Source organism: Bos indicus x Bos taurus, chromosome 3 (genome assembly GCF_003369695.1).
Source record: "Bos indicus x Bos taurus breed Angus x Brahman F1 hybrid chromosome 3, Bos_hybrid_MaternalHap_v2.0, whole genome shotgun sequence".
Lineage (NCBI taxonomy): Eukaryota > Metazoa > Chordata > Mammalia > Artiodactyla > Bovidae > Bos > Bos indicus x Bos taurus.
This window is the reverse complement of record NC_040078.1, coordinates 78,202,459-78,317,263: the sequence shown is the minus strand read 5'-3', so window position 1 is coordinate 78,317,263 and position 114,805 is coordinate 78,202,459. Positions and strand designations below refer to the sequence as shown.

Sequence of the window (114,805 nt, the reverse complement as noted above, 5' to 3'; positions counted from 1 at the left end):
TATTATCATTATATCAGTTAATATTTATGTAATACAAACTATGTGCCAGATAGTAGACTAGACATTTTTAGTAACATCTCTCATTCTATCCTTCCTCTTTCATTAATCCTCAATCTTTAATTAGTATGTATGGGAAAGGTATTATTTTCAATTTTAGAAATGATCAAGCTCAAAGAAATCATATGATTTGCCCCAAATTATACAATTATTCAAATAGATGGGGAAACAGTGGAAACAGTGGCAGACTTTATCTTTTGGGGCTCCAAAATCACTGCAGATGGTGACTGCAGCCATGAAATTAAAAGACACTTACTCCTTGGAAGAAAAGTTATGACCAACCTAGACAGCATATTAAAAAGCAGAGACGTTACTTTGTCAACAAAGGTCCGTCAAGTCAAGGCTATGGTTTTTCCAGTAGTCATGTATGGATGTGAGAGTTAGACTATAAAGAAAGCTGAGCGCCGAAGAATTGATGATTTTGAACTGTGGTGTTGGAGAAGACTCTTGAGAGTCCCTTTGACTGCAAGAAGATCCAACCAGTCCATCCTAAAGGAGATCAGTCCTGAGTGGTCATTGGAAGGACTGATGTTGAAGCTGAAACTCCAATACTTTGGCCACCTGATGCAAAGAGCTGAATCATTTGAGAAAACCCTGATGCTGGGAAAGATTGAAGGCAGGAGAAGAAGGGGACGACAGAGGATGAGATGGTTGGATGGCGTCACTGGCTCAATGGACATAAGTTTAGGTAGATTCCGGGAGTTGGCAACGGACAGGGAGGCCTGGCGTGCTGCAGTCCATGGGGTCGCAAGGAATCGGACAAGACTGAGTGACTGAACTGAACTAAGTATTAATAATATAGCATAAAGTATTTTCTTTGATAAAAAAACATTTGGTAAAATGTACACCAGAAACAATTTATTTTTTTCTCAGAAACAATTTAAATGGATTCTTTCCTAACTTTCTTAATTACTTCCTTAATTACTCTCAGTTAAATTCAACAGGTATTTACCAAATGAGTTCATGAACCTATTATAGATAAATATTGGGTAAAGGAATCTAATAAATGCATTATTTTAAAAGTACGCAATGTCTTAGAACATAAACCGTATTCTATAAGAAAGCAAAGAAAGTGATATCTGCAGACTTTTTCCTACTGCAAGGTGTTTAGGCCATCCATAAAGTTAGAGGGCATCTTCTCCAAGACCACCCTCACTTCTGACACCAAGTTTGAACCCTCAGCTTCAATAATTAGCAGAAGGACTCAAAGAACTCACTGAAAGCCATTATTGTCAGGATTAGGGTTGATTATAGGGAAAGGATACAGGTTAAAATCAACCAAAGGCAAAGCATACAAGACAGAGTCCAGGAGAAGTGCCACATGTTTGTTCTCCTGGGGTCAGAAAGAGGTTGGTTTTCCAGCACTGATGTATGACAATACATAAGGAGCACGGCCAACCAGGGAAGCTCACCTGAGCTTTGTGTCCAGAGTTTTTAGCTTTTAGAGGTTCATCATATAAGCATGATTGACTCATTTCCCCCATAGTTAATCTCAATGGGTTGACTGATCCAGAGACCCTACTTTAAGTCACATTGTTCTTTCTAGAGTGGTCATCCCCCGCTAGACTAAGTGGTCAGCCCCCCCAACACTATGCAGGAGTAGATAGCCCTCCACCCTAAATCACATTGTTGGATTATCCAGTGTGACACAAGCCCCCAGACACTCTATCAGGCACAACAATAATAGGACCCAGAGATAACCTCCCAGAAGCCAAGAACAAAGTCCAGAGCTTCTCTTTGGGCAAGAGATTCTTTATTATATAGTCTTTACTACATATTGACTATATTTGGTTTAAATAATATCCAGATATTTATTTAGCCATTCAGAAATGGTGAAATCCTTTGCTTTCCCATCCCCACCTTCTTTCCTCTCTGGAATGGGAGCATCTCTTTTCTTGCTCCACACAAACCACGAGGCCTGAGAGAAGTGTTAATATTCTTCAACTTGCCTATCATCCCCCTCACGCCTTTATTTTTCTTCTTCTTTAGGAAGGGCCTTCTTTTATGAGGTTCAACTATCTTTCCACACCAACTTATTAACAAATCCCCAGCCATCTCTCACCTTTATGGATTTGAGATCTTTCCCAGTCTTCATATTAAATTTATGAAGTCAGTGTCTCACCTTGACCCTCATTCACCTCCTAGATTAAAGCTTTTTTACTTCATTGTCCAATAAAACTGTAACTGAAATCTTGAGCTTTACCAGTTTGTCCTAGATCACAAACTCTCGTTCCTTTAGCCCATCACCTCTCTTACTTCTAGATAATGAACTCTTTGGCCCCTTAGTGATGCCTTAGTTTCATCTCTCTCATTTGCAAATCCAATGGACATCTTTCAGACCCTACGTTATTTGACCTCAGTTCTGAATTTGACATTGTTGACTTCTGGCTCCTTGAAATATTCCCTTCTCTTGGCCTCAAGGGATGCTACTCTTTCCTACTTCCGTTGCCTCACTGAGAATATTCTTATTACCCTCTTTTGTGAACTCCCATTCCTCTGCTCTCTCAAGTATTATTCTACCCTGAGATTCTTTCCTGTTTTTAATCGCCTTTTGTCCTACAACAATAGGAAAGGAGACAGGGCACAACTTTTACAAGAATGGCATAGCCATTGAGGAGACAACATAACTGGTTAGAACCAATTAGGCCCAAGACGGCAGAAGATTTGACTTTCAGTAGATGTTTACCCATCATTGTATGCTCATTGTAATATGCTCAAATGACACCACAGCTGGTGCCAAGACAGTTCCAAGGCTGACCATAAAGCCCCCAAAGATGGTAATGGTTCAATTTCTGGAAATCCCCTCCTTTCCCAAAACAGTTGGAACAATTGTTTAGCCTATGAAATTACGCAGCTCATAAAAACTAACCCGCCATATTTTAAATGGCAGCTCTCACCTTTTGAGATGAACTGCATTCTGTCTATAGAATGTGTATCTCTCTAAATAAATCCACTTCTTACCTATCACTTTGCCTCTCACCAAATTCCTTCTGCACTGACATAAAGAACCAGCACTTCATTAAGTCTTGGAACCTGGTGTGCAATCTCAATCAAGAGACAGTAAGTTCAAGTCCCAACTTGTGGGCGCAAGTCCCAGTCTGAGTTTTGGCTGGGTTAGTGCCTCATCTGTGCAGTTTCAATTCCCTTCCTGGCCTTGATATTGCCCTCAGAACATAGTCCAAGTTACACAGTATAGGATATGGATATGGAAATATCTACCATCTGAGTCCACTTTATGCTGAATACAGTTGTGATTTTTTTTTAAATTTGGGCCAACCCCTGGCACACAAAATGACAACCTTATCAGTTCATGTAAATTTTTCAGATGTTTCAGGTTTTCATATTGAAAAGTTGTTGTTGAATCACGCGAGGACACCGGGATTCTTGGCCCCCGGAGGAGAAGAATTCAATCCGGGGCCAGAGACAAGGCTTGATCGCTCAGAGCTTTTGTGTAATAAAGTTTTATTAAAGTATAAAGGAGATAGAGAAAGCTTCTGACATAGGCATCAGAAGCGGGCAGAAAGAGTACCCACTTGCTAGTGTTAACAATGAAGTTATATATTCCAAAGAATGTCTGGAGGTTGTAAAGACCTCATCAGACCTACTCCCATAATTTACATTTTAAGATAATAGAATTAGCCAGAAGGTTTAATCCAAAGACTGTCCTCAGGCAGGATACATTATTGTTATATAATCCTAAGGAATGTGGAGAAAGAAAAAAAGTTTGTCCTTTCTTCCTCCTTGAGAATTCCAGACCCCTCTCTCCTTGGGGACCCCTAGACTCCCTATCAGCCTGCCTAGGAACTGACTCTCTCAATATCTTTGTGCCTTGGGGTTCATGCTGCTCCCTCAGCACTTGTGGAGAACTCACTCAACTCCGGGTTTCCAAAGGGGAAACATGTTGTCTATGCTATGGCAATGAGACTACTGACCCCAACCCCCTGACCACAGTGATTGGTTTAGGGAGAGGCATGAGAGAGACCAGTTAGGGACCCCAGTTAAGCTACCACGGAAGTTACAACTACTGTCAGACTTTTTCATAATAAAATAAATCCTCTTTGTGCACAGAGTAGTTTGGATTTATTTTTTTCACTTCCTATGAAAGGATATCTAAAAATTGATACTGAGCTCTACAAATATTTGTCAAATGAATGGAAACTGTAAAATAGGTAGATTAATGATCTCATAGGGCTGGTCTGAGAATTAAATCATTTACCAATCTGAAGCATGAGGCCTGATACCAAACAAAAACAGATATTCAAAACTTGCATTATGTTTCTTTTCCCCAGCCCTCTCCCTATCCCCACAAAGTCCATACAACACAATTAAAAATTGCTACCTGAACTTGATTTTATAGTACTAAGAAAGCACATATTCTCAAATATTTAAATTATTTTTCCCTATAAATCTTTTCTTCCTATTAAAGAACACAACTTTAAACATATTCTATTGTATAATATCTTAAAACGTTTTGCTTGATTTACATGTAAAAACACAGTATTTAAAGTAAAAGATTGTAAAATCTGACTTTATAAATATTTAAAATTTCTGCATGTCCAAAACCATCAAAACATTTTAAACTTGGAAAATTACCTATCATGTGTAAACAAAACGTATCTCAAAAATCTTAGGCATCATTAAGAAAAGGACAAACACAATAATGGAGAAGAAAATGTGTTGAATTTAAACAGTTCATTTGAAAAATACCTACAAATGACTATTAATTGTATTTTTAATTATCAAAATATTCAGAGCCATATGCATTAAGCCTACAAAATATAACTTTCCCCTTATCACATTGGCAATCTGGGGAAAGAAAGAGAAACATGCACACCTATGCTCTACCAGTGGAAGTATGACTTGTTAGAATGGTGCTTTACAATTTGTAGGAAATCTTTCAAAATATATGTAAACTTTGATTCAGCAATTTCATTTGTAAGAATTTATATTTAGAAAGTAATCATAGAAACGCACAAATAATTAGGAACCATGTTGTTAGTATAACATTCTTTATAATGGTATGAAAAATTAAAAATAGGATAATGGTATCCAGATGGCACTAGTGGTAAAGAACCCGCCTGCCAGTGTAGGAGACATAAAAGACTTGGGTGTGATCCCTGGGTCAGAAAGATCCCCTGGAGGAGGGCATGGCAACCCACTCTAGTATTCTTGCCTGGAGAATCCCATGGACGGAGGAGCCTGGCGGGCTACGGTCCATGAGGTTGCAAAGAGTTGGACACAACTGAAATGGTTTAGCATGCACACTGGCAGGACATCACCAGAGTCAGCCACAGGGACCCGTAAATAATAAAGTAGGTTCCTGGCCATGAGCTCAGCCGTGTCCAACTCTTTGAGACCCTATGGACTGTAGCCCACCAGGCCCCTCTCTCCATGGGATTTCCCAGGCAAGAATACTGGAGTGGGTTTTCATGTCCTCCTCCAAGGGATCTTCCTGACCCAGGAATCGAACCTGCATCTCCTGTGTCTCCTGCATTGCAGGAGGATTCTTTACCTGTTGAGCCATTGATTCAAAAGAATAAAATGAAGAGAAATATGATATTCCCTTACGTCACATACCCTTTTACCACTTGATGGCAGTATACCAAAGTTTTTTTTTTTTTTAAACAACAACAACAACAAACAGTTATAATGACTTGAAATGACACTAAATATCTCATGATAAGGGCTGCACAACAGTTTCCCCCAAATGTGCTGTTTTCCAGTTGGAGATTAAGCTACTGTGACTACACTGTAGGTTTTTGAGAAAGATTCTTTCTGCAATGTGTCCCTTCTCCCTCAGCCCCTGCCCATTTTTATACCTAATATAGAGAAAAGAAATTACCATTATAAAGCAGTGAAACTATTGAATTAATGTTTCAACCACTTTCTCTTTACTTTTTGCTGCCACTGAGTTCTGATTTGTCTCCTTACATTGGCATTCCTTATTGAAACAGGAAGATTTTCCTTTTATTAAGAGCTGTCTTTCTAATCAAAATGCTGACCAAAAAGTCATTATAAAAGTTGATAATTATGAAAATTCTTAAATATTTACTTCTTGTGTTATACTTACATTTCCTCTTAAGCTACTTATAATGATTTACTTAAAACTCTAAAAATTAAATTTAATAGTTTATATCAAATACCATTTTATTCTTTGAACTAAGTGTTAAGTTAAACATTGACAAATTGTTATAATTCTAAAAGAACGAACACTCTCTCAAACTCCCTTCTATTTCCTCTTGGCTTCCTCCTGCTGATTTGATCATTCCTGTACAAGCTCTTCTTTTCCCTCTCATTTCTTAAATGTTGTGTTATCCAGGGTTCTGTCTTCACACTACTCTTTTCTCTCACCCCAGTCACTTCTCCTAAGCATCTCGCCCATATCCAAAGTTTAAGTCATCTCTTATTTACTGATGACTCCTAGGTTTATCTCCCCAGCCCCATCTCTCTCTGAAACTCCATTCATTTTGTGATGGCCTATTATTAAACATTTCCACTGGAGGCCCCACAAACACTGCAAATTCAACATGTCTACTTGTTAATTATGTCCCTTCCTAAATTTGTTCTCTCACACCTTTCCGCCCTTTCACTTGGTCAGTGAAAATGGAATATTAGAGTAATTTTAACATGAATAATAATAATAATTAAAATTATTAATTAAGTTCTGAGTCTTTTATATGCATGCATGTGTGCTAAGTCACTTCAGCCGTGTCTGACTCTTTGCAATGCCGTGGACTATATGTAGCCCGCCAGGCTCCTCTGTCCATGGGATTCTCCAGATAAGAATACCGGAGTGGGTTGCCATGCCCTCTTCCAGGGAATCTTCCCAACCCAGGGCTTGAACCCACGTCTCTTATGTCTCATGCATTGGCAGGTCACACTTTACCACTAGTGTCACCTGGGAAGCCCATTTATATGCATCAACCTTATTTAATATTCAAAACAAGCCTATGAGGTGAGTACTATCACAAAACCATTTTACAAGTGAGGAAACAGACTTTCCTACAGCTACGTGGCTAGTAAGTAGAACTGAGACATAAACCCAGGCAGTGCATTTTCAGAGTCCATACCACTAACTCACACTTAACAGGAGAAGCACCAAATATACATGTTTCTAAACATTTTCTTACTTCCCTTGCAACTAGGTTGGGATCATTTATCCAGTTCTGGACAATGAAATGGGAATGAAAATTATGTATGTATCTTCCAAGACAAGGCACTTAAAGAAATTGTGTTCTTCTCAATCTTTTCTTTCCCCTCAGTTGTGGCCATGAATTCCAGATGGCATAGCGACATAATCCATATCATTAAGGGAAAATGTGGTAAGTTCCAGAGATTTCAGAGTTTGCTGTTATCACTGTGGATCCTAGCCTATCCTGACTGATACAAGCCATATGCCAATAAATGCCTCTTTCACTGTCCACATCTGACGGATCAATTACCAAATTGTTTCATTCCTCCTTAGTTCTTCTTCCTCTCAGTTCTTTCTTTAGTGCCTTAGGCTAAACTCTCATTTTTTTTTTAAAACTGGGACAGCGCCTATAGCCTTCTAAATAACTCATCTTCTTGCCTCCATCTTCAACCACCTTCAATCCACACTCTACTGTGCAGCTGGGTTGACCCTTTTAATATAAAATATAAATGTTGCTGCTACTAGATGTTGAGAGTGCAGATGTCTACACTGGGGTGCAATCTCAGGTCCCTGTAGAAGTTGTCATGAATGCTGCTGATCTCCTGCACTTTATTATCCCACAAAGAGCACTGTCAAACAATGATCACCCCAAACATCCGTTGGGGCTGGGCCACTAAATAATCTGAGTGATAGATAGAAATAGTGCCAAATTCATATTCATTTCTCCTCCTTTATCCTTGGTCCATTGTCCTTAAGTCATACTTTTGTGCCATGACATTCCCTTCTCTTGGATTAAAATTTATCTGAAGAGGCATTAAGATGCTTGATGTATACAGGGCCTAAAATGTGAACCCCACCAGACCTTCAGACATGACCAGAGAAGACTGAAATCAAAGAGGTATGACATGCTCAGATTCTGGTGGAATTAAGACTAAAGCTATTCATTCATATATTTATTTAAGTGTAGAATACTCTTCTCTTCCCACTTCCATTTGCTCAGTTCAGTTCAGTTGCTCAGTCGTGTCCGACTCTTTGCGACCCCATGAATCATAGCACACTAGGCCTCCCTGTCCATCACCAACTCCCAGAGTTCACTCAGACTCACGTCCATTGAGTCAGTGATGCCATCCAGCCATCTCATCCTCTGTTGTCCCCTTCTCCTCCTGCCCCCAATCCCTCCCAGCATCAGAGTCTTTTCCAATGAGTCAACTCTTCACATGAGGTGGCCAAAGTACTGGAGTTTCAGCCTTAGCATCATTCCTTCCAAAGAAATCCCAGGGCTGATCTCCTTCAGAATGGACTGGTTGGATCTCCTTGCAGTCCAAGGGACTCTCAAGAGTCTTCTCCAACACCACAGTTCAAAAGCAGCAGTTCTTCAGCGCTCAGCTTTCTTCACAGTCCAACTCTCACATCCATACATGACCACTGGAAAAACCATAGCCTTGACTAGATGGACCTTTGTTGGCAAAGTAATGTCTCTGCTTTTGAATATGCTATCTAAGTTGGTCATAACTTTCCTTCCAAGGAGTAAGCGTCTTTTAATTTCATGGCTGCAGTCACCATCTGCAATGATTTTGGAGCCCAGAAAAATAAAGTCTGACACTGTTTCCACTGTTTCCCCATCTATTTCCCATGAAGTGATGGGACCAGATGCCAACAGCTACCATTTTCCTTGGGGAAACTGCCCTTACCCTTTTCCAGTGAGTTGTGATTGGATCATCAATTATAGTACATCATTCCACTCTAGCCTAGAGGGATGAGAATGTGATCTTGTTCTAGTCAATCACAGCATCTCCTTTCTCTAGGAAAAGAGACTAAAGGATTAAGTATAGGCTCCAAGATAGGGCAGACAGAGTTCCTCTCAGAGATTTTCTTCAAGAAAAGACTCCTTTCTTGAGGTACAGGATAAGAAAGTTGTAGTCTGGGGATTCTATGTGGAAAATGTTTTGAGAAACTAAAGCCGAGAAGAATTAAGCATATGAGAGATGAATGGCATGAAAGAGAGAAAGTCCTGGTTGTGTTAAGTTGGAAGTTTCTCTCCTTGAGATACCTGAAGTTAACTGCTCCTCACAGAAATTCCATCAGTTCTACAAGTAGGCTGTATTCTTTTCCCATTAATTCCCATCTTTATTTAAATAGTTTGAATTGGATTCCTAGCAGTTACAGTTAAAAAAATTTTTCTGACTGTTGCACATATAAACAAACCAAAATGATACAAAATATTTTTCTTGTTTTTATCTGCCTTATATTCACAGTGGGAAAATGACTTAGAGTAAAAAGAGCTGAAGTTGCAGCATTTTAAAATAGTTATCTAATAATAAATTAATGTGCTATAGTATATAATTTGTGGTTGCTACAATCTGATCTAATGAGGTTAACAAATTGTTCAAGAAATGAAAATTAGACTTGCAGAGTTTTTTGTAATGGGAAAAATTTATGGAAAATAAACGCTTCCTTGGAGTAAAATGACCATTTTAAAAGTTACTCTGTTTTACCATTTTTTCTTGCAACTCCAATTTGAAAATTTTTTTTTAAAGAATATCTCTGTAATTTTGCCATCCAGAAAAGAAGACACATTATGCAATATGAAGTAATAAAAGTCTGAGAATTCTTTTCTATTGAGTAATGCTGTGCTCTGGATTAATGAAGTTTTCTACTGGTTTCTAGTATGAAACATGCACAAATGTTTAATGCTAACATAGTAAATCATACTTTTATTTAACAACTGATTAGTATTAACTTAAAAGGAAATCTCAGCAAAATATAAAGGTTCATGTAAACAAAGCTGCAGCAACTGAAATTATAAAGATATCTAAAGAAGACAAGCTAATTAAATTAACCACCCACGATATACTCTATCAAATAGGAAAGTAGAAATTTGACAACCTAATTTATACTATAAATTGCCTTTTCACAATGTATTTATCAGTATGAACACTTTGATTTCCTAATACTATAAAGAAAAGGAAGCACAAGGAAGAAATATCCTAAAAGAGAAAGCCAGTTAGCTACTGAAGCCAAAGTTAATATTTCTCCTAAGTTAAAAAAAATTGAATCACACCTATAACTTGTATTGGTTGAAAGATGTGCTAAACTCTTCAGTGTTTAAGCCACTGTACTCTAACAATTTAACAATAATGACTTTCTTGTTGGTCCAGTGGTTAAGACTATGGGATTCCAATGTATGGATTGTGGGTTTGATCCCTGGTCAGGGAAGTAAGATCCCACATGTCTCATGGCTAAAAAACAAACAATAAGCTATATGTGCCCCATTACTGACTGAGATATGAAATGAAACTCTCACTGTTAGATTGCCAGAAGACTCTCTTGGCAAAAATAGTTAACAAAACAAACTGCTTTTTTTTTAAAATTGAATTCTGGTTTCAAGTATAGCACTAATGATCTCAAGATTTTATTTGTTTTTTCCTATGTAAACTTGTGCTCCATTTTATTTGAGACTTCTTCCATTCTATTTGATTTGATTTTAGTGTGGAAAGGAGCACAGCGTTGAACTCAAGATAGAAATCTTGCCTTATTCTACTTGTTATCACTGTAACCAAGAAACCAATATTGATCAGATAATTATGTGCCAGACACTGCGATATACATTTATAGATCCAATCTTACTCAATTCTCCTCCAAATCCTATATGGTATATATTATTACTCACATTTTACAGTGAAAAAAACTAGCAGAAAATGGTCTTGTGACTTGTCTAAGGTCATTCAACTAGTGAGTGGCCAAACTCGAATTTAAACTTAGATTTCTCTGGCTCCAGAATATTTCTCTTTTCCATCCATCCATACTGGTGCTTTCATAGACAATTTAATAAGGTGTGACCTACTCTTAAAGAAGCACCAACTGGAAAAGTGGTTATTAACCTGGAATTCTCAAGGACACTTTCTTTGCAACCTAAGAGAGTTCATGGGCAAAATGACATTGTTTCAGGTTAACAACATCTTGTACTGTTTTGCTTTTAGATGACATCTATAAAATTCTTAGTATAGTCCTTGTTACATTGTCAGGGCTAATTAGTTCTCTTCCCATGTTCTCTATTTTAGCATTTTGGGGTTGATAAAATCTACTATTTAATATCACTTTATTTGCTGGGCTTCCCTGATTGCTCAGATGCTAAAGAATCTGCCTGCAGTGCAGGAGACCCGGGTTCAGTCCCTGAGTTGGAAAGATTCCCTGGAGAAGGAAATGGCAATGTACTCTATTCTATTCTTGCCTGAAGAATCCCATGGATAGAAGAGACTGATGGACTACAGTCCATGAGATTGCAAAAGAGTGGGACACAACTTAGCAACTAAATAACAAGACAACAACAATAACACTATACAGGACTCCTGTTGTCTTGTTTGCCAATCACCCAAACTTCCTCTGGAAACTGTTTTTCATATTCACCCCTTGTGATAGATTAAATGATTTAGCCCCATCCTTTCCCCTTCTCTGCATCAAACTCTGACTATAGCTTCACTTGGGCAGAAAGTTTTTCTCTGTGCTTGACTTAGTTTTTAATCATGTGGCTGGCACTGATCAGTGGCATGTGAGTGGGAGTGGCAGTGTTAGGATGGTTAAAAGACTAAACCTCAGAGGCCTTCCACGTGCTCTGACTCTCTTACTTGTCGCAGGAAGTAGATGACCAAGGTGTAGCCACCCTAGTCATCACTACCTGAAGTAGAGCTGCCTCAACCAATCTGCAGATCTGAGGAAATAAATGATGGTTGTTTCAGTGCTTTGTTATATAGCATTAAATTAGCTAGCAAATTACCTCCCACTCCCAAGCACACTGTTCCCACAGAACTTACCAGGTTCTTCTTATAAGATCTGACCCCTTGTAATATCTTTATACAAGATCCTGTCAAAAGTTGGTCCAGAGGCCAAATGGGCTACTTACAGCTCTTCTCAGTGTTTTGAACGTGGAAGAGAACATGTGGCGGGTGGGGCAGGTGGTGGTGGGGCACTCTGGCAGAAAGTCCAAGGTGTAAAACCTAGGAATTATCCTTGGCTATTGTTGGCCACCCTGTAGAGAAATCAGGTTTGCAGTGAGAAAGATGAGTCAGGAGGTGAAGAGTGACACCTAGGGGCTCTTTAGAATTTCTGGTCGCAGTTATTAAGGCCTTGCTGCATTCTTTGGCTCTCTGAACGGGTAATTCTCCTTTGTTCAACTAAGCTGTTTTGGCTGAGTTTAGTGGCTTGCAATTGAATGAGTATTGGTCATACACATATTTTCTTTTCCTTTTTTAAAAAAATTGTGGTGAAAATCGTATTACATAAAAGTTATCATCTTAACCATTTTAAAGTATGCAGTACAATGCGTGCATGCTTAGTCACTCAGTCATGTCTGACTTTTTGCAACCCCATGGACTGTAATCCTCCAGGCTCCTCTGTCCATGGGGAATCTTCAGGCAAGAATACTGGAGTGGGTTGCCATTTCCTTCTCCAGGGGATCTTCCCAACCCAGGGACTGAACCGGCATCTCCTGCATTGCAGGGGGTTCTTTACCCCTGAGCCACTAGGGAAGCTCACCCAGTACAGCAGTGTTAACTATTTGCACACTGTTGTGCAACAGATCTCTAGAACTTTTCAGCCTTTTGAGACCAAAACTCTATATCCACTGACCAACAATTCTTTTTCAACTGTCCCTTCCTCTGACAATCACTATTCTACTTTCTGTTTCTTTGAGTTTAATTAGTATGTAGGTCAAGAAAGAACACTTAGAGCTGTACACAGAAAAACAGACTGGTTCAAAACTGGGAAAGGAGTACATCAAGGCTGTATACTGTCACCCTGCTTATTTAAATTATATGCAGAGTATGGCATACAAAATCTGGACTGGAAGACTCACAAACTGGAATCCAGATTGCTGGGAGAAATAGCAACAACCTCAGATATTCAGATGATACACTCTAATGTATCTAATTACCACAGTAATCCAAGTCTATGCCCAACCACTAATTCTGAAGAAGCTGAATGGTTCTATGAAGACCTACAAGACCTTCCAGAACTAACACCCAAAAAAGATGTCATCATAGGGGACAAATGCCAAAGTAGGAAGTTAAATACATTTGGAGTAACAGGCAAGTTTGGCCTTGGAGTACAAAATGAAGAAGAGCAAAAGTTAACAGAATTTGGCAAAGGGAATCACTGGTCATAGAAAGCACCCTCTTCCAACAACACAAGAGATGACTCTACACATGGACATCACCAGATGATCAATACTGATCCGATTGATTGTATTCTTTGCAGCCAAAGATGGAGAAGCTCTATACAGTCAGCAAAAAACGAGACCGGGAGCTGACTGTGGCTCAGATCATAAACTCCTTCATGAAAAATTCAGAATTAAATTTAAGAAACTAGGAAAAATCACTCAGTCACTCAGGTATGAACTCAGTCAAATCCCTTATGATTATAGAGTAGAGGTGACAAACAGATTCAAGGGATTAGATCTGACGGAATGCCTGAAGGACTATGGGTGGAGGTTCATGGCAATGTACAGGAGGCAGTGATCAAAACCATTCCAAAGAAAAAGAAATGCAAAAAGGCAAAATGGTTGTCTGAGGAGGTCTTACAAATAGCTGAGAAAAGAAGAGAAGTGAAAGGCAAAGGAGAAAAGGAAAGATATACCCATCTGAATGCAGAGTTCCAAAGAATAGCTAAGAGAGGTAAGAAAATCTTCCTAAGTGATCAATGCAAAAAAATAGAGGAAAACGATAGAATGGGAGAGACTAAAGATGTCTTCAAGAAAATTAGAGATACCAAGGGAACATTTTGTGCAAATATGGACACAATAAAGGACAGAAATGGTGTGGGCCTACAGAAGCAGAGGATATTAAGAAGAGGTGGCAAGAATACACAGAAGAACTATACAAGAAAGATCTTCATGACCCAGATAACCACAATGGTGTGATCACTCACCTAGAACCAGACATCTTGGAGCACAAAGTTAAGTGGGCCTTAGGAAGCATCACTAAGAACAAAGCTAGTGGAGGTGATGGAATTCCAGCTGAACTATTTCAAATCCTAAAAGATGATGCTGTTAAAAGTGCTGCACTCAATATGCTGGCAAATTTGGAAAACTGAGCAGTGGCCACAGGACTGGAAAAGGTCAGTTTTCATTCCAGTCCCAAAGAAAGGCAATGCCGAAGAGTGTTCAAACTACGGAACAATAGCATTCATTTCACATGCTAGCAAAGTAATGCTCAAAATTTTTCAAGCCAGGCTTCAACAGTACATGAACTGAGAACTTTGAGATGTTCAAGATGGACTTAGAAAAGGCAAAGGAACCAGAGATCAAATTGCCAACATCCTTTGGATCATAGAAAAAGCAAGAGAGTTCCAGAAAAACATCTACTTCTGCATCACTGATTATGCTAAAGCCTTTGATTGTGTGGATCACAACAAACTGTGTGGAAAATTCTTAAAGAGATGGGAATACCAGGCCACCTGATGTGCCTCCTGAGAAACCTGTATGCAGGTCAAGAAGCAACAGTTCTGGACATGGAACAAAGGACTGGTTCCAAATTGGGAAAGGAGTACATCAAGGCTGTATATTGTTACCCTGCTTATTTAACTTATATGCGAAATGCCAGGCTGAATGAAGCACAATCTGGAATCAAGATTTCCGGGAGAAATATCAATAACCTCAGATATGCAGGTGACACCACCCTTATGGCAGAAAGTGAAGAGGAACTGAAGAGCCTCCTGATGACAGTGAAAGAGGAGAGTGAAAACATTGGCTGAAAACTCAACATTCAAAAAATGAAGCTCATGGTGTCCGGTCCCATCACTTCATGACAAATAGATGGGGAAACAATGGAAACAGTGACAGACTTTATTTTCTTGGGCTTCAAAATCACTGCAGATGATGACTGCAGCCATGAAATTAAAATGTGCTTGCTCCTTGAAGAAAAGCTATGACAAACCTAGACAGTGTATTAGAAAGCAGAGACATTACTTTGCCAGCAAAGATCCATAGAATCAAAGCTATGGTTTTTCCAGTAGTCATGTATGGATGTGAGAGGTGTACTATAAAGAAGGCTGAGCAGAGAAGAATTGATGCTTTTGAACTGTGGTGTTGGAGAAGACTCTTGAGAATCCATTGGACTGCAAGGGGATCAACCCAGTCCTAAAAGAAATCAACCTTGACTACTCATTGGAAGGACTGATGCTGAACCTGAAGCTCCAATACTTTGGCCACCTGATGAGAAGAGCTGACTCATTAGAAAAGACCCTGATGCTGGGAAAGATTGAAGTCAGGAAGAGAAGGGGATGACAGAGGATGAGATGGCTGGATAGCATCACCAGCTCAATAGACATGAGTTTGAGCAAGCTCTTGGAGATGGTAAAGGACAGGGAAGCCTGGAATGCTGTAATCTATTGGGTTGCAAAGAGTCAGACATGAATGAATGACTGAACAAGAGGACAACAATGGCAGAAAGTGAACAGGAACTAAATAGCCTCCTTATGAAGGTGAAAAAGGAGAATGAAAAACTGGCTTAAAACTCAACATTCAAAAAAGGAAAATCATGGTATCCAGTCCAATTACTTCATGGCAACTAGAAGGGAAAAAAGTGGAAACAGTTACTGATTTATTTTCTTGGGCTTCAAAATTACTGCAGATGGTGACTGCAGACACAAAATTTAAAAATGCTAGCTCCTTGGAAGAAAAGCTATGACAAACCTAAATAGCATATTATAAGGCAGAAACCACTTTGCCAACAAAGATCTGTATATTCAAAGCTATGGTTTTTCCAGTAGTCATGTAGGGATGTGAGAGCTGGAGCATAAAGAAGACTGAGCACCAAAGAATTGTTGCTTTCGAATTGCGGTGCTGGAGAAGACTCTTGAGAGTCCCCTGGACAGCAAGGAGATCAAACCAGTCAATCCTAAAGGAAATCAACCCTAAATATTCACTGGAAGGACTGATGCTGAAGCTTAAACTCCAATACTTTGGCTATCTAACGTGTAGAACTGACTCATTGGAAAAGACCCTGATGCTGAGGAAGACTGAAGGCAAAAGGTGAAGAGGGCAGCAGAGGATACAATGGTTAGATAGCAGGAGTGACGCAATGGACATGAGTTTGAGCAAACTCCTGGAGATAGTGAAGGACAGGGAAGCCTGGCATGCTGCAGTCTATGGGCTGGCAAAGAGTGGGGACACAACTTAGTGACTGAACAACAAACATGTGGAATTATGAAGTATTGTCTTTTTGTGGCAGGCTTATTTTACTCAGCATTATGTCCTCAAAGTTAATCCACCTTGGACTATATGAGAGAATTTCCTTCTTTTAGGGCTGCATAATATTCCATTATATATATTTACCACATTTTCTTTATCCATTCTTCCTCTGATGGACATTTAGATTCTTCCACCTCATGGTTATTGTGAATAATACTGCCATGAAGATAGGTGTGCAAATATACACAGATTTTCTTAAAGCAATCAAACATACTTACATGTGTAATCTCTGCTTCTCCATTTGGGAGAAAAAAAAATGAAAGAAATATGGATGTAATAACAATGGTTTGAGGACATAAATACCCACCAGTGAAACATACTCCTGAACTTTCCCACCCCCAGGTCCTTGCCTATTTTATATCTTCTGTCAAATCTCATCCTTCCCATAATTCAGGGGCTATCTGAAATGCCATGTTCTCTATGGAGCCTAATGGAGAATCACTTTCTTTAACTTGAACCTCCGTAAAGTATTTCTGCCTCTCTGTGCCTCTTATCTCATTGTACTTGCTTCACTCTCCATTTTTATGTTGTAATCTTTCTGAAGAAAAAGACAGTCTCTCTCCTTTTAAAATTTGTGTTTATTCATTTATTTTTGGCTGCACTGGGTCTTCATTGCTGCACACGGACTTCCTCTAGTCGTGGCGAGTGGGGGCTACTCTGGGTTGTGGTGTGTGGGCTTCTTATTGCGGCAGCTTCTCTAGTTGCAGGGCACGGGCTCTAGGTGCACAGGCTTCAACAGGTACAGCTCTCAGGCCTAGAGCTTGGGCTCAGTAGTTAAGGCCCACGGGCTCAGTTGTTCCAGGAATGTGGAGTCTTCTCAGACCTGGGATCGAACCCATGTCCCCTGCACTGGTAGACAGATTCTTATCTACTGCAACACCAGGGAAGTCCCAAAACACAGTCTCTTAATCAAATTTGTATTTCCTCAATAATTCTTTCACAAGTCTCACACATAATTGGCACTCAGTAAATATGTGTGGAATTAAGTGGTACTTCACCCAAACCCCTGAGTTAAAACTAGATCCCCTCTTTCATCCAAATTAGCCCCTGTTTACTCTAATCCACCTACTTTATGCTGGAGGTTCATAGTTCAATCATTTTCCATCATTTGACTGAAATTAAACTCCTAAATTAAATTGAGGAAATGAGTCAGCTAGTTTTTTAAAGGTCAAAATATTTGTTGCCAAAAGGCCAACAGGTTGAATCTGATCATCCTTTGGATTAAGATCTATTTTAGTTTTACAGTTCTTTAGTTTTATGATATATACAGTTTTTTCCAATCACAAGTAAATGAATTTTCAGGTAACTTTCTTAAAGATAGAAAATTTGCCTTGGTTTATTTTTCCTTATATCTTTACATAGGAATGTTCTGGGCTCAGTCCTAGGACTCCTTCCCTTTTCTATCCCTAGTTTATATATACTTTCTTGGTAATCTCACTCATGCCTGTGGCTTTAAATTCCGTGTATGTGCAGAAGACACTTAAATTTTTGTATCTCATCTGTATCCCTCCTCTGAATTTCAGACTGATATGACCAAACTGGCTATTCAACATCCCTGTCTGGATGCTTCATAGACATTCTAAAGCTACCATGTCCTAGAATAAACTCCAAATTCCCTACCCCATTCCTCTGCAAAATATCTTCCTCTTGAAGAAGATATTTTATCCCATTGGAACTAATGGCCACTTCACCCAACCTTTCCAGTTGCTTAGGCCAGAATCCTTGAAGTCAAATCATGGTCATTCTTCTCTTTAAAACACTCTAATAGCTTCTCATCTCAACTGACAGAAGAGCTGAAAGCCCACGCAGCTTGACTCTATCACCCACCGCCCCCCTTCATGACAGTTTCTTCTCCAACCTCATTTCCTTCTGATTTTATCTCCCACTTTCATCTCCCCTTGCTTACTAAGCTCCTTCTACACTGGCTTCCTTACCTGTACTCAAAAGCAGCCCAGAGCTTCTTTTCTTACCCTATCTGTCCCCTTCACTGTTCTTCCTGTCTGAAGCACACTTCTTCAAATTAAACCCACAGCCCCTCACTCAAGCCCACCAGATCTTTGCTCAAACATCACATTCCTGCAAGACCTTCTCTGAGCACATTGAATTCTGTCTGCATTTCCCACTTTATTTCTCTCCAAATGGTAACACGATCTAAAACTATAATTCACTTATTTATTTTACTTACTGTCTGTCTCCCCATGCTAGAATATAAGCTTCATGAAGACTAGACAATAGAACATAGTATGTTTTCTTATACACTGAATTTTCAAGTCCATTCCTGCATTCCTTCCAGCACTAAGTTGAAATGTCACTTTGAGAAACTGATGAATGTTGAGTACTGGAGTATTAAAATGGTTGTCCTAAAAGCATAATTTAGAAGAACATGAATCAGTGATTGAACAACAACAGTCATTGTTTGGATGTACCAGCAAATCCCCCCTGAGCACATAAACATAAAAATTGAAGAGGAGTATTTAAATGATGCCTTTTAAATTAAAAATAACTAAATATTAAAAAAGAACAATGTGGTGCCACTGGCATAAAAATAGACCAATGGAATAGAAGAAATATCCCAGAAATAAACTCATGCATATGCGATCAAGTAGTCTTTGACAAAGAACACACAATAGGGAAAGTAAAGTCTCTTCAATAAATGGTGCTGAGAAATCTGGATATCCACATGGAAAATAATGACATTAGACTTCTATCTTACATTATTCAAAAAATTAACTGAAATTTTTTAAAGACTTAAATATAGGACATGAAACCATAAAATTTCTCAAAGAAAACCTTGACATTGGTCTTTGTAATGATTTTTTGATATGACACCATAAATACAGACAACAAAATCAAAAATAATCAAGTGGACCTGTGGTGGATTCATTTCGATATTTGGCAAAACTAATACAATATTGTAAAGTTTAAAAATAAAATAAAATTAAAAAAAACAATCAAGTGGGACTACATTAAACTGAAAAGCTTCTGCACAGCAAAGAAAATGATCAACACAAAGGAAAGGCAGAAATGTGGAATGAGAGAAAATAATTGCAAACTATATATCTGATAAGGGGCTAATATCTAAAATGTATAAAGAACTCATATAACTCAATAGCAGAAAAACAATCTGATTTAAAAATGGGCAGAGAAATTGAATAGACATATTTCTGAAAAAATATACACAAATGGCCAACTGGTAAACATCACTAATCATGAGAGAAATGTACATCAAAACCACAGTGAGATATTACCTTATACTTGTTGAATGACTTTTAGCAAAAAAACAAACAATAACAAATATTAGGGAGGATGTGAAGAAAAAAGAAACCTTAAATACTGTTGGTAGTAATGTAAAATGGTACAGCCTTTATGGAAGACAGTGTATGTGTGTGTGTGTGTGTGTGTGTGTGTGTGTGTGTGTGAGTTGTGTCCAACTCTTTGTGATCCCATGACCTGTAGTCTGTCAGGCTCCTCTGTCCATGGAATTCTGCAGGCAAGAATACTGGAGTGGGTTGCCATTCCTTTCCCCCAGGGGATTTCCAGGGATTGAACCTGGGTCTCCTGCATTGCAGGCTGAGCCACCAGTGAACTCCTATTCAATATCTCTATTACCTTAAAACAACACTGTTATAACTTATCACAGGTTATTACAACTTTTTGTCAAATGTCAAAGAACAGCAAGCTCTTTGAAGTCAGGGATATGCTCAAGCCATCCCTGTATCCTGAGCCTTGTGACTGTCACATGGTAGAAAATTAGGAACATGATTAGTAAATAAACTCATCATCTCTGGGGATATGTAGCCCAAGCAGGAACTGTAGCAACTCTAAATAGATCTTTAATGGCTGGGGTGCAGCTGGACCTAAAGATTGAATGGTCTAGGGCATTGTAGACAGAAGTTAAGCTATTTAGTAGGCTGTCAGAGATTGCTGCTGGCAGTAGCCATCCTGGTGCATGTAGCCCACGTTTTTGCAGTAGTTGTCTTTCTGGTCTCAGAAGTAGCCACCATAAGTACCCACCATGCTTGTGGTCAAACACCACTCATTGTTTTCCACCAGGCTGACCAGCTTCTCAGCCAGCTGCCGGGCCAGGTTCTGCTGAGTGGTGGGCTCGATGTGGTGCATCACCGCTGTCTGCATCGGCTGGTCCAGGAAGACCATCAACTCATTGTTAATGATCATCTTGCTGATGATGGAATGCACAATGGGAAGACAGTATAGAGGTTCCTTAAGAAATTAAAAATTGAACTACCATATGATCCAGCTATTCCATTCCTGGGTATATATCTGAAGGAACTGAAATCAGTATCTTGAAGAGATACCTGTACCCCCATGTTCATTGCCTTTATACACAATGTATACAATAACCAAGATGTGGAAACAACCTACGTGTCTGACAAGATGAATGGATAAAAAAGATGTGATGTGTATATACAGTGGAATATTATTCAGCCATGAGAAAGAACAGAATCCTGCCATTTGCAACAACATGGATGAATCTGGAGGACATTATGCAAAATGAAATAAACCAGACAGAGGAAGACAAATACTGTTGGGTATCTCTTATATGAGGCATCAAAAAAAAAAAAAAATGAAACTCATAAAACAGAGAGTAGAATGGTAGTTCCCAGGGGCTGTGAAAGTGAAAGTTGCTCAGTCATGTCCAACTCTGCAACCTCACGGACTATAGAGTCCATGGAATTCTCCAGGCCAGAATATTGGAGTGGGTAGCCTTTCTCTACTCCAGGGGATCTTCTCAATCCAGGGATCGAACCCAGGTCTCCAGCATTGTAAACAGATTCTTTACCAGCCAAGCTACAAGAGAAGCCTAAGAACACTGGAGTGGGTAGCCTACACCTTCTCCAGCAGATCTTACCAGCTCAAGAATGGAACCAGGGTCTCCTGCATTTCAGGCAGATTCTTTACCAACTGAGCTACCAGGGAACTCCCCCAGGTGCTGTGGGGTGGAGGAAATGGGGAGATATTGATCCAAGGATGCAAACGTTTATTTATAAGATGAAGAGTTTCTGAGGATCAATGTACAGCATGGTGAATATATTTATAATACCATATTGCATACTTGCTAAGAGACTAGATCTGAAGTGTTCTCATGTGTGCACACACACACACAAAGAAGAAGGATAAAAGAATAACTATGTGAGGTGATGAATGTGCAGATTTGCTTGATTATGACAATCATTTAACATATTATATATATACTAAATCATCACATTGTACACTTTATATGCAATTTTGTCAGTTATACCCCAATTTTGAAAATATTTACTGTTATTTCATTTCTGGTACAGCCTTCTTTCCTTTGAGTCACTAAAGTCTCAAGATCTCTCTTAAAGAAGATGATAGAAGAATGAAGGAGAATTTAATGGGATAAAAACTCTTCCCCCTCCACTTTAGTTGGATTTATATAAATAAAATGTACCTATCAGTAGGCATATAATTCCCTCCAGTTACCTCATATTTTAAGAATTGACCAGGAAAGAATCTCCTCTTTATATTCTTCCCTTTAAAGACTTCCTAGTTCTTAATGTGTTTAGTATTTTTTTTTAATGTTTAAAAATTATCATATATAATATGCTCATCCTAAAAAATAGAAAGTTATAGGAAAGCAAATGGAAGAAAAAGTATCCATAATTTCATAATCCAAAGAAACTACTTTTTGGTGTATTTTTCCACATATGGATTTTGTTTGGCTAGTATAGTATCACTTCATGGCAAATAGATGGGAAAACAATGGAAACAGTGAGAGACTTTAATTTTTTGGGCTCCAAACCACTGCAGATGATGACTGCAGCCATGAAATTAAAAGATGCTTGCTTCTTGGAAGAAAAGCTATGCCCAACCTAGACAACATATTAAAAAGCAGAGACATTACTTTGCCAACAAAGGTCCATCTAGTTAAAGCAATAGTTTTTCCAGTAGTCATGTATGGATGCGAGAGTTGGACTATAAAGAAAGCTGAGCACTCAAGAATTGATGATTTTGAATGGCAGTGTTAAAGAAGACTCTTGAGAGTCCCTTGGACAGCAAGGAGATCAAACAAGTCAATCCTAAAGGAAATCAGTTCTGAATATTCATTGGAAGGACTGATGCTGAAGCTGAAATTCCAATACTTTGGTAACCTATGTGAAGAACTGACTCCTTGGAAAAGACTCTGATGCTGGGAAAGATTGAAGATATGAGAGGAAGGGGATAACAGAGGATGAGATGGTTGGATGGCATCACCGACTCAATGGCATGAGTTTGAGCAAGCTCTGGGAGATGTGATGGACAGGGAAACCTGGCGTGCTGCAGTCCATGGGGTTGCAAAGAGTCAGACATGACTGAGTGAGTGAACTGAACTGAACTGAGTATAGGTGAACACTAGTATAGTAGTCTTCCAAATGTTTTCCTTAAATACCCTTAAAATAAACTTTAAAAATTATGTACCTTTTTGCATATTTTTAAATGAACCTCTGAAATATTAAACACAAGTCTAAAATTAGAGTTTGCTTCCTTTTAAACAGACAATAGAAATTATTGAACATATTATAAGATGAAATAAGCAAGACAAGGCTGAGTAGGAACAAATATGCCATGATATAGCTTGGTAACATGACCTTTAGCTACCTTATTCAATTGTTGTTGTTCAGTTGCTAAGTCATATCTGATCCTTTGCAACTCCAAGGACCTCAGTGCACCAGGCTTCCCTCTTCTTCACTATCTCCAGTAGTTTGCTCAAACTCATGTGCATTGAGTTGGTCATGCTATCTAACCATCTAATAATCCTCTGCTGCCCTCTTCTCCTTTTGCCTTCAATCTTTCCCAGCATCAAGGCCTTTTCCAATGAGTTGACTCTTCTCATCAAGTGGCCAAAGTATTGGAGCTTCAGCTTCAGCTTTAGTTCTTCCACCGAATATTCAGGCTTGACTTCCTTTAGGATTGACTGGTTTGATACTCTTGCAGTCCAAGGGACTCTCAGGAGTCTTCTCTAGCACCACAATTTGAAAGCATCAATTCTTTGGTGATCAGTCTTCTTTACCTTATTCAATAAAGTACAGCAAATCTGAAATAAATCAAGTAAAATTTTACACATGAATTTTATCCAATGTATCTAGAAAAAAAAATCATAGTCCATTAAGCACCTTTTTTTACATTTAAGAGGATAATCATGTTTCCCATATTGCTCACGGTGTTCAGCATTCAGACTATTCCAAAATGGGCCCAAATATCTCAAATTGGCTGAAATTCAGAGTAAGTCAACATGTGCTGAAATACCAGTATTTTAATAAGCTTCACTTTTATAAAATATGTATGCAATGTAGCAAAAGATCAGAAACCTTATGAACTTAAAGTGCCTTGATTAGTTATTCGAAGAGTTCTCCCTGAAACCAGTACTCGCATTTCTCTGTTTGATACCCTGGCGTTGATAATACCCAGGGTCATGCACAATGCTGAGATTTGGGATGGAGGGCTACCATTCTTCTTTTTTTCCTCTCGTTTTATTTTATTTTTTAAAATATAAATTTATTTATTTTAATTGGAGGCTAGTTACTTTACAATATTGTATTGGTTTTGTTATACATCAACATGCATCCACCATGGGTGTACACGTGTTCCCCATCCTGAACCCCCCACTCCCACCTCCCTCCCCGTACCATCCCTCTGGGTCATCCCAGTGCACCAGCCCCAAGAATCCTGTATCCTGCATTGAACCTGGACTGGCGATTCATTTCTTATATGATATTATACATGTTTCAATGCCATTCTCCCAAATCATCCCACCCTCTCCCTCTCCCTCTCCCACAGAGTCCAAAAGACTGTTGTATACATCTGTGTCTCTTTTGCTGTCTTGCATACAGGGTACCATTCTATGAAGTGAAAGAATGACTACTATGAATCCAGCTCATTCTCAGAGAAATCAGGTTTAGGAAAGGGCACATTAGGAAGGTGAAAATCCTGAAACTGATCTCCTTAAAAGTATGCGTGAAGTCTCTAAGAGCTACAGTTGTACACTGAAGGTGGGTTTTTTCCCCCACAAATTTTAAACTTCTTATTTTGTATTGGGGAATAGCCGAGTAACAGTGTTGTGATAGTTTCAGGTGAACAGCAAAGGGCTCAGCCATACATACATGTGTATCCATTCTACCCCAAATTCCATGCCCCCCCATCCAGGCTGGCATAAAACATTGAGTAGAGTTCCATGTGTGATACAGTAGGTCCTTGTTGCTTATCCATTTTGAATATAGCAGTGTGTACTTTGAAGGTTTTGAGTTCACCTCCATTTCTAAGCATTCTTAAGTCTCTGAAAAGTTTATAGGAAATAAGGTCGAGTTGACATTCAATGCACACCTCACAGGAAATGGTGATGATTCAGCCAGTAGCACCCATTCCTCTGACAGAGCTGAATGAACCATAAGGTGCTTAATACTGAGAAATGTCGAGCAGTTGCATGTAGGTACTGTCCTTTGGATGAGTCAAAAGATTTATGGTATTTATTTCTTTTCAAAGAATCTATATAACTCTTTATGAATAATGGCACTATTAATTCAGTAGTTGAGAAAATTAATAAAGTGATAACACCTCCTTTCTCTGGCATATTTAAAGAATGAGTTTTTCCAGGTAAAAGTATTGTCAAGATAATTAAAACATAATTTCAAGACCACGAAGTTAGAAAAACAAGTTCAACATTTTTGATAAAAAGTTTTCTGAAATGAATAATATTTTCTGTTACCTTCTTAAATTAAAACTGCGGGCCTAAAATTGTACTTTTTGTAATTACTCAGTTGTGAATGTTAAAAAGTAGAGCATACCCAGAGAGTGAGCTGGGCACTGCTGGTGGAGCAAAGTGATATGGTATGGTCCAAACCCACTGGACAGTGATGGGGTAGCAGTAAGGGCAGTTGAAAGAGGCATGCTGGTGCCATAAAAAGGCAAAAAACTTAATGATCTGCAGGGAAACCAGAGTTATTTGGTACCATAAAATCTAGTTGAGAGTCACAAGTGTAAGATCGAACTGGAGGGGACAGGTGAGAAACCAGGCCTGAGTCATTGACCCAGATCAGGTAAACTTTGCCCTATAAGAGTTGGCATTCAGGGCAGAAGCTTGCAGAAGTGTGAACCTGAGGCTCTTGTGTATTCCTCTCTGCTGCCCTGCTTTTATATCTTTCTATTACCATTTTATCCTTTGCTATTGTGACTTTTAAACACAATCTTCTTTCCTACTTCAGGGTCCTTGAAAGCCATTAATATCCTCTTCTGTAGTCACAACCCCTAGCCAGTCTATGATGTTACATAGAAGCACTTAAGGAACACGTAGCCCCTTTATTAGGCCTGTAACAACAGAAGGGCAGGGTAACACTGTCAAATATGCAAATAAGTTTTTCACTTCAGTTGCACATACAAATATCAGTACATTGGTGAACACAAAAGGGATCTTTACCCCAACCTCAAGCCCCTTAATGCAGAAACAACCTTAAAGAGGCCTGAGGATTGGCTTACTGAACAGCTTTGTCCATAGTCCCAGTGGGTTTTTCTTGTCTCACCCTTAATGTCAGGGGGTCAACCCATGCGGTTGCCTCCTTTTTGGTTGTCTAGAGAAGGAGTTGAGAGGAGGAAGTCACTTACCTAACCAAACATCTATTAAACAATTAGACTTTCATTCTACCATGAATTGATAAATTGTTTCAAAGTGTAAGTAATAAATAAATGTTAGTCGTTTGGTCGTGTCCAACTCTTTGAGACCCTATGGACCGTAGCCTGCCAGGCTCGTCTGTCCATGGGATTCTCCAGGCAAGAATACTGAAGTGGATTGCCATTCCATTCTTCAAGGCATCTTCTTGACCCAGGGATAGAACCCAGGTCTCCTGCATTGCAGGCAGATTCATTATCGTCTGAGCCACTGAGGAAGCCTGCTTCTTTCTTTTTTTTAAATTTAGTTTAATTTTATTTTTTTAACTTTACAATATTGTATTGATTTTGCCATATATCAACATGCATCCGCCACAGGTATACACGTGTTCCCCATCCTGAACCCTCCTCCCTCCTCCCTCCCCGTACCATCCCTCTGGGTCGTCCCAGTGCACCAGCCCCAAGCATCCAGTATCGTGCATCGAACCTGGACTGGCAACTCGTTTCATATATGATATTATACATGTTTCAATGCCATTCTCCCAAACCAGCCCACCCTCTCCCTCTCCCACGCACCCATGGACATCTTATCTTTGACAAAAGAGGCAAGAATATACAATGGATTAAAGACAATCTCTTTAACAAGTGGTGCTGGGAAAACTGGTCAACCACTTGTAAAAGAATGAAAATAGAACACTTTCTAACACCATACACAAAAATAAACTCAAAATGGATTAAAGATCTAAACGTAAGACCAGAAACTATAAAACTCCTAGAGGAGAACATAGGCAAAACACTCTCTGACATACAGCACAGCAGGATCCTCTATGACCCACCTCCCAGAATATTGGAAATAAAAACAAAAATAAACAAATGGGACCTAATTAACCTTAAAAGCTTCTGCACAACAAAGGAAACTATAAACAAGGTGAAAAGACAGCCTTCAGAATGGGAGAAAATAATAGCAAATGAAGCAACTGACAAACAACTAATCTCAAAAATATACAAGCAACTCCTGCAACTCAATTCCAAAAAAATAAACGACCCAATCAAAAAATGGGCCAAAGAACTAAATAGACATTTCTCCAAAGAAGACATACAGATGGCTAACAAACACATGAAAAGATGCTCAACATCACTCATTATCAGAGAAATGCAAATCAAAACCACTATGAGGCACCATTTCACGCCAGTCAGAATGGCTGCAATCTAAAAGTCTACAAGCAATAAATGCTGGAGAGGATGTGGAGAAAAGGGAACCCTCTTACACTGTTGGTGGGAATGCAAACTAGTACAGCCACTATGGAGAACAGTGTGGAGATTCCTTAAAAAACTGGAAATAGAACTGCCTTATGATCCAGCAATCCCACTGCTGGGCATACACACCGAGGAAACCAGAATTGAAAGAGATACGTGTACCCCAATGTTCATCGCAGCACTGTTTATAATAGCCAGGACATGGAAGCAACCTACATGTCCATCACCAGATGAATGGATAAGAAAGCTGTGGTACATATACACAATGGAGTATTACTCAGCCATTAAAAAGAATACATTTGAATCAGTTCTAATGAGGGAAGCCTGTTTCTAAGCATAACCCTTGTAATTTGCTTAAGGAAAAAGAAGCCCTCCTGTTTTATTTTATATTTGTATTGCGGTTTCTACAGGCCCTCTTCTGTCATCTTGGATTACCTGGTGACTGCCCAAGGAAGAGGGTGGATATGTGTCTTGCCCCAGACAGACAGTGAGGAGGGATCCCTACTTCACTGGGTAGCTGTTGTCATCTTCTCTCCTTCAAAAACAGTTCATCCCAACAACCATCAGTCTCCCCATCCTTTCATTATATTGATTTCCTTATTCAATACAGAACTGCTAGATTTTTATGGCACAAATTTTAAGCCTCCCAAAGCAAAGGAGTTCCAGAAAAACATCTATTTCTGCTTTATTGACTATGCCAAAGCCTTTGACTGTGTGGATCACAAGAAACTGTGGAAAATTCTTAAACAGATGGTAATACCAGACCACCTGACCTGCCTCTTGAGAAACCTATATGCAGGTCAAGAGACAACAGTAAGAACTGGACATGGAACAAAGGACTGGTTCCAAATAGGAAAAGGAGTCCGTCGAGGCTGTATATTGTCACCCTGCTTATTTAACTTATATGCAGAGTACATCAGGAGAAACGCTGGGCTGGAAGAAGCACAAGCTGGAATCAAGATTGCCAGGAGAAGTATCAATAACCTCAGATATGCAGATGACACCACCCTTATGGCAGAAAGTGAAGAAGAACTAAAGAGCCTCTTGATGAAAGTGAAAGAGGAGAGTGAAAAAGTCGGCTTAAAGGTCAACATTCAGAAAACTAAGATCATGGCATCCGGTCCCATCACTTCATGGCAAATAGATGGGAAAACAGTGGAAACAGTGTCAGACTTTATTTTTCTGGGCTCCAAAATCACTGCAGATGGTGATGGCAGCCATGAAATTAAAAGATGCTTACTCCTTGGAAGAAAAGTTATGACCAACCTAGACAGCATACTAAAAAGCAGAGACATTACTTTGCCAACAAAGGTCCGTCTAGTCAAGGATATGGTTTTTCCAGTGGTCATGTATGGATGTGAGAGTGGACTATAAAGAAAGCTGAGCACCGATGAATTGATGCTTTTGAACTGTGGTGTTGGAGAAGACTCTTGAGAGTCCCTTGGACTGCAAGGAGATCCAACCAGTCCATCCTAAAGGAGATCAGTCCTGGGTGCTCATTGGAAGGACTGATGTGAAGCTGAAACTCCAATACTTTGGCCACCTGATGCGAAGAGCTGACTCATTTGAAAAGACCCTGATGTTGGGAAAGATTGAGGGGAGGAGGAGAAGGGGATGACAGAGGATGAGACAGTTGGATGGCATCACCGACTCAATGGACATGGGTTTGGGTGGACTCCAGGAGTTGGTGATGGACAGGGAGGCTTGGCGTGCTGCGGTTCATGGGGTCACAAAGAGTCGGACACGACTGAGCAACTGAACTGAACTGAAATCAGGTCTACCTAATGAGATTTGCATATTTAGTGGTACCTTCAAAGGGATGGCTTAGGAGCTTTACACATGATGATATTCAGAGGTTCTTCCCTACTAAAGCCACTTCAAAGAAATGTGATAATCAAAGTAGAAATAGTGCACCTGCTATGCAAGCACAGATTCAAGAGTTCCCTAGTCTTCCTCTCTAATGAGATTATCCGCTCTAAGCCAGGCCCATTTAAAAATGCTGGGACTGCCAAATCACTTCCCTATATAGAGGTGGTAGGTTTTCCACCTCTAATCAGAGTTAGAGAGTCACTAAGTTCCCATTTCAAGGATCAGTAGTCCATTCGTCGTTCTTCTCATTCCCCCATATATGGCATCTGAGTTCTGAGGCAAGATAGATTCCCCTAGGCCTCTTCCTTATTGGGTCAGTGTTGCTAGGCAACAGCTTAACATTTCAGGTCTTGGTCCAGATGTACTTCTTAAACTGAAAGATTCTAAGCAATCCACTTCAAGGAGTTCCTTCTATTAATAGTGGCCAGTTAGTTTATGACAATGTTTGTTGCCAATGCACAGAGAAACTGGAGATATTTTCAATCCACAATAGGCAGGTAAATTTATAGAAAAGCACAACTGCATAAGGACTACATTGTTTCCTTCCATTTTGAAATTCCCTAAAGTATACTTTTTTAAGTTGGAAAAAATCTAAATGTTGCATAATGTATTTACCCTGTGATGTAACTCAAAATATACTTACTAATTTAATATGCTGTTTTCAAGATCATGCATTTTGCACTCAATCATCCTTTTCATTCCCTTATCCAACAACCATTCCAAACTTTTACCAATACTAGAGAAAAACTTGAAATTGTGTGATTTTTAGGAAATAAACCAGATTTATTACTTGTGGGCTTATAATACAGTTAAAAGACACCTTCGGAAATAGAAAAATTTTGAAAATAAAATATTGTTTATAATTACCTATGTGTGTGGGTGTGTGTGTTCAGTTGTGTGTGTTCTGATTCTTTGAAACCCATAGATGTTAGCCTTCCAGGCTCCTCTGTCCATGCAATTTTCCAGGCAAGAATACTGGAGTGGGTTTGCCATTCCTTCTCCAGGGGATCTTCCTGGCCCAGGGATCATACTGGCATCTCCTGTATTTGCAGGTGGATTCTTTACCACTGAGCCACCTGGGAAGCCCCAAGTCTATTTAGTACTACATTTTTCACCTTTTGTGATTTTCTTTTTTGATGATTTCACTATTTAACATGGCCCCCAAATACAGTCCTAAAGTACTGTCCAGTGCTCCGAAATGCAAGAAGTCTGCAATGTACATGATAAAGAACATCTGTGTTAGGTAAGCTTTGTTCAGGTTTGAATTATAGGGCTGCTGACCCTGAGTTCGATGTTAGCTAGTCAACAATATAGATTGTCTTTAAACAGAAACACACATAAGGCAAGACTATATATGGATCCACTGATGAAAATATAAGCAGAGGCTAACAAGACAAAAAAAGAAAAAATTATTCAAGCAATTAATGAATTGGATTTCACTAAAATAAAAAACTTCTTTCAAAAGATATTGGTAAGAAAATGAAAAAAATAAGCCATAGACTAGGACAAAACACATGTCCAATAAAGGGCTAGTTTTCAAACCACGTAAAGAATTCTCAGAACTCAATAATAAGAAAAACAATAAAGCAATATAAATGGACTGAAGATTTGAACCTGGAGTAGGAAATGACAACACACTCCAATATTCTTGCCTGGGGAAATCCCATAGACAGAGGAGCCTGGCAGGCTACCGTCTATGAAGTCACAGAAGGTCAGACACAACTTAGTGACTAAACAACAAAAACAAGAGAGATTTGAATGGATTGTTCACCAAAGATATGCATGGAAAATATCTGAAAAGTGAGTTGAGAACCACCACCAGCCCCCATTAAAATAAATAAGTGGATACTGATTTGCAGTGAACATCCATCAATCTCATCTCCACTGTCCAAATTCCTGAAATACTAGATGATGTCCTCTCCTTTATTTTCTATTCTAACTCACTTCAATCTTCTTTCTACCTTCATTTCTTTTCTGAAACTATTCTTAGGAGGTACTGACTATTGTCAAATTCAACACTGCCTTTTAGTTCCTGTCATATTTAATCTCTGACCATTTGACACTCGTCATGCACTTCTTCCTGTATCTCTTTTGTCCTTTGGTCGAGATTTTCTGGTTCTGGCCTCCTACTCCTTTCCCTTATCTCTCTGGATGTTCTCTCTGAAATCTCTTTTTCTAATTTTGCTTTTAATACTACTGACATGCTGAAATCTTCTAAATTTAGATCTGCAGCTCAGACTTCTCTCTCAAGTTTACCAGTGTCTCCCAACAGCCTACTAGACAGTCTTCTCCAAACACGCTGGAAGCCCCTTCAAATCAACATGATCAGAACCAGATTCATTACTTCCCCACTCTCACTTTTGTGTGCTCAGTTAATGCTGTTATTTACTGAGTCAGCAAAATGGCCACCAGAGTCAAGCCTTGTGCTCCTGAATTCTTAGCCCCACACACAGGTTGTTCATTGCACAACTCCTGTTCAGTGGGACTCCCCAGAGCGCTCTCACGTGTTTCCTCCTCTCAGTTCTCACTGCCTTTGCTTTGCCTTAGGTCTTCAGCAGCCTTTGCTCTTCCATAGCCTCCTAACTGGATTCTTTATCCTCTTCCAATTCTCCATGCAGTAATTAGAAATGCCTTTCTAAGATCCAACTTGATTATGTATTTCTCTGCCTAACAATCTTTGTTATCTCTGACACTTTCAGATAAAGGAAGTTGGGGTTTTGTTGTTGTTGTTGTTTGATTTCTTTCGGCTGTGTAGCTGACGAACATGACAAATAGATGGGGCAATAATGGAAACAGTGTCAGACTTTATTTTCTTGGGCTCCAAAACCACTGTGGATGGTGACTGCAGCCATGAAATTAAAAGATGCTTGCTTCTTAGAAGAAAGCTATGACAAACCTAGACAGCATATTACAAAGCAGAGATATTACTTTGCCGACAAAGGTCCATAGAGTCAAAGCTATGTTTTTTCCAGCAGTCAAGTATGGATGTGAGAGTTGGATCATAAAGAAGGCTGAGCACTGAAAAATGGATGCTTTTGAACTGTGGTGCTGGAGAAGATTCTTGAGAGTCCCTTGGACTGCAAGGAGATCAAACTAGTCAACCCTAAAGGAAATCAACATTGAATATTCATTAGAAGGACTGATGTTGAAGTTGAAGCTCCAATATTTTGGCCACCTGATGCAAACAGTCAACTCACTGGAAAAGACCCTGATGCTGGGAAAGATTGAGGGCAGGAGGAGAAAGGGGCGACAGAGGATGAAGTGGTTGGATGGCATCATCAACTCAATGGACATAAGTTTGAGCAAAACTCCTGGAGATAGTGAAGGACAGGAAGGCCTGGTATGCTGCAGTCCATGAGGTCACAAAGATTTGGACACAACTGAGCAACTGAACAACAGCCTGACCAGCAACAGTCAGGTGGTGGTGTGCTCCTGAGTGCATGGATGACGGACAGGAATATAAAGCCCACTATATTCTGCCATTGATCTAATTTTCCAGCTCAAATCCTTCAGCCTACAGAAACAACTTGCCAGTCCCAAACCATTGTTCTTGGTATGTGAAATATTTTCCCATACCCTTCTTCATAGTTGAGAAAATTGTTACTAGTCATTAAAACCCAGTTGACAGTCAAAGACACTCTTATTCGTGTATTCTGGTGATCCCCAGCTCCGACTGCTCATTATAATCACCAGGAGAGGCTTTTAAAAAATATTGATGCTCAACTTCCACTTACAGAAATTCTGATTTCAGTGGGTACAATAATTTTGAGCATAGGAATGTTTAAATGTTCCCCCATAATGTTATAATGTGCTAGGTACTAAAGATACAAAAACTAAAAAGACAATATGGAGTTTCTGACTTTAAGAAATTCACTGTGGAGGAAATGAGTAAATTAACTGTCATTTACAATAGAAAGCTGAATGAAGAGTGAAAAGATACTCATGTAGAACAAATAAGGAGGTGAGAAGAAAAGGTGTGCCACAAGGTCTCCTGGTGATGCTTGCTAGAAACCAACCAAATAATTGATAATTTTCTTAAAATTTGGTCTTAGGATCCTGTTAGGGCTTTCCTGGTGGCTCAGCTGGTATAGAATCTGCCTGCAGCATGGGAGACTTGGGTTTGATCCCCGGGTTGGGAAGATCTCCTGGAAAAGGGAAAGGCTACCCACTCCAGTATTCTGGCCTGGAGAATTCCATGGACTGTATAGTCCATGAGGTTGCAAACAGTCGGACATGACTGAAAGACTTTCACTTTAGGATCCTGTTAAACCATGAATAAATAGTTTAAAGCCACTGATGTATAATTTTATCATTTTAAACAATGCAATATATAAAGCAGCTGTTCTGTAGTTAATCACCATTGTATCTTTAATGCCCCAAACAATACCTGGCACATATGAGATGCTCAAAAATGCTTGTTAACTAAATGAATGGTCAATAGTAGCTTTTAAACTTTCTTTTTTTTTTTTTTCTACCGCGGCTGGCTTTAAACTTTCTTTTCTTAAGAAATGGATTTATAATGGATATCAATGTTGGTTGCAAATTAAAACTAAGCATTGTATCTTTAGTGTCAAAGATTTTGATAGATTAAGCATAAATATGTGCTCTACTTCTTGGATGAGATTATTTCAAATTAAGGTGAGGGACAAAAAAAGAGTACTGACAAAGCAGTTCACTTTCAGTAATCTGGGTTTTCCCAAATAGTGACATAAGAGCCAGTCATTTTGAGTTGGACAGTTTTGAGTTCCTCTTCAAGAATCTGAAATGTAGGTCGGGGCTTTGTAGATATTTCCATTTGCCTCATCACTGAAAACCTAAAGTGATCGTTGACAGGCGGGCAGTGAGGAAAGAAGACATGACGCAGATACGAGGGTAGCAGCCTGGCTCTGAGGTGGAATTATGTGCTTCAAACAGGCTGTAAGGTAAAGAGATAATGACCTCTGAATACTCAAAAACAGCTACATTTCCTTTTGGAAATCCATGGGCCAAGTTGTCTTATGAGTCTGTATGATATTTCATACAGAGTTATGATAGAAGCTGAATCTGTAATATTATCTAACATCATATCGCTTTAAATGATATTATTGTGTATACTCTATTAGGTGAGTAGTTAACTCCTAACTAGGAATATTTCACAGTTTCTTTTGTCTATTATTTACAAAGAGAAGATCTACTATTATTAACAAATCATGAAAGGGATCTTTATATTCATAAGTCACTGGGGAACTCAGTTTTTAAAAATGAAATGTTGTGTGCCATTTGATGAGTTATGAGTTTTTGTTGTTTTATATGAAAGGCTCAGGTTTAATTAAATAACTGAATAATGCTGATTATTGAATAATTTAATTATTTAATAATGCATGTAACTGTTTAACTGAATAATGTAACTCCAGATGTAAACTAATGGCAATATTGTTTGGAATTTCTATAATGTGCTTCTTTTGAACTCTCTGCAGATAAAGGGGATTTCTGTAAATCTAACTGGTGATAATGTGTAAGGTTTTGTCTCACTCACTCTTTCTTCATTTTGAATGCTTTTCTTTTCTGGAAGTTCTGATCTTTTTGGCTTTTCCTGAAAGACTAATATTTCTGGAGCTTGATAGACATGTGAACCTGGTCAGAAGGATTGAGGATCATGAGTTAGAGCAGAAAGAGAGTTCTGATGAGAGAGACAAGATCAGGAGGAATTATATTTCATCAAGGGTCAAAATGTCTTATGAAGGTAATTCACACTGATTTTTGAAGGGTATAAAATCCCATTCTTTTGCTTTACTCCTCCACCTTATTATACCTCCTCACACCCCAGTGACTCTTCTTTGCCCTGTTTCCTTCTCCCTTCCCATCCTTCCTCCCTTCGTTCCTTTCTTCCTAATTAAAGTTTCTCATCAAAAACAACTTCTAGAAAAAATGTTATGCCTTTTAGTATTTTATTAAAATATTACAGTTTAAACATTTTTCATATTTTTCTAGAGAGCAACAAAGAGTTTTTTCTGCTTTCAGGCATGAATCAGGTCACAATTCATTGGGACGTGGTAATAGCTCTCTACATATTCTTCAGTTGGTGTCATGGAGGTACAGTATTTTTGAGTACCTATTGCTATTTTTTATTCAAATAAAATACTGAGTGTTTATTAGGTTCATGACATTATGCTCGAATCTCTGAAGAATAAAAATTATTATACTGGGAAAAATTATATGCACATAAAATTATGTGGAATGAAATGTGAGTCCAACCTCCCTCCTAATGCAAGATTCCTTTATCAAGCATCCTGACAGAGGTCTAATTCTTATATCAAAATTTCCATGAAGCAGTCTAATTCCAATATCAACATTTCCACAAAGCAGTTTATTATTTTGGTTTGGCATAATCTGTCTTTGAACATTTTTAACTTATATAACTTATCAAACATTTGAATTTTATTCAATTCCACAAACAATTTATTGATCATTACTCTGTGTTAGGTGCTGTGCTAAGCCTTGTCTTCCTCACAACAACTTTGTGCAGTAGTATTATGTGCTATTATTATTCTTATTTTGTAGTTCACACAAACAGCTGGCATTATGACAAAGGCATACACAGCTTTTAAGAGTGGGAGGTGGGAGATCATCAGAAGTTCAGGCAGGACAGCCATTGGCTCTTGAGAGTTTCTACTGAGGGCATTGCATCCTGGACAGGCGAGAGGGATTCATTTACTATGAGATAAGCAACACCAAAGGCTTCCCATGTGGCTCAGTGGTGAAAGAATTCGTCTGTCAATGCAGGAGATGCTGGTTCAACCCCTGGGTAGGGAAGATTCCCCGGAGGAGGCCATGACAACCCACTCCAGTATTCTTGCCTGGAGAATCCCATGGACAGAGGAGCCTGGCAAGCTACAGTCCATACGGTTGCAAAGAGTCGTACACGACTGAGTGACTGAGCATGCACACACACACAAGCAACATCAAGGCAGGGTTTTAGATCTTGAAGGAAGTTTTGTAAATCATGCAACTTACTCAGAATAGGGACAAAAGCAAAACTATCTTCTGTAGGTTGGGACAAACTTATATTAGACACATAGAAGTAGTCCCACCATGAGAACTAGAATCCCTCCAGCAGGATACCAGACCCTTCCAGAGTCAGACCAACAGTATCCAAGAAGGTTTCGTAGAAATAAGACATCATTTACTTTTTCCAGCTTCTGGAAATATGCGAATGATAAGTCAGACTTCTGTTTATACATGGAATTCTCCAGGCAAGAATACTGGAGTGAGTAGTCATTCCCTTCTCAAGGGGATCTTCCCGATCCAGGGTTCAAACTCAGGTCTCCTGCATTGCAGGCAGATCCTTCACCGTCTGAGCCACCAGGGAAACCCGTTTATACATCTGAGTGATTAATATGAAGCATAGAGAAATTAGACAAGTCCATATGATATGGTACTAGAGACTTTCCAGATGTTCATTAGAAATTATTCAATCTGCTGTAATATTTTTACTATCTTTTCCAAATTTTCTACTAGAATGATATTTTACCCCTTTTAAATAGCTTTGCTGAAATAAAAAAAAATAAACACTACGTTTAGCATTTTTCTGACCAACATCCTCCAAATTAACATATTTTGTGTGACTTATTTTAACATATTAAAAAGAGAAATTAACATACTTTTGTATGACTTATTCTTACATAATCCAAGTTAACTCCTGCTGATTACTGATTTCTTTTTCTGAAAAATCATCGACTTATTAATTCATTCCCAAATGTTGTGAAGCTCAGCAGTCCAGTGTTTCTGGGGTTCTTTTTTATTCTATTTTTTAAAACCAAGATAACATTTATCCGAATTTGAAGTCTTCTGACGTTTTTAATATTTTCTGTGTATTCTTAAACACTACTCACGTTTCATGATAGTATTCAGATATTTTTTTAAGGTGCTGAAGAAACAGTTTCTCTGAACTTGAATTGTTGACCTTCTTTAAAACAGGGGCTTCCCAGGTGGTGCTAATGGTAAAGAACGCCTGCCAATGCAGGATACATAAGAGATGTATCCAGGGTTTGATTCCTGGGTTGGGAAGATCCCCCAGAGGAGAGCAAGGCAAACTACGCCAGTATTCTTGCCTGGAGATATCTATGGACAGAGGAGCCTGGCAGGCTACAGTCCATGGGGTCACAAAGAGTTGGACAGTGACTCAGCATGGCAAAGCAGTCAGATGCTTTCTTAAAACTTCTTTTCATGTCTTTGGCTTCAAATTCCTATTGATAATGATGGAATTATTTTTATCACTACTTCAACATTGAAATATTTATAATTTATATGTGAATGCAAACTACATAAATGGACATACTCAATTACATTTATATTATAAAAGTTAATTTTTAAGCTTTGAATTCTAAAGATAAGGACTTTTAAAATTAAATACTGGCCTTTAATTATCACTTTGATAAGGTTTTAAGATATTCTAATGCTTAGAGTTTAGAATATTTAGAAAAAGCCTACAATGAATTTTCCTTGATGTGAATTTAACTTAATTGATATTGCATTACATTGTCATTTGAGTTTATGAAAATGCCTTTATTATTATTTGGCTATAAAAATAATACATTATTATATAATTTTTGTAACACAGAAATATTCAATTAAAAATAAAAATTAACACACAGAGATTATCATTGATAATATCTTAGTGTATCTTTAATTTAATGAATTAAATATAGCCCACCAGCCTATATTAAATATTTTGTTTTGAAACTTGCTTTTCAACTTAAAAATATATTCTGAACATTTCCCCATATTTTTAAATTAATGATGAATTTTAAGTGGTGGTCAAGCAATAAATTTTTGCAACTAGTAACAGTATGATTTCACTCATTAAGATCATAATTTTCTAATAAAAATAGCCCTTATCTGTAAAAGAAAGAAAGACTGAGTAGCTGAAGAATGGGGTTTGGATTCTTCACTACCAATTGTTATTTCTAATGTTACCTTTGAAACATAAGGTACCCTCAAAATGCCTCATTCCTCACCTTTAAAATAGAAGAGCTAATTATATTTGCACTTTAGACTGCTAGAGAAGCTGAAAAGCTGAAAGCTGACTCTAGGCTCGTGTAATGCTGTTGAACATCAACAGAACATGGTAAAAACACACTGATTAGCTAAGCAAATAAATGATACACTGAGTCCTAATGGTAAAAACACACTGATAAGCTAAGCAATTAAAGGATACACTGAGTCCTAAAACTCTTTTCCAGTGGAAATTATTCCATTCAGTTCACTTCAGTCGCTCAGTTGTGTCCGACTCTTTGTGACCCCATGAACCGCAGCATGCCAGGCCTCCCTGTCCATCACCAACTCCTGGGGTCCACCCAAACCCATGTCCATCGAGTCAGTGATGCCATCCAACCATCTCATCCTCTGTCGTCCCCTTCTCCTCCTGCCCCCAATCCCTCCCAGCATCAGGGTCTTTTCAAATGAGTCAGTTGTTCGCATCAGGTGGCCAAAGTATTAGAGTTTCAGCTTCAACATCAGTCTTTCCAATGAGCACCCAGGACTGATCTCCTTTAGAATGGACTGGTTGGATCTCCTTGCAGTCCAAGGGACTCTCAAGAGTCTTCTCCAACACCACAGTTCAAAAGCATCAATTCTTTGGCGCTCAGCTTTCTTCATAGTCCAACTCTCACATCCATACATGACCACTGGAAAAACCATAGCCTTGACTAGACGGACCTTTGTTGGCAAAGTAATGTCTCTGCTTTTTAATATGCTGTCTGCTGCTGTTGCTGCTAAGTTGCTTCAGTCGTGTCCTACTCTGTGCGACCCCATAGATGGCAGCCCACCAGGCTCCCCCGTCCCTGGGGTTCTCCAGACAAGAACACTGGAATAGGTTGGTCATAACTTTCCTTCCAAGGAGTAAGCGTCTTTTAATTTCATGGCTGCAATCTAATTATTTTTGACTGGATTATTTTGAATGAAATATTTGACTAATTATTCCATTAGTCAAAAACAATATTAAATGCAAAGCATATTTTTCTGAATATCTGGTTTTAATGTTTTACATGGAATTAATTATTTTATCTATTTGTTTTCCAGGGATTACAAATATAAACTGCTCTGGACACATCTGGGTAGAACCTGCCACAATTTTTAAGATGGGTATGAATATCTCTATATATTGCCAAGCAGCAATTAAGAACTGCCAACCAAGTAAACTTTATTTTTATAAAAATGGCATCAAAGAAAGATTTCATATCACAAGAATCAATAAAACAACAGCTCGCCTTTGGTATAACAACTTTGTGGAGCCACAAGCCTTTGTGTACTGTACTGCTGAATGTTCCAGATATTTTCCAGAGACACTGATATGTGGAAAAGACATTTCTTCTGGATGTAAGTGTTGGGGTGCATTCAAAAGCCAAGTGAAAGTTAACCTAACGATTAACTGGTAACTACCAATATTGTCTAAAAATGGAGGCAAATTAATGTACTTCACTTCTTCTGTTAGTTTAATGTAGGTATTGCAATTTGAATGTCTCCAGGAGCCAGGTTGGTGAAATGTTGCTTTAAGAAGCTGGTGGGATCTATGCAGAGAGGAAAACACATAGATAGTTTACTGAGCACAGACAGTGTCCAGCTTCCGGGTCTCTGAGGATCCAGTATTCTTAGATCTTTTGGTTCTTCCAAAGAAGATGGAAGTGTAAATTTTCAATGTGAACTCTACAAACTTTTCAATGTTGCCAACATATTCAAAATACAATTTTTTAACACTATCCTGGCCGAACACAGGTTTTTAGGTATGTGAAAGGCAGCACCCTCAGATTTTCAGTGTTTTTATTTTCAACTATTTTCCACTTAACATTGTTTTCCAAACTAATATAAACCTTGAAGCAGATTCCATTGAGAAATTTTGAGGCTAAGATTTCGAAAGGAAAAAACAGTTGCAATACTAGCTTTGTATCTCTGCTATATTTCTTACCAGCTGTGTGACTTCAGGAAGTTGCTTAACCAGTCTATGCCTCAATTCCATGTCTGTAAAATGAGGCTAATTATATTGGTCAGGGTAAAGATCAAATTTCAATAACTTATTTTAAAAAGTATTATATACTTTAAACTATAATATTAATGTGCCTAAGCCCTTTTAAATGGAACCTTTTGATAAAACATGGGATTATTTTGATACAATTCCCTGCTCCTAATGTCACTGCCCCAATTGTGAATCATTGTTTGTTACTATAATTATTAAGAAAAAAAGAATTGTTAATTTTAAAAATATTTGCTAAATTCAATGTGTGTTCATAGTATCCTGAAGGTGTTTAAGTTACTATAGTAATATGGGCTGGCTTGTATAATTATATACTTAATTCTTGGTTCTACTATTACAAAAGAAAAATGTTAAGTTCAGTACTGTTTTAATCTAGAGTTTCATTCCCTACAGCATCTGGGCCCATTTTCAGTGAAAGATAGAGGGCTTTGGATCTTTGCTATGTTCCCTTTCTCCATACTTTTGAGAATCCAATCTGAGTTCTTCCTCATCTCCAGTCCTCACCTAGACAGACCAAGTCTACCTGGCCACCTCTACCTGTCCCTAAAGGGAGAAGAAGGAGGCTTTTTTGTTTAAAGTAAGGCCATTGTCCTGCTGGGCACCTGACCAACTTGCTTCAAGAAAGAAGAGCTATAGGAAGTAGCAGAGGTGAACTGAGGAAGGAAATTAATAGGTTTTGGAGTTAAAGAAAAAAATTTAGGCCTTAAAATAATAATAACATGCTAAACTTGCCCTAAATTGTGGGAACTGAAACCTCAAGTAGACATCTTATCTGATGTCTGAGGATTTCTTAGCTTGTCCGCATCCTCAGGAAACAAAAGTAACCCTCTTGCTTAATTACATTCCTATTTATCTTTGATGTTTGGGGGGGTGGGTTGTTGAGAGAATATTTCATTGGAGAACAAATGAGCAACTGTCATGGTTTTGGGGAAAGGTCAGTTTTAATTTTAAGCCAGAGTAAGAAAGGAGGCAGAAGAAGTGTGGCCTCCTTCCCTGTGTTGCAGTTTGAGTGACCAGTGATGCCCAACCACTCTCCAGTGTTGGCTGAGCCTTCTGCTCCCAGACACAACCACCAGGCTCTGCTCAGGGCCAGGGAGTGGCCTTTTCTCCCCTTCTAGGACAACACATTAGAAGCACTTGTATTTTCTGCTGACAGCTGCTTAGAAAGAACATTACCCTTTCCACTTGTTTACTCTGTGATTTTGGAACTTTTTACATAGATCTCTGGTTATGAGTGTGAAAGTGTAACTGCCATGTAAGAATTTACTCAAAGCCCTGGATTCAAGAAACCCTGTGTTCGTGGGCTCTACATTCTTAGTAAACAAAACTTCCTATTGAAGTAGGTCAAGTAGAGGTTTTTGAGGGTTTTTGTGGTATTCTAGAAATCACACTGCTTTCACTGGATCACTTTGATTACAGGATACTCTTCCTGTGAGCTTTACCATGTCAACTTATCATCACTGCTCTGAACAAAACGATTATGTGTATTTTTTTAGACTGGAGACAAATCATACAAAATAAAGAGAAGATAAAGGAGTCATTGCTTTTCCTAAAAAGATATCCAAACATTAAAAGTTCTATACTTTGATGTGCAATTTGTGAAACACAAACTATTATCACAGTTTCATTTTTAGCCATAATCTTAGACTTCTTAGATTGTTATCTGTAAGTGTACACACATCATGAAAAGTATTCTATCAGAGTCACACCAGTCACAGGATAAAACACTTTAAGATTTCTCTATTCCTTTAAAAACACCAAATTAAACTATTCATGAAACAGTCATATTTACACTGAATCATTAAAAAGTTTAAATATATATAACTTGAATTTTTGGAGAAGGAAATGGCAACCCACTCCAGTGTTCTTGCCTGGAGAATCCCAGGGATGAGGGAGCCTGGTGGGCTGCCGTCTATGGGGTCGCACAGAGTCGGACACGACTGAAGCTGAATTTTAATCATCTTTGATCTCTATTTATCATCTAATGAAAGTAGACTTATTATCCAATAAAAGGCCCTGAAAAGTTCTCTTTAACACTGCTACTCAGTCTTACTAGTGACACAATAGGCCAGACTGCACACTCTTTGAGTAAGGAATTATGGAGAGATCTTTGCCAGAAGCATTGTTTTTCTTTTCATTTTAAATTCTCCTCATTATCATTTTATTAATCAAACCAATCAAGCCATGAAATACACTTTACTTAGTGGTTAGTATGCACCAAAACTGTGTTAAATGACAGCAATTCAGAGAAGAGGAGATCACAGACTCTGCCATCAAGAAGCCCTCAGTTGAAAATGATCCTTGGCTAAACTTTGAATTAATAAGAAACATGGCTTGTGAATAGTAAGGGACCCAGTAGGTGGGGAGACATGTGATGGGTAGGAGAGAGCAGAGTATTCTCTGGCAGCTGGCTGTACAGCAGGTTTTTGCCCACAGACATTTAATAACCCAGCAGGTAAAGAATCCGCTTGCAATGCAGGAGACACAGGAGGTGAGGGTTCAATCCCTGGATTGGGAAGATACCTGGAGAAGGAAATGACAACCCAATCCAGTATTCTTGCCCAGGAATCCCACAGACAGAGGAACCTGGAGGGCTACAGTCCAATGGGGTTGCAAAGAGTCCAACATGACTGAGTGACTAGGCACACACAATGGAATCTAAAAACAATTTGGTCTTATTTTATATCTATATTCACATTCCCATCTTTACATAGCTTCATATTAACAAATAGCATGTTTATTTGCACATAAGTGTTTAATCTATTTGATCTTTTACAAAGTTAATTAGTTACCGGACATAACCCTGAGCATTCACTTCAGAGAAAATGCTGTAGAATAACATAGCCCAAAAGACTGATAGTTGTCTTTTATGATGGCCGAATCAAAAATACTCTCAAACTAGAGGGAAAAAATAACTTCAGCACAAATCACTGAAGGACCCCAGTCAATCAATATCCAAAATGATTTAAATTTATGTTTCTACCCCTACCTCCTTTAAGGCTCAAGTAAAACTTAAAGATTTATTTTTTCTCACTTGGAGTCCAATTTCTCCCCCACTGCCGTTTGATGCTACAACTCATCATAATGTTTTAAAGCACTTTAGTGTGTTCTTACTGTTTGAAAATATGTTTTTAAATCATTAAATCAAATTTCATTCAAGTAGAATGTTTTATTTAACATTTTGGACCAACAAAAAAGAAATACACATCATTTCTATAATCTCATAATCTTCCTACTAGCAGACTCCATCTTTAATAATTTGGAATATGTCTTTCTAGTTTCAGTCTCTTTCTCTGTGTGTGTGTCTCTGTCTCTTTTCTCTGTTTCTCTGTCTCTGTTTCTATCTCTCTCGCTACCCCTTTATCTCTCTGTCTCTCAAATGAGCCCACTATACTATACTATACTATTTTGTAACTTATTTTTTCATTTTATCATATGGGCCTTATTTATTTAATTAAATGTATTTTGAGTTGCTTCCAAGGCCAGATACTTATATTGTCTTCAATAACTTTGTTTTTGGTTGTATTTCAGGAGTGTATTTTGGGAAATTAAGCTGGTTTCCAATTCTTCCATTATTATAAACAACACTTTAAGAGGCAAACCCTTTTAGCCAAATATTTTTGTGTATCTATGAACATTTTAGTAAGGATGCAGTCCTAGATGTAAAATTGCTGGGTTGCAAGATATTACTCCTGCTTTTACAGATTATGATAAAGGTTGTTCCAATTTGCATTTCCACAAGCAGTGTGTTAGAGGATTTCCTTGAGTCCATTTCAACACTATGGATTACCATTTTTCAAAATCCTTGCCAATTTGATAGCTCTAAATGACATCTATTATTGGTTCAGTTTGCAATGAAGATAAATTTTTTCCATATATGTATTTCTTATTTTATAAGTAGTATTTTTGGTAGATGATTTATAGATGAAGTGCAGGAATATATCTATATTTAAGCTAAATCTTTGGGTATAATTTCAGGTGCATAAATGTCTGTATTTTTATTTGTTCTGAGGCCCCATCCTTTCATTTTTCTTCTTTCCTTAATGGGACATAATTATTGGTTTATTTTTTTTTGTTTAATATTTATTTTATAGTTGATTAACAATGTTGTATTAGTTTCATCCTTTCATTTTTCATATCATTTTTTGAGTAATCAGTTTCCCAGGCAGTATTGCAAAAGTAGGTACAAGCTGAGAGAACCACCTCTAAAAAGTGAGCATGTGATAAATGCCCAGTATTTCCATACTTCTTTTTTGATCTTGATTCTTGGTAATTTATTACTGGATGATGTATCTGAAAATTCCAGATGCTGTTCTATATTTGTTGGGGTTTCATAGGTTTTTGGAGAAGGCAATGGCACCCGACTCCAGTACTCTTGCCTGGAAAATCCCATTGACGGAGGAGCCTGGTAGGCTGCAGTCCATGGTGTCGCTAAGAGTCGGACACAACTGAGCGACTTCACTTTCACTTTTCATTTTCATGCATTGGAGAAGGAAATGGCAACCCACTCCAGTGTTCTTACCTGGAGAATCCCAGGGCCGGGGGAGCCTGGTGGGCTTCCGTCTGTGGAGTCGCACAGAGTCGGACACGACTGAAGCGACTTAGCAGCAGTAGCAGCATAGGCTTTAGAGGCTCCAAGGGCTCCAACAGAACTCTCTCATCTTTTCTCATCTCTTGGGTTGTGTTTTCCCCTGTGCTGGCTTAATTCTTAAATAGACTGTTTCACTATGACAGCAAGATGGCCATCAAAAGCCCATAGCTTACATGACACTCAGAGACAGTAAATACGGCAGGGAGAAAGCACATCTTTTACAGTAGCCCCAGAAAAAGTTCCTTGGATAATTCTGATTGGTTCATCTTGGGTCACGGGTTCATTCCCAATGGAAATACTCCATCAGGCAGACTAGGTCAAGGGCACAGTTCTGTGTGTCAAGGCACACCCCGTGGCACAGGGGTGGAGTGGAGATGAGGTTAGGAATGAGGAAGATGTCAGTTCTCAAAAGGAAGGATGGTGGCAGACAGAAATTAACAATATTCTCCAAAATTTGGCCATTCAGAGAAAGAGTTGAAAGCATGGGAGAAAAGAGAAAAAGAAACTAGAAATCGAATTCTGTGAATGCCTAAAAAATTTTAATCTTTCTTTACTGTAGTGAAATGTACTTTTTAAATGATTCTTAAGTGCAAAGTTCTATGAATGCCAGTGATGAATATGCACATTGACATCATTGTGCAACCATCACCCCCATCCATTTCCAGTACTCTTTTCATCTTGCAAAACCGAAACTCTGTACCCAATAAACAACAACTCTTCATTTCTCCCAACTCCTCAACCCTTGGCCACCACCATTCTACTTTCAGTCTCTGTGAGTCCAACTGTTCTAGACATCTCCTATAAATAGAATCATATAGTGTTTGTCCTTTTGTGGCTGGCTTATTTTATTTAGCATAATGTCTTCGAGGTTCATCTATGTTATAGCATGGGTCAGAATTCCCTTTCTTTTAAAGGTTGAGTATGTATGTATGACTATCAAACTTTTTTTTTCTTTTTGGCCTCACCCTGACGCATGTGGGATCTTAGTTCCCTGACCCAGGATCAAACCTGCTCCCCTTGCATTCGAATGCTAGAGTAGAGGAAAAACATGGAGAGCCTTTCACAACAGCCAAAAGGCAGAGAGATATCAAGGTTCAGTTCAGTTCAGTCGCTTAGTCATGTCCAACTCTTTGCGACCCCACGAATCGCAGCACGCCAGGCCTCCCTGTCCATCACCAACTCCCGGAGTCCACCCAAACCCACGTCCATTGAGTCAGTGATGCCATCCAGCCGTCTCATCCTCTGTCGTCCCCTTCTCCTCCTGCCCCCAATCCCTCCCAGCATCAGAGTCTTTTCCAATGAGTCAACTCTTCGCATGAGGTGGCCAAAGTACTGGAGTTTCAGCTTTAGCATCATTCCTTCCAAAGAACACCCAGGACCAATCTCCTTTAGAATGGACTGGTTGGATATCAAGGTGGGAAAGACCAAAATAGCAAATTCTGCAGAGTTCAAGCTCAATGATGACCATAAAGAAATCATGGGATTTGTGGATTAGAAAGTCATTGATGACCTTAACAACAGTGGTTTTGGTGGAATTGTGGGTCTGAATCTTGATTGTTTGGGGTTCAAAAGTAAATGGGAACTGAGGGAAAAGACCAGTATAATGGACTTTAAAAAAGAAAAAAGCTATTGTGAAAAAGAGAAAGATATACTGACAGCTGAGGGAAGATAATTTGGGGAGGAATTCATTTGGATGGGAGGAACTTGATCACCTTAGTATCCCCAAAGAGGGAATATAGTAAAGTATGTGAAGGAAAGCAGCAATGTTTCAGGGCAAAGTGGGCTGGAATGTGAGCTGGAAGGGGTGGAATGGGGAAGTGCTGATTGACCTGGTTTTCCAAATGAAATGGAATGGTTATCAACTAACTATAAAAAACCTTGATGTTTCTGTGGTGGTTCCTAAGTGATACATTTTGTTGCAGACCCACCAGATGTACCTGACAAAGTAGCCTGTGTCATTTATGAATATTCTGGCAACATGACTTGTACCTGGAACCCTGGGAGGCCCACCTACATAGACACAAAGTATGTGGTGTACGTGAAGAGGTAGGTTCCCTCCTCAACAGTCTATCCTGAGCAATTCCACTCCAGTTCAGCCAGTGCTGTGCCTCCAGCAGGGATCCAAGAAATCTGCCTCAAATGTTAAATGCATCTTTACTATCCCCAACTCCCTAATGCCAATCAAGGAATCCACCAAAACACTTTTCAGGCCATTGATATTTTCACCCTGTGAGGCAATATGTTCCATAATCTTTCTGCTGTTTTTACTCATTGGAGGTGACTGTGGGCAAGGACCTAATGTGATACAGCACAGTTTTAAAAGGATCTTTCCTTGAATCTCAGCTCTCTGCTCCTTCTAGGATTTAGGCACTTAAACTCTCCAAATTGTCATTTCTTTATCTTTAAAATAGGCTTGAAAATAGAACCTAATGGATAGGTTAATTCTGTTTAAGTGGAATTTGACTTTTAAAGTGTGAATCACCATGCCAGGTCCATCAGTACAGTTCAGTTGCTCAGTTGTGTCTGACTCTGTGACCCCATGGACCACAGCACACCAGGCTTCCCTGTCCATCACCAACTGCCAGAACTTGCACAAACTCATATCTATTGAATTGATGATGCCATCCAACCATCTTATCCTCTGTCTTCCCCTTCTCCTCCTGCCTTCAATCTTTCCCAGCATCAGGGTCTTTTCCAGTGAGTCAGTTCTTCGCATCAGGTGGCCAAAGTATTGGACTTTCTGCTTCAACATCAGTCCTTCCAATGAATATTCAGGACTGATTTCCTTTAGGATGGACTATTTGGATCTCCTCGCAGTACAAGAGACTCTCAAGAGTCTTCTCCAACACCACAGTTCAAAAGCATAAATTCTTTGGCATTCAGCTTTCTTTATAGTCCAACTCTCATATCCATATTCCACATATGGAAAAACCATAGCTTTGACTAGATGGACCTTTGTCAGCAAAGTAATGCCAGGTCCATAGTTAGCACTAAATTCATGGAAGAGAGTATTAATAATGAACCCCAAATCTCAAATTTGGTGTCTATATATATCAACCATCTTCCCTGGCAAGCCAGGGAAGAATAAGGGAGCTATCAGGACAAAGGACTTTCAGCTTTAAAACTGAAAGCAATAATTGAATGAAAGTAATACTTTCTTAATTGGAGTTGAGGAGAGCTTTGTGGAAACACTCTTCTGTTATGATCTAACACTAACCAGACTTCGGGAGCCAGACCACCATGCAGCCAAAAGTTCAAAAGTTTTATGCTTAAAGACAAATAACTAGTCATAAATGTTATATTACTTCATACAAACTTAGATTCAGTTCAGTTCAGTTGCTCAGTCGTGTCCGACTCTTTGCGACCCCATGAATTGCAGCACACCAGGCCTCCCTGTCCATCACCAACTCCCAGAGCTCACCCAGACTCACGTCCATCGAGTCAGTGATGCCATCCAGCCATCTCATCCTCTGTCGTCCCCTTCTCCTCCTGCCCCCAATCCCTCCCAGCATCAGAGTCTTTTCCAATGAGTCAACTCTTCGCATGAGGTGGCCAAAGTACTGGAGTTTCAGCTTTAGCATCATTCCTTCCAAAGAAATCCCAGGGCTGATCTCCTTCAGAATGGACTGGTTGGATCTCCTTGCAGTCCAAGGGACTCTCAAGAGTCTTCTCCAACACCACACTTCAAAAGCATCAATTCTTTGGTGCTCAGCCTTCTTCACAGTCCAACTCTCACATCCATAAATGACCACAGGAAAAACCATAGCCTTGACTAGACGAACCTTTGTTGGCAAAGTAATGTCTCTGCTTTTGAATATGCTATCTAGGTTGGTCATAACTTTTCTTCCAAGGAGTAAGCGTCTTTTAATTTCATGGCTGCAGTCACCATCTGCAGTGATTTTGGAGCCCCCCAAAATAAAGTCTGACACTGTTTCCACTGTTTCCCATCACTTCATGGGAAATAGATGGGGAAACAGTGGAAACTTAGATTAGGGGAAGAGTATTGTTAGTTTCTACTATTTATAAACTGCAAAATAGGAAATGGTTAATGTGGAAAAATCTTTCCCTCCTTAATGTACACAACTCAAATGTTTCTGGGTTATATCTAAACTATATCCATGTATGTCAGTCTGTTTCGGAATCCTTTGCCAGTGTTAAAGATGGAAATAATATCACTAATTTGGAGGGAAAAACTGTGGGCAAACTGGGGTAGATTGGTCTCCCTATTCTTGTTTCATTTGATTTTTTTTTTTTTTCAAAGAAAGCCTTCAATTTTGTACAGTTGACTTTTGAAAAACACACGGGTTGTGGTGTTGACCCCTTCATGTTACTTTTGACTCTTCCAAAACTGAACTACTAATAGCCTACTGTTGGGCAGAAACCTTACTGATAATAGTTCATTGACACATTTTGTATGTTATATATATGTATTAGATATTGCACTGTGCTGTACTAAGTTGCTTTAGTTGTGTCTGACTCTTTGCGATCCTATGGACTGTTGCCCACCAGGTTCCTCTGTCCATGGCATTCTCCAGGCAAGAATACTGGAGTGGGTTGCCATGCCCTCCTCCAGGAGATCTTCCTGACCCAGGAATTGAACCCATGTCTCTTAGTCTCCTGCACTGGCAAGTGGATTCTTTACCATTAGCACAAGCTGGGAAGTCATTTAATCCCCTATGCAACCTTATGGGGTACATATGATTATTTTCCTGATTTTTGTAGACAGGGGACTGAGGCCTAGCTAGGTTACATGATGCGTCTAGGACCACACAACTATGAGAGGGAGAGGTGGGATTTGAACTTGGCATGGCCTGACTGCTTTCTTCCTAATTTAGTTTTTTCTGCTAAAGTGGTGTGGGAACCCAGATAAAAGGGCATATTTGAGAGATGCTATCCAAGTCTCATCATTATGGAAGGGAATAACCTTCCAATCTTGCTCTCTCCATCTGCTAGATACTCAGAATAATTTTGACTAAGTGAAACATAAATTGTAACACCACTCTGCTCAAAATATCTGGACAAAAACTAGAAAGATTTTATGAATACACTACTAAGCCTGGAGTTATTGGCTACATGCCATGGGCAAGAAGCTCACATCTTTCACTAAGCAGAGGTATGGTTGGGTACAAAAGGAATGATGGAAACACTCAGATCAGAGATAGATTGTGATGTCAAACAGTACACAATTTGCTAAGCACTGCACTCTGTTACTTCATGTGCTTCACATCCTCAATCTTCAGCTCAACCTTGCAAGTAACTATTATAATTGTCCCCTTTTACAGAGCTTATGTTACTTCCCCAAAGTCACTTGGCTAAGACATCATGGAGCCAGGATTCTAACAGGTGTCTAAGACTTAACCCTCTCCTCCTTGTTTCTGGGATTAAGTAGTGTTTTTGAGATGAAAAGAGGTCATGAGGACAAGAATCTCATTGCAAAGGCAACCTGCGTGTGTGTGTGTGTCAGTCACTCGGTCAAGTCCAATTCTCCAGGCAAGAATACTGGAGTGGGGAGCCATTCCCTTCTCCAGGTCATCTTTCCAATCCAGTATCAAACCTGGGTCTCTGGCATTGCAGACAGATTCTTTACCATCTGAGCCATCAGGAGGCTTCCATGGTGTCTCAGACAGTAAAGACTCTGCCTGCAATGTGGGAGATGCAAGTTAGATCCCTGGGTTGGGAAGATCCCCTAGAGAAGGGACTAGCAACCCACTACAGTATTCTTGCCTGGAGAAGCCCCATGGACAGAGAGGAGTCATCAGGGAAGCCCAAAGGCAACTTTAAGAATGTGAAAACAAGGGCAGTATAGGAGCAAACACCACAGCTGAAGCTCACAGAAAATTTCTATGTGCCAGACTGACAGAGAATGCCTAGGGCCTTGCTGTCTATCTCCTGGAACTTTTACTATCTCGTGGACCCACTGACCTTGATTAGTTGATTACTTATTTTTCTTTTAATCAGTCAATCAGTCAGTTCAGTTGCTCAGTCGCGTCTGACTCTTTGTGACCCCATGAATTGCAGCACGCCAGGCTTCCCTGGCCATCACCAACTCCCGGAGCTCGCTCAAACTCATGTCCATCGAGTCAGTGATGCCATCCAACCATCTCATCCTCTGTTGGCCCCTTATCCTCCTGCCTTGAATCTTTCCCACCATCAGGGTCTTTTCTAGTGAGTCAGTTCTTCACATCAGGTGGCCAAAGTATTGGAGTTTCAACTTCAGCATCAGTCCTTCCAGTGAATATTCAGGACTGATTTCCTTTAGGATGGACTGGTTGGATCTCCTTGCAGTCCAAGGGACTCTCAAGAGTCTTCTCCAACACCATAGTTCAAAAGCATCAATTTTTTGGCACTCAGCTTTCTTTATAGTCCAATTCTCACATCCATACATGATTACTGGGAAAACCACAGCTTTGACTAGATGGACCTGTGTTAGAAAAGTAATGTCTCTGTTTTTTAATATGTTGTCTAAGTTGATCATAGCTTTCCTTCCAAGGAGCAAGTGGCTTTTAATTTCATGGCTGCAGTCACCATCTGCAGTGATTTTGGAGCCCCTCCAAAATAAAGTCTGTCACGGTTTCCATTGTTTCCCCATCTATTTGCCATGAAGTTATTGGACCGGATTCCATGATCTTAGTTTTCTGAATGTTGAGTCTTAAGCCAACTTTTTAACTCTCCTTTTTCACTTTCATCAAGAGGTTTTTTAGTTCTTCTTCGCTTTCTGCCATAAGGGTGGTGTCATCTGCATATCTGAGGTTATTGATATTTTTCCCAGCAATCTTGATTCCAGCTTGTGCTTCATCCAGCCCAGCATTTCGCATGATGTACCCTGAATATAAGTTAAATAAGCAGGGTGACAATATACAGCCTTGACATACTCCTTTTCCTATTTGGAACCAGTCTGTTGTTCCATGTCCAGTTCTTACTGTTGTCTCTTGTGCTGCTTACAGATTTCTCAGGAGGAAGGTCAGGTGGTCTGGTATTCCTATCTCTTTCAGAATTTTACACAGTTTGTTGTGATCCACACAGTAAAAGCTTTGGCGTAGTCAATGAAGCAGAAATAGATGTTTTCCTGGAACTCTCTCACTTCTTTGATGATCCAATGGATGTTGGCAATTTGAGCTCTGGTTCCTCTGCCTTTTCTAAATCCAGTTTGAACATCTACAGGTTCACAGTTCACATACTGCTGAAGCCTGGCTTGGAGAATTTTGAGTATTACTTTGCTAGCATATGAGATGAGTACAATTGTGCAGTAGTTTGAACGTTCTTTGGCATTGCCTGTCTTTAAGATTGGAATGAAAACTGAATAATACATATTAATTATAAAAGAATAAACTCTTTTAGTACAATAGCTTTATTGAGTATACTTCATATTCCATCAGATCAGATCAGTTGCTCAGTCACGTCCAACTCTTTGCAACCCCATGAATCGCAGCACGCCAGGCCTCCCTGTCCATCACCAACTCCCAGAGCTCACCCAGACTCACGTCCATTGAGTCAGTGATGCCATCCAGCCATCTCATCCTCTGTTGTCCCCTTCTCCTCCTGCCCCCAGTCCCTCCCAGCATCAGAGTCTTTTCCAATGAGTCAACTCTTCACATCAGGTGGCCAAAGTACTGGAGTTTCAGCTTTAGCATCATTCCTTCCAAAGAAATCCCAGGGCTGATCTCCTTCAGAATGGACTGGTTGGATCTCCTTGCAGTCCAAGGGACTCTCAAGAGTCTTCTCCAGCACCACAGTTCAAAAGCATCAATTCTTTGGTGCTCAGCCTTCTTCACAGTCCAACTCTCACATCCATAAATGACCACAGGAAAAACCATAGCCTTGACTAGACGAACCTTTGTTGGCAAAGTAATGTCTCTTCTTTTGAATATGATATCTAGGTTGGTCATAACTTTCCTTCCAAGGAGTAAGCGTCTTTTAATTTCATGGCTGCAGTCAACATCTGTAGTGATTTTAGAGCCCCCAAAAATAAAGTCTGACACTGTTTCCACTGTTTCCCCATCTATTTCCCATGAAGTGGTGGGACTGGATGCCATGATCTTCGTTTTCTGAATGTTGAGCTTTAAGCCAACTTTTTCACTCTCCACTTTCACTTTCATCAAGAGGCTTTTGAGTTCCTCCTCACTTTCTGCCATAAGGGTGGTGTCATCTCCATATCTGAGGTTATTGATATTTCTCCCGCCAATCTTGATTCCAGTTTGTGTTTCTTCCAGTCCAGCGTTTCTCATGATGTACTCTGCATATAAGTTAAATAAACAGGGTGACAATATACAGCCTTGACGTACTCCTTTTCCTATTTGGAAACAGTCTGTTGTTCCATGTCCAGTTCTAACTGTTGCTTCCTGATCAGCATACAAATTTCTCAAGAGGCAGATCAGGTGGTCTGGTATTCCCATCTCTTTCAGAAATTCCCACAGTTTATTGTGCTCCACACAGTCAAAGGCTTTGGCATAGTCAATAAAGCAGAAATAGATGTTTTTCTGGAACTCTCTTGCTTTTTCAATGACCCAGAGGATGTTGGCAATTTGATCTCTGGTTCCTCTACCTTTTCTAAAACCAGCTTGAACATCAGGAAGTTCACGGTTCACATATTGCTGAAGCCTGGCTTGGAGAATTTTGAGCATTACTTTACTAGCGTGTGAGATGAGTGGTAATTGTGTGGTAGTTTGAGCATTCTTTGGCATTGCCTTTCTTTGGGATTGGAATGAAAACTGACCTTTTCCAGTCCTGTGGCCACCGCTGAGTTTTCCAAATTTGCTGGCATATTGAGTGCAGCACTTTCACAGCATCATCTTTCAGGATTTGGAATAGCTCAACTGGAATTCCATCACCTCCACTAGCTTTGTTTGTAGTGATGCTTTCTAAGGCCCACTTGACTTCACATTCCAGGATGTCTGGCTCTAGGTCAGTCATATTCCATACAATGCACCTTATTTAAAGTGCAAAATTCAAAGATTTTAGTATATTCAAAGAGTTGAGCAACCATCTCCATAATATTAGAACATGTTCTTCATGCCAAAAGAAACCATATCTCCATTAGCAGTCACCCCACATTTCCCTTCAACTCTCCCAGCCCTAGGTATCATCTGTGGTTTGCCTACTGTGGACATTTTTATGTAAAAGGAATCATACAAATTAGTCTTTCATGAAGAGCATCTGTCACTTAGGGTAAGGTTTTCAAGATTCATCTGTGGTGTAGTATGTATCAGTCCTTCATTCTTTTTTATGACTAAATAATTTTCCATTGTGTGAATATATCACACTTAACTTATTCACATTCACTAGGTGATGGACATTTTGGGTTGTTTCCAGATTTTTGGCTATTATGAATAATGTTGTACTAACATTCATGTACAAGCTTTTGTGTAGACATGTATTTTCATTTCTCTTGAGCATAGACTTAGGAATGGAGTGGCTAGGTCGTATGGTATTGTTGTTCAGTTTCTAAGTCATGTCTGACTCTTTGTGACCCCATGCACAGGAGCACGCCAGGCTTCCCTGACTGTCACTATCTCACGAAGTTTGCTCAAACTCATGTCCATTGAATCAGTGATGGTAGCTAACCATAGCTTTGACTCTATGGACATTTCTCAGCAAAGTGATGCCTTTGCTTTTTAATATGCCATGAAGGTTTTTCATAGCTTTCCTTCAAGGAGCAAGTGTCTTTGAACTTCATGGCTGCAGTCATTGTCAGCAGTGATTTGGAGCCTAAGAAAATAAAATCTGCCAGTGTTTCCACTTTTCCCCCCTTTCATTTGCCATATACTGATGGGACTAGATGCCATGATCTTAGTTTTTTTAATGTTGAGTTTTAAGCCAGCTTTTTCACTCTCCTCTTTCACCTTCATCAAGAGGCTCTTTAGTTCCTCCTCAATTCTGCCATTAGAGTGATATCATCTGCATACCTGAGGTAACTGGTATTTCTCCCAGGAATCTGGATTCCAGTTTAGTATTTATCCAGCTGGAATTCCCTTGCTTTCTCTATGATCTCTGCTTCCTCTGCCTTTTCTAAATTCAGCTTGTACATCTGGAAGTTCTCAGTTCACATACTGCTGAAGCCTAGCTTGAAGGATTTTGAGCATTACCTTGCTAGCATGTTAAATGAGTGCAATTGTACAGTAGTGTAAACATTTTTTGGCATTTCCTTTCTTTAGGATTGGAATGAGAACTGACCATTTCCCGTGGCCACTGCTGAGTTTTCCAAATTTGCTGGCATACTGAGTGCAGCACTTTAACAACATCATCTTTTAGGATTTGAAATAGTTCAGCTGGAATTCCATCCCCTTATTTGTTTGCAGTAATACTTCTAAGGCTCACTTGACTTCACACTCCACGATGTCCAGCTCTAAGTGAATGCTCACTTCATTGTGGTTATCCAGGTCATTAAGACTTTTTTTTGTATAGTTCTGTGTATTCTTGCTACCGCTTCTTAATCTGTTCTGCTTCTGTTATATCCTTGTTGTTTCTGTCCCTTATCATGCCCATTCTTGCATGAAATATTCCCTTGAAATCTCCAATTTTTGAAGCAATTTCCAGTCTTTCCCATTCTATTGTTTTCTTCTGCTTCTTGCATTATTCATTTAAGAAGACCTTCTTATCTCTTCTTGCTATTCTCTGGAACTCTGTATTCAGTTGGGTGTATCTTTTTCTTACCTGCCTGTTTTTGCCTTTTCTTTCCTCAGCTATTTGTAAAGCCTCCTCAGACAACCACTTTGCCTTCTTGTATTTCTTTTTTTGGGGATGATTTTGGTCACTGCCAATGGTATGAACCTAACAGAAGCAGAAGATACTAAAAAGAGGTGGCAAGAATACACAGAAGAACTGTACAGAGAAGATCTTCACGACCAAGATAATCACAATGGTGTGATCACTCACCTAGAGCCATCCTGGATTGTGAAGTCAAGTGGGCCTTAGAAAGCATCACTACAAACAAAGCTAGTGGAGGTGATGGAATTCCAGTTGAGCTATTTCAAATCCTAAAAGATGATGCTGTGAAAGTGCTGCACTCAATATGCCAGCAAATTTGGAAAACTCAGCAGTGGCCACAGGACTGGAAAAGATCAGTTTTCATTCCAATCCCAAAGAAAAGCAATGCCAAAGAATGCTCAAACTACTGCACAATGGCACTCATCTCACATGCTAGTAAAGTAATGCTCAAAATTCTCTAAGCCAGGCTTAAGCAATACATGAACCGTGAACTTCCTGAACTGCCAACATCCATGGGATCATCGAAAAAGCAAGAGAGTTCCAGAAAAACATCTATTTCTGCTTTATTGACTATGCCAAAGCCTTTGACTGTGTGGATCACAATAAACTGTGGAAATTTCTGAAAGAGATGGGAATACCAGACCACCTGACCTGCCTCTTGAGAAATCTGTATGCAGGTCAGGAAGCAACAGTTAGAACTGGACATGGAACAACAGACTGTTTCCAAATAGGAAAAGGAGTACGTCAAGGCTGTATATTTTCACCCTGCTTATTTAACTTATATGCAGAGTACATCATGAGAAACGCTAGACTGGAAGAAACACAAGCTGGAATCAAGATTGCTGGGAGAAATATCAATAACCTCAGATACGGAGATGACACCACCCTTATGGCAGAAAGTGAGGAGGAACTCAAAAGCCTTTTGATGAAAGTGAAAGTGGAGAGTGAAAAAGTTGGCTTAAAGCTCAACATTCAGAAAATGAAAATCATGGCATCTGGTCCCATCACTTCATGGGAAATAGATGGGGAAACAGTGTCAGACTTTATTTTTTTGGGCTCCAAAATGACAGCAGATGGTGACTGCAGCCATGAAATTAAAAGACGCTTACCCCTTGGAAGGAAAGTCATGACCAACCTAGATATCATATTCAAAAGCAGAGACATTACTTTGCCAACAAAGGTCCGTCTAGTCAAGGCTATGATTTTTTCCAGTGGTCATGTATGGATGTGAGAGTTGGACTGTGAGGAAAGCTGAGTGCCAAGGAATTGATGCTTTTGAATTGTGGTGCTGGATAAGACTCTTGAGAGTCCCTTGGACTGCAAGGAGATCCAACCAGTCCCTCCTAAAGGAGATCAGTCTTGGGTGTTCTTCGGAAGGACTGATGCTAAAGCTGAAACTCCAATAATTTGGCCACCTGATGTGAAGAGTTGACTCATTGAAAAAGACTCTGATGCTGGAAGGGATTATGGGCAGGAGGAGAAGGGGACAACAGAGGATGAGATGGCTGGATGACATCACCAACTCGATGGGCAAGAGTTTGAGTAAACTCCAGGAGTTGGTGATGGACGGGGAGGCCTGGCATGCTGTGATTCATGAGGTCACAAAGAGTCGGACACGACTGAGTGACTGAACTGAACTGAACTGAACTTGTGTACAATGTCATGAACCTCTATCCATAGTTCTTCAGGCACTCTGTCTACCATATCTAATCTCCTGACTCTATTTATCACGTCTACTGTATAATCATAAGGGATTTGATTTAGGTCATACTTGAATGGTCTAGGGGTTTTCCCTACTTTCTTCAATTTAAGCCTGAATTTTGCCATAAGGAACTGATGATATGAGCCTGATGATATGACAGTCAGCTCCCGATCTTGTTTTTACAGACTGTATGGAGTTTCTCTATCCTCAGCTACAAATAATATAATTAGTCTGATTCCAGTATTGACCATTAGGTGATGTCCATGTGTAGAGTTGTCTCTTGTGTTGTTGGAAGAGGGTGTTTGCTATGACCAGTGCGTTCTCTTGGCAAAACTCTGCTAGCCTTTGCCCTGCTTCATTTTGTACTCCAAGGCAAAACTTGCCTATTACTTCAGGTATCTCTTGACTTCTTACTTTTGCATTCCAGGCCCCTATGATGAAAAGGACATCCTTTTTTGGTGTTAGTTCCAGAAGGTCTTGTAGGCCTTCATAGAACCATTCAACTTCAGCTTCTTTGGTATTAGTGCTTGGGGCATAGACTTGGATTACTGTGATGTTGAATGATTTGCCTTGCAAACGAACTGAGATCATTCTGTTGTTTTTGAGATTGCATCCAAATACTGTATTTTGAACTCTTTTGTTGACTATGAGGGCTACTCCATTTCTTCTAAGGTGTTCTTGCTCATAGTAGTAGATAAAATCGTCCTCTGAATTAAATTTGCCCATTCTGGTCGATTTTAGTTCACTGATTCCTAAAATGTCGGTGTTCACTCTTGCCATCTCCTGCTTAACCATGTCCAGTTTACCTTGATTCATGGGTCTAAAATTTCAACGCCTATGCAATATCATTTTTTACAGCATCAGATTTCACTTTCACCACCAGACATGTGCACAACTGAGCGTGGTTTCTGCTTTGGTCGAACCTCTTCATTCTTTTTGGAGCTACTTTTCTGCTCTTCCTCAGTAGCATATTGGGCACCTACTGACCTGGTAGGCTCATCTTCCTGTACCATATCTTTTTGCCTTATCATACTGTTCATGGGTTCTCAAGGCAAAAATACTAGAGTGGTTTGCTATTCACTACTCCAGTGGACCAGGTTGTGTCAGAACTCTTCACTATGATCTGTCTGTCTTACATGGCCCTCCACTGCATGGCTCATTGCTTCACTGAGTTACGCAAGCCCCTTCGCCACAACAAGGCTGTGATCCATGAAGGTGAGGTCATATGCTAAGTCAGTTTAAACTTTTGAGGAACTGCCACACTCTTTTTTTAATTGAAGTATAGCTGCTTTATAGTATTTTGTTAGTTTCAGGTGTACCACATAATGATTCAATATTTTTATAGGTCATACTCCATTTAAAGTCATTACAAAATAATTGCTGTATTTCCCTATGCTATACAATATATTTTTGATGTTTATTTATGTTATAGATAATAGTTTGTATCTTAATCTTATACCCCATCTTGTCCCTTCCCTCTCTCCTCTCCCTACTAGTAACCACTAGTTTGCTTTCTATATCTGTGAGTCTATCTCTTTTTTTGTCATATACATTTGTTTTAGATTCTGCATATAAATGAAAACAGATTTCTCTTTGTCTGACTTATTTCACTGAGCATAATACCCTCTAGGTCCAACCACACTGTTACAAATGGCATAATTTCATTCTTTTTTATGTCTGAGTAATATTCCATTGTGTATATATATATGGACATCAGGATGCATGTCTCTTTTTGAATGAGTGTTTTCATTTTCTTTCAATATATATTCAGCAGTGGAATTCCTGAATGATATGTTAGTTTTAGTTTTTTGAGGAAACTCCGTACTGTTTTCTATAGTGGCTGCACCAATTTTCAATCCCATCAACAGTATACTAAGGTTTCCTTTTACTCATATCCTTGCCAACATTTGTTATTTGTAGAGTTTTTGGTCATAACCATTCTGACAGGTGTGAGGTGATATCTCATTGGTATTTGGTGGAAGAGAGAGTTGTTGGGCTTCTTTGATCTTGCCATGTAGCTTGTGGGGTCTTAGTTCTCCGTCCTGGGATCGAACCCAGGCCCTTGGCAGAGAGTGTGGATTCCTAACCAATGAATCACCCTGGTGCATTCCCTCTCATTAGTGTTTTGATTTGCATTTCTCTAATTATTAGCACTGGGCTTCCCAGGTGGCTCACTGGTAAAGAATCTGCCTGCCAATGTAGGAGATGCAGTTTCGATCCCTGGGTTGGGAAAATCCCTTGAAGGAAATGACAACCCACTCTGGTATTCTTGCCTGGGAAATCCAATGGGCAGAAGAGCCTGATGGGCTACAGTTCATGAGATCACAGAGTCAGACATGACTTAGCGACTGAGCACGCACGCAATGACTAGCAATGTTGAGCATTTATTCATGTGCCTATTGATTACCTGTATATCTTCTCTGGAAAAATGTCTATTCAGGTCTTCTGCCCATTTTTATACTGCCATGCTGTTTTCTAAAGAAGTCACATCAGGGGAGTTCAGGATAGGGGGACACATGTGCACCCATGGCTGATTCATGTAGACATATAGCAAAAACCCCTACAACATTGTAAAGTAATTATACTCCAATTAAAATAAATTAGTTAATTAAAAAAATTATTTTAAAAAAGGAGCCACACCATTACATTCCCACCAAGGATTCCAACCTCCCCACATTCTTGTCAATATTTGCTATTATCTTGTTGATTATTGTCACCATAGTGAGTATGGTTTACTTCTCTCAAATCTTGCTAATATGCCTTCTTGGATTCCTGGCAATGAGACTGTGTTGTAAACTTGAAATAGGCATAACACAATTTGAAAAAATATGTTTCTTAAAAAACACTTGTCGACCATGCATAATTTCCTATTTAGTATCATTAAAATGTTCTCACAATTTTATAAGATTGTTATACATCTCTTTAAAAGCCATTAATGCATTGACAATTATATATGTCTAAATTATTTATACATGGTGGTTTTTAAGGGACATATCTACTTTATCAAGTGAGGGTTACTTACAGTAGTTATGAGGACTGAAATTGTTCTCGGTACTCAAAAAGTCACTTTGAAAGTCTGAAGACTAGGTTTATTAAAGAGTAAACTGTCAAAAATATCCATTGGAAAGAGCATGAGCTTTAGACTTTAATGTTTGATTTCCAGTTTGCAGACTTATCAGTTAGAAGACTTTAATGGTACAAATATCTGAAAACCCAAGTGCAATGACCCAAACAGACAAGGCTTTATTTATGTCAAGCCATTGGCGGTAGGTAGTGCAGAGCTAGTGTGTTAATTCAATTGTACTCCAAGGACCCAGGCTCTTTCTATCTTTCTTCTTTGCAGTCTTTAGAACATTGACCCTAGTCCTCGGGTGCTGCACATCCAGGCTTCTCATCCAAGTTTCAGGCAGGAAAGTAGTGAAAGGAAAAGGAAATTCTCCCATGGACTTCTACTTGCATCTCATTGGCCAGAATTGAATTACACATCTACTCTATCTGGACGGGAACCCAGGAGAAGGGTATGGTGGATGCAGTTCAGTAATCTAACAGTATCTGCCACAGTTGCTAGCTGAGTGACCTTGGAAAATTTGTTTAGCTTTGCTAAGCCCTAGCCTCCTGAAAAATGAGTATAGGTAATACAAAACTAAGTATTATAAAACTTATAAGAAAGCAAATTATAAGAAAAGGCTCACAAATAGGAAATGCTTAGAAACTGACAAAAAGATGATGTTAGAGTGTTAGAACATTATGATGAAACTCAAGACTGACTCTCTAGACTTTTTTGATTCATTCTAAAATCAAAACCTGACTGATTTGGGAGAGAAGATGAATGCAAAGCCATAAAAATGATCACTTACAGGTTATTGTAAGCAATAACTTTATTTACTTTCTTTTCAAGTAATAATAACTTTAGACAGATGACTATCTAGAAAGAATGTCAAACGTGGTCTAATAAGTAAGACTAATTTTCAAGCTGGTGTACATACATCAATAGTAAAGTCACTCATTTTAAAGTCATTCAAACTAGAAGCGTAAACTCAATGTGGGCAAGAATTTTTGCTTGCTTTGTTTACTGCTATCTTTCTTTAGCCTAGGATGAGGCCTGGCATCTAGAAAGTGCTCAATAAACATGTGTTGAGTGATCATTCTGACAATTAGAAATGGACATTTCCTGTATCCTCCCTTCACAATCAAGTTGAATAATAATAATACAAGGTCCTATATATTAAAAAGGTATTTTTTCATGTCTTTTCTGAAACTGAGAGTAAATTATAGCCAAGCTTAGGCAAATCTAACCCAAATTCTAAATTGACTGAGTCCAGATTAGTGGAATTTTATTGTATCTTAAAAAGGACATAAAGGATGTGAAGTGATAGCATAAAAATGAATGTATTCCTCTAGCAAATTCAAAGAATGAGCTCCTGTAACCACAGACAAATTGGAAAAGAAAACAGACATCTGTTCATCTCACAATTAATTAAAAACACATCCATGAACTGAGAAAAATTACAGAAATCCATTTCTAACTAATGAGTAAGGTCTTTCCCCCCTAGGAAAAAGGTGACTTATAATGAATTTTCTGGTTGAGGGTAGTATCAGATTTAAAAAGGTTCTTCTTTTTAATACCCTGAGAACTCAGAACCCTGAGTTCTCAGGGTATTTTCTACTTTGGCAGTTGCGTAGATATCAGCATTTGCAAGGTTTCACTTCCAGCTCCTGTGGTTCTATTTTCCAGTAAAATCATGTACAGAGAGAGGCATTTCACCTCAGCCCACCTACTTGTTTCCACAGTGGCAGAAAGATGGCATTCCCTCCATGGGAGCAGTGGGGCCATGAGGGCCTCCAGATGGTGTGGGGTTGAAGTTGTAAAGCAGAGGAATTGTGTCTATGTTGTTTCAAGAATCTTCTTTCTGTACAGGACTTCTGTAGTGACTCCACCAGCATGACCTTTCACATACCCTTCTCAACCCCTTTGTATTTTGCTAAGTATTGCACCAATGGGTGGTGATAGAAAAAAACAAACCAAACAAACAAACAAAAATAAAACCTCTGCTATTAAGCATCTACTGTTGTAGCCACGCATTCCAGGAAACAAACTCACTCAGAAGGACAGTGCAGATAGTGGAGTGCAGTTTATTATACCGGCAGGTCCAAGGCCGAGTCTCCTCCTAGCCAAGGACCCCGACCAGTTTTTGTGAAAACCTTATATACCCTAAGTGTACTTGCTCAAACCCACCTCCCCCAATTCCTAGAAACTAGTCTGGAAAAGATAAAAGAGAGATACGATCAAGGTTAGCCCATGATTCATGTGTCACAAGACTAGATAAACAGTGGACATTTATCAATAGGACTGTGGTCATATCCCGATAAACATAATGGAATTTACGACTTTGTTCTGTTACAGAGATAATTAGCATATTCTTTTAGGCAATGGAGAGCCCAAGTACAAGTCCTGAGGCTCTTTTATCGGGGGTCTGGTTTTCCATTGGTATGCCATTTCTATAGACACTGGGCACAAAGTTCAGAGTCCATTGGGAGAGTGACCATACATGTAGCCTAATGTTCACAGCCTGGCCTGAGATGGAGTCCAGCTCTGTCTGTTTCCTCCTTCACTACTTACTGTTGTCCTGTTACCCTCAACAGCTACATGTAAATATGTTCTTTCTTTATCATGGAAGCTCTTGCAATATCTGGCATGGTACTCAGTAAATACTTGTTGAATGAAAATGAGTGCCTGGTGGCCCTTCATTCTATTTTATTCAAGTCAATTTAACAAATATTTATTTAGAATTTCATGTCTTCTCAGAACTATGTTAAATGCTAGAAAACTTTTAAAAAATAGACAACATCTCTGTGCATGACAAGATCATAAACTATTTAGAATAACACCAATAGTATATTTTCTTGTACCATGAGAGACCAATAGGGTCTTTTAGTTTTAATAAGACCCTTAAAATCAATTGTTACTCTTCTACTTCATAAGACCTGTTTGCTTTTGCCACATGTTTCTCTCTATATTCATATTCATAATAGCCAGACAGAGTTCTTAAATATAATTCCAAATATATTTAAGGCTGTGATGTTATATTTCTACTGAGTTCTTTTAGGACTTAAAAATCAGTTCATATATTAAAATCCATCTTCTCACTGGTTCTACACCAGTGCTTGGAGAGCTAATTGTGGCTGGGGACAAATACAAACTTACTGACTGATATTACTTTATATTCATGATCACTCACTTCAACTGAGCCCAGATAGCTACCCAGTAGTCCTGTGGAACTTCACTGGTCAAGTCACTCCCCCACTAACCAGGCAATTATTTTGTTACTGTTTCATCTTTGGTTTCCAACATCTTCTCCCCCTTCTCACTCTCTGTTGATGACTAACTTCCTATTTCATTGAGAAAATAAGAGTTATAAGAAATACCACAACCTCCCTCATCTGATGACACACTGACATCTGTACCCCACACTTGGTCTTCCCTTCTATTACTGTGGATGAACTACCACTGCCCTGAGGCCAGCTCTCCACTAAAGACTAGATCTTTCTCTGTCTGCCTGCTAGAGGACATCGCTCCAACAATACTCCTTCCTTTCTTCTGTATCATCACCTTTTCTATTTTTACTGGATCTCCTCATCAGCTTTCAAAATGCTGTAGCATCTACCTTCCCTAGGCACCCCCTTCCACTAATTTATCTCTCTGCTCCTTCATATGGCAAACTCTTCAAACAGAGCTGTTTGTACTTTCCACCTCTACTTCCTCTCTTTTCATCCTCTGTTTAATCTTGTCAAGCTTTGCCTTCCACCTCCAGGTCTTATCAGTGTTGCTAATGACGTTCCCATTGCAGATGCAACAGTTTATTCTCAGTTCCTACCTTCCTTTTCAGGAAGGGTAGATTTATTATCAGGAACATTTAACTTAACTTTTTACTTCCTTCTTTGATCTTCCAGGACAGCACTCCCTTTTGGTTCTTCCTGAATGCTTTTTCTCAGTTTCTTTTGTCAATTCTCCTTCATTCTAGTAAAGTAATATCAATAACCCTCAGATAAGCAGATGACACCACCCTTATGGCAGAAAGTGAAGAGGAACTAAAGAGCCTCTTGATGAAAGTGAAAGAGGAGAGTGAAAAAGTTGGCTTAAAGCTCAACATTCAGAAAACTAAGATCATGGCATCTGGTCCCATCACTTTACGGCAAATAGATGGGGAAACAGTGGAAACAGTGTCAGACTTTATTTTTCTGGGCTCCAAAATCACTGCAGATGGTGACTGCAGCCATGAAATTAAAAGACGTTTACTCCTTGGAAGGAAAGTTATGACCAACTTAGACAGCATATTCAAAAGCAGAGACATTACTTTGCCAACAAAGGTCCGTCTAGTCAAGGATATGGTTTTTCCAGTGGTCATGTAAGGATGTGAGAATGTAAGGATGTGGACTGTGAAGAAAGCTGAGCACTGAAGAATTGATTCTTTTGAACTGAGAAGATTCTTGGGAGTCCCTTGGACTGCAAGGAGATCCAACCAGTCCATCCTAAAGGAGATCAGTCCTGGGTGTTCATTGGAAGGACTGATGTTGAAGCTGAAACTCCAATACTTTGGCCACCTGATGAGAAGAGCTGACTCATTGGAAAAGACCCTGATGCTGGGAAAGATTGAGGGCAGTAGGAGAAGGGAACGACAGAGGATGAGATGGTTGGATGGCATCACCGACTCAAGGAACATGGGTTTGGATGGACTCCGGGAGTTGGTGATGGACAGGGAGGCCTGGCGTGCTGGGTTTCATGGGGTCGCAGAGAGTTGGACATGACTGAGTAACTGAACTGAACTGAATAGTGATCCAGAGCTCTGTTCTAGGACCTCTTATTATATTTATCTACATTCATTATCTAAAAGATCTCAACCAAATTTATGCTGTAAAACTCCCTAATCTGTACCTCCAGTCCATATCTCCATATCTCTTGAGCTGCAGCCAAATTTTACCTAACTTCATACTCAATGTTTCCTCTTAATGTCCAAAAGCTAATATTTTCAAAACCAAATACTTAGTTCCCTCTCCTCAGACTCATGTTCCCTATCTCAGTAAGTGGCAACTCCATCCTTTGCAATATTCAAGTTAAAAATCACTGGAGTCCTCCTGGATTTCTTTCTACTATGCCCCCATTTAACTGACAGAAAAACTTATCGCATCTATCTTTAAAAAACTAATTTCTTTTCACTGCCTCGTCCAAGCCAGGTCATCTCTCATCTGGGTTAGTAAACTGGTGCTCTAGCCTCCACCTTTGCCCTGCTATAGACTGCTGCTGCTGCTGCTAAGTCACTTCAATTGTGTCCGACTCTGTGCAACCCCATAGACGGCAGCCCACCAGGCTCTTCTGTCCATGGGATTCTCCAGGCAAGAACACTGGAGTGGGTTGCAATTTCCTCCTCCAATGCATGAAAGTGAAAAGTCAAAGTGCTATAGTCTATTATTCACAAATAGTCAGAGTAATCTTTTTCACACACACATCTCAGATGTTACTCCTCTGTTCAGTCTCCCGTTTCACTCAGAGATCCTTCCATGGCTCTATGTGATGTTACAGTGCCTTATAAATCTCCTCTCATCTAGGACTCTCTGATCTCATCTCATTCCTTCCCATCTCCTTCAGTCTACCAAACCTTAATGACCTCCTTACTGTTCTTGAACAGGACGGACAAGGACCTGCCTCAGGACCTTTGTGCATCACCTACAATGCACTTCCTCCAGAAAGGCATAATTCTTGATTCTGTACTGCTTCAGCACTACCTTCTCAGATTCTCAGACATGTCTTCCCTTATCTTCCTCTCTAAAAAGATCCCCCCTCACCCCTACTCCTAGCATTTCCTAACCCCCTTCCTTTTTCCTTCTGAATGTTTATCAACACAAGACATATAATATATGTATTTGTGTGCTCTACAAAGGTTGAGACTTTACCTTTTCTGTTCATTATGGTAGCTCCAGTGTCTAAAGTAGTGCTTAGAATACAGTGGGTGTTAAATGTTAAATAACTGTTGAATGAATGATTACATTTTAAAAGATACTATTTATCATTATTACCATAAATCAGCAGTGTCTACAGAAAATTTATTAACTGCAACAAGGACTAGGTGCAATGGAAACTTCAGAAAAATATAAATCATACTAATTCCCCTCAACAAATAATCTGTTATATATATTAATTAGCACAGGGAAAAAAAACAGAAGACATTTTGAAACTTTGTACTACACAGTTGTATGCAAAAATTGTCCTAAAGTTTAGTCAGTCATTTTGATTGGATTTTTCATCTAAAATAGTGCTTTGTGGTCTAGGTGCTAATATGAGGGTAGACTTTAAAAGAAGAATTAAATTACCCAGTAGCTATAGTTAATGTCGGTCTGAGAATACATTTCCATTTTGACTTGTGGTCTCAATATGTGTGATGAAAGAATTACCCACAAACCAATAAGAACATGTATGTGGTTTTCTCTAACTGAAAAATATTCAAAGATGCCCTACTTACTACTTACACAGTTGCCATTCTCTTATTTTCACATTTGAATACTTATTTAACACAAAAGTTAGCATTCCTTATTACAAAGCCTTGGCATGGAACTCCTATTCAATGTCCCTTCCCAGAGGGAGTTCACTTAGTTTAAACTATGTCCAGTGCTGACTTCCCCAAAGAGGCACAATAGGCACACCCAGGGCCTGCCATACCTTCAGAAATCTATGAAAATGTTTAATTTCACTTGAAATCACAAGAAAAAAATGAACCATTAGGCCAAAGAAAGCGTTTTAACATGTGACATTAATATATTTACTTTTATATCAACAGTTGTAAAACATAATCTATATGAATATATATTCATATAAGTGCTCATGCATGCTCAGTTGCTCAGTCATGACTTTTTGTGACCCCATGGGCTGTAGCTTGCATATACATATATAAACAATATATATATAAACATAAACATTATATATATATATATATATATATATATATATATATATATATGTAAAGACATACCTACACATATACAAACTTTTTAATCTTACTTGCAAAAGGGGTTTATGAAGGTAAAGGTGCCTAGTGCCCATGAAAGCCACACTGTGACCCTGGATGGTCTTGATTATGTTTTCAAAAATGAAACAAATTTTGATTCATTTAAGTGAAAGTGCATTCTGCAAGCAAGCTAAAAAGACAGCATCAAAAAATTGAGGAATTATTAATTCAACATAACTGGTGATCATAATCTTTCTTTTTTTTAAGTTTAGAGACAGAAGAAGAGCAAGAATATCTCACTTCAAGTTACATTAACATCTCCACTGATTCATTGCAAAAGGGCAAGAAGTATTTGGTTTGGGTCCAAGCTTCAAATGTTCTGGGCATGGAGAAGTCGAAACAACTACAAATTCATCTGGACGATATAGGTAAAGAATAAAAAATTCTGTAATGTCTTTACAAATAAACAACTAATTTGCGCTGACCTAATCAAATGAAGTTGAGATCTGAAAGGAGTTCCCCTAAAGGTCCCCAAAAATCATGATAAAGAAAATAAGCATTACCCATAACCCGCTGCCTGAGACAAGTCAAAGATAAGTGAGGCTGCCTTTGTTTTATATATCCTTCCAGTCTTATTTCTACATGGGTATGTCTTTCAGAATATTTATTGAGAATTTCTTATGTTCAAGCATAGTTCTAAGGGCTGGGGAGAAAAAGACAAGGAAGGTACTTGCTTGCAATCTACTGGGGATGATGGAAATGAATAAGGATTATAATAAAGTGTGATGAGTCTTATGTTGTGAGAATTACAGTATACTGCTATATACACTATTTTTAAAGTTATGTTTTTGTTTGAAAAGTTCTACAAAAAAACATAGAAAACTGTGGAGAATTATGTAGACATCTCTGTGTATACCAGCCAGATTAAAATGTTAATATTTTTTGCGAAAGGTATTTTAGAACTTGCCTTTTTAAAAAATTACAATATAGAATAAATATTTCTATTAATTCAATCTACAAGCTTGTTTTTAATTAAAATCTTTAATTATCCCTTATTACTGTTCTCAGTTTTTCACCATCATAAACTATACTGCCATGGACAACCTTTAGGCTGAATTTTTACATAGTAGTTGTTTTTCTCCTTAAGATAAATTCCAAAAAGTAACTGCCCTTTAGCCTTTTACATTTACATTCTAATCCTAAAGCCAGAGTTCAGCCAAAGAGCACCAAGTGTGAATCCCCTTCTCGTTTCAGATTCTAGTGCCAATTACCCCTGTTTTTATTATTAAAGACAATTTCAGTAGCAAACACATGGCCCACTTCTTCAGCACTAACTGCTTTTATATACATTATCTTGTTTAATCCTTGCTGCTGCTGCTGCCGCCAAGTCGCTTCAGTCATGTCCGACTCTGTGCGACACCATAGATGGCAGCCCATCAGGCTCTGCCGTCCCTGAGATTCTCCAGGCAAGAATGCTGGAGTGGGTTGCCATCTCCTTCTCCAATTGTTTAATCCTTACAACAACTCTATTTTGTAGAAGATAATGTAATTTATACGTGAGGAAACCAAGCTGAGGTGGCATGAGGCAAGTTGAGGCTGCAGAGCTAGGAAGCCTCTAGTTCCAGGATCCTCAACTCCTAACCTGTCTTTGTTTAAAAGCACATTGCAGCCGGGCGCGGTGGCGCGCGCCTGTAGTCCCAGCTACTCGGGAGGCTGAGGCTGGAGGATCGCTTGAGCTCAGGAGTTCTCGGCTGCAGTTCGCTATGCCGATCGGGTGTCCGCACTAAGTTCGGCATCAATATGGTGACCTCCCGGGAGCGGGGGACCACCAGGTTGCCTAAGGAGGGGTGAACCGGCCCAGGTCGGAAACGGAGCAGGTCAAAACTCCCGTGCTGATCAGTAGTGGGATCGCGCCTGTGAATAGCCACTGTACTCCAGCCTGGGCAACATAGCGAGACCCCGTCTCTTAAAAAAAATAAATAAATAAAATAAAATAAAATAAAAGCACATTGCAATGTGTGTGACAACTTTCCTGCTGATTAACGATTTAGGGGATGTGACACCTCTCAGGATACAGCATGAGTATCCTTGGGGGACTACTGGAGTCTTCTGTTGGAACTAATATCTCAATGTCTCAACTATCACAATAGGATTGGTCTGAAAAGCTGTGCTTAGGCTATGAATATTGGCTTTGAAAACAAACACTGCCAACTATGGAGCTGAATAGTAACTCCACTGTATTGTATATTCTTGGAGTTATAGTTCTCTGGATCGTGATCTACACACTTTTGTAAGTTTACATTTTGAGGTAGTATACAGTCATAGTATGTGCGGGCTCAGTTGCTTCAGTTGTGTCCAACTCTTTGTGACCCTAGGGACCGTAGCCTGCCAGGCTCCTCCATCCATGGGATTCTCCAGGCCAGAATACTGGAGTGCCATGCCCTCCTCCAGGGTATCCTTGCATCCCAGGAATCAAACCCATATCTCTTGCATCTCCTGCATTGCAAGCGGATTCTTTACCAGCTGAGCTACCTGGGAAGCCCTAAAAACAGGTTCCTCTCAATGGATTAATAATGGTTAAAAGTTATCATGTTAAGTATCATTTTGGCAGTATTCATTATTAGGAACTAGATTAATATTAGTAGTATTACTGCTATTATTATCATTGTTATTACAATCTTAGTGTATCCATTTACTAAACACCTATGGTCCTCGAATAGCCAAAGCTATCTTGAGAAAGAAGAATGGAACTGGAGGAATCAACCTTCCTGACTTCAGGCTCTACTACAAAGCCACAGTCATCAAGACAGTATAGTACTGGCACAAAGACAGAAATATAGATCAATGGAACAAAATAGAAAGCCCAGAGATAAATCCACACACATATGGACACCTTATCTTTGACAAAGGAGGCAAGAATATACAATGGATTGAAGACAATCTCTTTAACAAGTGGTGCTGGGAAAACTGGTCAACCACTTGTAAAAGAATGAAACTAGAGCACTTTCTAACACCATACACAAAAATAAACTCAAAATGGATTAAAGATCTAAATGTAAGACCAGAAACTATAAAACTCCTAGAGGAGAACATAGGCAAAACACTCTCCAACATATATCACAGCAGGATCCTCTATGACCCACCTCCCAGAATATTGGAAATAAAAGCAAAAATAAACAAATGGGACCTAATTAACCTTAAAAGCTTCTGCACATCAAAGGAAACTATAAGCAAGGTGAAAAGACAGCCTTCAGAATGGGAGAAAATAATAGCAAATGAAGCAACTGACAAACAACTAATCTCAAAAATATACAAGCAACTCCTACAGCTCAATTCCAGAAAAATAAATGACCCAATCAAAAAATGGGCCAAAGAACTAAATAGACATTTCTCCAAAGAAGACATACAGATGGCTAACAAACACATGAAAAGATGCTCAACATCACTCATTATCAGAGAAATGCAAATCAAAACCACTATGAGGTACCATTTCACGCCAGTCAGAATGGCTGAGATTCAAAAGTCTATAAGCAATAAATGCTGGAGAGGGTGTGGAGAAAAGGGAACCCTCTTACACTGTTGGTGGGAATGCAAACTAGTACAGCCACTATGGAGAACAGTGTGGAGATTCCTTAAAAAACTGGAAATAGAACTGCCTTATGATCCAGCAATCCCACTGCTGGGCATACACACTGAGGAAACCAGAAGGGAAAGAGACACATGTACCCCAATGTTCATCGCAGCACTGTTTATAATAGCCAGGACATGGAAGCAACCTAGATGTCCATCAGCAGATGAATGGGTAAGAAAGCTGTGGTACATATACACAATGGAGTATTACTCAGCCATTAAAAAGAATACATTTGAATCAGTTCTAATGAGGTGGATGAAACTGGAGCCTATTATACAGAGTGAAGTAAGCCAGAAAGAAAAACACCAATACAGTCTACTAACGCATATATATGGAATTTAGAAAGATGGTAACAATAACCCTGTATACAAGACAGCAAAAGAGACACTGATGTATAGAACAGTCTTTTGGACTCTGTGGGAGAGGGAGAGAGTGGGATGATTTGGGAGAATGGCATTGAAATATGTATAATATCATATATGAAATGAGTCACCAGTCCAGGTTCGATGTACGATACTGAATGCTTGGGGCTGGTGCACTGGGACGACCCAGAGGGATGGTATGGGGAGGGACGAGGGAGGAGGGTTCAGGATGGGGAACACATGTATACCTGTGGCAGATTCATTTTGATATATGGCAAAACCAATACAATATTGTAAAGTTAAATAAAAAAAAAAAACAAAACACCTATGGTGTTCCAGGCAATTAACATGCCCATTACACTTAATTCTGGAAATAATCATATATGATACCCATTATGCCCATTTTTTAGACAAAGAAAGAGGTAAAATAATTTCCTCAAAGCACATAGCTAGTAAGGAGGAGAGCCAGATTTCATCTCAGACTTGCTCACTTGCTGTAGTTAACCATCACCCCCGCCTTCCAAAATCTCTTCTGACTGTCACCTTCAAATCTTTTCACACTAAACCGGGGAGCCTCTTGTTTGGAGTTTCTGCACCTCCACCCCCTCCTCCTCCTTTCTCAGTCTCCCAAAATGGATTCTAAGAAACTCAGATTGAAAAACACAGGTTAACAATGTAGGAGGCCCCTCCCATCAAAGCCCCTAGATTCTTACTGGATGTGCTATATTGATTTATGGCACTTTAAGAATGAGACACTGCAAACGAGATAAATTAACTGTTCTACGAAACTGAATCAGAGGACTCTCCTGGGAGTAATTTCCACACAACAGCTATGGGATTGGGCTTTAATTAAATTAGGGAGGTATGCTGAAAGGCAGGACTGAATTAACAGTGTAGAAACACTGCCAAAATGACATGTGAAAGGAATGCTTAAACTTCTCTTATAGAGAAATGAGTTTCAATACAGAAAATGCAGTGCCTTCTGGCTGCCATTTGGAACATTAGTTCTAGCCAGTGAATAATTATAAGTAAATACATATTGTTAGAAAGATACCAGACAACTATAATACAGTTCTTTATTTCAATTTAAGTGGAAACTAAAGATATGGCATTTATGATGGAACTGACATTTTAAAAAAAAAAAAAGTAAGATCCAATGGAAATGTTTGAAATGTAAGCAATGAGAGAAAAAAATTCAACATTTTGAGTCTTGTATAACAAACTAATGGTCAAGTATGTGTTATATAATTACTTGAAAAATATAAGCTCATGCAAACCTGAAGCCTTAGATCTCTATTGTATTGATCTGCTCTGTGCTAAGCCTCTATCTTAACCACACTTACTGTTCTATCTGCATTTCTCACAGGACTAAGAAACGTTTTTCTTCCTCCCCAGAATATTTCTTTCTGGAAAAGGATCTCACAATGCTTGTATTGTTATATTTGTAGCAGGCTATACTCAGAGATGGGGTGTAATTTATACCCTTGAGGGGGGCTTAAGTATTCGCAAATGGTTTCAGAGCCCTAGAGATCCACTTCCCTGACTCTAGAAATCTCCGAATTCTGATTCTTATTACAAGGAGCTTAAAATAGAAAAAGGGAATCAACTATGGAATTCAGATTATAAAAATTTAGTACCGTAAGCTCTTTAATTAGATTAATTCTACTACTACTACTTATATACTATGCTAGGTTATGGAGAAGGAAATGACAACCAACTCCAGTGTTCTTGCCTGGAGAATTCCATGGATAGAGAAGCCTGGCAGGCTACAGTCCATGGGGTCACAAAGAGTCAGACACGACTGAGTGACCAAATCACCATGCTAGGTTAAGCCCAAGGATTTTATTTTAGGTCTGTGTTACTAGAAAGCAAAACTTTAATTTTTCTGTTTTTCTATAAATAATGTATCTGTGCACATAACTTTATGGAATATTATTCATTGAAAATAAAAAAATTATTTTCCTGAAGAATACTTTATAAGTTAGAATAAAAGGAAATGAACTCATAGAGAATATTAAGTTGTAATAATGGCCCCAAAAAGCACACCGATTTGTTAAATCAATATTGGATTGGCCCAAGAGTTCATACCATCATACAGAAAACCCTGAATGAAATTTTTAGCCAATCCCGAAATAAATACATCTAACAAAGTCATAGGTTTTCATTGTTCTATTATGCATATAGGAGAAATGAGAAATGCCAATGATTGTATTCTATTCAGACAGGACAAATATATAATAATTTGCAGATTAGAAATATAGAGATTCCAGGTATTCCATGACGCCTAGTACGAAAAATAGTAAGATTAACAATTAGAATTTCTGTTTCCTTTTGAAAATCAAAGGAAATTTTTAGTTTCCTTTTGATCTTCCCTGGTGGCTCAGATGGTAAAGAGTCTGCCTGCAATGCAGTGTTTGATCCCTGGGTCAGGAAGATCCTCTGGAGAAGGAAATGGTAACCCACTCCAGTATTCTTGCCTGGAAAACCCATGGACAGAGGAGTCTGGCAGGCTGCAGTCCATAGGTCGCAAAGAGTTGGACATGACTGAGCAACTTCACTTTCTTTTGCTTTGAAAATCATAATCACACAACACAGTAATAATTTATAAAGTCTTAGAGTTTATGGGGTCACACAGAGTCGGACACGACTGAAGTGACTTAGCATAGCATAGCATAGAGTCTTGTGAGACACTTTGTTCAAGTTATACTTTCAAGTACAGATTTACTTTAATAGCTAACAAAACAAGTAAGCAAATATTTGTACAAGTTTCCCTATGACACAGGAGAATAATAATATGATTGTGAAAGATCTCAACTCAACATTTTGCCAAATCATATACTCTGAACTAAATTGTGGATGCAAAACATAATTTCTCCCTAAACATACACAGGAAAGAAGAGATATCTTCTTTACCTCTTTTTTATACTCATTTGTTAATAGGCCAGGCTTCAGATTTCATGAGTTAGGAATATAAGGCAGCATGAGGTGGGAAAAGACAAGACTGTTAACAGTCTTATGGACTCTGCGGGAGAGGGAGAGGGTGGGAAGATTTGGGAGAATGGCATTGAAACATGTAAAATATCATGTATGAAACGAGATGCCAGTCCAGGTTCGATGCACGATGCTGGATGCTTGGGGCTGGTGCACTGGGACGACCCAGAGGGATGGTGTGGGAAGGGAGGAGGGAGGAGGGTTCAGGATGGGGCACGTGTATACCTGTGGCGGATTCATTTTGATATTTGGCAAAACTAATACAATTATGTAAAGTTTAAAAATAAAATAAAATTTTAAAAATAAATAAATAAAAGAAATGGAGAATGGGTGGAATGGAATTTTAATTAATAACAGCAGTTTTCTCCTACATAATAAATTAGAAAACAAGAAAAATTTCATTAATCATTAATTAGATTGTGAGTTTTTTTGTTTAGCACTTTGAGTTTTAACAGGTCTAAATATTGATGAAAAAATACCAATTTCTTCCTAGGCAGTTTTAAGTTACTGGATTTCTGTTTATGTTTTTTTCTAGTGATACCTTCTGCATCCATTATTTCCAGGGCTGAGGATATAAATACTACAGTGTCCAAGACTGTAATCCACTGGGATAGTCAAACATCAATTGAAAAAGTTTCCTGTGAAATGAGATACAAAGATACAACAAACCAAACTTGGAACGTAAGCTAAATTTACTTTCCTTTTACATGTAAATGAGTAAAAGAAAAGCCAGCCAAGTCAATGACCACAGTGGATGTATAATGATCTATTTTACATGTTTTTATCTGACTGTTTGTGTGATATTCAAACTACTCTAGTTGTAATAATGATGCTTCCAAATAAAGAGGTGAATTTCCTGAAAAGGTCCCTTGCCTTTTGTAAACCAGTAAATAGACAAATGTCCAACTAGGAGGGATTCATCTAGTTAGCTCCTTATAATTCAGTGTCTCAGGTTGAAATTTATATCAGTAATTATGAATATAAACGTAAGTATTCTATCCTGAAATTTACCAGGCATTCAGGAAAATAAAATTTGTTCAAAAAGAGCTTCAGATTTATGGGTATCTCTTTTTAAACGAAGAAATGCACAATTCAAAATGTAAGATTTATTACTATATTAGTTTTAAATGAGCATAAGGTAAAAAAAAAGTGAATGTCTAGGCAAATCAACCATCCTTAAACACCAGCAGTAATTTAGCAAGTTAGTATCTTAGGAGAGGCACAGGTGCAAGGTTCATTAATAGAAATCATATCACATGGCAGCACCTGTGAACACTGTAATAAAAGCTCACTATTTTGAACTATAGGGGAAAAAGAACTATCTGAGGAAAAAGTACCAATTTTGGTGTATTTGAAAAGAAATGCCATTTTATTACTTCCAAGTACAATAAACTGCCATTTGTGTGTGTGTGTGTGTGTGTGTGTGTGTGTGTGTGTGCACACGCACATGCTCAGTCGTGTCAGACTCTTTGCAACCCCATGGACTGTAGCTGCTAGTTTAGTCAAAATAATTAGGGAATGGAGTTTATGGCTTTGCTTAATTATGAGTTATGTGTCATGTATTAATTTGTCCGTTTTCAGGGAGTTAAGTGAAATGGTACACATTTATTCTCTGATGACTAGCATGACTCCAAAGCCTTCATCATTCTGAACGTGAATGAATTTTTCTTTGCTATAGAAAGCAGTATGTTCAGGCAGTGTCAAAAAAATGAGGGCAAAATACTAACTTTACCACATACTGTAACAACTACTCTTTAAATCCCCAATGCCAACTTGCTTATTTACCCTTGTTCATTTAAATGAGAAATGTGACATTTTAGTTGTTTAGATTACACTTAGATGCAAGTCCATGTTCTGCATCACTTGATAAATACCCAAATAAAGATCCTGCTGGACTCCTTGACTAAATAATTATGGCATTTGTGTTCACAGTAACTCCAAGCGTAAAGCCTGGGATGAGCAAAATAAAAAAATTCACAGCCAATCTTTTGCTTATGTGGAATTTAGGTAAATTAGAAAACAGCCCAAATGAAATTCTCATCTTAGACTTTGAGTGAGTGAGGCTTTACTCTAAAAAGACACCTGGGTTCGATCCCTGGGTTGGGAAGATCCCCTGGAGGAGGGCATGGCAACCCACTTCAGTATTCTTGCCTGAGAATCCCCATGGACAGAGGAGCCTGGTGGGCTACAGTCCAGTCCATAGGGTCACAAAGAGTAGGACATGACTGAAGTGACTTAGTACACACACATGGGTAGTGTCATGGTCATAGGATGATATTAAGAATATGAAATTCCCTTATTTGGCACAAGTAGGAGGAAGTAATAAGCTATAAGAATGCTTAGGAAATAGAAAGGTGCTATAGTATCAGTATCTCCTAATAGATTTTCAGAAACCATTTTTTGGTTGAAACTCTTGTTCTCTGCTCCCCCTGGTGGTGCTACATGTGCCACTGTGAAACTTGGTAACTTAGAGGTAAATTTGAACTCCTCAAAATGTTCTTTTTATCAGAAGCAGGCAAATGAAGGAGCTGAAAGAATATTTGTTACCTCATTTAATCTCTATCACAATCTTTAGTGATAGGTAGTCTCAGCTCCATCACAGAAATGAAGACATAGGGCTTGAAAGAGCTTCAGCCAGGTTCTCCAAGCTTACAGTGTTAGTACAGTAACTAAGTACCTCTCATAGACCCTATATTACTTTGGGCACAAAAAATTTTTGGAAAATGAAGGAACCGGTTTCAATCTAAAATCTGTATCCTATCCCTTTTACCATAATTCCTCCAAATGTAACTACTCACAGAGATGACCCAAGTCCAGTTGGTAAAAGCCAGAATGAAGCTTTGTTTTCCACATGTGTTACCCATCAATTTCATCTGGATCATGCATAAAATGTTATTGTTACCTCCTTGTAAGGAGACGGGAAATGAGAGTCATGAAGAATAGGCAGATACAAAGGACTACGGATTTGCCCTTCCACCTCAGCTCTGCCTGCATCAGATAATTGTTGGAAGGAAGTTCTTTACTTCAAAGTGGTGGGCAGTTACACAGAAAGCCTTGTGGCTAAGTGCACAGGCTCTAGAGTTCAAAGCCTGGCTATGACATTTTCTAAATGTACAACCTTGGGCAAGTTCCTTAGCTTTTCTGAGTCTCATTACTGCCATACTTAAAAGAAAAATAAGATAAACACCCACCTCATATGGTTGTGCATGCTATGCAAGCATGCATGCTGAGTCGCTTTAGTCATATCCAGCTCTTTGCAACCCTAGGGACTAAAGCCCACCAGTCTCCTTTGTCCATGGGGGGATTCTCCTGAAAGAATATTGGAGTGGATTGCCATACTTTTCTTCATGTGGTTGTGGGAATGATCAAATGATGAGAGAAGCTAGCCCACAACCTGGAATATAGTTAATGCTGATTGTTACTGCTATTCTTCATCTTAACCTCCAGAAGAGCCACATAGCAGGTGTGGTTGAGCCAAGGATGCCCACTTGAAAATCAAAATCAGTGCATTGAGGGCGTTTTCAGCTGTTTTTAGCTAAGCTGCATACATATTACAAGGTATTAGCCAGTCCTTCAGGTGAACCTGCAAGGCTGATGCCATGGGGAGAATATCTGCTTTGGTTATCTTCATCAGCTGTCTTCCTGACACCTTAAATTTGCATAAAAATTTGAGCTCACAATTCTCAATGGCAATCCTTGCACACTCCTATGCGCCCTATCTCAGGAGCATTTGCTCAGTTTACATGTGTATTTCCTCATCTTTTAACTGTGAGCCCCTGGAAGACAGGGCTATTCCATAATCATTTTTGTTTTTACATTGATATTTATAATGTCTGCTTCACACGGATAATATTTGGACACATCAACTATTAGTATGATTATTTGCTTTTAATGGTTCCAAGGGCAGTGACAGTAAAGTAGGGAAGTCTTGACTATAAGTTTAAGTAAATGACTTACTGGTGACTCAAGTCTCTGATCGGAGAAGGCAATGGCACCCCACTCCAGTACTCTTGCCTGGAAAATCCCGTGGACGGAGGAGCCTGATGGGCTGCAGTCCATGGGGTCACTAGGAGTCAGACACGACTAAGCGACTTCACTTTCACTTTTCACTTTCATGCATTGGAGAAGGAAATGGCAACCCACTCCAATGTTCTTGCCTGGAGAATCCCAGGGACGGGGGAGCCTGGTGGGCTGCCGTCTATGGGGTCGCACAGAGTCGAACACGACTGAAGCAACTTAGCAGCAGAAGCAGCAAATCTCTGATGAAGCTAGATCAGGGTATTGGCAAACTTTTTATTCAAGGGCCAAATAGTAAACAATTTAGTCTTTTCAGGCCATAAGATCTCTTTCTCAGATATTCAACTCTGTATTTATAGCATGAAAGCAGCCTAGACAATGTGTAAATAAATGGACATTGTTGCATACCAGTAAAATTTACTTATGCACACTGAATGTTGTATCATTTCTATGCATCATCGAAATAGTCTTCTTTGGACTTTCTTTCAACCATTTAAAAAATGTAAAAACCCTTCTTAGTCATAGGCTGCACAAAACCAAGCATCCACTGTTTTCTTGGAATGGCTAATAGAACAACGGGCAGATAGCAAAGGGTCAAATCCTTGGCCTTCACATTTCAAAAGTGTAAGTGCTGTTATAGGGCAGAAAACTTGTAAAAACATGTGAGTTGCCGCCAACAAGTACCTATTGTATAGCACGTGGAACCCTGCTCAATGTTATGTGGCAGTCTGGATGGGAGGGGAATCTGGGGGAGAATGGAGACATGTATATGCATGCCTGAGTCCCTTCGCTGCTCATCTGAAACTATCACAACTACTCTGAATCAGTTATACCCCAACACAAAATAAAAAGTTCAAAAAACCAAAACAAAAAAGAACGTGTAATTAGTCACAACTAGATTTCCCAATCCCCAACCCCTTTCTCTCTCATACCAAACACTAGCTAAAGGCTCCAAGGGCTTTCCTGGTGGCTCAGTGGTCAAGAATCCACCTGCCAGTGAAGGAGACTTGGGTTCAATCCCTGGTCCAAGAAGATCCCACATGCCTCAGAGCAACTAAGCCCATGTGCCACAACTACTGATCCTGTGCTCTAGAACCCAGGAACTGCAACTACTGAGTCCACATGCCGCAACTACTGAAGCCCACATGCCCGAGAGCCCATGCTTTGCAGCAAGAGAAGCCACTGCAATGAGAAACCTGCACACTGCAGCTGGACAGTCGCACCCACTCACCCCAACGACAGAAAAGCCCACACAGGAACAAAGACCCAGCACAACCGAACATAAATAAATATGGGAAAAAAGAGGCTTCTGGGCAGAGAGAGGAGGAAATGGGTGGGTAAGGGGGAAGAACAAAAAAACGTTTAGACTCAGATGTTTAATGATCAGGACCCCTCACCCTATGCCATGCTCCAGGCTGGGAGTCAGAGGCAGTTAGGTTATAGAACGCTGAATAGGGTGAGATTCTTCCCTTCACCCAAGGATGCTCCCAGAAACTTAGGTGTAACCCTAAGAAAAGCAGTACCCCAAAATGATGGAGATTAAGTTCCCAGGCCTCCCACCTTGAGAACTGAGGCTCTAAAAAGAAATTAGCTGCTATAAAAATGAAGTTATATTTCTGGCACTTGAGATCATACCCTCTCCATAGGAACACAATTAGGTCCAACTCTCTCTCAATGCCTGTTTTAGCCTCTGAAAGTATTATTTTGAAGTACCATCTTGAGCTTGCAAGGCCCTAAAGAGTCACCTGGTTTGCTTCTTAGTAGAAACAACTTGTAACAGTTCCATAAAATTCTTTCTATTTCAGAATTCTAGCTGTAACTTTAGGGTATTTCTCTTCTTAGAGGGCGTATCTACAAATATAATGGCAAGAGACATACGGGAGAATAGTGCATATGGAAGCTAAACTTTTGGCACCAGTAAAATCTCTCCTGTATCTCAGGCGAATCCAGGAGCCTCCACCCAAATTTAAAACAGCAGAAAATTTCAGGAGCCATGGGTAAAAATGTGGCTTATGGAAACTCTGAATGATATCTTTCAGGGAACATGTCCCAAAACAGACCTTTATATAATTTTTACAATTTAAATGTATTGCAAGTTTTAAGACATATTAAGAGTGAGTTTTAACAGAAGAATCTCTAAATGATGTGAATACCCTGTTTTGTGTGTGTGTGTGTGTGTATGTGTTTGTGTTTAATCGTGATAGTTTTAACTTTCTCTTTTATGGTCACTGCTTTCTTCCAGTTGCTGTTAATAAATAAATGCTTTTCTAGAATTTTTTTTATGTTTACCTTTCAATTGTGCCTCACTTTTTTTCAGTAGATCCACTTATTACAGCACACTAATGTGCTGTGTAAGTACCTTGGTTTCTCTCTCCCTTCTGAACCAGCTCGTCTGGGGATCCTTTTTCATTATATTTTATGGCAGGTTGTAGTGCCCCAGAATCATGACTTTTAAATTAATCCCTCAGCTATTTTTTTTGCTTACCTTCCATTGGATTTTCACAGTTCAACAATCTTAAATGTTTTGTTTTGTTTTCATATATATCCTTATAGAATGCATAGATCTGCAATAAGCACCAATTTAACAGCTTAGTTTGTAGGTAATTTTTTTCTATAAGTCATCATTAGCAAGTGAAATTATTTCACCGTTTAGAAAGAATTATTGATCTAAATACCCAACTGCAGAGAGACAGGGACAGACAGATGGGGGCAGGAAGAAGGACTGAATTCAAACAGTAGCTATCAGGTCTCCCCTCCTCCTATCCTATTAAAATCAGCCAGGTCAAAATTAAGAGTATATTACATGTTGGAATTTCTGAGATTTAAAAGCTTGAGAGAGTTGTCAAACATTAAGCAATGTGTATTTGACTTTTAAGGTTAAGTAACATGTATTTGATTATTTATGACTATCTTTTATACAAAGTATTATATTTCTGTTTTCCCAGGGTTGAGAAGGGTCTGGAACATAATATGTGCCCCATATGTTTCCGCTAATAATTGTTTGTTTTAAAAGCCTACTGCATTATTTCTTTATGGTACTTCACTATGGTTATTCATCTATTTTAGGTTAAAGAATTTGATACCAATTTTACATACGAGCAACAGTCAGAATTCTACTTGCAGCCAAATGCTATGTATGTATTTCAAGTGAGATGTCAAGAAACAGGTAAAAAGTACTGGCAGCCCTGGAGTTCACCCTTTTTTCATAAAACTCCTGAAATAGGTGAGTGTATTTCTATATTTAATCTCTTTGGCTTTTCTTTTGACTTTTGTCTCTCTTCTAAGTTTCTCTCTTTTTTTCTCCCTGATTTCTATCAAAATTGACAAAACTATTCTAGGGCAAGTCAGTTAAGTTCAGTCGCTCAGTCGTGTCCAACTCTTTGCAACCCCCATGGACTGCAGCACGCCAGGCTTCCCTATCCATCACCAAAACCGACTGGGGCAGGTGATAACATTTAAATTGTTATTTTGCTTTGATTTTGTTAAGGCTGACTACAATTTATGTAATGGTTCTCAAATATTTCAAGATATAACAACCAGCTGGGGGTGCTTGTTTGGTATGCATGTTCACTATGGCTGCTCCCAGAGTGTCTGAGTCCATGATCTGAGGTAGAGGGGATGGGGGTTGTCAAATATCCTGGGTAATTGTCAGGCATATAATCCCCCTAACCCTTGTTTTAAAAAAGAGTTTAATAAGAGTTACAGTACACTATTTAGGCCATTCTGATAACATATATTCTCCTTAGGAGACACAAAATTATTCAATAAAGATTGATTACTTACTATATGCAAAGTAAACATAAAAAATTAAAACACTTCAACATGAGATTTTTAAATTCTCTTCTCAGTATAACGTAGCTGAGCAATTGTTTATTTTTAGATATTTTACTGCTCTTAATATTATTCTGTTAATTTTCTAGTCATTTAAACGTTATTCTGTAAAAGCTTAGCCAGGGAATTCCCTGTCGGTCCAGTGGCTAGGACTCTGCTCCTTCATTGCCAAGGGCATAAATTCACCTGGTTGGGTAACTAAGATCCCACAAGCTGCAAGCACAACCCCCCCCCCCCAAAAAAAAAATTAAATTAAGAAATTAAGTCTATTTGGCTAAGATTTTATTTTTAATTGTAAGTAAATAATAAAATGAACCTATTGTAATTGTCATAATACTCCATGCTGGTCCCAGTCTTTATCCTGAAGATGTCTCTCTACTGTGGGTAGCTTACACACTAGATTTAAAATGTTCTTTTCAGAACTGAAGGACTTATTTGTAATCATAGCACTGTTAATGTCATCGTTACATAATATAACATCTTGGAATTATTTTATGTTTTCAAAGCACTTTGACATACATTGTAAATATTAATGGCCACCAAGTAAGTAGAGGGAGCCATAGAGCCAAAGATAAGGTTAAAAAATTCTTTTGGTGCCCTCTATGTCAAAATCTTAGAAACACATTAAGAGAATCATTTGCAATACGGGTTATCAGTTCTCTCTCTCTTTTTTTTAAGTAAGTTTTTAATTTAAGGTATTCCAACTTAAATTGATATTGTTAAAATTCTTAGAACTTTTGATGCCATTTTAGAACAGTCAGAATTTAGTAGATAATCCAATTATTTTAATGAAATCTAGAATTGCTTAGCAAGATTATTCAAATTGATAATTAACATTTTCTTACCATTTATTATAGTATACATAAGTGTTTGACCTTTACATCAGACAAATTTAATAGTGAAATTGGCATCATTTTACAAATGAGGAAACTGAAGCATGATTTGTTTCCTTGCTAGTGAGTAAAGAGCAGTTAAAGAAGAATACAAGTTTTCTTACCAGCAGCCCTCAGCAATCTCATTGATTTCTTTCTTTAACCAATTACAGTTGACTCTTTAACAACATGGGTTTGAACTGTGTAGATTCACTTATACATAGATATTTTTCAATAAATAATATAGCACTACACAATCTGTGGTGGATTGAACTCACAGTGCAGAACAGGATAAAGTGGAACAAAAAATTTAGAGGGTCAACTATAAATTACATGAGGAGTTCTGGCTGTGTGGAAGGTCAGTACCCCAACCCTTGTGTTAAGTGTCAATTGTACCTCGAAGTGGAACAACTTACAGAAATATCCTACAAGTACAGTCAGCTCTTCACATTCATGGGTTCCACATTCACGGATTTAACCAATGAAGAGTAGAAAATATTTGGAAAAAAAATTCCAGAAAATTTGAAAAGCAAAACCAATTTGCCTCACACCAGAAACTACTTCCTTGGAAGAAAGGAATGAAAAACCTAGGCAGCATATTAAAAAGTAGAGACATTACTTTGCCAACAAAGGTCCATATAGTCAAAGCTACGGTTTTTCCAGCAGTCACATATGGATGTGAGACTTGGGCCATAAAGAAGACTGAATGCCGAAGAATTGATGCTTTTGAACTGTGGTGTTGGAGAAGACTCTTGAGAGTCCCTTGGACTGCAAGATCAAAACAGTCATTGATATTCTAAAGGCAATCAATCCTGAATATTCATTGGAAGGACTGATGCTGAAGCTCCAATATTTTGACCATCTGATGCCAAGAGCTGACTCCTTAGAAAAGACTCTGATGCTAGGAAAGATTGAAGGCAGGAGGAGAAAGGGACGACAGAGGATGAGATAGTTGGATGACATCACGGACTCAGTGGACATGAGTTTGAGTAAACTCTGGGAGATGGTGAAGGACAGGGAAGCCTGGCATGCTGCAGTCCATGGGGTCCCAACGACTGAGCAACTGATAACAGCAGCAACTACTTCCATAGCATTTACATTGTATTTACAACTATTTACATAGCATTTTATTGTATTGAGTTTTTTAAGTACTCTAGAGATGATTTAAAGTATATGGAAGGATGTGCATGGGTTAAGGGCAAATACAAACTCCATTTTAGTTAAGGGACTCAAGCTTTCTCCGAGTGTGGTATCCAAAGAGGGTCCTGGAACTAATCCTCCATGGATACCAATGGACAACTGTATAGGACCACAAACCACAGATGTTCTCCTTTAAAAGTAAAGGTTGTAAGCTACACACAGAAAGAACGGGGACATCACAGATCAGATCAGATCAGTCGCTCAGTCGTGTCCGACTCTTTGCGACCCCATGAATCCCAGCACACCAGGCCTCCCTGTCCATCACCAACTCCCGGAGCTCACCCAGACTCACGTCCATCGAGTCAGTGATGCCATCCAGCCATCTCATCCTCTATCGTCCCCTTCTCCTCTTGCCCCCAATCCCTCCTAGCATCAGAGTCTTTTCCAGTGAGTCAACTCTTCCCATGAGGTGGCCAAAGTACTGGAGTTTCAGCTTCAGCATCATTCCTTCCAAAGAAATCCCAGGGCTGATCTCCTTCAGAATGGACTGGTTGGATCTCCTTGCAGTCCAAGGGACTCTCAAGAGTCTTCTCCAACACCACACTTCAAAAGCATCAATTCTTTGGCGCTCAGCCTTCTTCACAGTCCAACTCTCACATCCATACATGACCACAGGAAAAACCATAGCCTTGACTAGACAAACCTTTGTTGGCAAAATAATGTCTCTGCTTTTGAATATGCTATCTAGGTTGGTCATAACTTTTCTTCCAAGGAGTAAGCGTTTTTTAATTTCATGGCTGCAGTCACCATCTGCTGTCATTTTGGAGCCCAGAAAAATAAAGTCTGACACTGTTTCCATTGTTTCCCCATCTATTTCCCATGAAGTGATGGAACCAGCTGCCATGATCTTCGTTTTCTGAATGTTGAGCTTTAAGCCCACTTTTTCACTCTCCACTTTCACTTTTATCAAGATGCTTTTTAGTTCCTCTTCACCTTCTGCCATAAGGGTGGTGTCATCTGCATATGTGAGGTTATTGATATTTCTCCTGGCAATCTTGATTCCAGCTTGTGTTTCTACCAGTCCAGCATTTCTCATGATGTACTCTGCATATAAGTTAAACAGGGTGACAATATACAGCCTTGACGAACTCCTTTTCCTATTTGGAACCAGTCTGTTGTTCCATGTCCAGTTCTAACTGTTGCTTCCTGACCTGCATACAGATTTCTCAAGAGGCAGGTCAGGTGGTCTGGTATTCCCATCTCTTTCAGAATTTTCCACAGTTTATTGTGATCCACACAGTCAAAGGCTTTGGCATAGTCAATAAAGCAGAAATAGATGTTTTTCTGGAACTCTCTTGCTTTTTCGATGATCCAGAGGATGTTGGCAATTTGATCTCTGGTTCCTCTGCCTTTTCTAAAATCAGGAAGTTCACGGTTCACATATTGCTGAAGCCTGGCTTAGAGAATTTTGAGCATTACTTTACTAGCGTGTGAGATGAGTGAAATTGTGTGGTAGTTTGAGCATTCTTTGGCATTGCCTTTCTTTGGGATTGGAATGAAAACTGACCTTTTCCAGTCCTACAATTCTAAATTTAAAGTCTTTATTTCCTAAGGGAAAAATAATCACTCAAGAGGCAAAAATGCCAGCTGAAATTAAATATCTCTGAAAACTTGCATCTATCCAGGACTAACATGTTAGCTAAGAGGAACTGTAAACTATTCTCTTGGTACAAATTCCTTTCTAAGACACATTAAACAAGATACAGGAAAAATGTGTTAGGGAAAGTGCTAGCATAAAATCATTTTGAAAAATTATCTCTTTTTTTCTATTTGTAGAAGCAATGCAAATCTATTGTAATATGCAACCTAGAAATAAGTATTGTTTACATTTTAGGGGATTTAATACTAGTTTTTTCCTGTACACATATTTTTAAAATGGTTGGTGCTGTGGTGTAAGTACTGTTTTATATCCTGATTTTCTTACTTAATCTACTTTGTTGAGTTTAAAAACCTATTTAATGGGTGCACTTCAGTTTATGGATGTAAACAATATCTAGGTTATTGCATTTTTCCATTATCAATAAACATCTTTGAATAGTTTTGTATATAAATTCTCCTTCTGCCTTTAGGTCTTATTGGATCAAGAGTTGAGCATATTTTAAGATGCTTAATGCAAGTTGCCAAATTGCTTTTCAGTAAATCTTTAATATCAATTGCTTTTTTAAAAAGGTATCCATGAAAACAGTCATTCATTTAAGTTGTTCATGAAATGTTCCTTTATCCTATACTGCACATCAGGCACTTGCTAGATACTCGCCTAACTTCAGTCAGCGAAGGAGACAAAGATCCCTTAATCCTAGAGAAGACAGACAAAGCACAAGTCTAACCAAAAGCACACAGCATTATAAACAAACATATAAATCAAAGCAGTAAGAATTAAACCTCACCACAGAAGTTTGAATTGCTTCATAATGGAAAAAATAAAAAGATAGTTTCTTAATACTTTAATTACCTTGTTTAGTAGTGGAGTTTGGGGCCAAACTTTCCTGGCAATTTATTTATTTATGGAGAAACATCGCTTTTGGCCTTTTGGCTAAGATCAAGTATGAAGAAACACAGCCCAGGCAGTAATCCTCCCTTCATGGAGGAATTTCCTGTTTCTGTGGTCTAAAATTCTTATTTGTGTACCACTAAATAGATTCATCCTTGTAACAATGCGTTTTCAAAATTTTGCCCAGATGGCACGGCAGGACAAATCGTGAAGTAGGTATGGCTTTCCTGCAGACCCTAGCATCCTTCTGTATCACTTTCCCTCTGGATAGCACCTTTCCTTGGCTTTTAAAAACCTGGTCTCCAAAAGAAACCAAATGAAATCATTTTATAGTATAACCAAATTATAATAAGGGTTAAATGACATACTCGCTTTTTCATCCTTAGAGTATTTAGACTTCAATGGAAAACAAAGCCTTACACAGTAGCCCCCCACATATGGATGGGGAATATATTCCAAGACCCCAGTGGAGGCCTGAATCCATGGATAGTGCTGAGCTTTATATATACTATGTTTTTCTCCTGTAAATAAAACATAAAGTTTAATTTCTAAATTAGGCACAGCAAGAGATTAACAACAATAACTAGTAATAAAATAGAACTACAGCAATGTACACATAATATACATTGTGTGAATGTAGTTTCTTTTTCAACTTCAAAATACCTTATTGTGCAAATTTAATGCCTTTTGAGTCTTAACTAAGCACTCATCACACACTCTGGCTGTAACTTGTGCAGTTTGAGGTATGATAGCAAAACTAGCACAAATTTCTTTTTACTTCTTCATAATTTAAAGGACAGAAGATTTATTCTTACCATACAGCCTGGCGTAGAACTATTTTTCTTTCCTTAATAAGTTGAGAACTTTTATCTTTTCACTTAAAGGAAGCACTTTACAGCTTCTTTTCAGCATATCCAAATTTCCAGCATCACTATGCTTGTTCTTTGGGCCCTTATTATGTAAGATAAGAGTCACCTGAAGATAAGCACCAAAATACAGAAAAGTTGTTTTGATAACCAAGATGGCTACTAAATGACTGACAGGCCCAATTCGTGGATCATTCATATCCAGGGTAGGATGGAGCTGGACAATGCAAAATTTCATCACACTACTCAGAATGGTGCACAGTTTAAGATTTAAGAATTCTTTATTTCTGGAATTTTCCATTTAATAGTTTTGGATCCAGCTGACCAGGGTAACAGACTGAGAAAAGCAAAACCATGGATAATCATAAGAGGGGACTAAAAAAGAAAAAATAAATCAACCTCAGAATATACTTTCAGACTTTATGGGACAAATTTCCCTGTATTAGAGACTACTATGTTTCTATCCTGGTATAATAACAAGAGGCTAATTCAGTGGCTGAATCCAGGTGACTTCAGGATAATACATAATACAGCTAACATTTATTGGATGCTTATTATGTGTCGGGCACTGTGATAAGAATTTTACTCATCACCGCAGCCCTATAAAACTGTTATTCCAATTGTACAGAGGAGGATGAGGCTCAAGGAGATTAAGAAGTTTGCTGAACATTATAAAGCTGGTAAATGGTAGATCTGGGAATGAGGCAGGCTTCAGGATTCCAGCACTCACCCTGTAGTTCTGCTGGTTTCCTTCCTAAGAGACCTCAGAGGGTCCCTTGTCAGCCTTCTCTGGATCACCTAACCAAATCCTCCTCTATACATTAGCTAATATGCCAACGGAGCTTCTTTTAATTCTTTTAATGTTTGTTATGAAATGCAAATACATGAGAGAAGAGGGAGCCATAAGATGCTATCAACTGTTTCCACTTTGGCATGAATACCAGATGTGGAAGCAGGTTTGTGTTAGAGTGATGAGAATGAATCCATAGGAACCTTGGGATAGGATAGGGCAGTTAGAGACAAGGACAAAGTACAGGAGGAAAAGGTGACCTTGCCCGAGACAAGGCACCACAGGGAAATTCACAGTGTGTTTTTCCAGCTGGAACTTGGTTCAGTAAATGTCTTGAAAGCAGTGCTTCTCCGAGGATCATCATCTGCATTAGAAATGCTTGGGTACCAGTTAAAAATACAATTCCTCAGCATCTATCAAGTGGTATTTCTGCAGCATCTATCAAGTGGTATTTCTGCAGCATCTATCAAGTGGTATTTCTGCAGCATCTATCAAGTGTAAAAACCAGTGTTCTGGAGGTTGGATACACCCTGTAAGAGGGAGAAGTGTGTGGACAAAAAGGGTCAGAACTACTTGCCCAAGCCATTGCCTTAGTAACATGGTTTTGGGGGGCAAAAAAGGGTGGATACATGAGAATCTCAGGCCATTCTCTCTAGTATTATGGTTCCACCTCTGCCTCCTTTTCCTCCTGCCCACCACTTCCTCAGTCCCTGAGCACCCCAGGATCTCAAGAAGTATAGGATGCAGGACCATGGCTCCAGTGAACCATCATGTTCCAAATTACCCCCTCGGCCTAGACTCTCTCTGCCTCTGGATATGAGGTTTCAGCAGAGGCGCTGAAAACTTCCAGAGGCTGCTGAAACTGGAGCTTCTAGACCACCAACCTGGATAGTCACTGCAACAATTCCTGGAGTCATTAAGCAGTGCAGAAATAGCACCAAAAGGGAAAAGATAGTTTGTGGGCGCAGAAAACCGACACTGAAAATCTGAACATGAATTTCCTAATTTCACTCCTACTGATGTGAAAAAATGTGAGAAGAGCACTTCCAGGCAGGAATGTTTTTCAGTTGTGTTGTAATACAGATCCTTTTGTCATGAAGAAAAGGTACAGGCCCTCTAATCCCTTTAATGACAAGTTAGGGGCCTGAGGGAAGGGCAGTTACCTTTCACAATGACTAATTAACTTGCTTGAATTACAACTTGGCAGTAGAAAAGATTCCCAGAGAAATCATAGTCTTTTTTGTTTGTTTGTTTTTTGGAGGTTCTCCAGAGGAAGGCAAGTATAAGCAAGATATTAAACCACATTGTACTTTGTTCTCACAAAATACCATTGGTTGTATTACCAGTGACTCAAAGATTCTCATTAATTTTTCAGGATTTTAGTGGCTCAAAAAGAAAAAACAAATGTTATACCAATGGAACCAAATATAGGTGATAATAAATATAATGCAAATTAGAAGTGGCACACAGAGTGTACTTTGCAAAAATTCTGTTATTTGTAATTAAGAGATTTCTGATTCATTCATATTAAGATGGATTATAAATTTGTAGGTTTGTGGTTACTAAACTGGGTTAAATATGTATGCTGCTGCTAAGTCGCTTCAGTCGTGTCTGACTCTGTGCGACCCCATAGACGGCAGCCCACCAGGCTTCCCTGTCCCTGGGATTCTCCAGGCAAGAACACTGGAGTGGGTTGCCATTTCCTTCTCCAATGCATGAAAATGAAAAGTGAAAGTGAAGTCACTCAGTCGTGTCCAACTCTAGCAACCCCACGGACTGCAGCCTACCAGGCTCCTCCATCCATGGGATTTTCCAGTCAAAAGTACTGGAGTGGGGTTTTTTGAAATACTGATGATTTTAGATCCTTCATCTGGATTTAATCTTCTTTGGATCCTGTCCCTAGTAAACCACGAGGGTTTTGTAGAATAAAGAACAATCCATAAGAGTTTCACAATCTCTCTGAGGTCTACAATCAAATAATAGAGAATAAAGATTATGCTTCTCCATGAGGAAGTCTTACTCTCCTGTGTTAGTTTCCTATCACTTCTATTAGAAGTTAGAATAAACTCAGTAACTTAAAACAATACTAATGTGTTTTCTAGTAGTTTTGAAGGTGAGTAATCCAAAATAAGCATCACTGCACCAAAACCAAGGTATTGGCAGGACTATGCTCCTTCTGAAGGCACTCAGAGTCAGTTTCAGTGCCTTTTCCAGATTCTAGAGGCTGTCTGCATTTCTTGGCTTGCAGCCCCATTTTTCATCGTCAAAATCAGAGGCATAGCATCTGCCAATCTCTTTCTCGGACTCTGACCCTCCTGTCTCCTTATAAAGACCCTTGAAATTTCACTCCTGAATATAGGATAATCTCCCCATCTCAAATCCCTTTTGCCATATAAAGTAATCTATCCACAAATTCCAGGGATTGGAGCATGGACATCTTTGTGGGGTCGATATTTGTCCTACCATGTCTCCTCACCTAACCACCCACTACCAAAAATTGCAATGTTTACCCACTATAGCATTTTTCATTGTGATTGGGTGTAAGCAAAAGAAATAAAATCTGGTTTTCTGAAGCAGAAAAGGAATTAATTATTGGAATGACAGCTGGAAAGTAGTAGAAAGGCTGGTAAAATGGTCACAGATAGGATCCAAGGGATGGGGGCAGCCAGAAGCCCAGCCAAAATCTCAGCCGGGGAAGACTCCTGTGAGGATTCTGCACTGGGCACTGTGCTCCCTGCCACTGCTTCCCTGAGCCCCAGACACTCCACTGCTGCTGCTGTCACCAGACTCTGGATATAGCTGCTGCATCTGTATCGGATTCTAAGTGATTTCCTGGAGCCACGTGTGAGTTGGGGAGAAGGGTATCTGATGAGTGAGGCTTAGGTCATCTGCTTGCAGCCACTTGTTGGCTGGGGAGCGGGTGGGATGGGGTAGGGAGAAGGTTTCTCTGCTCCACTGAGGCTACCACAGTAGGAAACCCTACCTGCCTCCTACCTCCTCTAGGATGCCCACAAAGAAGTAGGTCCTGCAGCTGGGCAACTGAAAAATGGCAAATGTCCACTAGACTGTTCAGACTAAGGAACAGGTACATGCTGGGCTTGATAGCCAGGCTGCACCTTTGAAAAATCCTGAACCACTAGGTAAAATTGGAAGCTGCCCATGCTCGTGCCTAGAGTTTGCTACACTTTGATATCAGATCCTCACCTCTGTGAGATCCATGTCACTCAAGAAAATGTCTGGGTGGCTGCCGTTTTTTTTTTTTTTTTAACCTTTTCCTTCTCTTATTCTTTCTCTTTAGTGATATGACTGCCATACCCAGATTTCTTACCTTCTTCTCCCTCAACTGTAAGGAATATAAGCATGACGATAATCCCTTGAATATGTCTAGGCACGACCTCCTGTCCTTAATATACGAGGATGACATGGTAACTCATGAAATGATTCATTGTTCGACTTGTTTTTCAAGGCGTGGTAAAGAGTTTATTCTGACGTATCCTTTTCTCTGCCCAGAGCTTCTGGTGACTATTTGATAGTTCTGCCTACTGTCTTTTGCTTTGCCATCTGACATGGACTATAGTCAGATCTTTACCCTTGGCCCAAATAATGTTGAATTCCAACCATAAAACTAAACTAGCCTAGGAAGATAGCATGTAAATGCTGTGAAACAGTTGAGATTATTAGAATAAGGAGAATAAAAAGAAATAAATCAAAAGGAGATGCTTATGTTTTAAGACAGACAAGACAGGAAAAAAACCTTCACTAACTTGAAAAACACACCTTTAGTATGACTTCTCTTTCTAAAATACCTAGAAACTTCAGAAGGAAAGGTCTAGAAAGGGCCCTGTGTCAGCTCTGGTCAAAGCTCTAAGATGCAGGTCTTGGTTAGTGTGGCTCTAACACCAAGACTGGCAAGGACAAAAATAAAGGTGTCTTAAAAATATCTCTGCCCTTTGGCCTAACAATTCCACTTTTAGAAATCTAGCCTTAGGAAATAAGTAGAGATATGAAAAGAAGTCTGATGCATAAAATTTATTTAAAAGCTAATTATAAAATAAGAATTTGGAAATAATCTAAAAGTCCAATAATAGCAATAGCTAATGCTTACTAAGCTTTTAATTTGTATAAGCCATGGTACTAAGCACTTTGTATGAACTATCTCATCAAACCTCACAATGAAGCATTATTATTATTATCCAATTTGACAAATGAAGAAACAGAGTCACAAAGCAGTTAAGTAATTTGCCCAGGGCCATGCAACTCCAGGTGATAGAGCCAGGATTTGAACAGTCAGTCAGTCAGTTCAGTCGCTCAGTCATGTCTGACTCTTTGCGACCCCATGAATCGCAGCACGCCAGGCCTCCCTGTCCATCACCAACTCCCGGAGCTCACCCAGACTCACGTCCATCGAGTCAGTGATGCCATCCAGCCATCTCATCCTCTGTCGTCCCCTTCTCCTCCTGCCCCCAATCCCTCCCAGCATCAGAGTCTTTTCCAATGAGTCAACTCTTCACATGAGGTGGCCAAAGTATTGGAGTTTCAGCTTTAGCATCATTCCTTCCAAAGAAATCCCAGGGCTGACCTCCTTCAGAATGGACTGGTTGGATCTCCTTGCAGTCCAAGGGACTCTCAAGAGTCTTCTCCAACACCACAGTTCAAAAGCATCAATTCTTTGGTGCTCAGCCTTCTTCACAGTCCAACTCTCACATCCATACATGACCACAGGAAAAAACATAGCCTTGACTAGACGGACCTTTGTTGGCAAAGATTTGAACAGTTTCATCTAAATCCAAAGCTGTTATTTGAAATCACCAAGCTATACAGTTTCTCAATGGGAGAGTGATAGAATCAACACAGTACAAACATGATGAAATATTTAATTGCCAGTACTATGATGACTGTGAACAAGTTTTAATAAAACTTTTAAATGTTCATGATGTAGTATTGAATAAAAAAACCTAGACACAACATTTAGTAAAGAGCATAATCTCCACTAGGGCATAGACATACACCAAAGACTGTTAACAAATATAAAAAAAATGATTGTTTCTAGTTTTTGAACAAATACAAAATTGTATTTTCTTTTTCATACTCTTCTATGTTTTTCAAGCATCTTGTAGTTAGCATGTGTGTGTGTTACTTGTTCAGTCGTGTCTGACTCTTTGCAACCATGTAGACTGTAGGTCTCCAGGCTCCCCAGTCCATGGAATTTTCTAGGCAAGAATGCTGGAGGCCATTCCCTTCTCCAGGGGATCTTCCTGACGCAGGAATTGAACCTGGGTCTCCTGCATTGCAGGTAGATTCTTTACTTTCTGAGCCACCGTAGCTTGTATAAAATAGTTGGTGTTCAGAAGAAAATAACTCTAGGCTGGAAGAGTCTAAGAATCAGTGCTCAGTGGGTTAGTCCAAACACAGGCCATTGAGGTGGGTCCTGAGCCCTACAAGGCCAGGCAGCTCTAGCACACTGGCCAGCCCCCAGGGACAACGGCTAAGTCTCAGCAGGGAGCTCTGCTTGCTGGGCTGGCTGAGCTGCCCCACCTGCAGCCATCCTGATAGAAGGTGAGATTGTTAATTAATGGGGCCAGCGACCAGCGTAAATCACATGCCAGAACCAGGTAGGAATTTTTACTCTTGGATCTCTGCCTAGGTGACTTTGCACATGTCATTTATCCTTATTATGCCTTTGTTGCTTCGTCTTTAAATGAGAACAACAGTATTATCTACCTGATTGGGTTGTTGTAAGGATTAAATGAGAGAAAGCATGTAAAGTCTAGTGCATTATCTGGAACGTAATTAGTACTCAATAAATCATCACTTTAAAAGAATAACAAAACACATTTTGCCCCATGGTAGACGTGGAGGCAAAGGCTGAGGAGACTGGTTTGACATTATCCGTAAGACACAGATGGAATACATTATTGCAAAAGTTAATTCCTTTTGAGTAGATCTGATTAAATTAAGCTGGTATTCAGCGGGCCAAAGAATGCAGTTTTGCTTCCAGTTTTGTCCAAGAATAAGAAACTACATCTTTTTTAAAAAAAATTCTCAACTCCCTATAAACACGTTCCCTTCTGTTAAGACTAACTCTAGTGTCCAATGTCAGTGTGTATAAATTATATAAAAATTTTTACCAAATTAGAGATGATTTGGGGTTTCTGAGTATACTCAAATATGTACTGTGAGAGTAATAAGCATAATTTAATATTCTGCTGCAGAGACAGAATTGTCTCTTTACAGACAATACCACAGACATTAAACAAATAACAAAAATACTGTGAGATTTTTTTCTAGCGTTTTAGGCAATACACTGATCATCAGAGTTGATATAAACAATGTTTTAGTCATGGAAGCTGGATTAAGGGTTAGGACTTTTTTTCCCTTTTATTTTTCTTTTAAAATTATTTTCTCTTTTTACAGTTATTGATTTTATAATGAAAAATATTATGTGTGATTAAAAAAAAATGACCTAGCCACTTGGTGGCAGTATGCTGTGAAGAATATATAGTCTACATGGCTTCATTTTAGTCCCATGCTTAAAAATTTATCATTGACTTGATTTCTTCTCTGACAATTTTGCTTATAAATTGTCTTACTTCAGATACATGATTCTTTATGAAATCACCTTCTCACAATTAAGCACATTTTTTAAATGGCTTCATTACTCCAACCTGGTCAATTTGAAATTATGATAACAAAAGACTCTAAAGGAAGATTATGTTTCTTCTCTATTAGGGCTAATAAAACCCTAGTCTGATATGAAAATTATTTTTATGTGATGCAAATTAATAACTGATGTTTCATTGCCAAATAACCACCTGCAGTTTATGCAACAGAATTATATTAACCTGTGTTTAAAAGCTAGCAACATTGTATATTATTTTTAAATAAAATGCTAATTCAAAAATAATAAAAGTGAGAACAAAATAATCCAGCAACATATGCTATAAACCTGTATTACATTTTAATGTAATATTTTTCTTAAAATTAGATGAATAATCTTGGCTGTTGGCCACTGGTGATGGAACCACACACTCAGGGGAAAAAAGAGATTTACAGAAGCACCAAGGAGCCAGAAAGAGTTTCTGATTTGTCACAATTCAGAGTAGGGCTTCCCAAGTGGCACTAGTGGTAAAGAACCCAGGAGACATAAAAGACGATAGTTTGATCCCTGGGTCGGGAAGATCACCTGGAGGAGGACACTTCAATCTACTCCAGTATTCTTGCCTGGAGAATCCCATGGACACAGGAGCCTGGTGGACTACAGTCCATAGGGTCGCACAGAGTCAGACACGACGGAAGCAACTGAGCATGCAGCATGCACAGTTCAGAGTGAAACATTTCCCTCTTGCTGTGGAGAAGCAAGATAAAAACACAAGAAAGAACTTTTGGCTTTTCTGATGTTTTCATCTCCTAAAATTCCCTACCCATGGTTCTCAGAAAACTCCTCTACAGTTGAGCCTGTGTTTGCAACCAGATCAGCCTTTTATAATCATTTCCAAAGACCCATAGGGACCTTTTTTATCGGAACTCTGTGATATTTTTGTCAAAAAGAGTTGCCCCAGCCACATAGCTTGTTATAAAAGCCTGTAATATCCCTGTAGCAGTTAAGGACATCTCAAGTTGTGATCTCTCCCTGACCCCCACTGTAATTCTTTTAAAAGAAGAATTTGAACACTAAAATCAGAATGACTGAATACACAGGGTTTGCGGCCCTATTGGGGATCCAGAGCTTAGAACCACTTTAAGGAACATCTTCCATCAACTGGGAGAATCGTGTCCTTGAAATCACCTCTGGAAGCTTTTAATTATCAAGAGGGAGGAGGTGGGTGAGGAAGCTCCAGGACTCTTGAGTTCAGACTGAAAATGAGTTAGCTATCAAGAAAGCTAGATGACCCCACCCTGGTCAGAAGCTTTCATTAGCAGTGTTCTGAGAGCCTTTATGAGTAGACAGGGCTGGCCAGGATCCTTGCCAGCAGGGAAGGAGCAGAGGGAAGTCATTAATGGCATTCCACCCTTATGTTATAACTTCAAAGTGTCTGCTAATCAAAACTGGGCTTCTTATATGGAGCCAAGATGCTGTTTGCCAAGAGCATCTTGAAGATCATGCGAAGGCAAAAGTGTCACATCTTGGAGGCGCTTAAGGAAACCTAAACCTTATTGCATCACCTATTGGAAGGAATCAAGTAGAGACCGGTTGTGCATTTTCTTCTGGCTCAGTGAATGAAATAAAGCTCCTTGGTATTTGTTGCCTAGAAGTCTCATGAAATTAGTGGACACATCTTGAAGTCTTACAAACTCCAGGTATCGTCCTTTGTATGTTTCCTCCTTTGGGATTTATCCAATTTAATAAAAAGAGGAAAAGACACACATACAGAAGGCTTTTACTCCATCTTTGCAGTCTATTAAAGTTAGTGGTTTACTTTATTCATCTCCAAACAAGTAAAAAAACTCTCTTAGGAAACTGGGTAACCTGAGTGCAAAGAATGAAAAGCTTATACTATTTTCTTTTTGTTTAAGTTCCTCAGGTCACAATGAAATCATTCCAACATGATACTCAGAATTCTGGACTTCTAATTGCTTCCATCTTTAAAAAACACCTTACTTCTGGTAAGAAAATACTGCTTAGGTTTGTTGAGTAGTCTTAGCAATCATTCATTTAAATGCTCCATACTGAAAAATCACGTTAGGCATAAGTTCTTGATAGTAAGATATGCCACATGATTTACACTGGAAAATAACCAACAAAAATCTGCTTAAAATTGATTTTAAGGAGTGTTTTAAGTAGATTCTGCCAGCTTTTGCTCTGGGTTAAAAACATGTTCATTTCAGTTGGTGCTGGGGCTCAAGACCTCAAAAATTCTTCCTAAAAAATATCATTATTTAAGTGTTTACCTTGTGCTAAAAGTTTCATGTACTTCATCTTTTTCAATCTTCAAAATAACTTCTTGAGGTAAGTGTTATGAGTCTATTTTACAGATGGGAAAACTGGAACTCAGAGACATTGAGGAACTTATTTGAACTAAAATTCAAATCTGATTTTCCAAATCCTAAAGTCTATTGTGCTCCTTCTCTTACACAAACCAGCTGCCATTTTATTTGTTAGTATGACTAGATATTCTCCATTGATAAGCATATCAAAATGTTTTAGGCATAAAAAGATATGAGATCAGGTTGTGGAACATTTATTTCCTTGCACAGAAATATGGCAGGAACAGTATAAAAACTTTTGCAGACAATACTGATGTTCTTTGGATTTTTATTTATTTATTAAAAAACATTCTGTGTTGCCAGGCACATATTCTAAGTCACTATTTTGAATATTGGGGAATAGGCAGTGAAAAAAATGAACAAAGCCCGTCTTCATGAAGTTTCTTGTCTAGATAGATGAATGTGTGTTGGGAGGAGGTAAACAACAAACAAAACAAGAAAAGTAAGGTGGCAGTAAGCGTTATAAAGACCAAGCAATGTAAGGGTACTCTAAATTTTGTATTATGTGAATCAAGTATGAGCCAAGTGCTTAGGTTCCGTAAAGATCCCTAATTACAGATGCTTACACAGACCAGCACCTTGGTATTGCTGTGGGAACTGTGGAGGCTAGGAACTCATGGCTGCTCTATTAGGTAGACATCATTTTACAGAAGAGGAAACTTGAGCTTTGGCAAGTTCATTATTATGCTCTGAGGTTCCAGAGCTGATAAATGGCAGTATCTAATTGGAACCCAGGTATCTCGGCTTGTACTTTTGGTCACTCTGCTCTACTCCTCACACCCCTTTACCTGATCCCATGTTAACTTAGGATTCTCCATCATCTTCTAGGCTCTAATGTCTGGCAGTCAGTCCTCCCATTAGTGGCTTGAAATTCTCAGCACTAGTATTTTATTCCTAGGAAAACACTAACTCCATACCCCACAGGGACTAGGAGTGAACTAAGCCACATTGACCCCAGCCCACCAGCTGGCTTTAGGAGAGGGGCTGGACAGCCTGGAGACCCCCAAGTGTGTGTTAGGTGCAGCTGGGAAATAACTAGGGTAGGGCTGATTCAGTGCCTGTCATGTAGTAAATATCTGATAAACGTTTGTCAAAGGGAGGAAGGAGGATGAAGGAGACAATACACAGCATGGCTTAGATGTCCCATGTGACAAATCATGTCTCAATTACAGTCTACTTTTGAAAACAGAAAATAAGGTTTTTCATGTACCAGGGAGAAAATGTGGAGAAGGCAATAGCACCCCACTCCAGTACTCTTGCCTGGAAAATCCCATGGACAGAGGAGCCTGGTAGGCTGCAGTCCATGGAGTCACTAAAAGTCGGACATGACTGAGCGACTCCCCTTTCACTTTTCACTTTCATGCATTGGAGAAGGAAATGGCAACCCACTCCCGTGTTCTTGCCTGGGGAATTCCAGGGACGGGGGAGCCTGGTGGGCTGCCGTCTATGGGGTCGCACAGGGTCGGACACAACTGAAGCGACTTAGCAGCAGCAGCAGCAGCGAGAAAATGTGACGGGCCTGGCAGGTAATACATGTTGAATATATTTTTTATTTAAAGATTTCAGGTGATTAATTCTACTTCAAAATTCAAAATAAGCCTTGTTTCTAAAATAAAATATCAGTGCAAAATATATGACAATTTGAATTTCTCTCTTGTATATTGCTCTCAGTAGAGTGCCCTTTTTCAGCAGGAAGAAATTCATGAACAGTAAACTTTGAAGAATGGTGACAAACTGTACATAACTTCTGTCTTGTACAAAAGGTTAAACAAACCAAAAAAAACCTCAGTTGTGATTGTGGCCAGCTTTAGCCTCTGTCACAAGCAATTGGGAATTCTCACTTGTGTCAGACAAACCAAATGAGGTTCATCACTACACTTTTTTAAATATAAAATATGCAAGCACAAGCTCATAAAAAATGTCTAACACTGACCACATTTGCCAGAGACTCAATTCCAGAAACCCACTGACCTCAGATCCGTGCAACCCAGTCTTCTCAAACAAAAGATACTGTTGTGCAGTTTGGAATGGCAGTCACTTTACAGCCCGAGGTAAAGGTTAATTTTATTTCTTCTTCCTGTTTCCTTTGAGATTAATGACCTTCACTTGGAGCAGAATAGAGAGAACAGTGATTCTGGTATCACATGTTGTTTTTCCATCGTGTCCAACTCTTTGTGACCCCATGGACTGCAGCATTCCAGGCCTCCCTATCCCTCACCATCTCCAGGAGTCTACTCAAACTCATGTCCATTAAGTCAATGATGCCATCCAGCCTTCTTATCCTCTGTCACCCCCTTCTCCGCCTGCCTTCAATCTTGCCTAACATCAGGGTCTTTTCCAATGAGTCAGTTCTTCACATCACGTAGCCAAGATGGAAATTATAGCTAAAATTATTTTTCTTTCCTTTCAGACAACAGGAAACAAGACATTGGACTTTTATTGGGAATGGTCTTCTTTGCTGTTATGCTGTCAGTTCTATCTTTGATTGGGATATTTAACAGATCGCTTCGAACTGGGTAGGTTTTTGTTGAATTTGTTTTCTCATTTAGAACATATATTTGTACCATCAAAATGTAGTCAACTATGTGATTTATTTTAAAAATTCATCAACACTTTTCCTGAGAAAAAGGCAAAATAAAAGGAACAGTATTTAACGAGTATGCATCCATGCCAAAAAGTGAAAGTGAAAGTCGCTCAGTTGTGTCCAACTCTTTGGGACCCCATGGACTATACAGTCCATGAAATTCTCCAGGCCAGAATATTGGAGTGGGTAGCCTTTCCCTTCTTTAGGGGATCTTCACAACCCACAGATCAAACACAGGTCTTCTGCATTGCAGGCAGGTTCTTTACCAGCTGAGCCACAAAAGAAACCCAAAAATACTGGAGTGGGTAGCCTATCCCTTCTCCAGGGGATCTTCCCCACCCAGGAATCAGACTGGGGTCTCCTGCATTGCAGGTGGATTCTTTACCAACTGAGCATCAGGGAATCTATCCATGCCAAACTCTTTACAAATATCATTCATTTAATCCTTGCAACAACCCTGCCAGAAAAGCTGAGTGACCTATTTTACAGATGATTTAGATGAAGTGTAGAGAGGGTAAGTGCTCAAACCAAGGTCACCAAACACTAAGCCAGGAGTCCAAAGGCAGCTGACATCTCAGCCCATGTTCTTTCTGTCCCTATGCAGTCTTCTCAATGTGCCTCAAGTCTGTCTACTGTGCCTGGATTCTTCACAGTAGTTAAGCTGTAAACTGATTCAAGTTCTACCCAAATAAATCCCGAGTCAGTCTGAAGAAAAGTGTGGCAGTGTCTGAATTCATCACTTTGAACCAATTTTGTTAGTGTTTTAGCAGCCTCATTGCACATTCTCCTTCAGTTCAGCCCCATTTAGCAGCCCCATTTGCCCATTATCCTTCAGTTCAGTTCAGTTCAGTCACTCAGTGGTGTCCAACTATTTGCAACCCCATGCACTGCAGCACGCCAGGCCTCCCTGTCCATCATCAACTTCCAGAGTTTATCAAACTCATGTCCATTGAGTCAATGATGCCATCCAACCATCTCATCCTCTGTCATCCCCTTCTCCTCCTGCCTTCAATCTTTCCCAGCATCATGGTCTTTTCAAATAAGTCAGCTCTTCGCATCAGGTGGCCAAAGTACTGGAGTTTCAGCTTCAACATCAGACCTTCCAATGAACATTCAGGACTGATTTCCTTTAGCATGGACTGGTTGGATCTCCTTGCAGTCTAAGGGACTCTCAAGAGTCTACTCCAACACCACAGTTCAAAAGCATCAATTTTTTGGTGCTCAGCTTTCTTTATAGTCCAACTCTCACATCCATACATGACCACTGGAAAAACCACACCCTTGACTAGACAGACCTTTGTTGGCAAAGTAATGTCTCTGCTTTTGAATATGCTATCTAGGTTAGTCATAACTTTTCTTCCAAGGAGTAAGTGTCTTTTAATTTCATGGCTGCAGTCATCATCTGCAGTGATTTTGGAGCCCAGAAAAATAAAGTCAGCCACTGTTTCCATTGTTTCCCCATCTATTTGCCATGAAGTGATGGGACAAGGATGCCATGATCTTCATTTTCTGAATGTTGAGCTTTAAGCCAACTTTTTCACTCTCCATTTTCACTTTCTTTCATCAAGAGGCTCTTTAGTTCTTCTTCACTTTCTGCCATAAGGGTGGTGTCATCTGCATATGTGAGGTTATTGATATTTATCCCAGAAATCTTGATTCCAGCTGGTGCTTTCTCCAGCTCAGCATTTCTCATGATGTATTGTGCATCTAAGTTAAATAAGCAGGGTGACAATATACAGCCTTGACGAACTCCTTTTCCTATTTGGAACCAGTCTATTGTTCTATGTCCAGTTCTAACTGTTGCTTCCTGACCTGCATACAGATTTCTCAAGAGGCAGGTCAGGTGGTCTGGGATTCCCATCTCTTTCAGAATTTTCCACAGTTTATTGTGATCCACACAGTCAAAGGCTTTGGCATAGTCAATAAAGCAGAAATAGATGTTTTTCTGGAACTCTCTTGCTTTTTTGATGATCCAGCAGATGTTGGCAATTTGATCTCTGGTTCCTCTGCCTTTTCTAAAGCCAGCTTGAACATCTGGAACTTCATGGTTCATATATCGCTGAAGCCTGGCTTGGTGAATTTTGAGCATTACTTTACTAGCGTGTGAGATGAGTGCAATTGTGCAGTAGTTTGCATATTCTTTGGCATTGCCTTTCTTTGGGATTGGAATGAAAACCTTTTCCAGTCCTGTGGCCACTGTTGAGGTTTCCAAATTTGCTGACATATTGAGTGCAGCACTTTCATAGCATCATCTTTCAGGATTTGAAATAGCTCAACTGGAATTCCATCATCTCCACTAGCTTTGTTCATAGTGATGTTTCCTAAGGCCCACTTGACTTCACATTCCAGGATGTCTGGCTCTAGGTGAGTGTGAGTGATCACACCATCATGATTATCTGGGTCATGAAGATCTTTTTTGTACAGTTCTTCTGTGTATTCTTGCCACCTCTTCTTAATATCTTCTGCTTCTGTTAGGTCCATACCATCTGTCCTTTATTGAGCCCATCTTTGCATGAAATGTTCCCTTGGTATCTTTAATTTTCTTGAAGAGATTTCTAGTCTTTCCCGTTCTATTGTTTTCCTCTATTTCTTTGCATTGATTGCCGAGGAAGGCTTTCTTATCTCTCCTTGCTATTCTTTGAACTCTGCATTCAAATGGGAATATCTTTCCTTTTCTCCTTTGCTTTTCACTTCTCTTCTTTTCACAGCTATTTGAAAGGCCTCCCCAGACAGCCATTTTGCCTTTTTGCATTTCTTTTTCTTGGGGATGGTCTTGATTCCTGTCTCCTGTACAATGTCATGAACCTCCATCCATAGTTCATCAGGCACTCTGTCCATCAGATCTAGTCCCTTAAATCTATTTCTCATTTCCACTGTATAGTCATAAGGGATTTGATTTAGGTCATACCTGAACAGTCTAGTGGTTTTCCCCACTTTCTTCAATTTCAGTCTGAATTTGGCAATAAGGAGTTCATGATCTGAGCCACAGTCACCTCCCAGTCTTGTTTTTGCTGACTGTATAGAGCTTCTCCATCTTTGGCTGCAAAGAATATAATCAATCTGATTTTGGTGTCGACCATCTGATGATGTCCATATGTAGAGTCTTCTCTTGAGTTGTTGGAAGAGGGTGTTTGCTAGGACCAGTTCATTCTCTTGGCAGAATGCTATTAGCCTTTGCCCTGCTTCATTCTGTACTCCAAGGCCAAATTTGCCTGTTACTCCAGGTGTTTCTTGACTTCTTACTTTTGCATTCCAGTCCCCTATAATGAAAAGGACATCTTTTGGGGGTATTAGTTCTAGAAGGCCTTGTAGGTCTTTATACAACCATTCAACTTCAGCTTCTCCAGCGTTACTGGTTGGGGCATGACTTGGATTATCGTGATATTGAATGAATATTTTTTTCTCACTGTATCAGTATTCTGTATAAAAACTTTACTACAGTATCATGAATTTACCAATTTGTTCTAATTTTAGGTATGCTAAAGGAATATGAAATAGTAAAAGAAACTGAACCATAAAACATTGTATAAATATATGTAAAGAAACTAGTTTTATGCTACAATTCAAGGTCAAGTTGAGCTAGCAAAGTCTGTGCAGCCATTTTGATTGTTAATTAGTTGAAGATCTTACAGAAGCTGCATAAGCAGATAAGCAAGCCTGATTGTGTGGTGCATTGTTAACATGTAATAATGTGCCAGAGCTCACTGTAGTCTTTTCTAAGCTCCCAACCTAAACACCCAAGACAACCTCTTTGCTCAAATCAGTGTTTACACAAATGTAGAAAGTGCTTTCAACACAGTGGCAGTGCCAAGGGGTAGCTTCGGAGGAAAAGTGGGGTGTTCATAGCTTCTCCCTCTTCTTTCTGTCACACAACCCCAGAGATCCTTAATAAGTACACAAGTGAAGTAAAAACTGGTGTTCTCTCTGTGCCATACAACTGAAAGACAATTTCTCCAGGCTCCTACTCTGACCACATAAGAGAAGTTTGTGGCTACCACTCTCTCTCAACCTTATTTAGAATCATTACAATTAGAGGAGCACAAATATTATAGTTTTCCTATATGACATTCTCTTCTTTAATATTTCTTTATGGTTATGCTCCCCTTGGAAAGTTTTACATTTATCCCTAAAGTTTTACCAACTTTTCCACACTAACGTCTCCACTTATAATGCTTTGCCATATTTAACGCATGTATAGTTTCACTTCCTGGGTGGTTCTCCCACTTATCTTGAATCTAGCATGAGTGCTTTGGAATGTTCCGACTCCTTGGAGGCAGAGCAATACGGAGAAGAGGAACATCTGAAAAGATCCTGAATCAATTTCCCATATAACTTTTAAAGAGATGGAAATCTTAGTTCCTGCATTGGAAATTTTAACTTTTATTATGTATTCTATTCTAGTTTATTTCCTAATCTCCAAGATGATTGCCTGCACCAGTCCTCCAGTAAGATACTTATCTTAATGTGTCATTTTTTGTTTTTTAGAATTAAAAGAAGAATCTTATTGCTAATACCAAAATGGCTCTATGAAGATATTCCTAATATGGAAAACAGTAAAGTTGTGAAAATCCTTCAGGTAATCAAACACCATTAAGTATAAACTAAATGGCAGCTGAGACCAAGAGCACAGTCCAATAGTTAAAGTAGAATTTCCATTAAAATAAATAAATGTGTGTGCATATTTGCACAACTGTATAAACAAATGCAGAAATAAAACTGTACATATTTCAGATCATACTTAAGAGAGATGGGAGAATGGGTTAGGGGAAGAAAAGAGAGATGGAAGAGAGAAGCAATGTTATTCAAAAGATAAAAGTGAAGAACAAGATTGTAAGCCAGGTGCCAGAGCTACTTGGTGGCCAAACAATTGGTAGGTGTCCCCAGAGATCGAAGGGACAGGGAATAAAATCTAAATAGAAGGAGCCTCAGAGACACAAAGGGGCTTCTGTTTTACACGAGTTGGAGAAGCAGGTGGAGCCCAAGGAAGATACTACTTTGCTCCTGAGACCCAGTGGAATTCGAGAAGATGGATGTGAGGAGACTGTGGCAGATGGTGTCACCAGGGGTAGATCAGGTCTCCAGTTCAACAAAGAATAGAAGGTTGTCCTGGGAAGATCCTGAGGCAATAGGGGATCTTGCAGGTTTTGAAGGAGCAGCTGCTGGTTATGGAGGAGAGGGAAGAATCTGCTATGTGTGCTCTTAACTTTCTGGCTCTCTGGCCTGGCTGTCAAGGGGCTCAAAACTCAGTTGATTGGACAGACACATCATCTAAGCATTGAAATGCAGCAACGTAGTATAGTGAAAGAAATGAGACCAAACTTGATGCGAATGTAGAGGAAATATATTAAGAGATGGGAAGGAATTGCTCAGGAGAGACAGAGAACATTCAAAATAGGGAGGCTACATGAGCAAAGGTGCAGAGGTGAGAAGAGCTTGCTGGGTGTGGCTTTGTGGAAACATTTGATGTGAGGAGTGGCTGGAATAATGGGGGAATGCAGAGTGGTTGCACAGAGTCAGACATGACTGAAGTGACTAAGCACTGCATGTAGAGTGGATCAGGGCACAGGAGGCCTTATTTTGGAACTCAGACTTCATTTGACCAACCAACAGTTTTCAAGCTTAAATTTATTTTTAGCCTAGGGACCCTCTGTTCAAATGATGTTGAAGTAGACAAGTATTGCAAAACAAGTAAAAGTGGTTCTGTCTGGAGATCTAGTGAGCCCACTAATCAACTCCTTTCAGAGCCCTAGATAAGTCCTTAAGGCAACAGTTCTCAGCCTTGATTGCATTTTAGAATCCTGATTCCCAGGCCACAATCTTTTGAGGGAGACCAGGATCTTTGGGGAGGAGGGCTGATGTAGGGAGACCCAGGTGTCAGCATCTTCAAATTTTCCCATGTGAATCCACTATACAGCCAGTGTTGAGAACACTGTTAAGGGTTTGAAAACCACTGTGAAAAATTAGCATTGTGAGGGGTGGGCAAAGTGTCAAGAAGCAAGAGTCCTCAGTGCTGACTTTGTAGAGGGCTTATAAGGACTGTAATGTGCCTATGGAATATTACAAGGAGCAGGTCACCAGTGGTCCATCCAAGGGTTCAGTTAGAAGTGAATAGAAGATAAAGAAGTGGGGATGGACGTGGAGACATCTTTTGATGAGTGTAGACTAGAAGAGAAGTAAGAAAGGGGCTATGCTGACACATGGTCAAATGCTCTCAGTACTGATGGTACTGATGCAACCTATGTGTAACAATAGCTACAGAGCAGTGTGGACTCAGAATTGTATTTGTACTAAATTGGGTGGGCTTGAAAGGACTAGTATGGGGTGGCAGAGGTAGGGCAAGGATTGAGCAAGCAAGACTATGAAGGGTTGAGGAGGAAAGGCCTACCATGAACAGGAGGAGGGATCCTTGTCACTGGATACTTAAAGGAAAGAGTGTGGACGTGGTTGACTCTAAGGAGGTAATGTTGTACATAGTGAAGGGGTGGTCTGGAATAACTGAACCCATACATAGAATAAAGTAGTTAACAACTGGCTGAAGGGCAAGTACACAGTCAGTAAACTACAGCTGATAAATCCTGTGGTCTTGATATTCATTCCACTTAGTCACTCTGTCTTGTTCCCCCACTAGTTATCCTGGGGAACTGGGAACACTCTGTGGTTCAGACAATTGTCCCTGACCTCGCTGTGATCAGATTCTCCTCTTCCTTCAGTGTCCTCACTCTGGACTAGTCCTTGCTTTGTGTCCTTCACTGTGGTCTGACCCCTATGTACTTCTCCATTCAGCTGCCAACCTGAAGAGGGGAAAAACACCCCCTTCCTCTTGGTTTACAATAGCAAATCTGGTTCCTTTGACTACATCTGATCCATGACTATATGTCTGCCCTTCCCAACACAAACCTAGCAAAGGCCCTGGGGAGGCTGAGTTGAAAAAAATTTAATGATATTTCACCCTGCTTTATTCAAGGTCTTCCTTTTGCCAAGCTTCCTTCCCATCCTGAGCTCTTGGAATTAGAAATGAACCTTAGGGTTTCCTTCAGATGAGGTTTTGCTTTCTGCCAAAAGACTAAGAGGTGGTAGTCTAGTCAGTTCAGGACGCTCAATAGAATACCACAGACTGGGCAGCTTAAGTGGGAAGTCCAAGATCAAGACACAAGCAGATGTGGTTCCTAGTGAGAGCTCTCTTACAGACGGCTGTCTTCTTGCTATATCCTCAGATGGCAGACTGAGGATCAGTTTTCTTGTGTCTTTTCTTATGAGAACACTAATCCTATTTATGAGGGCTCCATTCTCATGACCTAATTACCTCCCAAAGGTCCGACCTCCTAATATCATCACAGGGCTTCAACATATGAATTTTGGAAGGACTCAAACATTCCACAATAGCGGGCAGCTATAATTTTATAACTATGTTGGGTGGGAGTTACTTGCCCCAGGAAGCCACCCATCAGGTGGAAGGCCATGAGCCCTTCTCTTACCAGAAAAGTCATCAGGCTTTTATACAAATAAAAACTATCTTCACCCACCCTCCTGACTGATCACCACAGACATGTCTGAATTGTGAGCAGCTGCCCACCTTTGGAGGCACAACCCAAAGCATTTACCACAACTTTATTCTCAAATGGAAGCAAAACAGGATTTTCTGTGCCCTTTTCAGTTCAGTTTAGTCGCTCAGTCTGTCCAAAACTTTGCGACCCCATGGACTGTAGCACGCCAGGCCTCCCTGTCCATTGCCAACTCCCAGAGTTTACTCAAACTCATGTCCATTGAGTCAATGATGCCATCCAACCATTTCATCCTCTGTTGTCCCCTTCTCCTCCTGCCTTCAATCTTTCCCAGCATCAGGGTCTTTCAAATGAGTCAGTTCTTCACATCAGGTGGCTTTTATTTAAGCAACAAAGTATTTTCTTCTAGTAAAGCTCTATAATATTACAAAATATTCCAAAATTTTAAAAGGCACTGAGATAATATGTAAGTTAACAAGCAGAAGGCTTCTTTCTCTTTAAAATTCATAAATAAAGACATGTGCTTACAGCATGGATTATTTTTATTACTCCTTTCCTCAATCCCTTCCTGGGAGAATTTAACAAACCTTTGGAAAGGAGCAGAGTAACAAGACAAAAGTAGGAAATCATATGGGAAGAGAAACACTATGAAGAAAAGCAAGGGGGAAAGGAAAGTCGAGGGAAAGCAAAATTCTAGTCCTCATTTACCCAGTTTGCTCCTTTAAATGTCTTTTGTAAAATAAAAGTGTCTTTCCTTCCTAGGAAAGAAATGAGTTTATGAATAACAATTCCAGCGAACAGGTCCTATATGTTGATCCGGTGATTACAGAGATAGAAATCATTCTCCCAGAAGAAAAACCCATGGGCTACAAGAAAGAAAACAATACAGGATGCCTGGAGAGAAAAGAGAGCCTGGAGAAATCACTACTCACCGACACTACAGTTGTTTATATTCCTGATCTCAACACTGGGTATAAACCCCAGATTTCAAGTTTTCTCCCTGGGGGAAACCATCTCAGCAATGATGATGAAACAGCTTCCTCAATTCTGGAACCACCAGCTGATTCCTTAAACTTGGGAAACAATGCCAGGTTTAAAAAATATCCTGATTTTGCTTTTTCTGTCTCAAGTACAAATTCACTAAGCAACACACTATTTCTTGAAGAATTAAACCTCATTTTAAATCAAGGAGAATGCAGTCCTCCGGACATGCAAAACTCAATAGAGGGGGAAACTGCCATGCTTCTGGAAGATGCATTACTGAATGAAACTATTCCAGAACAAACTCTGCTGCCTGATGAATTTGTCTCCTGTTTGGGGAGCATGAACAAAGAGTTGCCATCTATTAATTCTTACTTTCCACAAAATATTTTGGAAAGCCACTTCAATCGGATTTCACTCTTAGAAAAGTAGATTTGTGTAGTCAAAAGCTGCCTTGCAATCTGAAGAGGGCTCTCTCTCAACACAAATTTAATTCTGCCCAATTTTTTTTAATTAGAGAATTAAGATCCAAAGATGAAACATACTTCATGGCCACAAAAGCAGCAGAAATATTAGAGAAGACTTCTATATTTTAAAAAATGTTTCAACTATATCTTTTAAAAATTTTCCTCATTGCAAGACACTAAAGAGATCTCTCTGTATGAAGGATAAATAATGCAAAATATATGGTAATGAAATAAATGCAGAAAATAGTTTTTTAAAATCGAGCTATTAGTATTTGCTTACAAGAGGAAAAACAAGTTTAATTTTCATTTTATTACTTAGTAGATAAAAATATAGCCCACAAACAACCAAACAAGTAAGGGATGGAAACAGAGGAACAATTAATTACATATTTACTGTGGTTTTTTTTTTTTCTACTGCTTTCTATTCAGGTATTAAGAATGTGACCTTCCTTGTTTTGATTTTGGACTGAGAGAGTTGTAAACAGTGATGTGTGGAAATCATGAGGTGGTTGTCTTCATTCTAGTTAAGAGTGACGACGTTGTTCTTCTGTGGTGTAGCTGATGTGTTAATTACAGAAATGGCAACCCACTCCAGTATTCTTGCCTGGAAAATCCCAAGGACTGAGGATCCTGGTAGGCTACATACAGTCCATGGGGTCGCAAAGAGTCGGACATGACTGAGCGACATCACTTCACTTTCAGACTTATTGAGGTAGAAGCAGGATCAATAAGGTGTAATTATTTCTTTTGTATTGGATGTCTGTCAGAAAATTATTGTAAAAACAGGTGTATTTCCAAATCTGGGATGGCAATACTTGCCACATCTGTCACTGCCCCATAGTCCATGTGTCCTATAAACACCATTAACACATCACCATGTGCCTTGCTGCTGGCCCTAAGGTGACCTCAGAATCCTCTCAACAAAGGACTCCTGATGACCACAGCCAATAAGGGCTGGGGTTGGAGGTGAGCTCTCTGCCAACCAGGTCAATATTGGAAGTGGGTAATCTTAAAAACACAAAATGCATATTTTTAAGCTGAGAAATGGTAACCAGCAGACTTTTCTATTATGATTAATTTTTACATCAAGGGGAAATTTTTTCTAATGATCAGAGCCATTTGAAAATTGAGCAATTACCGACTGAATTTCTCTTCCTCTTCTAACAGTTGTCAGTGATAATTTATATTCAGATTAAATAGTTTAATTTTACTGTGCTGCTGCTGCTGCTAAGTCGCTTCAGTCGTGTCCGACCCTGTGCGACCCCATAGGCAGCAGCCCACCGGGCTCCCCCGTCCCTGGGATTCTCCAGGCAAGAACACTGGAGTGGGTTGCCATTTCCTTCTCCAATGCATGAAAGTGAAAAGTGAAAGTGAAGTCTCTCAGTTGTGTCCGACTCTTGTGGACTCCATGGACTATAGCCTACGAGGCTCCTCCATCCATGGGATTTTCCAGGCAAGGGTACTGGAGTGGGGTGCCATTGCCTTCTCCTTAATTTTACTGTACCAAAGCAGTTAATCAAAAAAGGACCAGTGTTCAGCATATTGAGCAAGCTAGTTTGTTTTGTCTTGGCTTTTGAAAAAAAAAAAAAAAAACAACCCCAAAGTAGTTTTGTCATTAGATGTCCCCATGAGGAGGATGACCAAATATCCTGGCTTATCCTGGTTTTTGTTAATTGTGGGCAGTGTGCCCTTTCCTTCTCAGAAGCATCCCTTTGGATGATAAATCATTTGGTCATTCATCATTCTAGTTATGAAAACTGCTAATGTCCAACATATAATTTATCACAATTCATTTATTTGGCTTTTTGGACAATCCTCTTTATTTTACTTTATATCATTTACTAAAGCCATTGTGCTCCAAAATGAACATTACTGTTAGTGTTAAAAAAAATGTATCTTTTACTGTGAAATTCTATTTGTCCTAAAATATGTATATATTTGTTGTATTTTACATATTCAGAAAGCTGTATATTTTAAATCACTAACAAAATGCTAATATTAAATATCTTGACTTGTAAATGATCATATGCTTTTGCTTTATTCTTACCTAAAGGGAGAATATAATGAAGCAAAGATGCAGGTAGTATTTGAGATAGAGATAACGAAAGACCAAGATGAATCTTTGATGTTTACCAATCTGATGAAGACATCTGTTAACAAGTAAAGAATATTTTCAGAGTATATTTCAGTATAAGTGTAACCTGCCACACATCAAAAAAGCTTTTGTCAAGCTTAAAGGATTGAAGCACTATCTGATCTTCTGTGTTTGTTTCAATGCAGTCGGTGCCTCCTTTACAACATCTCCTTCTTGCCCCCCTGGAGCAGGAAGGAGCTGCTTTCTCTCGTCACAGTGTCTTCCTACACCCGCATCATATTTAGCACAGAGGAGACACTTCCAGTTCCACCCATGCCACTGACCTTGTTGGTCCCAACAGGCTAAAAATGGAGGCTATACTTACGACCAAAGCAATGTGCCTGCCATTGTCCCAACTCAGAGAAAAACTTAACTGCTTCATCACCATGCAAACTTGATCAACAGAAAAGGGTTTTCTTTCTTGGATTCTTTTATTCAACAAGTTTTCACTGAAGCATTGAAGGCCCCTACTCTGTGTAAGGCATTTTTAATTAATATGCTCAGTTGCTCAGTTGTGTCCAACTCTGCGGCCCCGTGGACTGTAGCCCACCAGGCTCCTCTGTCACCGGATTTCCCAGGAAAAAATACTGGAGTGGTAGCTATGTCCTCCTCCAAAGGACCTTCCCGACCCAGGAATCGAACCCCAGTCTCCTGTATTGCAGGCAAATTCTTTTATCATCTGAGCCACCAGGGAAGCCCTGCCTTCCCTGAAATGATATCGATGTTAACAAAATCAGCCAAGTCCCTGCAGCCTTGGGGCTTCTATTCTAGAAGCAAGAAGCATAAAATCTTTGCCCTTCGGGGAGCTTATATTTTGGTGGGGAAGGAGGTGATGATAGGAGATGGAGAGAGGCAGAAAAAATATATAAAAGAAAAATGCCACATAATGAGTGCCATGAAGAGACGTAAAATGGGATACTGTAGTAGAGAGGCACTTAGTGGCCACTCTGTGACGGGCAGTCAAGGAAGGTCTCTCCTAGGAGGGAACATTGACACTGCAGTCAAAGTCACAGGTAGGAGCTGCATGTGAGAATCAGTTTGCCACTGACAGGTCCCTTTCAAAGAAGAATTCTCCAGTAGTTAATGTCTCTACTTCTCTCCCTTGTGGACAAGCTGCTCTTAACTGCAGCCCTTTGCCACCTTTCCCTTCCTCAGCCAGAATTTTCTGTAGCTTTAGGGGACAAGTGTGTATCTTTTCATCTTTCCATCCAGCTCTTGGACTTATTAACTTTCTTTCTCTGAGTCTCAAAGTCTTGCTAAGTTTCTGCTTCCTAAATGAATGTGTTAAACGTATTGGTGTGGGTTAAAGAGAAGAAGGAAGAAAGAAAGAGTGAGAAAAATGTCCCTGGAGATACCACTGAGTGGAAAGAAGGGGAGAGAAACATAAAGAATGAAAGGTAGACTAATATGCAGGATGCTGAAGAAAAATGGAATGCCTTGGTTCTGGACAATACTGAAGCTGATTAACAGATTTCCAGTTTCCTTCTGGTCATGTATCTTCTTTGGCCCTACCTCCCTTTTCTTACATAGAAGCAATATGGGGAGGAACATCTGAAGTACAATTTGAGAGTATCTTCTTGATTTGTGTGTGTGTTTGTGTGTGTGTGTGTGGTGTGTGTGTGTGTGTATGCTTTATCCTTTTTTAAATTAGGAATTTGTTTTTACCAGAGTTAGAAATAACATCGATGGGACTTCCCTGGTGGTCTAGTGGTTAGGAATCCGCACTCAATGCAGGGGGCCTGGGTTCGAGCCCTGGTCAGGGAACTAGATCCCACATGCCATGACTAAGAGCCTGCACAACCAAATAAATTAAAAATGAGAGAGAGAGAGAGAGAAAGAAAAGAAATAACATTGATGCTGTAAGAGGGCTTTGGTGTTCTAGCACGCGGTTCTCGGGTAACGTGGGTTGTTGTTTGGCCTTCCAGGTTCAAACAACAACCCAGCTTCTTTTCTTTCCTTATATTTTCAGTCCCTTTGACATAGAGGCAGTATATGACTGTGGCACAGGGCAGAGGTTTTCAAAAGTTAAGTTTAGCAATTGACCCTTTTTCTCCAATGAAATCTGTTGCAGAAGCCCCAAATATAAAACAAGTGAAAGCAAATCTTCTGTTGAAACAGAGGGTGAAGTGCATGCCTGTCCCATTGCCTCTCCTCTGCCACTGCAGCACCCTATCCATCCATGCACAGTGAAAATCCAAGGCTGAGGAATCTCTAGTCCACACATGGTGATCTGGGTCCTAGCCCAGCCCTGAGAAGCCTGTACCTCAGGATTGTACTAACCTCTCCCTCTCAGCCACAAGGCTGCTACCCAGACAAAGGGAAACAGAACTTCCTGGAGCCTCGATACGCTCTGAATGTAAAAAGCTTCCTCTCAGAGACTGCTAATAGAGGTGGTACTATATGCAGTAATTAACTTGTTTCTTTCCAATTATTTCATCATAAATGTCTGGATTTTGTTCAAGTTTATGTTCTCTTTGTGATCACTAAGAATAAAATATTGTGTTGTGAATATAATTAGATTTTATAAACCCAAAGACTGCTGAATTGTGCTGCAGTTTATCTCTCTATGAAATAATTATACCAATTATAGGAGGTGATGTTTTAATGGAAAACATTACCCACTTGGAAGACTCTACTGATTTAAAATAAAAGAAGTGATTAAAAACAATTTATGGATCTCTCTTGGGTAAGAGCATGAAACTAATATAAAATAATTGGATTCTGATTCCTGGAGTGGATTGTGTGCAACTTTCTTGGATGCTATAGTTAAGGCAATATTATAAGAAACTTTAAGAAAGATTTGATACAATGTTATTATGTCTCTTTCCCACTGCGAAGATCATACCATTAAATTCCAATTATGTTTCATGTTAGGATTCTAGCTATTTTGCTAATTTTACTTTTCAACTTAATTTAGGATAAATACTCTGCATCTCTTATATACAGAATTTCCATCAATTTTCTGAAGATGCATTTCCTTTATATTTATGTTTGGGACAATAGCTTATTATTTAATTCTTATAATTAACATTTAGCAACAAATTAAGAACATATTCTTAAATCATCCCTTTTTGTTTGGGGTAGGAAAAGGATTCTGACCTCACTTTATGAGAAGAAATATATATGTATAGACTAAGCAAGTATTGCAGAAACAGTTCTTGAGATCATTGGTTCAAATATTCAAGCAAAACAAAATGCTGTTTCTAACCATAAAGGCATACCTAAAATTAGTGACTTTGTCAGAGCACAGGAAGGAAATCATAAACAGTCAAACACTAGAACCCAAGTGTGAGATGCGGAAGTCAATAAACCTGACTGCTTTCTTTCTGGTCACATCCTGCCTGAGAATTTTATTAGAAGTGAGTGACAAAGAAAGGGTACAATGGTAATATATATATATATATATATATATATATATATATTTAAGCTATAAAGTTATACATGAAAAACCACTTTAAAAATCTAAGCTATGCCAATATAAATGGAATAGAAAGTAACTGTCCCTCTCCATATCCCTCCTTCCCATATGCCATTCCCATCATCAAAAACAGTGACTCTCGACAAGTTAAAAGAAGCGCAGGTTTAATCCCTGGGTCAGGAAGATCCCCTGGAGGAGGGCATGGCACTCCAGTATTCTGGAGAATCCCATGGACAGAGGAGCCTGGCAGGCTATAGTCCACGGGGTCGCAAAGACTAGGACATGACTGAAATGACTTAGCAGGCATGCACACACAAGTTAATGGTTTTCTTTCCAGTATGTTTTCTACCTAAATGTTAACATATGGTATTTCTCTGTGACTTGTTATTTTCACCTATCAATATATCTTAGAAATCTTCACATGTCATTATATTTAACCTTTTCTTATTCCTTTAAGCAGTTGCATAGCATCCCATAAAATAAATATATTTTAATATACT

General features: G+C 39.2%; 1 protein-coding gene across 1 annotated transcript; it reads left to right on the top strand.

The window, feature by feature from the left end:
• Positions 1-34,029: 34,029 nt before the first annotated feature.
• Positions 34,030-110,020, top strand: IL23R (interleukin 23 receptor). The gene is made up of 11 exons (XM_027536949.1): positions 34,030-34,102; positions 35,181-35,252; positions 39,240-39,536; positions 46,702-46,825; positions 67,451-67,611; positions 74,703-74,848; positions 81,251-81,407; positions 96,749-96,838; positions 99,630-99,735; positions 104,289-104,379; positions 108,068-110,020. The coding sequence occupies exons 2-11, from the start codon at positions 35,183-35,185 to the stop codon at positions 108,716-108,718; spliced, it is 1,893 nt and encodes a 630-aa protein (XP_027392750.1). The 5' UTR covers positions 34,030-34,102; positions 35,181-35,182; the 3' UTR covers positions 108,719-110,020.
• Positions 110,021-114,805: the final 4,785 nt, after the last annotated feature.

Bases quoted from the DNA above. Each gene is read 5' to 3' on its own strand.
- IL23R (XM_027536949.1), top strand. From the start codon at position 35,183: ATGAATCAGGTCACAATTCATTGGGACGTGGTAATAGCTCTCTACATA. The intron at 39,537-46,701 runs GTAAGTGTTGGG...ATTTTGTTGCAG, and splicing joins AAAAGACATTTCTTCTGGAT to ACCCACCAGATGTACCTGAC. The intron at 46,826-67,450 runs GTAGGTTCCCTC...CTTTTTTTTAAG, and splicing joins TATGTGGTGTACGTGAAGAG to TTTAGAGACAGAAGAAGAGC.